This window comes from Oncorhynchus mykiss, chromosome 28 (assembly GCF_057628025.1).
Source record: "Oncorhynchus mykiss isolate SJ-2025 chromosome 28, ASM5762802v1, whole genome shotgun sequence".
Lineage (NCBI taxonomy): Eukaryota > Metazoa > Chordata > Actinopteri > Salmoniformes > Salmonidae > Oncorhynchus > Oncorhynchus mykiss.
In genome coordinates this window covers 34,088,412-34,215,000 of record NC_143049.1, presented here as the reverse complement: position 1 = coordinate 34,215,000, position 126,589 = coordinate 34,088,412, and the positions used below count along the sequence as shown (strand labels likewise).

At 42.5% G+C, this 126,589-nt stretch overlaps 3 protein-coding genes and 1 long non-coding RNA gene across 9 annotated transcripts; 3 read left to right on the top strand and 1 right to left on the bottom strand.

Annotated features, from left to right (window-relative positions):
• The first annotated feature begins 23,980 nt into the window (after positions 1–23,980).
• Positions 23,981–88,596, top strand: LOC110509030 (SH3-containing GRB2-like protein 3-interacting protein 1). Of its 2 annotated transcripts, XM_090225162.1 has the most exons (26): positions 23,981–25,134; positions 33,660–33,723; positions 34,561–34,597; positions 36,093–36,149; positions 37,756–37,813; positions 43,924–44,096; positions 45,172–45,183; positions 56,474–56,485; positions 56,848–56,872; positions 57,134–57,197; positions 57,419–57,519; positions 63,620–63,683; positions 63,898–63,998; positions 64,151–64,231; positions 77,687–77,755; positions 77,953–78,693; positions 78,988–79,109; positions 79,532–79,673; positions 80,934–81,045; positions 81,211–81,246; positions 81,509–81,664; positions 83,853–83,985; positions 84,463–84,668; positions 84,802–84,866; positions 85,559–85,723; positions 85,987–88,596. In XM_090225162.1, the coding sequence occupies exons 1-26, from the start codon at positions 25,125–25,127 to the stop codon at positions 86,007–86,009; spliced, it is 2,829 nt and encodes a 942-aa protein (XP_090081288.1). In that variant the 5' UTR covers positions 23,981–25,124; the 3' UTR covers positions 86,010–88,596. The 2 variants fall into 2 exon arrangements, with proteins under 2 accessions (XP_090081288.1, XP_090081287.1); XM_090225161.1 differs by lacking the exons at positions 23,981–25,134; positions 33,660–33,723; positions 34,561–34,597; ... (3 more) ...; positions 45,172–45,183; positions 81,211–81,246 and having other exon boundaries at positions 45,895–56,872.
• Positions 88,597–88,739: 143 nt separating this feature from the next.
• dynlt5 (dynein light chain Tctex-type family member 5) lies at positions 88,740–93,023 on the top strand. Of its 2 annotated transcripts, XM_021589972.3 has the most exons (5): positions 88,740–88,869; positions 89,979–90,110; positions 90,448–90,539; positions 90,868–90,992; positions 91,690–93,023. In XM_021589972.3, exons 2-5 carry the CDS (start codon positions 89,998–90,000, stop codon positions 91,891–91,893), a joined length of 534 nt encoding a protein of 177 aa, XP_021445647.2. In that variant the 5' UTR covers positions 88,740–88,869; positions 89,979–89,997; the 3' UTR covers positions 91,894–93,023. The 2 variants fall into 2 exon arrangements, with proteins under 2 accessions (XP_021445647.2, XP_090081286.1); XM_090225160.1 differs by lacking the exon at positions 90,868–90,992 and having other exon boundaries at positions 88,785–88,869.
• LOC149970839 (uncharacterized) lies at positions 93,021–95,122 on the bottom strand. The gene is made up of 2 exons (XR_016492783.1): positions 93,685–95,122; positions 93,021–93,359 (listed from the first exon to the last, which is right to left on the bottom strand). It is a non-coding gene; the product is annotated as an uncharacterized LOC149970839 (long non-coding RNA).
• LOC110508227 (mesoderm induction early response protein 1) lies at positions 94,723–123,968 on the top strand. 4 transcript variants are annotated; one of them, XM_090225159.1, is made up of 13 exons: positions 94,723–94,837; positions 95,716–95,740; positions 95,931–96,070; positions 99,479–99,676; positions 103,245–103,377; positions 106,485–106,549; positions 113,309–113,381; positions 113,524–113,675; positions 114,468–114,549; positions 114,802–114,893; positions 118,989–119,035; positions 119,843–119,973; positions 120,222–123,968. In XM_090225159.1, exons 1-13 carry the CDS (start codon positions 94,829–94,831, stop codon positions 121,226–121,228), a joined length of 2,154 nt encoding a protein of 717 aa, XP_090081285.1. In that variant the 5' UTR covers positions 94,723–94,828; the 3' UTR covers positions 121,229–123,968. The 4 variants fall into 4 exon arrangements, with proteins under 4 accessions (XP_090081285.1, XP_090081283.1, XP_090081284.1 ...); XM_090225157.1 differs by having other exon boundaries at positions 118,908–119,035; XM_090225158.1 differs by having other exon boundaries at positions 114,799–114,893.
• Positions 123,969–126,589: the final 2,621 nt, after the last annotated feature.

Below are 126,589 nucleotides of genomic sequence, written 5' to 3'. Positions count from 1 at the left end.
CTGCGATGTAAACTGCAGCTCTCAGCTGTGGGGAGATCAGCAGAACATCACTATGTGACAACATTTCCCACATTTACTCTGTGCACGTGTGTGTGCACGTGTGTGTGTGTGTGTGTGTGTGTGTGTGTGTGTGTGTGTGTGTGTGTGTGTGTGTGTGTGTGTGTGTGTGTGTGTGTGTGTGTGTGTGAATGAGGAAAACTTAGCCACTCAATCTCCTCTTCTTTTCACCTAGTTCTGTGTCAAACCTTGAACTGTCTGAAACAGTGTATTTATAATCTTTCATCTGTAAATAGAATAATATTTATAAAATGTACATTTGGTATCATTTATATGCACTACCATTACTTGTCAAAACAAGTCAAACATTTGTTCAACTGTATAATCCTCAAGATTTACACAGAACATTCTTAAACAGCCTTTCAGATTCACAATGGTGACATTGGTGACAATGGTGACATTGGTGACATTGGTGACAATGGTGACATTGGTGACAATGGTGACAATGGTGACATTGTGAATTGTTAAACTGATTGCCAAGAAATGTCAATTGCCAACTTGAATTTCTCAATAAATTGTTTTGGGGAAATACTCTCAAACTAAACCATTCCAGGATTTGAAATTCAAATGGTTGGTTAGGATCTGGAAATCCCTAAATCTACAGTAGTCTACAGTAGTCTACAGTAGTCTATAGTAGTCTACAGTAGTGTACAGTAGTCTATAGTAGTCTACAGTAGTCTATAGTAGTCTATAGTAGTCTACAGTAGTCTATAGTAGTCTATAGTAGTCTACAGTAGTCTATAGTAGTCTACAATAGTCTATAGTAGTCTACAGTAGTCTATAGTAATGTACAGTAGTCTACAGTAGTCTATAGTAGTCTATAGTAGTCTACAGTAGTCTATAGTAGTCTACAGTAGTCTATAGTAGTCTACAATAGTCTATAGTAGTCTACAGTAGTCTATAGTAGTGTACAGTAGTCTACAATAGTCTATAGTAATGTACAGTAGTCTATAGTAATGTACAGTAGTCTACAGTAGTCTATAGTAGTGTACAGTAGTCTACAGTAGTGTACAGTAGTCTATAGTAGTCTATAGTAGTGTACAGTAGTCTATAGTAGTGTACAGTAGTCTATAGTAGTCTACAGTAGTCTATAGTAGTCTATTGTAGTCTACAGTAGTCTATAGTAGTCTACAGTAGTCTACAGTGGTCTGTAGTAGTGTACAGTGGTCTACAGTAGTCTACAGTAGTCAAACGCACAACATCTCTTGGGCGGTGCTTGGCAGAAACGTAATTCCTTTGTTTCCCTTGTTTTCCTGTTGTTATCTGGAGCCATATGAAGGCTGCATTGTTCCTATATTATGTACGGTGACGGGTCATTGTTCCTATATGATGTATGTATTGAAATATTACATTGTTTAAGATGTACTTATATTTCCCATGTATTTCTCAAAAAGTCTCACACAATGTATGGTAAGGTATTGTATATTGTGATAAACAAATGTTTTGTATGAAATGATTAAAATGAGCATGAATTTGTCATGTTTTGTGTCTTAACTTTCTGTAATTGTAGTGTCATATAGGATGTAAGTCAACTTTAGTTTTGAAGGAACAACATACAGTACATTTAAATGAAGTAGACTGTGGTAAAAGCATCTAGTCCAGCATTTTTCAAACCTCTCCTCGTCAACTAATCTCCCAGACCTTTCAGCATGTTGTGGTTCTGAACTAGCACACCTGATTCACCTATTCAAGGGCTTGAAGTGATTAAGTGACGAGCTGAATCCCGGTGTGCTAGGTGATAAATACATAGAGCGTCTCGGGGTTCCCAAGGAGAGGTTTGAACAAGGCTTCATTAGTCTACTCAAAAGCCACTGGCTGCCCTCCAATACCGTCACAATGTATCCTTCCTTCCTCCCATCGTTGATGTCATCACAGATCTGACATGACTTGATGGGTAAAAACAACATAGACCAATAGAAACCTTCCTTTCACCTACTATGCGATCATTCGGTGGCAGCGGTGGGGTGTCCCCTGTCCGGCGGTGTCCCCTGTCCTGCGGTGTCCCCTGTCCTGCAGTGGACCCCAAGGCTCATCCTGTCTAGACCGGAAGTGATGAGTGCATCACAATGGCTGCAGGAGGCCATCGACGAGCTACACCAGTTGTTGCACGACCTTGGGCCGTATCTGAAATGGCAAAGGCAGGAGCAGAGTATTTGGTGGTTGCATTACACCTCGCCAGTAGCATGATTACCTCAAGGAAGCAAAGAAGGGAAGATTTATTTTAAAAGTGTTGGGACAAAGGCTTCTCTCCACTGGGATGTTGTTGACTTTGCTGTTACAGACTGCTGCTGGAAGCAGGAAAGAATGTAAACAGGAACAGCGATGCTATGCGTTCGGCCCTGTGGGCGCTAACCTCATTCACATTGCCACCAGACACAGTATCACAGCCCAGTGAGGTATAGATGGGATCAGGTATACATGGTTGTTAACATAAGGGCTGAGCCGTTCCCTACAGGGTAGGGTGTCTTTCCAGAGAAACCATCATTATTCATTGTCATGTTGATGCTGTCACTGTGATACATAATGTAGTAGGACAACTTCCTCTACTGTTCCTGTAACTTATTGCCTTTCTATTTATTTATCCAGGGAAGTCACATTAAGATGTATTTCTCTTTTTATAGTGAGTCTCTTCTGCTTTTTCTTCTACTTTCATAATAATACTAAGAAATAGCTATTCAGTCATCATTTAATTTGGTTAATTTGATGCCTGTCACTCTCTCTTCTACAATAACTATTCCTATGTCCTGTAGTCATGGTACCAACTCATCTATTCATATGGACTGTAGTCATGGTACCAACTCATCTATTCATATGGACTGTAGTCATGGTACCAACTCATCTATTCATATGGACTGTAGTCATGGTACCAACTCATCTATTCATATGGACTGTAGTCATGGTACCAACTCATCTATTCATATGGACTGTAGTCATGGTACCAACTCATCTATTCATATGTACTGTAGTCATGGTACCAACTCATCTATTCATATGTCCTGTAGTCATGGTACCAACTCATCTATTCATATGTACTGTAGTCATGGTACCAACTCATCTATTCATATGTACTGTAGTCATGGTACCAACTCATCTATTCATATGGACTGTAGTCATGGTACCAACTCATCTATTCATATGTACTGTAGTCATGGTACCAACTCATCTATTCATATGGACTGTAGTCATGGTACCAACTCATCTATTCATATGTCCTGTAGTCATGGTACCAACTCATCTATTCATATGGACTGTAGTCATGGTACCAACTCATCTATTCATATGGACTGTAGTTATGGTACCAACTCATCTATTCATATGTACTGTAGTCATGGTACCAACTCATCTATTCATATGTACTGTAGTCATGGTACCAACTCATCTATTCATATGTACTGTAGTCATGGTACCAACTCATCTATTCATATGTACTGTAGTCATGGTACCAACTCATCTATTCATATGTCCTGTAGTCATGGTACCAACTCATCTATTCATATGGACTGTAGTCATGGTACCAACTCATCTATTCATATGTACTGTAGTCATGGTACCAACTCATCTATTCATATGGACTGTAGTCATGGTACCAACTCATCTATTCATATGTACTGTAGTCATGGTACCAACTCATCTATTCATATGGACTGTAGTCATGGTACCAACTCATCTATTCATATGTCCTGTAGTCATGGTACCAACTCATCTATTCATATGGACTGTAGTCATGGTACCAACTCATCTATTCATATGGACTGTAGTTATGGTACCAACTCATCTATTCATATGTACTGTAGTCATGGTACCAACTCATCTATTCATATGTACTGTAGTCATGGTACCAACTCATCTATTCATATGTACTGTAGTCATGGTACCAACTCATCTATTCATATGTCCTGTAGTCATGGTACCAACTCATCTATTCATATGTACTGTAGTCATGGTACCAACTCATCTATTCATATGTACTGTAGTCATGGTACCAACTCATCTATTCATATGGACTGTAGTCATGGTACCAACTCATCTATTCATATGGACTGTAGTCATGGTACCAACTCATCTATTCATATGTCCTGTAGTCATGGTACCAACTCATCTATTCATATGTACTGTAGTCATGGTACCAACTCATCTATTCATATGTACTGTAGTCATGGTACCAACTCATCTATTCATATGGACTGTAGTCATGGTACCAACTCACCTATTCCTATGTACTGTAGTCATGGTACCAACTCATCTATTCATATGTACTGTAGTCATGGTACCAACTCATCTATTCATATGTACTGTAGTCATGGTACCAACTCATCTATTCATATGGACTGTAGTCATGGTACCAACTCATCTATTCATATGTACTGTAGTCATGGTACCAACTCATCTATTCATATGTACTGTAGTCATGGTACCAACTCATCTATTATTATGTACTGTAGTCATGGTACCAACTAATCTATTCATATGGACTGTAGTCATGGTACCAACTCACCTATTCCTATGTACTGTAGTCATGGTACCAACTCATCTATTCATATGTACTGTAGTTATGGTACCAACTCATCTATTCATATGTCCTGTAGTCATGGTACCAACTCATCTATTCATATGTACTGTAGTCATGGTACCAACTCATCTATTCATATGGACTGTAGTCATGGTACCAACTCACCTATTCCTATGTACTGTAGTCATGGTACCAACTCATCTATTCATATGTACTGTAGTCATGGTACCAACTCATCTATTCATATGTACTGTAGTCATGGTACCAACTCATCTATTCCTATGTACTGTAGTCATGGTACCAACTCATCTATTCATATGTCCTGTAGTCATGGTACCAACTCATCTATTCATATGTACTGTAGTCATGGTACCAACTCATCTATTCATATGTACTGTAGTCATGGTACCAACTCATCTATTCATATGGACTGTAGTCATGGTACCAACTCATCTATTCATATGTACTGTAGTCATGGTACCAATTCATCTATGCATATGGACTGTAGTCATGGTACCAACTCATCTATTCATATGTACTGTAGTCATGGTACCAACTCATCTATTCATATGTACTGTAGTCATGGTACCAACTCATCTATTCATATGTCCTGTAGTCATGGTACCAACTCATCTATTCCTATGTACTGTAGTCATGGTACCAACTCATCTATTCATATGTACTGTAGTCATGGTACCAACTCATCTATTCATATGTACTGTAGTCATGGTACCAACTCATCTATTCATATGGACTGTAGTCATGGTACCAACTCACCTATTCCTATGTACTGTAGTCATGGTACCAACTCATCTATTCATATGTACTGTAGTCATGGTACCAACTCATCTATTCATATGTACTGTAGTCATGGTACCAACTCATCTATTCCTATGTACTGTAGTCATGGTACCAACTCATCTATTCATATGTCCTGTAGTCATGGTACCAACTCATCTATTCATATGTACTGTAGTCATGGTACCAACTCATCTATTCATATGTACTGTAGTCATGGTACCAACTCATCTATTCATATGGACTGTAGTCATGGTACCAACTCATCTATTCATATGTACTGTAGTCATGGTACCAACTCATCTATGCATATGGACTGTAGTCATGGTACCAACTCATCTATTCATATGTACTGTAGTCATGGTACCAACTCATCTATTCATATGTACTGTAGTCATGGTACCAACTCATCTATTCATATGTCCTGTAGTCATGGTACCAACTCATCTATTCCTATGTACTGTAGTCATGGTACCAACTCATCTATTCATATGTACTGTAGTCATGGTACCAACTCATCTATTCATATGTACTGTAGTCATGGTACCAACTCATCTATTCATATGGACTGTAGTCATGGTACCAACTAATCTATTCATATGTACTGTAGTCATGGTACCAACTCATCTATTCATATGTACTGTAGTCATGGTACCAACTCATCTATTCATATGTACTGTAGTCATGGTACCAACTCATCTATTCATATGTACTGTAGTCATGGTACCAACTCATCTATTCATATGTACTATAGTCATGGTACCAACTCACCTAATCCTGCTACAATTTTGATATCTTGTTATCTTACTACCTTCTTGCCCTTTGTGCTGTTGTCTGTGCCCAACAATGATTGTACCCTGTTTTGTGCTGCTACCATGTTGTGTTGCTACCATGTTGTTGTCATGTGTTGCTGCCATGCTGTGTTGTCATGTTGTGCTGCTACCATGTTGTTGTCATGTGGTGTTGCTACCATGCTGTGTTGTCATGTGTTGCTACCATGCTGTGTTGTCATGTTGTGTTGCTACCTTGTTGTTGTCATGTGTTGTTGCTCATGTTGTGTTGCTACCATGTTGTTTTCATGTTGTGTTGCTACCATGTTGTTGTCAAGTTGTGTTGCTACCATGCTGTGTTGTCATGTTATGTTGCTACCATGCTGTGTTGTCATGTTGTGTTGCTACCATGTTGAGGGCATGTTGCTACCATGCTGTGTTGTCATGTTGTGTTGTTACCAGGTTGTTGTCATGTTGTGTTGCTACCATGTTGTTGTCATGTTGTGTTGCTACCATGTTGTTGTCATGTTGTGTTTCTACCATGCTGTGTTGTCATGTTGTGTTGCTACCATGCTGTGTTGTCATGTTATGTTGCTACCATGTTGTTGTCATGTTGCTACCATGCTGTGTTGTCATGTTGTGTTGCTACCATGCTGTTGTCATGTTGTGTTGCTACCATGTTGTTGTCATGTTGTGTTTCTACCATGCTGTGTTGTCATGTGTTGCTACCAGGTTGTTGTCATGTTGTGTTGCTACCATGTTGTTGTCATGTTGTGTTTCTACCATGCTGTGTTGTCATGTGTTGCTACCAGGTTGTTGTCATGTTGTGTTGCTACCATGTTGTTGTCATGTTGTGTTGCTACCATGTAGTTGTCATGTTGTGTTACTACCATGCTGTGTTGTCATGTGTTGCTACCATGTTGTTGTCATGTTGTGTTACTTCCATGCTGTGTTGTCATGTGTTGCTACCATGTTGTTGTCATGTTGTGTTACTACCATGCTGTGTTGTTGTCATGTTGCTACCATGTAGTTGTCATGTTGTGTTACTACCATGCTGTGTTGTCATGTTGCTGCCATGTTGTTGTCATGTTGTGTTGCTACCATGTAGTTGTCATCTTGTGTTACTACCATGCTGTGTTGTCATGTTGCTGCCATGTTGTTGTCATGTTGTGTTGCTACCATGTAGTTGTCATCTTGTGTTACTACCATGCTGTGTTGTCATGTTGCTACCATGTAGTTGTCATCTTGTGTTACTACCATGCTGTGTTGTCATGTGTTGCTACCATGTTGTTGTCATGTTGTGTTACTTCCATGCTGTGTTGTCATGTGTTGCTACCATGTTGTTGTCATGTTGTGTTACTACCATGCTGTGTTGTTGTCATGTTGCTACCATGTAGTTGTCATGTTGTGTTACTACCATGCTGTGTTGTCATGTTGCTGCCATGTTGTTGTCATGTTGTGTTGCTACCATGTAGTTGTCATCTTGTGTTACTACCATGCTGTGTTGTCATGTTGCTGCCATGCTATGTTGTCATCTTAGGTCTCTCTTTATGTAGTGTTGTGTTGTCCAACTTGTCATGATTTGTGTGTTTTGTCCTATATTTCTATTAAATTAAATAAAACATGGAATCCCGTCCCCACAGGGGCCTTTTGCCTTTTGGTAGGCCGTCATTAGAAATAAGAATTTGTTTTTAACTGACTTGCCTAGTTAAATAAAGGTTAAATAAAAAAATATATATAAATACCAATACACACTATTAAAATGACTGTAGTAGGCCTTTAAATCTGACATGTCTGTTCAGTCTAGTTTGTGTTGTCCCCATCTCAGCAGGATGTATTAGCTGTATCTTGAGACGCTGGAGGAAATTCAAACCCTTTTTCCTGCCGATTCAGAGAAACTCCACTGTTTACCGTACACACGGTCACACAGGCCAGCTTTTTCCATGTTGCCTTGGCAGCGAACTTTGTTTTGAAACTCCCGACAGAGGTCTTGTGGTGTGTGGGTGACTGACGTCAATGGGCTGGGGATCGTCTACTCAACTTCCCAAACCCAGGAGCCAGCCCATCACCAGGGGTTGAAGCATGTGGTGGTGGAGGGGCCTGTGGAGCCAGGGTCCCAGCTGCCAGTCCTCGCGACCCAGGCTTGGGGCCTCAGGGGTCGGGCCAAGGGGGTGGGGATTGGGGGAAGAGAACCACTTCCAGTAAAACAAACTGTGCATTCTCTGGTTCCACATATGAAAATAAATGTATTCATGGAGCTCTCCTTGCGAGTTGAGATGTTAATTTAGAGTTAGCTTGACAGCAGAGGCTCAAGTCCGCTGTAGTCAGGCAGTGGGACTTCATTGGAATGACTGGTTCAGGAAATGTGTCAGAATTCAAGTCAAGGTTTTGACTCAGAGGAACATCCCTTTCATATCAGGTGTGTGTACTTTACCCCTCTTTACACTCAGATCCAGGTACAAAGAATACGATTTCTACCTCCTCACATCATCAGAGCTATCATGCTGCAATTCCACCTAAGACTTACACCACACCAGTGTGTTGCCAGTGTTTTATGTTAATGTCAGCTCCAGTGTTGTGTTTCCAGTGGTTTATGTTAATGTCAGCTCCAGTGTTGTGTTTCCAGTGGTTTATGTTAATGTCCGCTCCAGTGTTGTGTTTCCAGTGGTTTATGTTAATGTCAGCTCCAGTGTTGTGTTTCCAGTGTTTTATGTTAATGTCAGCTCCAGTGTTGTGTTGCCAGTGTTTTATGTTAATGTCAGCTCCAGTGTTGTGGTTTATGTTAATGTCAGCTCCAGTGTTGTGGTTTATGTTAATGTCAGCTCCAGTGTTGTGTTTCCAGTGGTTTATATTAATGTCAGCTCCAGTGTTGTGTTTCCAGTGGTTTATGTTAATGTCCGCTCCGGTGTTGTGTTTCCAGTGGTTTATGTTAATGTCAGCTCCAGTGTTGTGTTTCCAGTGGTTTATGTTAATGTCAGCTCCAGTGTTGTGTTTCCAGTGGTTTATGTTAATGTCAGCTCCAGTGTTGTGTTGCCAGTGTTTTATGTTAATGTCAGCTCCAGTGTTGTGTTTCCAGTGGTTTATGTTAATGTCAGCTCCAGTGTTGTGTTTCCAGTGTTTTATGTTAATGTCAGCTCCAGTGTTGTGGTTTATGTTAATGTCAGCTCCAGTGTTGTGTTTCCAGTGTTTTATGTTAATGTCAGCTCCAGTGTTGTGTTTCCAGTGTTTTATGTTAATGTCAGCTCCAGCGTTGTGTTTCCAGTGGTTTATATTAATGTCAGCTCCAGTGTTGTGTTTCCAGTGGTTTATGTTAATGTCCGCTCCAGTGTTGTGTTTCCAGTGGTTTATGTTAATGTCAGCTCCAGTGTTGTGTTTCCAGTGGTTTATGTTTATGTCAGCTCCAGTGTTGTGTTTCCAGTGTTTTATGTTAATGTCAGCTCCAGTGTTGTGTTTCCAGTGGTTTATGTTAATGTCATTAAACCAAGTCGTACCTGCTGGTCTGGTCTGTCTCAGTGTCTATGCTTTTGGATAGAGAGCAATCACTGCAGCTGTTCACCCCATGTTAGTTGTCAAATGAACATCCTCAAATCAAAATCCAACCTTCATTTACCAGTTGTGACGCACAGAGCTTTCAAACTCAGTTTTGGACGAGACGGATTTTTTTTAATCCTATTTAGACTTTGTACTCAATTTTGACATTAGAATAAATGTTTCTGACCCATATCGATGCCACACAGGCTGTTTCCAAAGGGATTAGTTGCTTTTTAAAGGCAGTCCTCTTTAACCCCTAGAGTCAATTGATGCACCTGTGCATCACAAGGTGACATAATTTTGAATATTTAATAGCACCCTATGTGTTTATGGTAGAAGCTTGCCGTTTCTATGGGATACAGCAGTAAATATAAAATGCAATGTTTTATCAAATATATATATTTTTTTATACATACTGGTGTCCTAAAATTCCAAATCAAATGGCAAAATTATACTTTTTTTATGACCATCTTAAAACAATTGCATATGTTAGCTTAGTAGATATTGCAGTCTAAGGGCTTAAACCTACTTAAAGTTCACATTTAGCTATTGTTATGGAAATGCCAGCTGAAAAGTATCAGTGGCCTGGCTTTGGCCCCAAGTGAGAGCAGGGCTGTCGGAGCCATGGCCCAGGGAGACACGGGTGCCGGCCCGCGTTGACGGAACAAGAAAAGGTCTGAGCCTTTTGGGTAAAACTCTGGGGAATCTCAGAAAGCTTGTCTGTCGGTAACGAATGTCTCTATGGAATAAAGAGAAGATATCCATGAAAATGACATACAGGAGGAAAAACGACAAACAATCAAAACGCCTGTTCTGTTGCACCAGGCAAAAATACTTGATTGAATGGCTTCGAAGGATCGTCTGTTTGATTCCCATACTAAAAAAACATATAGCTGCAATATAAACTGTCTATCCATCCATCAATGGCTCAAAGCCAGGCTAGATGTAGCTAGCAGTAGCCTGCACTGGAAGTGTGCAGTGTAATAGTTGATTGTGTCATTTCAGTACACTCATTCTTTTAGGTTATTGCACCAGCTTGACAGTTGGAGTTTCTTAGGGGCTTCCTGTCCTCAATCGACAGAGTCTGGATGTAGAAGAGAACATCCCTATGAAGATAGAGCAATAGGCACACACACACACACACACACACACACAGGCACACACACACACACACACAGGCACACACACACAGGCACACACACACAGGCACACACACACAGGCACACACACACAGGCACACACACACAGACACACACACAGGCACACACACACAGGCACACACACACACACACACACACACACACTGTCCTGCTCAGTCAACGAGGACTTGACAATGAACATCACCTCTGGGTTTAAGTATATTATGTACACACACACAAACACACACACAAACACACACATACAGTACACACACACATACACACGTACAGGAAACACACAAACACCTACACATACAACTAAAAGGTCATCAAGGACATCAACCACCCGAGCCACTGCCTGTTCACCCCGCTACCATCCAGAAGGCGAGGTCAGTACAGGTGCATCAAAACTGCGACTGAGAGACTGAAAAACAGCTTCTATCTCAAGGCCATCAGACTGTTAAACACAGAGAGGCTGCTGCCAACATACAGACCTGATATCATTGGCCACTCTAACAAATGGATCACTAGTCATTTTATTAATGCCACTTTAATAATGATGTTCACATACCTTGCATTACTCATCTCATATGTATGTATATGCTGTATTTTATGCCATCTATTGCATCTCGCCTAAGCCGCTCGGTCATTGTTCATCCATGTATTTATATGTACATATTCTTATTCCATCCCTTTACTTAGATTTGTGTGTATTAGGTAGATTGTTAGATGACTTGTTAGATATTGCTGCACTGCCGGGAACTAGAAGCTCAAGCATTTTGCTACACTCGCAACAACATCTGCTAACCATGTGTCTGTGACCAATAAGATTTGATTTGATTTGACACACAAACACACACGTACACACACGGAAAATGGAGATGATTTGTGACATATGAGGCTGAAGGCCTGTTCTTTGTCCTTATAAACTATGGGCAGATTCAGAGAACACAGAGTTTGCTGACAAATGTATACTCAGTAAATTTAAATGAAAGTATTGTTTTTATAGCACAAAGTCCCTATCGTGCATTCATGGTAAAATTTTACTTGGAATTGGGATTTCTGCCTACTCAATTTATTTGAAATATGTTATGAAATATTGCCTTGGCTTTGCAGCTAGCCAGACCTGTAAATCGTATAATTTTTTATGACACTATGACGTTTTTGGCTATCACTAGCAGATGAATGCTTGGCCTTGTTTCACATTAGAAAAAAAGAGAGAGTGTGTGCAGGACATATACATTGCGTGTGTCTTCGAAAAGTATTCAGACCCCTTGACTTATTCCACATTTTGTTACGTTTACAGCCTTATTCTAAAATATATTCATTATTTTTTTTCTCTCATCAAACTACACACAATACCACCACAGGTTTTTAGACAGTTTTGCTAATTTATTAAAAGTTTAAAAAAAAAATGAAATTTCACATCTACATAAGTATTACTCGGTACTGTGTTGAAGCACCTTTGGGAGCGATTACAGCATCAAATCATCTTGGTTATGGCACTACAAGCTTGGCACACCTGTATTTGGGGAGTTTCTCCCATTCTTCTCTGCAAATCCTCTCAAGCACTGTCAGGTTGGATGGGGAGCTTTGCTGCACAGCTATTTTCAGGTCTCTCCAGAGATGTTCGATCGGGTTCAAGTCCGGGCTCTGGCTGGGCCACTCAAGGACATTCAGAGACTTGTCCCGAAGCCACTCCGCCATTCTCTTGGCTGTGTGCTTATGGTCGTTGCCATTTTGGAAGGGGATCCTTTGCCCCAGTCTGAGGTCCTGAGTTCTCTGGAGCAGTTTTCCATCAAGGAACTCTCTGTACTTTGCTCCGTTCATCTTTCCCTCGATCCTGACTAGTCTCCCGGTCCCTGCCGCTGAAAAACATCCCCACAGCATTATGCTGCCACCACCATGCCTCACTGTAGGGATGGTGCCAGGTTTCCTCCAGACTTGACTCTTGGCATTCAGGTCAAAGTATTTTCAGTCTTGGTTTCATCAGACCAGAGAATCTTGTTTCTCATGGTCTGACAAACTCCAAGCGGGCTGTCATGTGCCTTTTATTGAGGAGTGGCTTCCGTTTGGCCACTCTACCATAAAGGCTTGACTGGTGGAGGGCTGCAAAGATGGTTGTCCTTCTGGAAGGTTCTCCCATGTCCACAGAGGAACTCTAGAGCTCTGTTAAAGTTAATATCGGGTTCTTGGTCACCTCCCTGACCAAAACCCTTCTCCCCCAATTGCTCAGTTTGGCCGGGTGGCCAGCTCTAGGAAGAGTCTTGGTGGTTCCAAACGTCTTCCATTTAAGAATGATGGAGGCCACTGTGTTCTTGGGGACCTTCAATGCTGCAGACATTTTTTGGTACCCTGCCCCAGATCTGTGCCTAGACACAATCTTGTCTTGAGCTCTACTGACAATTCCTTCAACCTCATGGCTTGGTTTTTGCTCTGACATGCACTGTCAACTGCCGGACCTTATATAAACAGGTGTGTGCCTTTCTAAATAATGTCCAATCAATTGAATTTACCACAGGTGGACTCCAATGAAGTTGTAGAAACATCTCAAGGATGATCAATGGACACAGGATGCATCTGAGCTCAATTTCGAGTCTCATAGCATAGGGTCTGAATACTTATGTAAATCAGGTATTTCTGTTTCTAATTCTTAATACATTTTCAAAAATGTCTAAAAGCCTGTTTTTGTTTGTCATTATGGGGTATTGTGATGTCATTATGGGGTATTGTGATGTCATTATGTGGTATTGTGTGTAGATTGCTGAGGATTTGTATTTATTTAATCCATTTTAGAAGAAGGCTGTAACTTAACAAAATGTGGGAAAAGTCTGAACACTTTCCAAAGACATTGTGTATGAGGGCTTGTCGCCTATGGAGGCGACTTCACTAGGTAACAGTAAACTTTCTCACTGTTCAACCAGAGTTTCAGCTTTAGTATAAACTTCTGATGCCATCGACATGACATGCTCCAAAACAAATATGGTATGTAAAATATTATGATGAGATATTGTCTTCCACATGTTCACTGGTGTATTTTCACAGTAAATGATTGAATATTAAGGAGTTACTTCATTGTTTTCTGGTCATACAAAAGATTCACAACATGTTATAAGCCTTTATTATGCCTTGTAATAGAGTACCACAGTATGTGTCATAATACCCATAAAACCTAGCGGTCAAACAGGGAAACGGTTCAATTGTTTTTCCACCATTAATTTTTCCATAGGGGATTTTTAGAAACACTTCAAATAAGGGCTGTGTTTGGTGTAGGCTCACCCTGCCGTGACGTTTGGATAATCATGTTAATCTCTCTAGGACAAGGTGACTTTTTCCCCCCACGTCACGCCAGGGTGAGCCTACACGAAACACAGCCCTTATTTGAAGTGTTTCTAAAATCCCCTATGGAAAAAATGAATGGTGAAAAAAACGATTGGAACCATTTCCCTGTTTGACCGCTAGGTTTTATGGGTATTATGACACCTCCACTGTGGGGCTGTATAAGGCTTATGTTATGTCTCTATGTATTAGAATTTCATCTGATTCAAAATGGCTGTTTTTTATTTAATAAGATTAGTTGGGGTTTTCTCATTCTGGTACTTCCCCCTCCACCATCTCTACCAACGTCCATATCCAGCACAGGCTCTAAACGTGGCCCTGGCTGCCCGCTGCTTCCTGGAGTCGATGAGGGATGCAGATTAGATGGTTTGCTGTGACTGGTTCACTCTAAACCCAAACAGATGGAGTCAGATAGCTGTGTGAGTATTCATTCTGTCGTGTGTGTGTGTGTGTGTGCTTGTATATGTATGTGTGTTTAAGTGTGTGTGTGTGTGTGTGTGTGTGTGTGTGTGTGTGTGTGTGTGTGTGTGTGTGTGTGTGTGTGTGTGCGTTGTGTGTTTAAGTGTGTGTGTGTGTGTGTGTGTGTGTGCGCACACGTGCACAAATGTATATGTGTGTGTGTGTTTTTGTGCACATATTAATGTGAGTCAGTTGCTGGGTGTGCAGACTGGCATACCTGGCAAGCCTATGTGCAGTTCTGAATGCCACTGGAGATGCCATGCCATTCTCTCGCTCTCTATCTCTCAGTATTTTTAGTGGTTTTTCACAGTAATCACAAGCTTATTTTTCCTGCTCTGATGCAGTGGGACCAAGCCCATGTCTGTCAGCTTCTTTGGGAGTCTGGATCACTGGCCCCTGTTCCCTATCCTAATATGTATTACACAAAAATTATTATTTTTGGGACGTTCCAAATATTACTTCAATATGGCCTCAAGTCACCCAAAACAGATATTTGCATTGAATGAATGTAATTATAGTCCAATGAAGTAGACATGGGGAAATATTTGGAGCTTTTTTGTTTCTAGGAGGCCAAAGTGGAACGCCTTTTATAATGTCAAATGTGTAATGTTACTGCCCACCAAGTTGTTTAATAATTACAGTCAGCCTTTAATACTGCTGTAACACTTTGATACAGGTCTCACTGCAGATGACACAAACTACTTTGATCTTGAGGAAATAGTCAGATATTTAGTGCCACCTTGTGGTCAATGGAGAAAATGTCATGAAATGGACCCAACGATGAAAAATGTCATTCACGCCGCTAAACTAAAAAACGGTGCTGTGATGTTTCAGAAAAGTTCTGAACCTTTCTATTCTCATAGATTCTACATTTTGTGAAAAATATTTAAAAAATGGACAAAGATTTGCTAAGAGTATTATTAGATTATTGATCGATTGACTATGACTTTTCAAATCACCCAGCAGTGCTATTTGCAGAGGGAGACATAAGGTAAATAGCCCACCCAAGGTAAATAGCTTACCCAATTTTACCTACCTCATCCCCATACTGTTTTTATTTATTTACTTTTCTGCTCTTTTGCACACCAATATCTCTACCTGTACATGACCATCTGATCATTTATCACTCCAGTGTTAATCTGCAAAATTGTAATTATTTGCCTACCTCCTCATGCCTTTTGCACACAATGTACAGTATATAGACTCTCTTTTTTTTCAACTGTGTTATTGACTTGTTAATTGTTTACTCCATGTGTAACTCTGTGTTGTCTGTTCACACTGCTATGCTTTATCTTGGCCAGGTCGCAGTTGCAAATGAGAACTTGTTCTCAACTAGCCTACCTGGTTAAATAAAGGTGAAATAATAAATAAATAAATAAATAAATAAATAACTGGGCAGGGGGTCTGAGGGTCCTCCCATTTTTGGGGGGCATCTAAAGCACATTTCCTGCATTTCTACACAATCTAATATGACCTATGACCCATGGCCCTTATAGCCATCTCTATTTAGAACAACAGAAAGTAAGTAAAAATGCCCACAGTCATAAAGCTAGGAAAGAGATGATTAAATATGTTTAAGTGATTGATAAGACTGAACTAGATCCATGATAATTCAATAATCAATATGGTGTCTCACCTTGAACCAATAGCCTAACAAATGAACTCTTAAAAAACACAGAATTTTAAAAAAAAGAGACTTTTGATAGTTTTTATTAAGTCATCCTCGATATCAAATTTCAGCCAGGACGCCCAGCCAGCCCGAGCCGCCTGCACGCCCGAACCCCACCAGTCTAGTACATAACTTAACTCTCCCAACAAGCCCCCCCCCCCCCCCCCCTTTTTATTCCCAAGGGAAAGGCTTGGAAACAAAAGTACAAATAACATAAAAAAAATAACACATACACCTCAAATATATATTAACAGACAAGCAGCAAATCCTCCATATAATTAATCTCATAGACCTAAAGGTACTGTAGAGCTCTTCTTACTTGCACACAATATAGCTGGGTTGCCCCATCCTGTCTCTAGGGGTCCACAGCCCTGTATCGCCCCAACCCAACACACCCCACTCAGCTTTAGTATCTTAGAGAAACATTCATTATTGGTTTCAGGTGTGTTAGGTTAAGTCCAGAGTAACAAGAGTACAGCAGACCCCAGGGTGGGGCCTTAGCAAGCCCAGCGGCTAGGGTTTGCCAAATAGGTATCTCCCCTGACGTGGGCTTGTTTTCAATACAGACTCCTTTTATCGTACAGTATTCCATATAAGGCGTCCAAACCTTATGAAAGTTGCACAGTATACCCTTAATCTTAAAACAAATCTAGTGACGCTGTATATACACTACCGTTCAAAAGTTTGGGGTCACTTAGAAATGTCCTTGTTTTTGAAAGAAAAGCTAATTTTTTGTCAGTTAAAATAACATCTAATTGATCAGAAATACAGTGTAGATATTGGTCATGTTGTAAATGACTATTGTAGCTGGAAACGGCAGATTTCTAATGGAAAATCTACATCGGCGTACAGAGGCCCATTATCAGCAACCGTCACTCCTGTGTTCCAATGGCACGTTGTGTTAGCTAATCCAAGTTTATCATTTTAAAAGGCTAATTGATCATTATGAAACCCTTTTGCAATGTATGTTAGCACAGCTGAAAACTGTTGTTCTGATTTAAAGAAGTAATGAAACTGGCCTTCTTTAAACTAGTTGAGTATCTGGAGTCACAACAAGACCACAACATAATGCAAATATGTCCCCTTTTGTGTTTTACACCTCCAGCAGAATAATACAATTTCTGAGTGAATTATATTCAGTTTCACTGGCATATAGTACGTTCTATGGGTGGTCTTAAACTACAGTAATTTATGCCTGAGATTATACGAACCTGGCTGGGCATTCTAACACATCTGTATCCATTCATCATCATCAATAGCGTTTCCCAGGTCTTCCTCACATTTTTGTTTTCATGTTTTGTGTCATCGGGAAAAGCCTCTATCAACCCTTGATGCAGTTTGGAAATCAACTTTGGAGGTTTGTCAGACCGCCTTAAAATAGCATCTGTCTTGTCCAGTGTTTGCTGCACAGAGAGAATAAAGTGTTGTATCTGCAAAAATCCACCTCACCTCCATCACAGACTGGTCTTCCCTGGCTGTCTGACCCTGCTGAGGCCACTGTCACCATCTGACCCTCCTAAAATGAGGCATGACAAATAATTACCTTGGTGTACATTGATACATTATATTATTAAAGAATATAAGAAATGGTTCCATCATTGAAATGACCATTATTCCCAGATCCCAGACTGACACTTTAAGCTAAAGCTGCTGTCTTGTAGCTACTGTAGGTCGAGCCATCATTGAAATGACCATTATTCCCAGATCCCAGACTGACACTTTAAGCTAAAGCTGCTGTCTTGTAGCTACTGTAGGTCGAGCCATCATTGAAATGACCATTATTCCCAGATCCCAGACTGACACTTTAAGCTAAAGCTGCTGTCTTGTAGCTACTGTAGGTCGAGCCATCATTGAAATGACCATTATTCCCAGATCCCAGACTGACGCTTTAAGCTAAAGCTGCTGTCTTGTAGCTACTGTAGGTCGAGCCATAATTGAAATGACCATTATTCCCAGATCCCAGACTGACACTTTAAGCTAAAGCTGCTGTCTTGTAGCTACTGTAGGTCGAGCCATCATTGAAATGACCATTATTCCCAGATCCCAGACTGACACTTTAAGCTAAAGCTGCTGTCTTGTAGCTACTGTAGGTCGAGCCATCATTGAAATGACCATTATTCCCAGATCCCAGACTGACACTTTAAGCTAAAGCTGCTGTCTTGTAGCTACTGTAGGTCGAGCCATCATTGAAATGACCATTATTCCCAGATCCCAGACTGACACTTTAAGCTAAAGCTGCTGTCTTGTAGCTACTGTAGGTCGAGCCATCATTGAAATGACCATTATTCCCAGATCCCAGACTGACGCTTTAAGCTAAAGCTGCTGTCTTGTAGCTACTGTAGGTCGAGCCATAATTGAAATGACCATTATTCCCAGATCCCAGACTGACACTTTAAGCTAAAGCTGCTGTCTTGTAGCTACTGTAGGTCGAGCCATCATTGAAATGACCATTATTCCCAGATCCCAGACTGACACTTTAAGCTAAAGCTGCTGTCTTGTAGCTACTGTAGGTCTAGCCATCAACTCAAGATCATTGTGTCATTCACTGAATCTACTGCAAAATTCACCTGAGCTCCGTAGACTGGTCTTCCCTGGCTGTCTGGCCCTGCTGGAAATGTTCCCACTCCTAAAAGGTAAACAATGCCATTTTATATGTTTACATACCCTACATTACTCATCTCATATGTATATACTGTACTCTATACCATCTACTGTATCTTGCCTATGCCGTTCTGTACCATCACTCGTTCATATATCTTTATGTACATATTCTTCATCCCTTTACACGTGTGTATAAGGTAGCTGTTGTGAAATTGTTAGGTTAGATTACTCATTGGTTATTACTGCATTGTCAGAACTAGAAGCACAAGCATTTCGCTACACTCGCATTAACATCTGCTAACCATGTGTGTGACAAATACAATTTTATTTTATTTGTTGCTCTAGGACTCGTATAGCCTGCTAATCCTAGCAGATACGACCTATGACCCCAACTTGGACTCATGGATAGACGTAACATAGTAAACTTAAATCCGGGACACTCCAATTAGTATGATATGTTATGTTTTGTATGGTATTCATTTGTGGATGTCCATCATCCATTTTGTAAGATGTTACGAATTTGCTAAACGTGTGATACGTTACAAATTCCAATTTGTTGTGGCTAATGTCAGCTAGGTGGCTAGGTGGCTAACGCTAACATTAACTAGGTGGCTAACATTAGCTAGGGGTTAAGGTTAGGGGATGTGTTAGTTAACATGCTAAGTAGTTAAAAAGTACTAAGTAGTTGGTAATTAACTGAAACGTTAAAGTTGGCCTTTAGGAGATTCGAACGCACAACCTTTGGGCTACTAGACGTTAAAACCTGTTATACAGCTCCCCATCCACCCCGACCAACGACCCAACTTTCCTTTTTGCCTTAAGTAACCTTCTGTCTTATGTAACCATACCAAAAGTAACATATCATACTAATTTGAGTCTATGAGCCCAGGCTGGTGACCCAAGGATAGCCTGAGATTATAGCCTGGTCTTCCTTATGTAACCAGGTGGTTATTAACAGAGCAGAACCAGTGGCTCGTTGCCAGTCTGTGATGTCGTACGGCAAATTGAATAATCCCTTTAACATGTTACTGAGAGGCTCAGCTATATCATTGTTTATGACCTGACCTGCCGGTGGTTGAGAGGTGAGTGCTGGGTTATATTATTTATTAAGGCACACTGTTTTAAAATGTTTCTTAATGGAAAGTGAAAACAATCTGTTCATATTGGACAGGTCCAGGTAGTCTCTTCCTGCTTCAGGTCATTTTCTTCAATTTGGTGCCTAATGAATACCATCTTGGTGATAGTGAGAGAGAGAGAAATGAGAAATGTCCAGTCCCATCCCAGCAGTTTCTCCCCTAGGGTTCCTCATGGGGTCATCCCGCTGAGGGGTGGGATAGAGTCTCCTGCGCGGGAGTTGGGGTGAGGAGGAAGGTCCGCGGATGGGGTCCTCCTATGGCATACATCTAAACAAGTGGAGGCTCCACCTCAGAGGAAAGGGAGTGCATTTCCTCAGTGAAGTGAATTTCATAAAAGTTAAAATAGTGAAACATTAAAAAACGACATTTACTCACTTCACCAAATAATTGATTAAAATACAAATAAAATTGCAATGAATATCTACAGTAGTCACAACAGCACGCCTGGGGTAGAACCGTGGTGTAGCCAGAGGACAGCTAGTTTCTGTCCTCCTCTGAGTACATTGACTTCAATACAAAACCTAGGAGGCTCCTGGTTCTCATCCCCTTCCATAGATTTACACAGTAATTATGCGAATGCAGCAAGCTAGTTTAGCCTACTCAAACACCCAGCTCAAACAGAGAGGGATGCTATGTTAGCTAGCTGGCTAAGGCTATCCAAACCTGGAACTCTTCCAAGTCAAGGAATTCATTTATTGCCACCAGGGCCCATCGGTGTAACTGTTAAACTCCTTGCTGTACACTGTCCTGCATGATTGTAGTGGGGTTTGCTAACTAGTAGCTATGTTGATTATGACATTAGCTAATATGGTGAAAACGATGTAGACTGTGTGTAGTAGTTAGCAGTTATTATAATTTTTATTTTACCTTTATTTTACCAGGCAAGTCAGTTAAGAACAAATTCTTATGTACAATGACGGCCTAGGAACAGTGGGTTAACTGCCTTGTTCAGGGGCAGAACGACAGATGGTGGGGTTTGGTTTGGTGATGGCTTGGTTAGGATTTGGTTATGGTGGGGTTTGGCTTGGTTGTGATTTGGTTATGGCTTGGTTATGGCTTGGTTATGGCTTGGTTATGGCTTGGTTATGGTTTGGTTATGGTTTGGTTATGGTGGGGTTTGGCTTGGAAAGGTTTATTCGCCTGGTCATAGACAGCTGTTGTGTTCACAAGTGAAGTTCAAGGAATCATGCAATGAGGCAGAGGGAGAGAGAAAGAGGGTCAGTGAGGAAGTGACTGGCAGAGGGAGAAAGAAAGATTAAAATGCAAGGTGGACCAGTTAGAAGGAAAACTGTTCTGTTTGTCAGTCATTGAATACCCCCTGACCTATGACCTCTCTACTCCAGATACCTAACCCCCCAGATGACCTCCTCCATCTGTCTCCTTAACACCGCAGAACAATAAGGGTCCCCCCACTCCCCACTCCGCACCTGTCATATAGTAGTTGTCTGCTAGGACCCAGTCAACTGAAGATTAGTGAGGTGGGTCTTGGTTAGTAGGGCAGGTCTTGGTTAATAGGGCAGGTCTTGGTTAATAGGGAGGATCTTGGTTAATAGGGCAGGTCTTGGTTGGTAGGGAGGGTCTTGGTTAATAGGGCAGGTCTAGGTTAGTAGGGCAGTTATTGGTTAGTAGGGCAGTTCTTGGTTAGTAGGGCAGGTCTTGGTTAGTAGGGCAGGTCTTGGTTAGTAGGGCAGGTCTTGGTTAGTAGGGCAGGTCTTGGTTAATAGGGCAGGTCTTGGTTAATAGGGAGGATCTTGGTTAATAGGGCAGGTCTTGGTTGGTAGGGAGGGTCTTGGTTAATAGGGCAGGTCTAGGTTAGTAGGGCAGTTATTGGTTAGTAGGGCAGGTCTTGGTTAGTAGGGCAGGTCTTGGTTAGTAGGGTGGGTCTTGGTTAGTAGGGCAGTTCTTGGTTAGTAGGGCAGGTCTTGGTTAGTAGGGCGGGTCTTGGTTAGTAGGGCGGGTCTTGGTTAATAGGGAGGATCTTGCTTAATAGGGCAGGTCTTGGTTGGTAGGGAGGGTCTTGGTTGGTAGGGAGGGTCTTGGTTAATAGGGCGGGTCTTGGTTAATAGGGCGGGGCTCTTGGTTAGTAGGGCAGGTCTTGGTTAGTAGGGCAGGTCTTGGTTAGTAGGGCAGGTCTTGGTTAATAGGGCGGGGCTCTTGGTTAGTAGGACAGGTCTTGGTTAATAGGGCAGGTCTTGGTTAGTAGGGCAGGTCTTGGTTAGTAGGGCAGGTCTTGGTTAATAGGGCAGGTCTTGGTTAGTAGGGCAGGTCTTGGTTAGTAGGGTGGGTCTTGGTTAGTAGGGCAGGTCTTGGTTAGTAGAGTGGGTCTTGGTTAGTAGGGCAGTTCTTGGTTAGTAGGGCAGGTCTTGGTTAGTAGGGCGGGTCTTGGTTAGTAGGGCGGGTCTTGGTTAATAGGGCGGGGCTCTTGGTTAATAGGGCAGATCTTGGTTAGTAGGGCAGGTCTTGGTTAGTAGGGCGGGTCTTGGTTAATAGGGAAGATCTTGGTTAATAGGGCGGGTCTTGGTTGGTAGGGAGGGTCTTGGTTAGTAGGGCAGGTCTTGGTTAATAGGGCGGGGCTCTTGGTTAGTAGGGCAGGTCTTGGTTAGTAGGGCAGGTCTTGGTTAGTAGGGCAGGTCTTGGTTAGTAGGGCGGGGCTCTTGGTTAGTAGGGCGGGGCTCTTGGTTAGTGGGGCGGGGCTCTTGGTTAGTAGGGCGGGGCTCTTGGTTAGTAGGGCGGGGCTCTTGGCTAGTAGGGAGGGTCTTGGTTAGTAGGGCGGGGCTCTTGGTTAGTAGGGCGGGGCTCTTGGTTAGTAGGGCGGGGCTCTTGGTTAGTAGGGAGGGTCTTGTTTAGTAACATCATTCTTTGGGGCTGTTTTTCTGCAAAGGGACCAGGACGACTGATCCGTGTAAAGGAAAGAATGAATGGGGCCATGTATCGTGAGATTTTGAGTGAAAACCTCCTTCCATCAGCAAGGGCATGGAAGATGAAACGTGGCTGGGTCTTTCAGCATGACAATGATCCCAAACACACTGCCCGGGCAACGAAGGAGTGGCTTCGTAAGAAGCATTTCAAGGTCCTGGAGTGGCCTAGCCAGTCTCCAGATCTCAACCCCATAGAAAATCTTTGGAGGGAGTTGAAAGTCCGTGTTGCCCAGCAACAGCCCCAAAACATAACTGCTCTAGAGGAGATCTGCATGGAGGAATGGGCCAAAATACCAGCAACAGTGTGTGAAAACCTTGTGAAGACTTACAGAAAAAGTTTGACCTCTGTCATTGCCAACAAAGGATATATAACAAAGTATTGAGATAAACTTTTGTTATTGACCAAATACTTATTTTCCACCATAATTTGCACTTGAATTCATAAAAAATCCTACAATGTGATTTTCTGTATTTTTTTTCCTCATTTTGTCTGTCATAGTTGAAGTGTACCTATGATGAAAATTACAGGCCTCTCTCATCTTTTTAAGTGGGAGAACTTGCACAATTGGTGGCTGACTAAATGCTTTTTTGCCCCACTGTATATATATATACCTTGTCAGCTCGAATCCCCGAGCTGACAAGGTAAAAATTTGTCATTTTGCCCCTGAACAAGGCAGTTAACCTGCTGTCCCCCAGTAGGCCGTCATTGTAAATAAAAATGTGTTCTTAACTGACTTGCCTGGTTAAATAAAATAACAAATTCTTATTTACAACAGCGGCCTACACTGGCCAAATCCGGACGATGTGCCCCGCCCTTGGTAAACTGGTAAACTGGTTGGTAAACTGGTTACCAACGTAATTATGTTTTGTCATACCCGTGGTATACGGTCTGATATACCATGGCTTTCAGCCAATCAGCATTTAGGGCTCGAACCACCCAGTTTATAATTAAGCAATAAGGTCCGAGGAGGTGTCGTTTATGGCCATTATACCACAGTATATTGGCCATATATCGCAAACCCCTGAGGTGCCTAATTGCTATTATAAACGTAATTAGAGACGTAAAAATAAATGGTTTGTCATACCCCTGGTCTGATATACCACGGCTGTCAGCCAATCAGCATTCAGGGCTCGAACCACCCAGTTTATAATTGTGTGTATAGTACAGTGCGTCTGCTAACGGACCAATCTGTGTGCACAGAGTTTCTAAACCCAGATGCGCAACTTCACGAAACTTCCGGGATCCCGTGCGAAACGAACCAGGCCAGGTTTTGACAAGTCAATGGGAGAACAATTATTCCTTAGTTGTTCATTTTCTTGAAATCTAGATGCACGACCTAGATTCGAACCAATATCTTATGTTGTGGAACACGTTATTACTCCAACCTCGTGAAAGTGACAAACTGACAAGGTTTTCAATTTAATATCGAAGGAGTGCCTTTCTGCACATGCGCAGGTCGGCGCCAGACGACTGTTAGACCCGATGACGTATTTATAAGCATGAGCTTAGCAAGCCAAAGTCGCCATGACATCGCCTAGAAGTGTGATCGGGGATTTCTATTTGAGAAGCAGTTTTAGCCTACCTTCATACTGTACTTTATTTGGTAAGGCTAAGGCATCAGGGTACAGAAGCGATAGGACAAAGCAGATGATTACTGGAGTGCCGGGATTGGCTCTGCTCAGGTGTGACATCAGCAAGCTTCCGACTCCCTCCTCCCTTGCGCGCTCTCTCTCTCTCTCCCTCTCTCCCTCTATTCAACGGGCTGTATTGGCATGGAAAACATATGTTTACATTGCCAAAGCAAGTCTGCCTCTCTCTCTCGCTCTCAGTTTTTTTTCTCCTTTGCCTTTCCTCCTCAGCATCCACTTCTGATGCCGTGTGTCTGTGCTGTTGGGGCGACCGGAGCCTAACGCGCAGGGCCCTTCACCCGATTAACTGCACCTTCCCTGGGTTTCTGTCTCTTCCACTTCCCCCCTGCCTGTCAGCCTGCTTGGATACCTCCCCCACCCCCCGTAGGGAGAAACGACAGTCTGCTTCACTGGGGAGCCGTTCGGGAATTAGCAATGCCCAATCCCGGCATCCTTTAGCCACTTGGAATATCTCGGATTTCTACATCCGTCCGTCTGTCTCGCTATCCATCTGTCGCCGGTCTCCCTCCATCCGTGGCGGGGGACAGAGGAATGAACATCTGCAGCTATGATACAAGGTAATTATTTGTACCCTCACCCCATCCCCTCCTCCTATCCTCCTTTTTATCCTCTACATCCTCCCTCTCTTCTCCTACCCTCTTATGTCCTTCTGAAAGGCAGTATGTTGGGTGCTAGTGCTTGGTAATACGGTTTTGTGGGTATCAAGGCGGTATGTTGGGTGCTAGTGCTTTGTAATAAGCTATCTGGCACATCTGTGTGTTTTGTTGCTTAGGCTAGCATGTGGGGTGGTAATCATGTGTGTGTGTGGGGGGGGGGGTATTTGTAAGGGGAGGATAGATGTTCACTTCACAGCTGTCCGTCTTGGCAGGGTATCTTTTGTGTGTGTGTTGTGTGTCTGGTGATGGTTGTGTGTGTACTCAATAGTCGTGTCTCAAGGTTATGCCCATTGTTGTGTCTCAATACTAAATGTTCTGGAATTCTGTGAGCTCTAATGTATTCTGTTCTAGTCTAATGTGTTGGCTGAAATAATGCATTCTGTGAGCTCTAGTGTATTCTGTTCTATTCTACTGTGTTGGCTGAAATAATGCATTCTGTGAGCTCTAGTGTTTTCTGTTCTATTCTAATGTGTTGGCTGAAATAATGCATTCTGTGAGCTCTAGTGTATTTCAGAATGTGTGTATCAGTTACCCATTCACCGATGATCCTACCCATCATATCAAGAGGACATTATCAAACCATTTTTATTTATTCATTTATTCTCCCGAAATTCATGGTATTGAATTGGTAGTTACAGTCTTGTCTCATCGCTGCAACTCCAGTACGAACTCGGGAGAGCCGCACTGCTTCTTGACACAATGCCCTCTTAACCCAGCCACACCAATTAACCAATGGGTTAAAAAACAACGTACAACTGGCGACCGTGTCAGCATGTACTGCGCCCGGCCCACCACAGGAGTCACCAGAGCGTGATGGGACAAGGACATCCCTGCTGGCCAAACCCTCCCCTTACCCGGACGACGCTGGGTCAATTGTGCACTGCCCCATGGGTTTCTCGGTCGCGGCCGGCTGCGACAGAGCCTGGACTCGAACCAGGATCTCTAGTGGCACAGCTAGCACAGCTAGCAAGTGCCTTAGACCACTGCACCACTTGGGAAGCCCCTAAACCATTTTAATTAATGTTTTCATTGTGACATTGGTTGGTCTATTCTCCATTTGTTAAATTTCTATAACCCAAACCATCATGGTAATGATAATAAATCATAGATATTGAACAATAGAGTTGCATTCATTCACCATCAACTAATACATCCCTTTCAGATCAGACAATGTCAACACGGTAGGCATTGCTAACAAAACACATACATGGTCTAACATGGCTTACGTGCAGGTTGCTTAGGCCTGCTGAATGAATGGCCAAGGAGTGTAAAAGGCTTCATTGACAAAGATTATTTGTGAAGCATACCATCGATAACATGACATGTCAGTGACGACTGAACCATTTGTAGACTTGCATGTCAAGCTGGCAGCTCCTAGGCTCTAATACAATTTAGATTTCAGGCTTTCTCGCCATTCATCAATGAGAGCTATGGTAGCGTAAGCCTCAGTGCCCATGTGCAAGGTGCAGGTCTTAGGCACAATGGACAGAAATAGAGATGGCTGTGAGATACTACCCCTAGTAGACAGAGGGAGGGCTCATGGCTGTGAGATACTACCCCTAGTAGACAGAGGGAGGGCTCATGGCTGTGAGATACTACCCCTAGTAGACAGAGGGAGGGCTCATGGCTGTGAGATACTACCCCTAGTAGACTGGGGTAAGTCGTCCATTAAAGAGTGGATTGGAGAGGGAAAGTGAAAAACTGGGTGCATCTCAATAGTCTAAAGTAGGTTCATCCCCAATAAGCTCCCTCTGCATTTGTCACTGTCCAGCTGTTTCACATCAGTGCAAATGAAGGAAAAGAGACAAAGAGAGGAAGCCATGGGAGGCTATTGAGATAAAACTCACCCCAAGAGGTTCCCCGGTAAACATCCGGGGCTGCAGCGCACCATTATTACTACATAGCTAGTTAGTTGGCTAGCTAGCACAAAACATGACAAGTTCCTATTTCTTGATCCAACCAAAGAAACGTAACAAACAAGTTACATACACACATTGCCTTGTTGCTACCAGAGCCACAAAACAAAATCATCAGACAACGTTTATTTCCTGTTTATTATCCATTTGCTCTGGTTGTGTTGCTACATTTGGCTAGCACATCAAATAACCACAGAGCTAGCGTGATGTGAAGGTGGAGAAATATCAGCTTACCTTGTTCACCAGCTAGATAGATACATTTTTATCACAACAACCAACCATATAACTAAACGAACTGCCATACGAATCCAGTGTTTGACGGTCACATTGTTTACATGAAAAGTTAGCTAGCAGCAGTAATTACCCTGCTATTAACCTTTCTCCTCCCTCACCAATCTGTCTCTCCTAGCTCTTCTACTGTTTCCTCCAAAAGGCAATTATATTTTACCCAGGTGTATTGCCCACTTAGTTTCAATGAAGAAACATACTGTCGTTTTAAATGAACCTCCAGCTTGTGCTAGGAATGCATTATGAACCTCACAGTACAAGATCTAGCTAGTGGTTTGTTTATATCTAGTAAAGCTATAATAAACTATAATACAAATGCTAGCGTTGACATGTTGAAATGCATATTAATTACAGCAGGACATTACAACATTGACATTTTTGTCATTTAGCAGACGCTCTAATTCAGAGTGCTTTTTTACCTTTCATACTGGTCGGGAATCGAACCCACAACCCTGGCGTTGCACGTACCGCGCTCTACCAACTGAGCCACACGGGGCCACTTCAAAACTTTCAAGCAACATGTATTTTAGAAATGAAATCAAAATAACTGTTACGGTTTTCTTTCGGTGAAGGAGAGTCGGACCAAAATGCAGCGTGGTTATTTAGATAGATCTTTAATGAAGATGAAACACGATCAATACAAAAACAATAAACATAACGTGAAAACTAACACAGAGACAGGAACAATCACCCACGAAACACTCAAAGAATATGGCTGCCTAAATATGGTTCACAATCAGAGACAATGATAAACACCTGCCTCTGATTGAGAACCACTCCAGACAGCCATAGACTATGCTAGAAAACCCCACTAAGCCACAATCCCAATACCTAACAAAACCCCAAGACAAAACACACCACATAATAAACCCATGTCACACCCTGGCCTGACCAAATTAATAAAGAAAACACAAAATACTAAGACCAGGGCGTGACAATAACCATAAACTCCTTTCTGCACAGCCTCATGATAGTGATATTTGCTAATGCTATCTGTCTCCTGGGCGTGTCATCCTTAATAAGGCCTACCTTCATTACAAGGGGTAGGGCTAACGAACCAAACTCCACTCCATGGTGAAGGAAGGTTATGATGAAAGTGGAGTTTAGTCTGCTACGGTAGGGCTTGTACTAATACATTTCATGATGGCATGTAAAGTACTGTAGTGTATCTGTAGAAGGAAATCTGGTATCCTTCAACATGTTTAGTGTCATTAATTGTCTAATGAAAATATAAAAACCCTCACACTGATCCAGTATCAGCTTGTTGTTTTCTTTCAAGTTATTAGCAAATGATTTCCACACACACAAGTTATCCCAGACGTATTAGTGATTTTCCTATTTCTAATAGTGTCATTTCAAATGGAGAAAACATCTCAACCGAATGTAAACAATGTGGGAGGATTTGCTAATCCTGTTTTAGTATAGAAATGACAGGCCACATGTACAAGTGCATTGAACATGCCCACGAGGCCAATACTAATCCCATCACATGTCTGCATTGGGCATGCATGCCATAAATAGTCTCACATCCACTGTAATGGGGTAGAGCATGGACACTGGAGGCAAGAGAAAAATATCCTGGAGAGTGACCACAGTGAAAGGTCTCTTTCACAGTATTACTGGGCTGGAATAACAGACTGCACACCCACACACGCCCAATGGGTCCCCAGCCCACCCTATGGGTCCCCAGCCCACCCTATGAGTCCCCAGCCCACCCCATAGGTCCCCAGCCCAACCTATGGGTCCCCAGCCCAACCTATGGGTCCCCAGCACACCCTATAGGTCCCCAGCCCACCCTATGGGTCCCCAGCCCAACCTATGGGTCCCCAGCCCACCCTATGGGTCCCCAGTACTAGTTTTGTCTACCTCTGCTCCAAAGACACCTCAAACAGGATTGTACCCAATATGGGTGCCCTCTGAGGGACATATGCCCTGAGCTCTGGGCTGTGGCTGTGTCTACACATTAAACTGTTTCAGGGTGTTGGTTTTTCCAGTCACTTTGATTGCAACACTGTATGATGCCAACTGCCAACCCTGGAGGGGGCTTGGCCTCAGTTTTGGCACAGAACAGCTAGATTCCCCCACAGCACTGCCTCTATGGGGTGTTTCCATTGATCACTACTGGCCTTTCCATTTTGTCTTTGGTTGTACAAATGTGGTGATTGTGTTCCTGTGTCCCGCACCCTCATATACATCATCCTGACCAACCTGCCCTCTAAATACACCTCTGCTGTCTTCAACCAGGATCTCAGCGATCACTGCCTCATTGCCTGCATCCGTAATGGGTCTGTGGTCAAACGACCACCCCTCATCACTGTCAAACGCTCCCTAAAACACTTCAGCGAGCAGGCCTTTCTAATCGACCTGGAAGGACATTGACCTCATTCCGTCAGTAGAGGATGCCTGGTTATTCTTTAAAAGTGCTTTCCTCACCATCTTAAATAAGCATGCCCCATTCAAAAAATGTAGAACCAGGAACAGATGTGAGCCTTTGGTTCACTCCAGACCTGACTGCCCTTGACCAGCACAAAACATCCTGTGGTGTTCTGCATTAGCGTTGAATAGCCCCCGCGTTATGCAACTTTTCAGGGAGGTTAGTAACCAATATACACAGGCAGTTAGGAAAGCAAAGGCTAGCTTTTTCAAACAAAAATTTGCATCATGTAACACAAACTTCATAAAGTTCTGGGACACTGTAAAGTCCATGGAGAATAAGAGCACCACCTACCAGCTGCCCACTGCTCTGAGGCTAGGAAACACTGTCACCACCGATAAATCCACCATAATTGAGAATTTCAATAAGCATTTTTCTACGACTGGCCATGCTTTCCACCTGGCTATCCCTACCCCGGTCAACAGCTCTGCTCCCCCACAGCAACTTGCCCAAGTCTCCCCCATTTTTCCCTTCACCCAAATCCAGACAGCTGATAATCTGAAAGAGCTGCAAAATCTGGACTCCAACCAATCAGCAGGGCTAGACAATCGGGACCCTCTCTTTCTAAAATTGTCCGCCAAAATGGTTGCAACCCCTATTACTAGCCTGTTCAACCTCTCGTATCGTCTGAGATTCCCAAAGATTGGAAAGCTGCCATGGTCATCCCCCTCTTCAAAGGGGGAGACACTCTAGATCCAAACTGTTACAGACCTATATCTATCATACCCTGCCTTTCTAAGGTCTTCGAAAGCCAAGTTAACAAACAGATCACTGACCATTTCGAATCCCACTGTACCTTCTCCGCTATGCAATCTGGTTTCCGAGCTGGTCATGGGTACACCGCAGCCACGCTCAAGGTCCTAAACGATATCATAACCGCCATCGATAAAAGACAATACTGTGCAGCCGTATTCATCGACCTGGCCAAGGCTTTCGACTCTGTCAATCACCACATTCTTATTGGCAGACTCAACAGCCTTGGTTTCTCTCAAATGACTGCCTCTCCTGGTTCACCAACTACTTCTCAGACAGAGTTCAGTGTGTCAAATCAGAGGGCCTGTTGTTCGGACCTCTGGCAGTCTCTATGGGGGTGCCACAGGGTTCAATTCTTGGGCCGACTCTTTTCTCTATATACATCAATGATGTTGCTCTTGCTGCTGGTGATTCTCTGATCCACCTCTACGCAGACAACACCATTCTGTATACTTCTGGCCCTTCTTTGGACACTGTGTTAACTAACCTCCAGACAAGCTTCAATGCCATACAACTCTCGTTCCGTGGCCTCCAACTGCTCTTAAATGCAATTAAAACTAAATGCATGCCCTTCAACCGATCGCTGCCTGTACCTGTCCGGCTGTCTAACATCACTACTCTGGACGGTTCTGACTTTGAATATGTGGACAATTACAAATAACAAGGTGTCTGGTTAGACTGTAAACTCTCCTTCCAGACTCACATTATTAAGCATCTCCAATCCAAAATTAAAATTGGCTTCCTATTTCGGCTTCCTAGAATCAGCTTCCTATTTCGCAACAAAGCATCCTTCACTCATGCTGCCAAACATACCCTCGTAAATCTGACCATCCTACCGATCCTCGACTTCGGCGATGTCATTTACAAAATAGCCTCCAACACTCTACTCAGCAAATTGGATGCAGTCTATCACAGTGCCATCCGTTTTGTCACCAAAGCCCCATATACTACCCACCACTGCGACCTGTATGTATGCTCTCGTTGGCTGGCCCTCGCTTCATATTCGTCACCAAACCCACTGGCTCCAGGTCATCTATAAGTTTGCTAGGTAAAGCCCCGCCATATCTCAGTTCACTGGTCACCATAGCAGCACCTACCCGTAGTACGCGCTCCAGCAGGTATATGGTGGTCACCCCCAAAGCCAATTCCCCCTTTGGCCGCCTTTCCTTCCAGTTCTCTGCTGCCAATGACTGGATCGAATTGCAAAAATCACTGAAGCTGGAGACTCATATCTCCCTCACTAACTTTAAACATCAGCTGCCAGAGCAGCTCACAGATCACTGCACTTGTACATATCCCATCTGTAAATAGCCCATCCAACTATCTCATCCCCATATTATTGTTATTTTTTTGCTCCTTTGCACCCCAGTATCTCTACTTGCACATTAATTTTCTGCACATCTATCACTCCAGTGTTTAATTGCTAAATTGTAATTACTTCGCCACTACGGCCTATTTATTGCCTTACCTCTCTTATCCTACCTCATTTGAACACACTGTATATAGACTTTTCTATTGTGTTATTAACTGTACTTTTGTTTATTCCATATGCCAATCTGTGTTGTTGTTTGTGTCTCACTGCTTTGCTTTATCTTGGCCAGGTCAAGGCCTACCTGGTTAAATAAATGTGAAATAAAAAATAAAATCCTGTATTGACTGCAATTAATCTTCCTCCTTAGTAATTAATTTTATGCAACTTTGTAATGATTACGTCTGACATGGTTTGTTGTACAACACTCCCTTCCGAATGTATTTGGACAGTGATGCTAAAATTGTAAATAACGGCTCTATACTCCACCATTTTGGATTTGAAATCAAATGTTTCATATGAGGCGACAATCCAGAATGTAACCTTTCATTTGAGGGTATTTTCATACATATCTGTTTTACCGTTTACAAATGAAAACACTTTATGTATCTAGTCCCCACATTTAAATAAGTCATAAGTATTTGGACAAATTCCCTTATAGAATGAGCTCCAAAAGTATTGTATCAGTGACACATTTTATTGTTGTTTTGGTTCTGTACTCCAGCACTTTGGATTGGGAATGAAACTATGACTATGATGTTAAAGTGCAGACTGTCAGCTTTAATTTGAGGGTATTTTCATCAACTGCTTAGAAATGACAGAATTATTCTACATAGTCCCCCTCAATTTTAGGGGACCAAAAGTATTGGAACAAATTCACTTACAGTGAATTTGGTCCCATATTTATAGCACACAATGACTATATCAAGCTTGTGTCTGATTGCTAATGGTAAATAATGTATTATGTCCTTATGGAGTCACTGTTATTGTAATTAAGAATAGAATATAGAATCCCCTGTTATTGTAATTAAGAATAGAATATAGAATCCCCTGTTATTGTAATTAAGAATAGAATATAGAATCCCCTGTTATTGTAATTAAGAATAGAATATAGAATCCCCTGTTATTGTTATTAAGAATAGAATATAGAATCCCCTGTTATTGTAATTAAGAATAGAATATAGAATCCCCTGTTATTGTCATTAAGAATAGAATATAGAATCCCCTGTTATTGTAATTAAGAATAGAATATAGAATCCCCTGTTATTGTAATTAAGAATAGAATATAGAATCCCCTGTTATTTTAATGATGAGAGGTTAGAATGTCTGGGGGTATGATATTTGTGTGTCTCAATCATTATTATTCACGTTTCATTCAGGATTATCCGTAATCATGGTAGCATCCACATTAATGTAGAAGTGTTTAAAAACATATTCTATTGTTATTAACAATAAAAGTGACTCCAAAATGACATAATACATTTATGCAACTCAATATTAGGAAGGTGTTCTTAATGTTTGGTAATACTCAGTGTAAAAGTGAATTTGTCCCAGTTCTTTTGGTCCCCTAAAATGCATAATTCTGCCTCAAATTTACCCCCCACCCCCTCCACTGTAAAACATTAGTTAAATCAACTCAAATTGAACTAATGTTTTACAGCACTTAATTAGCCTACTCTCTCCAACTCACTTTCTCTCCTGCCACCCTTCATTCCTTCTCTTTTAGGACTGAAGAAACGCACCCGGAAGGCCTTTGGGTTACGAAAGAAAGAGAAGGACACAGACTCCACGTGAGTGATCTCCTGTAGACAGTTTAACGTGAGTGATCTCCAGTAGACAGTTTAACGTGAGTGATCTCCTGTAGACAGTTTAACGTGAGTGATCTCCAGTAGACAGTTTAACGTGAGTGATCTCCAGTAGACAGTTTAACGTGAGTGATCTCCAGTAGACAGTTTAACGTGAGTGATCTCCAGTAGACAGTTTAATGTAAGTGATCTCCAGCAGACAGTTTAACGCGAGTGATCTCCAGCAGACAGTTTAACGTGAGTGATCTCCAGCAGACATTTTAACGTGAGTGATCTCCAGCAGACAGTTTACCGTGAGTGATCTCCAGCAGACATTTTAACGTGAGTGATCTCCAGTAGACAGTTTAACGTGAGTGATCTCCAGCAGACAGTTTAACGTGAGTGATCTCCAGCAGACAGTTTAACGTGAGTGATCTCCAGCAGACAGTTTAACGTGAGTGATCTCCAGCAGACAGTTTAACGTGAGTGATCCCCAGCAGACAGTTTAACATTGCAGATTTCAGCAGCTACAGCAGGATTTACTTTGTTGACACTTTGGTTGTAAGTCCGTAGACCTGCAGTTGGTATGTTGCTCTATGTAATACATCAATAGAGAGGACATCTAAATTAAGTTAATTTATTTTTATTCGATAACTATTTGAGCTGTCATTCAAAACATATTTTTGAGCTTATCGCCCATATTTTCTACGTAGTCTGATGATTGTGATCTTTCCTCTCTCGTCTCTCTCTCCCCCTCTCTTCTCTCTCTCCCCTCTCATATTATCTCCCCTCTTCTCTCTCTCCCCCTCTCTTCTCTCTTTCCTTTCTCGTCTCTCTATACAGGGGCTCCCCTGACAAAGATGGAGTAAGTAGGAGAAAGGTAGACGATGGGGTAAATAATCCATGTGATGTCATTGATGCTCTTATCCCCTTCTTTGTTTGTTTACTTCACTGTAGTTGAATGTTTCCCATTCGTCAATAGTGCTGTTTTTGTTGTTGATTCAAGCTGTGGATATGCTGTTGAAGTCGGAAGTTTACACACACCTCAACCAAGTACATTTAAACTCAGTTTTTCCACAATTCCTGACATTTAATACTAGTAAAAAGTCCCTGTCTTAGGTCAGTTAAGATCACCACTTTATTTTAAGAATGTGAAATGTCAAAATAATAGTAGAGAGAAGGATTTTTTTTCAGCTTTTATTTCTTTCATCACATTCCCAGTGGGTCGGAAGTTTACATGCACTCAATTAGTTTTTGGTAGCATTGCCTTTAAATTGTTTAACTTGGTTCAAATGTTTTGGGTAGCCTTCCACAAACTTCCCACAATAAGTTAGGTGAATTTTGTCCCATTCCTCCTGACAGAGCTGGTGTAACTGAGTCAGGTTTGTAGGCCTCCTTGCTCGCACAAGCTTTTTCGGTTCTGCCCACACATTTTCTATGGGATTGATGTCAGGGCTTTATGATGGCCACTCCAATACCTTGACTTTGTGGTACTTAAGCCATTTTGCCACAACTTTGGAAGTATGCTTGGGGTCGTTGTCCATTTGGAAGACCCATTTACGACCAAGCTTTAACTTCCTGACTAATGTCTTGAGATGTTGCTTCAATATATCCACATAATTTTCCTGCCTCATGTTGCCATCTATTTTGTGAAGTGCACCAGTCCCTCCTGCAGAAAAGCACCCCCACAACATGATGCTGCCACCCCTGTTCTTCACGGTTGGGATGGTGTTCTTCGGCTTGCAAGCCTCCCCCTTTTTCCTCCAAACATAATGATGGTCATTATGGCCAAACAGTTCTGTTTTTGATTCATCAGACCAGAGGACATTTCTCCAAAAAGTACGATCTTTGTCCCCATGTGCAGTTGCAAACCGTAGTCTGGCTTTTTATGGTGGTTTCGGAGCAGTGGCTTCTTCCTTGTTGAGCGGCCTTTCAGGTTATGTCGATATAGGACTCATTTGACTGTGGATATAGATACTGTGGATATAGATACTAGATACTCAAATTATGTCAATTAGCCTATCAGAAGCTTCTAAAGCCATTACATAATTTTCTGAAATTTTCCAAGCTATTTAAAGGCGCAGGCAACTTAGTGTATGTAAACTTCTGACCCCCTGGAATTGTGATAGATTATTTCACTTATAATTCACTCTGTCTGTAAACAATTGTTGGAAAAATGACTTGTGTCATGCACAAAGTAGATGTCCTAACCGACTTGCCAAAACTGTTTGTTTGTTTGTTTACAATAAATTTGTAGAGTGGTTGAAAAACGAGTTTTAATGACTCCAACCTAAGTGTATGTAAACTTCCTACTTCAACTGTATAAAATGCTTGATGGTATGAGAGTTTCTCACTGACACGTTCCATTATCACAGAAAAAGACCAACGGGGCTCCAAATGGCTATTATGGGGAGATTGATTTGGACCGATATGTAAGTAGATATATACAGCACAGTGCAGTAAGTGATCCGTCTATAGTGTCAGTAATTAGTAGTAACACAATGGGTTAGGGAATAAACAGCTATAGGGATAAAAGAGGAAGTGCCGCCCTGGTTGTCAAAACTCAAAGTCATGACGTAACTAGTGACTAATGTTTAGTGACTAATAACTAATGAATAGTGACTAATAACTAATGAATAGTGACTAATAACTAATGAATAGTGACTAATAACGAATGAATAGTGACTAATGTTTAGTGACTAATAACTAATGAATAGTGACTAATATCTAATGAATAGTGACTAATGTTTAGTGACTAATAACTAATGAATAGTGACTCATGTCTAGTGACTAATAACTAATGAATAGTGACTGTCTATTGACCAATAATTAATGAATAGTGACTAATGACTAGTGACCAGTGACGACTAACTAATGACTAGTGACTAATAAGTAATGGCGTAACTAATGACGTGAACAAATTACGAAAATATATTACAATTTCAGATCCGCTGATGCAATACTTTGCTTATGAAGATGTTTCAACCACAATGGGGAAACAAACCACATTCTAACCACATTCTACATTCTAACCACAAACCACATTCTACATTCTAACCCCAAACCACATTCTACATTCTAACCCCAAACCACATTCTACATTCTAACCCCAAACCACATTCTACATTCTAACCACAAACCACATTCTACATTCTAACCACAAACCACCTTCTACATTCTAACCACAAACCACATTCTACATTCTAACCACAAACCACATTCTACATTCTAACCCCAAACCACATTCTACATTCTAACCACAAACCACATTCTACATTCTAACCACAAACCACCTTCTACATTCTAACCACAAACCACATTCTACATTCTAACCACAAACCACATTCTACATTCTAACCACAAACCACATTCTACATTCTAACCCCAAACCACATTCTACATTCTAACCACAAACCACATTCTACATTCTAACCACAAACCACATTCTACATTCTAACCACAAACCACATTCTACATTCTAACCACAAACCACATTCTACATTCTAACCACAAACCACAATCTACATTCTAAACACGAACCACATTCTACATTCTAACCACAAACCACATTCTACATTCTAAACACAAACCACATTCTACATTCTAACCACAAACCACATTCTACATTCTAACCCCAAACCACATTCTACATTCTAACCCCAAACCACATTCTACATTCTAACCACAAACCACATTGTACATTCTAACCACAAACCACATTCTAAACTTTACTTCCCACAACCAGACGTCACTTCCACTTCTGCTCCCTACAACTTTCTTGATTATGGCAATCAATCATCCTCGTGTAACATTGAATTTGGAATCAAAACGTGATGTCTCTCTTCAGAATCGTATATTAAGTTTGTGTGAGTCTTAACAAACAAGCATCTTCAAACCTCTCCAGCTATAAAAACACAGGACTGCAGTTTTTATGTGTGCATTTTTTTACCCACAAGCATGAGAGAAGTGAATGTATTTGTTGTTACACGATGTCACAAACAGTCATTTTACCACCTACATATTTACTTCCTGTTACAGGCCGCTCCAGATGTGGACGCTGATGGCTTCAGTCTCAGACCCGGAGAGGAGAGAGAGAATATCCTTTTAGATGATCAGATGTAGTCCATGTGGAATGGCTAGCTAATTAGCAGTGAGCTAGTAGCGGGCATAGTGCAAGTGACGTCACCTGCCCTGAGACCTAGAGAGGTACTGTTGTCCTACCCTGAGACCTAGAGAGGTACTGTTGTCCTGCCTTGAGACCTAGAGAGATACTGTTGTCCTACACTGAGACCTAGAGAGGTACTGTTGTCCTGCCCTGAGACCTAGATAGATACTGTTGTCCTGCCCTGAGACCTAGAGAGGTACTGTTGTCCTGCCCTGAGACCTAGAGAGATACTGTTGTCCTGCCCTGAGACCTAGAGAGGTACTGTTGTCCTGCCCTGAGACCTAGAGAGGTACTGTTGTCCTGCCCTGAGACCTAGAGAGGTACTGTTGTCCTGCCCTGAGACCTAGAGAGGTACTGTTGTCCTGCCCTGAGACCTAGAGAGGTACTGTTGTCCTGCCCTGAGACCTAGAGAGGTACTGTTGTCCTGCCCTGAGACCTAGAGAGGTACTGTTGTCCTGCCCTGAGACCTAGAGAGGTACTGTTGTCCTGCCCTGAGACCTAGAGAGGTACTGCTGTCCTGCCCTGAGACCTAGAGAGGTACTGTTGTCCTGCCCTGAGACCTAGAGAGGTACTGTTGTCCTGCCCTGAGACCTAGAGAGGTACTGTTGTCCTGCCCTGAGACCTAGAGAGGTACTGTTGTCCTACCCTGAGACCTAGAGAGGTACTGTTGTCCTGCCCTGAGACCTAGAGAGGTACTGTTGTCCTGCCCTGAGACCTAGAGAGGTACTGTTGTCCTGCCCTGAGACCTAGAGAGGTACTGCTGTCCTGCCCTGAGACCTAGAGAGGTACTGTTGTCCTACCCTGAGACCTAGAGAGATACTGTTGTCCTGCCCTGAGACCTAGAGAGATACTGTTGTCCTGCCCTGAGACCTAGAGAGGTACTGTTGTCCTGCCCTGAGACCTAGAGAGATATTGTTGTCCTGCCCTGAGACCTAGAGAGATACTGTTGTCCTGCCCTGAGACCTAGAGAGATATTGTTGTCCTGCCCTGAGACCTAGAGAGATATTGTTGTCCTGCCCTGAGACCTAGAGAGATACTGTTGTCCTGCCCTGAGACCTAGAGAGATATTGTTGTCCTGCCCTGAGACCTAGAGAGATACTGTTTTCCTAGCCTGAGACCTAGAGAGATATTGTTGTCCTGCCCTGAGACCTAGATAGATATTGTTGTCCTGCCCTGAGACCTAGAGAGATACTGTTGTCCTGCCCTGAGACCTAGAGAGATATTGTTGTCCTGCCCTGAGACCTAGAGAGGTACTGTCGTCCTGCCCTGAGACCTAGAGAGATATTGTTGTCCTGCCCTGAGACCTAGAGAGGTACTGTTGTCCTGCCCTGAGACCTAGAGAGATACTGTTGTCCTGCCCTGAGACCTAGAGAGATACTGTTTTCCTACCCTGAGACCTAGAGAGATATTGTTGTCCTGCCCTGAGACCTAGAGAGATATTGTTGTCCTGCCCTGAGACCTAGAGAGGTTATGTTGTCCTGCCCTGAGACCTAGAGAGATATTGTTGTCCTGCCCTGAGACCTAGAGAGGTACTGTTGTCCTGCCCTGAGACCTAGAGAGATAATGTTGTCCTGCCCTGAGACCTAGAGAGATACTGTTGTCCTGCCCTGAGACGTAGAGAGATATTGTTGTCCTGCCCTGAGACCTAGAGAGGTACTGTTGTCCTGCCCTGAGACCTAGAGAGGTACTGTTGTCCTGCCCTGAGACCTAGAGAGGTACTGTTGTCCTGCCCTGAGACCTAGAGAGATAATGTTGTCCTGCCCTGAGACCTAGAGAGATAATGTTGTCCTGCCCTGAGACCTAGAGAGATACTGTTGTCCTGCCCTGAGACCTAGAGAGGTACTGTTGTCCTGCCCTGAGACCTAGAGAGGTACTGTTGTCCTGCCCTGAGACCTAGAGAGGTACTGTTGTCCTGCCCTGAGACCTAGAGAGATACTGTTGTCCTGCCCTGAGACCTAGAGAGGTACTGTTGTCCTGCCCTGAGACCTAGAGAGATATTGTTGTCCTGCCCTGAGACCTAGAGAGATACTGTTGTCCTGCCCTGAGACCTAGAGAGATACTGTTGTCCTGCCCTGAGACCTAGAGAGATACTGTTGTCCTGCCCTGAGACCTAGAGAGGTACTGTTGTCCTGCCCTGAGACCTAGAGAGGTACTGTTGTCCTGCCCTGAGACCTAGAGAGGTACTGTTGTCCTGCCCTGAGACCTAGAGAGGTACTGTTGTCCTGCCCTGAGACCTAGAGAGATACTGTTGTCCTGCCCTGAGACCTAGAGAGGTACTGTTGTCCTGCCCTGAGACCTAGAGAGGTACTGTTGTCCTGCCCTGAGACCTAGAGAGGTACTGTTGTCCTGCCCTGAGACCTAGAGAGATATTGTTGTCCTGCCTTGAGACCTAGATAGATACTGTTGTCCTGCCCTGAGACCTAGAGAGATATTGTTGTCCTGCCTTGAGACCTAGAGAGGTACTGTTGTCCTGCCCTGAGACCTAGAGAGGTACTGTTGTCCTGCCCTGAGACCTAGAGAGGTACTGTTGTCCTGCCCTGAGACCTAGAGAGGTACTGTTGTCCTGCCCTGAGACCTAGAGAGATACTGTTGTCCTGCCCTGAGACCTAGAGAGGTACTGTTGTCCTGCCCTGAGACCTAGAGAGGTACTGTTGTCCTGCCCTGAGACCTAGAGAGATACTGTTGTCCTGCCCTGAGACCTAGAGAGATACTGTTGTCCTGCCCTGAGACCTAGAGAGGTACTGTTGTCCTGCCCTGAGACCTAGAGAGATACTGTTGTCCTGCCCTGAGACCTAGAGAGGTACTGTTGTCCTGCCCTGAGACCTAGAGAGATACTGTTGTCCTGCCCTGAGACCTAGAGAGGTACTGTTGTCCTGCCCTGAGACCTAGAGAGGTACTGTTGTCCTGCCCTGAGACCTAGAGAGGTACTGTTGTCCTGCCCTGAGACCTAGAGAGATACTGTTGTCCTGCCCTGAGACCTAGAGAGATACTGTTGTCCTGCCCTGAGACCTAGAGAGGTACTGTTGTCCTGCCCTGAGACCTAGAGAGGTACTGTTGTCCTGCCCTGAGACCTAGAGAGATACTGTTGTCCTGCCCTGAGACCTAGAGAGGTACTGTTGTCCTGCCCTGAGACCTAGAGAGATATTGTTGTCCTGCCCTGAGACCTAGAGAGATACTGTTGTCCTGCCCTGAGACCTAGAGAGATACTGTTGTCCTGCCCTGAGACCTAGAGAGATACTGTTGTCCTGCCCTGAGACCTAGAGAGGTACTGTTGTCCTGCCCTGAGACCTAGAGAGGTACTGTTGTCCTGCCCTGAGACCTAGAGAGGTACTGTTGTCCTGCCCTGAGACCTAGAGAGGTACTGTTGTCCTGCCCTGAGACCTAGAGAGATACTGTTGTCCTGCCCTGAGACCTAGAGAGGTACTGTTGTCCTGCCCTGAGACCTAGAGAGGTACTGTTGTCCTGCCCTGAGACCTAGAGAGGTACTGTTGTCCTGCCCTGAGACCTAGAGAGGTACTGTTGTCCTGCCCTGAGACCTAGAGAGGTACTGTTGTCCTGCCCTGAGACCTAGAGAGGTACTGCTGTCCTGCCCTGAGACCTAGAGAGGTACTGTTGTCCTGCCCTGAGACCTAGAGAGGTACTGTTGTCCTGCCCTGAGACCTAGAGAGGTACTGTTGTCCTGCCCTGAGACCTAGAGAGGTACTGTTGTCCTACCCTGAGACCTAGAGAGGTACTGTTGTCCTGCCCTGAGACCTAGAGAGGTACTGTTGTCCTGCCCTGAGACCTAGAGAGGTACTGTTGTCCTGCCCTGAGACCTAGAGAGGTACTGTTGTCCTGCCCTGAGACCTAGAGAGGTACTGTTGTCCTGCCCTGAGACCTAGAGAGATACTGTTGTCCTGCCCTGAGACCTAGAGAGGTACTGTTGTCCTGCCCTGAGACCTAGAGAGGTACTGTTGTCCTGCCCTGAGACCTAGAGAGGTACTGTTGTCCTGCCCTGAGACCTAGAGAGATACTGTTGTCCTGCCCTGAGACCTAGAGAGGTACTGTTGTCCTGCCCTGAGACCTAGAGAGGTACTGTTGTCCTGCCCTGAGACCTAGAGAGGTACTGCTGTCCTGCCCTGAGACCTAGAGAGGTACTGTTGTCCTACCCTGAGACCTAGAGAGGTACTGTTGTCCTGCCCTGAGACCTAGAGAGATACTGTTGTCCTGCCCTGAGACCTAGAGAGGTACTGTTGTCCTGCCCTGAGACCTAGAGAGGTACTGTTGTCCTGCCCTGAGACCTAGAGAGATACTGTTGTCCTGCCCTGAGACCTAGAGAGGTACTGTTGTCCTGCCCTGAGACCTAGAGAGGTACTGTTGTCCTGCCCTGAGACCTAGATAGATACTGTTGTCCTGCCCTGAGACCTAGAGAGGTACTGTTGTCCTGCCCTGAGACCTAGAGAGGTACTGTTGTCCTGCCCTGAGACCTAGAGAGGTACTGTTGTCCTGCCCTGAGACCTAGAGAGGTACTGTTGTCCTGCCCTGAGACCTAGAGAGGTACTGCTGTCCTGGTCGGCATTATTGTGCTTCTTTTGGTGATGAGTGTTAATGTGTGCAGAGGGTCCCTGATTCACGCCCAACTCAGGGCAGACAGACGTGGAAACTAAGCTGTTACACAGGCAACAGTCTTGGGACACTGACTGCTAAGCTATTGACCTGTTTAGCTAGCTGAGCGACATATTGGCCCAGTGGATCTCATATTGGCCCAGTGGATGTTAAAAAGGCCCAATCACTCAGACACCCTCTCTATCTTTATGCTCTACATGTGAGTGAACCTGACCTGCAGGACCGAAAGAGTGAAAACAGTCTAGAGTCACATAAGAGTGTTTCCCCTCGCTATCTCTGTTGCATCCTGCCTAGAACGTTTTTAATACCATTGGTTTCAATTGAACATGTAGGTTTGTGTAACCCCTAGTCACTGGCCTAGGATCAAATCAGCAATTAAGCCTCATGACGAGGTAAGAGGCAGGGTAATATTCAGTGAGATATTCCAGTTTTCACTAGTGAGATACACTACCGGTCAAAAGTTTTAGAATACCTTTCTTTATTTTTTCTATTTTCTACATTGTAGGATAATAGTGAAGACATCAAAACTATGAAATAACACATATGGAATCATGTAGTAACCAAAAAAGTGCAAACAAATCTAAATATATTTTATATTTGAGATTCTTCGAATAGCCACCCTTTGCCTTGATGACAGCTTTGCACCCTCTTGTCATTCTCTCAACCATCTTCACCTGGAATATTTTTCCAACAGTCTTGAAGGAGTTCCCACATATGCTGAGCACTTGTTGGCTGCTTTTACTTCACTATGCGGTTCGACTCATCCCAAATTATCTAAATTTGGTTGAAGTCGAGGGAGTGTGGAGGCCAGGTCATCTGATGCAGTGCTCCATCACTCTCCTTCTTGGTCAATTATCTCTTACACAGCCTGGAGGTGTGTTGGGTCATTGTCCTGTTGAAAAACAAATGATAGTCCCACTAAGCCCATCCAGATGGGCTGGTGTATTGCTGCAGAATGATGTGGTAGCAATGCTGGTTAAGTGTGCCTTGAATTCTAAATAAATCACAGACAGTGTCAACAACAAAGCACCCCCACACCATAACACCTCCTCCTCCATGCTTTACGGTGGGAAATACACATGCGAAGATCATCCGTTCACCCACACCACATCTCACAATGACACAGCGGTTGGAACCAAAAATCTCAAATTTGGACTCTAGACCAAAGGACAAATTTCCACCGGAAATGCAAACTTGTAATGTATTCAAGATTGAAAAAGGCTTCTAAAGTTTGTAATTTCCATTTTAAAATGTCAGACTTGATTTGTCCTAACGAGAAATGTACAAACCCCTACAACAAATGTCCATTCATTATAATCCACATAATAATTCACATTTCCTGTTGCTGCAGGATTATTTTCCTACTGTAGCAAACTGGCTCAAATTAATATCCTACATCTGTATGTAAAAGATCTTCTTACTTAACGAGTGTTCACCAGCTCCCAAAGGCAAGCAGCACTTCTCCTCCAGCGACACTGAGGATGAGGACGACAACAGAAAGTTCAAGATTAAGATCAAGCCGTTGCCCTCCGACACTGCCAAGTGTGCCATCCCCTCCATGGATGAACTGAAAGCTTCTGTTGGAGGTTTGGCTCTGTCTCCCTCTTTGGTGAGTCCTTGCTGTTCTAACTCTATGTAACCGCAGTAGGGTGAAGTTGTCCCTAGACGGTGATTTTGGGTCAGTTTAGCATTTTTCCCACTAATTGTTAAGCCTTGGATTAAGGGGAGGGAATGCTGACCCTAGAACTGTTCCCAGTGAAGTAGGATAAAGTGCAATGTCCCTGACTGAACTTGAACTTAAATTTGGGTCATTGTAACCAAGGGCCACGGCCGTAACTGCTACTCCAAGAAAGCTAGCTCTCTCGGGTGTTATATGAAGTATTATATGAATCGTTTTGTTGAAACTGGAGACAGCTACAGCTAATTCTATCCAGTGATATGATCTGGAATGTACTAAACATCTGAATATCTGTTCCTCCTCTCACTTCCTCCCCCTCTTCATCTCCCCCTCTTCCCTTTCTCTCTCCATCTTTCCTTTCTCCCTCCATCTTTCCTTTCTCTCTCCATCTTCCCTTTCTCTCTCCATCTTCCCTTTCTCTCTCAATCTTCCCTTTCTCTCTCCATCTTCCCTTTCTCTTTCCATCTTCCCTTTCTCTCTGCATCTCCCTCTCTCTCTATCGTCCCTTTCTCTCTCCATCTCCCCTTTCTCTCCCCCTCTTCCCTTTCTCTCTCCATCTTCCCTTTCTCTCTCCATCTTCCCTTTTTCTCTCCATCTTCCCTTTCTCTCTGCATCTCCCTCTCTCTCCATCTTCCCTTTCTCTCTCCATCTTTCCTTTCTCTCTCGATCTTCCCTTTCTCTCTCCATCTTCCCTTTCTCTCTCCATCTTCCTTTTCTCTCTCCATCTTCCCTTTCTCTCTCCATCTCCCCTTTCTCTCTCCATCTTCCTTTCTCTCTCCATCTCCCCTTTCTCTCTCCATCTTCCCTTTCTCTCTCCATCTTCCCTTTCTCTCTCCATCTCCCCTTTCTCTCTCCATCTCCCCTTTCTCTTTCCATCTTCCCTTTCTCTCTCCATCTCCCCTTTCTCTCTCCATCTCCCCTTTCTCTTTCCATCTTCCCTTTCTCTCTCCATCTTCCCTTTCTCTCTCCATCTTCCCTTTCTCTCCTGCATCTGTTATTCTTGTAGAGGAGAAGTCCGGTAAGCCAGTCTTTATTTATTTATTTAATGTATTAATCTGTTTCAGTATAAAGAAAAGGCATGGCATGGATTCACTTGGCTGTGGATTCTTTTCTAACTTGGATTCTCTTTCCCCTGCGGAAGCTAAAAAATCCCCAGCGGGCAAAATGTTGCATGTGATGTGACGTCACATTTTTGTTGTTGTTATAAACAGATTCTCTGTCATGTCACCAGGTTAGAACTAAACAGTCATTGTTTTCACGACGACATAAAGAAAGACATCGTATTTTGGTTGTTATTTGTTCAGGTATAACTCGATTTACAACCCGATGAAGATGTATTTTTCTGATTGCTAAAAAGATGTTTACAAAATGTCATTTTACAAACCATAACGATGTCAGTGATGTCATTACAACCAGTTTGGCTGCTGGGATAGGCTCTTCTATTTGAGTTGTTTAGATATTCCTCCCTCTGCATGTTATGTATGCTTTATGGTACTAACTCATTCACACTGCATGCCTTGAACACATTTTATTTTGGTTGATAACTTGAATCTCCCTTGCAAAAGCTTGCGTGGGATAAAATGCACAATCCTCCACATAACACCTGTTCATAGCCTATTGATTCTGTTTGACCAAAGCTAATTGGCGCTGGCGTAATGCAGCTTCTCTGGACCCCCCGCAAGGTCGGAACCCCCCCCCCCCCCCCCTCTTAAAAAAAGACAAACGGATGCGTCAGCCAGACAGCCACTCAAAAAGTATAGACTACCGATCTCTGCTCTTGGTGCTGAAATTGCAACAGGTTGATGTGAATCGTTTATAGGCTTTCTGTGGTGCCCGGGCATGTAGCCTATAGCGTTGCTTTAGCTAATGGATAAATGTTTATTAGGCCTAATTGATTGTAATTTTCTCATGTTGAGTCAAACATTTCACAAAGCTATACACGGTGTCACAAGGCTGCCATTTAGGCTGCTGTCTGGCAGCAATAATGTCATTATTTGTTCAGTAATTCAAGTTGGAAATTCAAACATTGCAGATTATAAAATAAATGTTCGATACAACAGAATACTAATAAGAAACCAATTGATTTTAAAATAATAATACCATTGTCCTGTATAGCCTACCTGAACCTGCATGACATGAGCCGTCCTCATGCTCTCTCCCAGCTTGGATAGGAAGTTGTGTGTAAAACCAGTCTATTAATGCCAAATAATAGTCAGCACACCTTCAAAACACTAGCTTACGTTGTTTCATTATGCAGTGTAGCCTACTATCTATACCTATATACAGTATTTTGCTACTATTTAGCTGCTATTTATAAACTCTTTATAAAAATTACACATCAAATAGCCTAAACATTTTGGAAAAAAGTAGTCGGCTTGAGGATAAATTTAGCCACAATTTTGTCTGGCTAATAGCCTACACAAATGGTCTGCAATCAAGCTAAATTAAATGAAATCCAATTTGATAGAATCCCCTGGTCTTCTGAAGTCCTCCTTGCTGCTTCTCTCTCTGTCTCTTTTCCTCTTACGTTCTCTTAGAAAAAAGTATATATGTCTGTGCTGGCATCTCTCTTTTTCTCTACGTAGAGGCCTCTGGTAGCTAGAGTATGAGCATGGCCTCTAGTAGCTACAGTATGAGAATGGCCAATAGAAGCTACAGCATGAGCTGGCCTCTAGTAGCTACAGTATGAGAATGGCCAATAGAAGCTACAGTATGAGTCTGGCCTCTAGTAGCTACAGTATGAGTCTGGCCTCTAGTAGCTACAGTATGAGCATGGCCTCTAGTAGCTACAGTATGAGAATGGCCAATAGAAGCTACAGCATGAGCTGGCCTCTAATAGCTACAGTATGAGCCTGGCTTCTAGTAGCTACAGTATGAGCCTGGCCTCTAGTAGCTACAGTATGAGCCTGGCCTCTAGTAGCTACAGTATGGGCCTGGCCTCTAGTAGCTACAGTATGGGCCTGGTCTCTAGTAGCTACAGTATGAGCCTGGCCTATAGTAGCTACAGTATGAGCCTGCCCTCTACTAGCTACAGTATGAGTCTGGCCTCTAGTAGCTACAGTATGAGTCTGGCCTCTAATAGCTGCAGTATGAGCTGGACTCTAGTAGCTACAGTATGAGCCTGGCCTCTAGTAGCTACAGTATGAGCCTGGCCTCTAGTAGCTACAGTATGAGCCTGGCCTGTAGTAGCTACAGTATGATGGTGGTCTCTAGTAGCCACAGTGTGAGGCTGGCCTCTAGTAGCTACAGTGTGATGCTGCGCTCTAGTAGCTACAGTATGATGCTGGCCTCTAGTAGCTACAGTGTGATGCTGGGCTCTAGTAGCTCCAGTATGATGCTGGCCTCTAGTAGCCACAGTATGAGACTGGTCGCTAGTAGCTACAGTATGAGACTGCGTCGCCTTGCATGTTTGTGTGCAAATGTTTTCACCACGGCCTGTAGATTCAGGTAGTGGATCCGACTGTTTTCTATGTATTGACAACCCAGTCTTTCCTGAGACATTGTGCATTATATGTCCATTGGGCTGAACACAATTTAAACTTAGTCTTGAATGATGCATGCCAAGTTATACCAGAGATAAGACTTGATATTGCTACCACACAACTCAAACGCCAGTTCACTGGTATGAACAAAATCGCCCAAGAACTGTTAATCTGTTAATCCGCTAAAGTTGATAATGAGTTTGAGTTTATTTATTCTTGCTCACAGATGAAACTGAAGAAATGCAGACTTTACATTACTACTAATAAAAAACTCATTTAAAATACATAACACATAATACGTGACATAAATAGAATATTGAACAATTGTAAACATTACAGGACATTTTTTCATGATGGAAAGAAATGTAAATATTGAAATGTGATTTAAAAATGTAGAATTTTTGGAAGAACCATGGGGGGCTGTATTGAGTAGCTGGATGAATAAGGTTCCCAGAGTAAACTGCCTGCTCCTCAGTCCCAGTTGCTAATATATGCATAGTATTAGTATATTGGGATAGAAAACACTATGAAGTTTCTAAAACTGTTTGAATTATGTCTGTGAGTATAACAGAACTCATATGGCAGGCAAAAACCTGAGAAAAAATCCAACCAGGAAGTGGGAAATCTGAGGTTGGTCGATTTTCAACTCAGCCCCTATTGAAGTTACAGTGGGATATTGGTCATGTTGCACTTCCTAAGGCTTCCACTAGATGTCAACCATCTTTAGACACTTGTTTGATGCTTCTACTATGAAGGGGGGCTGAATGAGAGGGGAATGAGTCAGAGGCCTGCCAGCAGTCACGCGCTGGTCACGCGCATTTCACATGAGAGGTATCTCCCGCTCCTTTGCTTTTCTGAAGACAAAGGAATTCTCCAGTTGGAATATTATTGAAGATTCACGTTAAAAACGTCCTAAAGATTGAATCCATACATCGTTTGACAAGTTTCTACAGACTGTAGTGGAACTTTTTGACATTTCGTCTGCAACTAGTGAATGTGCTTCGTGAGTTTTGATTTGTTTACCAAATGCCCTAACAAAAGTAGCTATTTAGACATAAATGATGGACATTATCGAACAAATCAAACATTTATTGTGGAACTGGGATTCCTGGGAGTGCATTCTGATGAAGATCATCAAAGGTAAGTGAATATTTACAATGTTGTTTCTGACTTCTGTTGTCTCCAACATGGCGGGTATATATATTTGTTCTCTGAGCGCCGTACCCAGATTATTGCATGGTTTGCTTTTTCCGTAAAGCTTTTTTGAAATCTGACACACCGGTTTCATTAAGGAGAAGTGCATCTAAAGTTCCATGCATAACACTTGTATTTTCATCAACATTTATAATGAGTATTTCTGTAAATTGATGTGGTTCTCTGTAAAATCACCGGATGTTTTTGGAGCTACTGAACATAGCCCGCCAATGTATACTGAGATTTTTTTATAGAAATATTAACTTTATCAAACAAAACATACATGTATTGTGTAACATGAAGTCATATGAGTGTCATCTGATGAAGATCATCAAAGGTTAGTGATTATGTCTCTATTTGTGCTTTTTGTGACTCCTCTCTTTGGCTGGAAAAATGGCTGTGTTTTTCTGTGACTTGGCTCTGACCTAACATAATCGTTTGTGGTGCTTTCGCTGTAAAGCCTATTTGAAATCAGACACTGTGGTGGGATTAACAACAAGATTACCTTTAAAATGGTATAAGATTTGTATGTTTGAGGAATTTTAATTATGAGATTTCTGTTGTTTTGAATTTGGCGCCCTGCACTTTCACTGGCTGTTGTCATATCGATCCCGTTAACCTGTTGCGACGACCAAACCCGGATCCGGGATTCTATTTATAGACCTAAGCTCATTACCATAACGCAACGTTAACTATTCATGAAAATCGCAAATGAAATGAAATAAATATGCTATCTCTCAAGCTTAGCCTTTTGTTAACAACACTGTCATCTCAGATTTTCAAAATACGCTTTTCAACCATAGGAAAACAATCATTTGTGTAACAGTAGCTAGCTAGCGTAGCATTTAGCGTTAGCATTAGCGTTAGCATTTAGCAGGCAACTATCACAAAAACAAGTAAAGCCTTCAAATAAAATAACTTACCTTTGAAGAACTTCTGATGTTTTCAATAAGGAGACTCTCAGTTAGATAGCAGATGCTCAGTTTTTCCAAAAAGATTATTTGTGTATTAGAAATAGCTCCGTTTTGTACATCACATTTGGCTACCAAAAAAAAAAAAAAAAAAAAAAAAAAACGAAAATTCAGCCCTCAAAACGCGAACTTTTTTCCAAATTAACTCCATAATATCGACTGAAACATGGCAAACGTGGTTTAGAATCAATCCTCAAGGTGTTTTTCCACATATCTCTTCGATGATATATCCTTCGTGGAAGCCTGGTTTCTCCTTGCTCTCAAATGGAAAAATAATTGTACCTGGCTTTGCGCTCCAATTTCGACGCAGGGACACCAGGCGGACACTTGGAAAATGTAGTCTCTTATGGTCAATCTTCCAATGATATGCCTACAAATACGTCACAATGCTGCAAACACCTTGGGGAAACGACAGAAAGTGTAGGCTCATTCCTTGCGCAATCACAGCCATATAAGGAGACAATGGAAAACAGAGCTTCAGAGATTCTGCTCATTTCCTGGTTGACGTATCATCTTGGTTTCGCCTGTAGAATGAGTTCTGGGGCACTTACAGACAATATCTTTGCAGATTCTGAAACTTCCGAGTGTTTTCTTTCCAAAACGGTCAATAATATGCATAGTCGAGCATCTTTTCGTGACAAAATATTGCACTTAAAACGGGAACGTTTTTTATCCAAAAATGAAATAGCGCCCCTAGAGATCCAAGAGGTTAACGGGATTTCAGCCCTAAGACATTTTTAAGAGGTAGGGTTATTATAGAGTCTGATAGCAGTGGGTAGAGTAGCGTTTCGCAGGCTGTTCGTACGGGCAGTTATACAGGACAGTTGGTGGCTGTTTGTCAGGAGCCTGGTGGTGCAGTTACCTCTTTTTGGAGGGAGCAGGTCATTCAGTGGATGGATAAGAGTGTGCATGTCCTTCACCAGATGCACTGCAGCCAGCTCTCCCCTGCTCTGCAGTGAGGGGAGCTGTGGTTGGACTGCTCCACCTCTGGAGATGATCCTCTAGGCCCTCCTCTGCACCCTGTCTAGTTGGGCCTGCAGCTTTTTACTGCATCCAACTAACAGCACTCCACCGTATTCCAGACCAGGCTTGACCAGTGTAGTATAGACTGTGACCAGATCTTCAGTGGGTAGGCCTTTTCTGGAGAGAACAGTCAAAAAGTGCAGGTGTTTTGAGGTCTTCCTCACTGACTGCTCCATATGTGTGTCACCACTGAGGTTAGAGTCTAGATGAAAACCAAGATACTTAGTTGTTGTTACCACTCCAAAAAACCAACAATGGTGAGGGTGTTTCTGGCTGATATGTCAAAAGCCTTTGTTCACGCAAAGCTCCTGAAACATCTGTCTGACATTGTGTCCAAGGTTACTAGCCTAGCTCCACAGCTACACCACCAGAAGAAGACAGAGGGTGATGTTTACTAGCCTAGCTCCACAGCTACACCACCAGAAGAAGACAGAGGGTGATGTTTACTAGCCTAGCTCCACAGCTACACCACCAGAAGAAGACATAGGGTGATGGTTACTAGCCTGGCTCCACAGCTACACCACCAGAAGAAGACAGAGGGTGATGGTTACTAGCCTGGCTCCACAGCTACACCACCAGAAGAAGACAGAGGGTGATGTTTACTAGCCTAGCTCCACAGCTACACCACCAGAAGAAGACAGAGGGTGATGGTTACTAGCCTGGCTCCACAGCTACACCACCAGAAGAAGACAAAGGGTGATGTTTACTAGCCTAGCTCCACAGCTACACCACCAGAAGAAGACATAGGGTGATGGTTACTAGCCTGGCTCCACAGCTACACCACCAGAAGAAGACATAGGGTGATGTTTACTAGCCTAGCTCCACAGCTACACCACCAGAAGAAGACAGAGGGTGATGTTTACTAGCCTGGCTCCACAGCTACACCACCAGAAGAAGACATAGGGTGATAGTTACTAGCCTGGCTCCACAGCTACACCACCAGAAGAAGACAGAGGGTGATGTTTACTAGCCTGGCTCCACAGCTACACCACCAGAAGAAGACAGAGGGTGATGTTTACTAGCCTAGCTCCACAGCTACACCACCAGAAGAAGACAGAGGGTGATGTTTACTAGCCTGGCTCCACAGCTACACCACCAGAAGAAGACATAGGGTGATGGTTACTAGCCTGGCTCCACAGCTACACCACCAGAAGAAGACAGAGGGTGATGTTTACTAGCCTAGCTCCACAGCTACACCACCAGAAGAAGACATAGGGTGATGGTTACTAGCCTGGCTCCACAGCTACACCACCAGAAGAAGACATAGGGTGATGGTTACTAGCCTGGCTCCACAGCTACACCACCAGAAGAAGACAAAGGGTGATGGTTACTAGCCTGGCTCCACAGCTACACCACCAGAAGAAGACAGAGGGTGATGGTTGCTAGCCTGGCTCCACAGCTACACCACCAGAAGAAGACAGAGGGTGATGGTTGCTAGCCTAGCTCCACAGCTACACCACCAGAAGAAGTCAGAGGGTGATGGTTGCTAGCCTAGCTCCACAGCTACACCACCAGAAGAAGACATAGGGTGAAGGTTACTAGCCTGGCTCCACAGCTACACCACCAGAAGAAGACAGAGGGTGATGGTTGCTAGCCTGGCTCCACAGCTACACCACCAGAAGAAGTCAGAGGGTGATGGTTGCTAGCCTAGCTCCACAGCTACACCACCAGAAGAAGACATAGGGTGATGGTTGCTAGCCTAGCTCCACAGCTACACCACCAGAAGAAGACAGAGGGTGAAGGTTACTAGCCTGGCTCCACAGCTACACCACAGGAAGAAGACAGAGGGTGATGTTTACTAGCCTGGCTCCACAGCTACACCACAGGAAGAAGACAGAACGGGATGGTTACTAGCCTGGCTCCACAGCTATACCACCAGAAGAAGACAGAGGGTGATGGTTACTAGCCTGGCTCCACAGCTACACCACCAGAAGAAGACAGAGGGTGATGGTTACTAGCCTGGCTCCACAGCTACACCACCAGAAGAAGACAGAACGTGATGGTTACTAGCCTGGCTCCACAGCTACACCACCAGAAAAAGACATAGGGTGATGGTTACTAGCCTGGCTCCACAGCTACACCACCAGAAGAAGTCAGAGGGTGATGTTTACTAGCCTGGCTCCACAGCTACACCACCAGAAGAAGACAGAGGGTGATGTTTACTAGCCTGGCTCCACAGCTACACCACCAGAAGAAGACAGAGGGTGATGTTTACTAGCCTGGCTCCACAGCTACACCACCAGAAGAAGACATAGGGTGATGGTTACTAGCCTGGCTCCACAGCTACACCACCAGAAAAAGACATAGGGTGATGTTTACTAGCCTGGCTCCACAGCTACACCACAGGAAGAAGACAGAACGGGATGGTTACTAGCCTGGCTCCACAGCTACACCACCAGAAGAAGACATAGGGTGATGGTTACTAGCCTGGCTCCACAGCTACACCACCAGAAGAAGACAGAACGGGATGGTTACTAGCCTGGCTCCACAGCTACACCACCAGAAGAAGACAGAACGGGATGGTTACTAGCCTGGCTCCACAGCTACACCACCAGAAGAAGACAGAACGGGATGGTTACTAGCCTGGCTCCACAGCTACACCACCAGAAGAAGACAGAACGGGATGGTTACTAGCCTGGCTCCACAGCTACACCACCAGAAGAAGACAGAACGGGATGGTTACTAGCCTGGCTCCACAGCTACACCACAGGAAGAAGACAGAACGGGATGGTTACTAGCCTGTGGCTTTCACAAGGGTGGTAGTAGTGCTGGACTTTGGTAGGTAGGCATACTGATTTGTGCACTGTTGGCATGAGTTGTTTTGTTGTTGATGAAGTTTCCTGGATTTTTCCAAGGCATGAAGTTAGAGAGATGGGCCTCCAGTCATCCGTTGTACATGGGCTTGACACTTTAGCTATGGGGACACACATTGGCAATCTTCCAGGCAGCAGGAACAGTCCCCTGCCACTAGGTGGTGTTAACTATGTGTGTGATGACAGGGGCTAGATCTTCTGCATGCTCTTTTAGTACTGTTGGATTCGGGGTAAACTTTGAAGATTGAGATATTAAAGACATGATAGAGCAGAAGCATAGTATATAAAGGAGTGAAAGATACAGATTTTTACGTCAGAAGTTAATGGTCCTCTGTATAAAGACAGATGGCTTTGGAGTGTGTTGGGTGGACGGGAGGAAGTCACAGGATTGCTATAGGGGAAGCGGATGGACATCTGTGGATTAGGCAGACGAAGGAGGGGTTGAGGTCAGGAGGTCAGGTCAGATCCCCTGAAGGGAGTAATAAGGGTTTAGTATCCTGTTACCCTCTTCCTGTGGAACCATAAGATGTAAGGATTGGAGAGAAGGAGGTGTGTCTAAAGTGGAGTGTATATATATATATATATACTGGTAGTGGTGGAAACATGTCTTTGTTTGAATTACAGCTAGAATGACCCTTTGGGAAGAATTCAACTTGGTTAAGCATCTCTAGTGTCCGTGTGTTATTTACTCTGAAAAATAAGAACCTAACAGTACCCAGGCTGGAATGACCTCAGGCCCACACAATTTACGGGGGGCTCAGTCTGATCAGAGCTTGCTTTATCTGGCCAATGCTGCACAGCTCAACCTGCCTTGTAGGTATGGGCATGGGGAAGATGGCAAGAGGTGTGTTGCTTGTCCATGCTTCAGCAAAAAATACATTCAAAACATTGTTGTCTTCAATTCCCTCCACCTGTATTCTCCCTCCTGATGTTTTCTGTCGTCCCAGTCCTTTGTTAATGAAGTCTCATCATTCCTTTGGGCTTCTCTTCTTTAGGTCCTGGTTTTCAGTTTTTATAGTAGTTTGTCTTTGCTTCTTTGATAAGCGTTTGCACCTGTGTTTCTGTATTTTCTCCATTTCATCGTTTTACCCCATCTGTTGAAAATCATCTGTCTTTTCCTGATGGCGGTCTTTATTCGTTCAGTCATCCAGGGCTTGTCCAGTGTTGCTGTTTTCTTATTTCTTATTGGCATGTATACATCAAGTGCAGTTAGAATGCAGGAGTTGAACATCTCCACCTTTGCATCAATGCTCTCGGCCTCATATTTGGCAGAACAGTCAGTGCTGGACATACATCGTGCCAATGCCTCCTTTCTGTTCTGGGTTACCAGACATCCTTTTTCCCGCTGCACCTGGCTTCTCCCTCCTGATGTTGTGTTTGTGGAGAACAGCAGACATTTGTGATCACTGGATCTGAGAGGAGCAAGTACAGTGGGTGTGTTATAGAGATTCTTCATATTTGTAATGATCAGATCTAGGATGGCGTCCCCTCTGGTCTTGTCTTTGACCACTTGTTTCATGTCTGGATGGGAGTTTGTCAGCATCTTGATAGGCAGGTGATTAAAGTCTCCACACAGGATGAGCCCCATTTGGGGATAGGAAATCCTGATCACATGGACAGTGTTGATGAGATAATCCACAGTATTCTGCTGAAGTGTTTTCTCATTTGCCCATAGTGGATGGTAGAGTACTCCCACTAACAGAGTTGAGACTGAGCTGGGGAGTCGTTTAGGACAGAGCTGAAGCCACATACACTCAAACTCCTCTTTGTCTAGGTCAGTTATTCTCTTTGCCTGCATACTGTGATTCACATGCATAGTCACGCCCCTTCTCATCCCCTCTGGACCTGTCATTTCTGAACAGCTGATAGTTATATATCAAAAGAGATTCATCTGAGATATTTTCGTTGTCCAAAGTTTCAGTGACACATCCAATGTCTACATTTACTAATTGAAGAAGCAGTTCAAATTCATCCACTTTGTTTATCAATGATCTTAAGTATAATCTGTTTGCATCTGCCAATTTATTGGCTGTCCGGTATACAGACGACCTGTCTCCAGAGCTTCCTATACAGTTAATCTCTTTCCGGAACGTCTTGAGGCCGGCAATTAAGGAGAACGAGAGGCTCAATTAAAGATGTTGCAGAACTGCTGTATTTGAATCACCACTCCCAGTTTCCCTGATGTTACTACGGCAATCAAGCTGTTTTTAACTATCTGCCGACAGTTTGTTTTCTAAACTAAAACTCCTAAAGAACTTCCTAAGAAGCATTAGGCTCTCGGTCTGATCTGAGCTTTAAAACCCCTGAGTACTAGCCATTCATTGTACTGGCACCATCATCGCCTTGCCCACTGCATTTGTTCAAAGTCCCCGATATCTCTTTACTTTACAATCAGTTCAATTCTTTGTTTTTCAGAGCCTGAGGCACTTCGATCAGTCACGTTCTTGAAGCTCAAGAAACAAATACTTAGCTTCCTAGTACATATGGAAATTAAAAAGGTTTATGAATTACTTTTTGGAGATTTACTGTCAAAATGCTTAATTAAATGTAAAAAATAAATTAAAAGGGCTGATTAAAAGGCGCATGGGCCCCCATAGCTGTCTTGACAAGCTGAGGTAATGTAACCTACCAGGTGCTATGTTGTCTTGACAAGCTGAGATAATGTAACCTGCCAGGTGCTATGTCGTATTGCTGCATTACTATATGTAGGCTTTATTGCACAGTGTTGAAGTAGAGGGGTGTTACATTATTTTCGGTTCTATTTGCCTGATTTGTCACTCACTCTCTGACCAGGTCTGTTCTCTCTTCCTTTTTGTTGGTCTCAGAGACGCAGCCCGGTAAGTCGCCACCTGGTGGCTCATTTTAAAAGTGTCTGCACCCAAAGCACTTGCATGGAAATAAATGAATTATGAATATTATTGTTTGGAGTGCTGTTCATTTCATTCTTTATAGACCCAAACACTCTATTTCATTTCAGTGCCTATGACATTTACTGATGGCCTCACAAAATATTGTATTTTTCCAGTTTCTATATATACTTACAGTTTCACTCTATTCTTTCACATTAGCAATTGTACAGTGAGACTAATCCAGGACCTATACTTTAATTATTGGTTGAAGTGTTTACATTCATGTTTTGTATGTTAGGTTACGATTCCTTTTTACTGGTATACTGAAAAGTACTTTGTTTTTGTTGCAGGGCTCAATAAAGAGACACCTGTCTTGTAAGTACATTGTTTGTGGATGTAGTGTAATGCTATTTGTAATTTGTTCTACAGTCTGTCAGTGTAAACTGCGTACATGTACAGTACAGTATCTTGTCATAGTTCTACACCATCAGTTAAGTTAGTTGTTTGAGGTTGTGATCCATACTGTAGTTTCAATAGTTTGAGTTGTTAAGATGCACATTCAGTGGCTGCCAGTATATATAATATATTATAGTACATTATGATATACAATCTAATATCACTGGTTATTCTTTCCAGGTGAGGAGATCGCCAGACCCAGACGCTCCACCCCTACACCAAGCCCCGCCCCCGAGACACAAAGGTCAAAACTCTGCTAATGCTAACATTGCTAACAGGCTAGCATATTTTCTATGTACTGTATTGCTATAATTTGTGTTGGGTCTGCTAAATGTTCTGTTTGGGGGGGGGGAAATAAAGCTTTTATATTCAATTCAATTACAAAGTATAAGTACATCGCTGAAATCTTGATTATCAGAGTTGTAAAATCATATTTACATATCTTGACTTTACCATCTCTTGCAGTGAGAGAGTATCCCAGAATCGCAGAGCATCCCCAGCTTTCTTCGGGCCTCCTCCTGAGACGACCTATGAGACACACAGATACGATAGTAACAGAAACGATGGTAACACTCAGGAGAATAGTCTTTCTGACTGCATGTGTGTGTTGCATGGGTCTTAGCTCTGGGTTAGTACAGTCAGTGGTGTGTTGGTTGGTTGCTCCTAATCACAACAATACTATCTGTAGCTGTGGTATCATCAGTGCTTGACTGGGACTGAAATATGTACCGGTGCTCATTATGAGTGCCGGTACTGTTTAAATACCCCATAATGACAAAGTGAAAACATATTTATTGAAAATTAAATACAGAAATATCTAATTTGCATAAGTATTCAGCTTTGCACACCTGGATTGTACAATATTTGCCCATTTATTATTTTCAAAATTCTTCCAGCTCTGTTAAATTTGTTGTTGATCATTGCTAGACAACCATTTTCAAGTCATGACATATATTTTCAAGCAGATTTAAGTCAAAACGGTAACTCAGCCACTCAGGAACATTGTGAAAATGTTATGCAACTTCCGGCGTGCGTTTACTGTGAACACTGAGGCTGTACCCGCTTTAAGTTAGTTTTAACACTGGTCAAGTAGGCTACTATGGCTATTTGATCATAATACAGGCCTTCCAGAGTGGCCTACCATCAAAAACAATGGAGAAAATGCATCCCTTAACATTTTAGCATGGGGGAAATAGCTGTTCTATCATTCAGCCTACAGTAGCAGCCAATGTGTGCTTTTGGAAAGAAAACATGCAGGGCTTGACATTAACCTGTTTATCCACTTGTCCTTCCGACAAGGAGGTGACTGAAAATGTTGTTGTGTTTGATGCAAGAAACCACTTTACAAAATATAATGATTTATTATTCTCATACCATTATTACAGAGAATCAGACAAATTATGCTACCTTCTGCCTATTGGTTACTTTCAAAAAAAACATGTTTTGATTGAATATCTGAAACATACAATGTACTTGCAGTGAAGCTGCTCAACAACTACACCATACCAGTCATCCAATAGACTCCCATCAGAGAGACACACAGAAGCATCCAGGGTCAAAAAGGCCAAAAATCACCAGGCCAAAAAACATGATCCTGAACCCTCCAAGATCCCCCCCACAGTTCCCCAATAGCTGTCCCTCAACCATAAATGCTCTATTGATTCTGTATCCTCACAACAAAATCTGCAGCGCTTCAATGATTTTATGCCCCAAATATTCAACATTTTGTTGGTGGCAAGAATTGTATATAATAACTTTAGCTGAAAAGGACGAAGTCTTGAATCTTGCGTTGTCTTATATATCAACTCATACACCCTGTACCATGGAATCGGTACATCAAAAATCTCTTCCCAACTATTTTGCAATCTGTATGGCACAGTTGTCAACATCCTGGTCCTCAAATAGTTTTGATCCTTTACATTGGGCAGACAGACCAGTTCCCTACCTCCTCCCGCAGCAAGCTGCTTTCTCCATTTTTTGGGGTAGTGCTGTAATCAATTGGTTGTACTTTTGGATTGAGCAGACCTTCCCGTACAATTATGATAACTCAATGAAGGACATAACTCTACCATTCTAATTTACAATATAATTTAAAAACAAAATACAATTTTCATAAATACAGGTATTTTATCAACCAGCATATTTGAGTTCAGCCATAATATTTGTTGTAATATTTGTTCTATCTTTTCAGGGGGAATTAATTGAGATTGTAGCCAGCTCTGCAATGCTTGTTTGAAAAAGAGAGATACTTTGAAAAAAGTGTCATTTTCAATTAATCGGAAATTAGACATGGCAATCTGCACAAAGTCAAAAGGCCATTTTAAACAATGAATGAGCTTTTCTGTCAGGGGTGTATACGGGAGGCGAAGTCGGGTGCAGGAGAGCAGAGTGTAATAAACAGGCGCACTTTAATTCCGGTCCAAAAATGACAGCACATAATAACAATAACGTGCCAAAAACACGGAGCATAGCAAAAGTATTGCGCCTGACAAAAATCCACATAACAATAAACAATTACACACAAAGACAGGGTGGGGAACAGAGGACTAAATACATGCAGCAATTTTGGAATGAAAACCAGGTGTGTAATGGAACAAGACCAAACAAATGGTTATATGAGAAATGGAGCAGCGATGGCTAGAAAGCCGGTGACGTCGATCGCCGAACGCCGCCAGAACAAGGAGAGGAGCCGACTTCGGTGGAAGTCGTGACACTTTCGTAGTAATCTACTTGAGAACCATTTAGGGTTCAACTTTTGAATAAGTGAAGCTTTTAGAGAGTTTAGTGCTTTTATATTTAATCATCTCAACCCACCCTATTCATTATATAGATAGGCACGCTTTATTTTGTCTGGTTTAGCATCCTAGATAAAGCAAAATATTTTTTGCTCATATGATTTGAAAAACCATAAGTAAGTGAGTAAACTGAGATATGACTAAGGAGTTAATCAGGTCAATTTTTCCATAAATAGACAGGTATTTACCTCTCCATGGTACCTCTCCAAGTTTTCTATTGAAATTCATTGTGGAGAGCTTATTTATATATTTTGTGATATGAATACCAAGTATGTCTACTTCACCATCAGCCCATTTGATTGGTAAACTGCAGGGTAATGTAAATGTTGTATTTTTTAAAGATCCAATATGTAATATTGTACACGTAGCATAATTATTGTACACCTATTCAGAGAGTCCAGAAAACGTATCTAGATCTTCAGTGAGACATTGCAGGGATCTAGCTTGCAGACTTAATATAAAACTTGAGTCATCGGCATACATGGCCACCTTTGTTTTTACGCCTTGTATTTCTATTCCTCTAATGTTGTTATTGGATCTGATTTTAATAGCTAGCATTTCAATGGCCATAACGAATAGATATGGTGACAGCGGACACCCTTGTTTAACTCCTCTTGACAATTCAAAGCTCTCTGAGAAGTAGCCGTTATTTACTATTTTACACCTGGGGTTGCTATACGTTATTTTTTAACCATTTTATAAGTGAATCACCGAAACTGAAAAAATCCAGGCATTTATAAAGAAAATCCAGTCTTACTTTATCAAATGCCTTTTCAAAATCCGCTATAAATACCAGGCCTGGCTTCTTAGATGTTTCATGATGTTCTATTATTTCTAGTAGTTGTCGTATATTATCTCCAATGTAAAAAACCTGTCTGATCAGGATGAACAATACCTGGTAAAACACTTTTAATTCTGAGTGCTATGCATTTCGCTAGTATTTTTGCATCACAACATTGAAGTGTAAAGGGCCTCCAGTTTTTTAGATGAACTGGGTCTTTATATTTTCCGTCTGGGTCTTGTTATAGTAATAGAGAAATCAGACCTTCCTGCTGAGTACCTGACAGACTACCATTTCAATAGGAGTAGTTAAAACAATCTAACAATAGAGTTTATAGTATATCAAAAAGGCTTGATATACCTCTACCGGTATGTCATCAAGCCCTGGGGTTTTTCCAGACTGAAAGGATTGAATAGCCTCAAAAAGTTATTCCTCTGTTATTCCTCTGGCCTTCGCACTGATCTTTCTGTACATTTGTTAACCTTTTTGGGATAGGGGGCAGCATTTTCACTTTTGGATGAATAGCGTGCCCAGAGTGAACTGCCTCCTACTCTGTTCCAGATGCTAATATATGCATATTATTATTAGTATTGGATAGAAAACACTCTGACGTTTCTAAAACTGTTTGAATGATGTCTGTGAGTATAACAGAACTCATATGGCAGGCGAAAACCTGAGAAAAATCCAACCAGGAAGTGGGAAATCTGAGATTTGTAGTTTTTCAAAGCTTGGCCTACGGAATACACAGTGTCTATGGAGTCAAGTTGCACTTCCTACGGCTTCCACTAGATGTCAACCGTCTTTAGAAACTTGTTTCAGGCTTCTGCTATAAAGGAGGGGGGAATGGGAGCTGAATGAGTCGGTGGTCTGGCAGAGTGTCTCAGGCTCGTGACGCGCGTTCCCGACAGCGTTAGCTCTCGTTCCAGTGCTTTTCTTCAGATATAGGAATTCTCCGGTTGGAACCTTATTGATGATTTATGTTCTTCTTAACTTCTTATGGTTAGCGGCACCCCCCCTCCAACATTCAGCTGAAAAGGCAGTGCGGGAAATTCAAAAATATTTTTTAGAAATATTTAACTTTCACACATTAACAAGTCCAATACAGCAAATGAAAGATAAACATCTTGCTAATCTACCCATCGTGTCCGATTTTTAAAATGTTTTACAGCGAAAACAATATTTGTTTTATTCCCTTGCCTGTTTGCCTGTGAGCCAATGCCACAGATGTTAGAAAATTGAGACAAGATATTATGTGTGTCGTAAATCTGAGTAGGTTGATGTGTATGATATTGGAGGATGTGATTTAGTGAGAGTGTGTACGATGTCTGTATAAGAGTAAGATGGTTGAGTGTCTATGTGTGTAACGTAGTGCTTATACCCTTAATATTCAGGATGATAATTGTAATCCATATCGTATCACTGTCATGGTTGCATCATAATTACCTTTAAAATCATTGACAAACAATTGACGTATCACATGATCATGAAATAGACCTTGCATATACTATGCCCACGTCCTCTAGTATGGCTGTGGGGCTTAAAGTGTGAATTTATTACAGCCTCATTTGCAAGACATCAACAATGTACAGCAACATTTTTAGGCGTCACTGCAGAACCCTCAACTTTCCAAGACTCGAATTTCATATACTTTTCAAGACATCAATGTAGCAGTGGAACAAACATATCACAATCATTTGATTTGATATCAGAATATACTTCCAATAAAATGTATCAATGTAGGTTACAGCAGAACACATATTATAATGTATTGGCCTCCTACCTTATGTGTTAATATGAAGCACATATTCAGATTAACTTCACAGTACAGAACAAGTTTGTAAAAGAAAAATATCTTCCTACCTTAGTTTTCCAAAACTTCCCACAACACAGCCATTTCCTCTTGCATCTTCTCCCTATTTCTTGTTTTGTTCCTGGTGTCTGCGACACATCAATCCATGACCTCACATAGGGGACTGGGTTGAATTTGGTCAGGGGTGGGCCGACAAGGTTCAGAAAGAGTAGCCGTGATATGGTGGAGGTATGCAGAGAGGCGCGGGTTGAGGTGCAAATCAGATTAATTTGAGAATGTCCCCGCTCGCATTCTGCACTGTAGATGGGGATGGTGCTGAGCGCCATCCCTGTAAGCAAGTACAGGGAGGGGGAACAAAACAACATTACGACAATAATGCTGACACGGGGAACAAAACTGAGGAACAGACAGATATAGAGGGGGCAATCAACAACGTGAAGGAGTCCAGGTGAGTCCAATGAGCACAGATGCGCGTAATGATTGTGACAGGTGTGCGTAATGAATGGCAGCCTGGCCCCCTCGAGCGCCAGAGAGGGGAAGCGGGAGCATGCGTAACATGGGGAGCTACTGCGCTTGCACGCAGCTTGGAGGAAACATTGGTACTCAGTAATGTGTTGTATTGAATTTTCCGCTAACATATTCAGGACAAAAAGTGAATAGCTTAGCCTCATCAGTTTTCTCCTATCACAGTCATTAAACTATGTAACTGTTAAAGTCTCCATTGGCCTCATGGTGAAATCCCTGAGCGGTTTCTTTCCTTCTTTTTTTTACCCGATAGGTGACCTTCTTTGCGTGGCATTGGAAAACTTCCCTGGTCTTTGTGGTTTAATCTGTTTTGAAATTCATTTAAAAAATCATGATAAGCACTATTATTGCACGCAGAGTGAGTCCATCCAACTTATTATGTTACTTGTTTAGCACATTTTTTGTCCTGAAGATGCCATAACAAAGGGGTTGAATACTTATTGGCTCAAGACATTTCAGATTTACATTTTTAATGAATTTGTAAAAATTTGTAAAAACATTATTATTCCACTTCAACATTATGGGGTATTGTGTGCAGTGACAAAACAATCTCAATTGAATCCATTATAATTTATGTATCACAACAAAATGTGGAAAAAGTCAAGGGGTGTGATTACTTTCTGAAGGCATTATACTTAGATGCAAAAACTCCACTATACTTTTGAGCTATTCTATAATACATATATTAATATATGATACAGTATAATATGATGATATACTGTATATAATCTAATATCACTGGTTGCTCTTTCCAGGTGAGGAGATCGCCAGACCCAGACGCTCCACCCCTACACCAAGACCTGCCCCCGAGACACAAAGGTCAGAGTTCAAAACTGTGCCAACGCTGACACAGCAAACAGGATACCATATTTGCCATGTACTGTATTGATATAATTTGTGTTGGGTCTGATAAATGTTTTGTTTGGGAAAACAATTAAGCTATTAAATTCAATTAAGTAACAAAATACAAGTACATCGCTGAAATCTTGAAAATCAGAGTTTTAAAATCACATTTACATACCATCTCTTCCAGTGAGAGAGTATCCCAGAATCGCAGAGCATCCCCAGCTTTCTTCGGGCCTTCTCATGAGACGACCTATGAGACACACAGATACGATAGTAACAGAAATGATGGTAACTCTCACAAGAATAGTCTTTCTGACTGTATGTGTGTCTTTGTGTTATTACATAATGGTATCTAAATGTGTGTCAATTGTTTATTACGTTTGTGCATCATATCCCACTGAGGTGTGATTAACCATGTTGATATCCTTTGTCTATCATAGTAGTCTGTATAGAGGCTGATGCATGGTGTGACTCCAGACCAGACTCTGACTCCCCTTTGACCAGAAACTTTCCCACAGGAGGTAAGCCCCCACTATATCATTTATATCAGTCATGATTGTGCTATTATATGACATTTGCTAACACAACGGAGGGGCTCATTTAAATCAGCTTGTTGTCCGCATATGGCCCACAGGCCGCCAGTTTGAGACCAATGTTATAGTCAATAGTGTGTTACTAAGTGTTAAAGGGGCAATCAGCAGTTTATACATCAACTTTTTGACTTATAAATGATTGATATGTACCCATTGATTATTGAAGAATATAACTTAGAAATGCATCATGAGCTGTAGTTCAACTGTCTAACCACATCAGAACCCCAAAATATAAGCTTGTTTTACTCCAATGTTTGTAAACAAAGTAAATGTGAACAAACACTGTATAGACTGATTGCTAACACATTGCTTAAAACTGCACTTCTGATATCATGGATGGCCAGTCCTTGCATTCATAGCTGTCTTTGAATTTGAGAGGGGTTCCATTTCTCCAGCCTTCGACTGAAACAATGGTGTGTAGTACGCGTTGTTATTGTTTCAACTGCTGACTGCTGCTATAAGTAAGTCTATAGACTGACCTAGTGTCGTTTGATCAAATCGAATTGTATTTGTCACATGCGCCGAATACAACAGGTGTAGACTTTACCGTGAAATGCTCACTTACAACCCTTAACCAACAATGAAATAGAGTTAAGAAAATATTTACTAAATAAACAAAAAAAAATCGAAAAGTAACACGGTACCGAGTCAATGTGCGGGGTTACAGGTTAGTCGAGGTTCATTTGTAAAGTGACTATGCATAGGTAATAAACCGTTAGTAGCAGCAGTGTATAAACAAAGGGGGGGGTTCAATGTAAATAGTCCAGGTGGCCATTTTATTAATTGTTCAGCAGTCTTATGGCTTGGGGGTAGAAGCTGATAATTAAGGAGCCATTTGGTCCTAGACTTGGCACCCCTGTACCGCTTGCCGTGCGGTAGCAGGGAGAACAGTCTATGACTAGGGTGGCTGGAGTCTTTGACAATTTTTTGGGCCTCCCTCTGACACTACCTAGTATATAGGTCCTGGATGGCAGGAAGCTTGGCCCCAGTGATATACTGGGCCGTACGCACTACGCTCTGTAGCGCCTAACGGTCAGATGCCGAGCAGTTGCCATACCAGGCGGTGATGCAACCGGTCAGGATGCTCTTAATGGTGCAGCTATAGATTGTTTGAGGATCTGGGGACCCATGCCAAATCTTTCAGTCTCCTGAGGGGGAAAAGGTGTTGCCCTCTTCACAACTGTCTTGGTGTGTTTGGACCATGATAGTTTGTTGGTGATGTGGACACCAAGGATCTTGAAACGCTCGACCTTCTCCTTTTAAGCCCCATCGATGTTAATGGGGGCCTGTACGGCCCTCCTTTTCCTATAGTCTACGTTCAGCACCTTTGTCTTGCTCACATTGAGGGAAAGGTTGTTGTCCTGGCACCACACGGCCAGGTCTCTGACCTCCTCCCTATAGACTGTCTCATCGTTGTCGGTGATCTGGCCTAGCACTGTTGTGTCGTCAGCAAACTTAATAATGGTGTTGGAGTCGTGGGTGAATAGGGAGTACAGGAGGTGACTAGGCACGCACCCCTGAGGGGCCCCAGTGTTAAGGATCAGCGTGATAGATGAGTTGTTGCCAGGATCCAGTTGCAGAGGGTGGTGTTTAGTCCCAGGTTCCTTAGCTTAGTGATGTGGGCACTATGATGTTGAACGCTGAGCTGTAGTCAATGAACAGCATTCTCACATAGGTGTTCCTTTTGTCCAAGTGGGAAAGGGCAGTGTGAAGTGCGATTTAGATTGCGTCATCTGTGGATCTGTTGGGGCGGTATACGAATTGGAGTGGGTCTAGGGTTTCTGGCATGATGGTGTTGATGTGAGCCATGACCAGCTTTTCAAAGCACTTCATGGCTACTGACGTGAGTGCTACGGGGCGGTAATCATTTAGGCAGGTTACCTTCGCTTTCTTGTGTACAGGGACTATGGTGGTCTGTTTGAATATGTAGGTATTACAGACTCGGTCAGGGAGATGTTGAAAATATCAGTGAAGACACTTGCCAGTTAGTCCGCACATGGTTTGAGTACGCATCTTGGTAATCCGTTAGGCCCCGCGGCTTTATGAATGTTGACCTGTTTAAAGGTCTTGCTCACATCGTCTACGGAGAGCGTGATCACACAGTCATTCAGAACAGCTGATGCTCTCATGCATGCTTCAGTGTTGCTTGCCTCGAAGTAATTATAAAAGGCATTTAGCTCGTCTGGTAGGATCGCGTCACTGGGCAGCTCGCGGATGGGTTTCCCTTTGTAGTCCGTAATATTTTTTAAGCCTTGCTACATCTGACGAGCGTCAGAGCCGATGTAGTAGGATTCAATCTTAGTCCTGTATTGATGCTTTGCCTGTTTGCTGGTTCGTCTGAGGGCATAGCGGGATTTCTTAATAGCGTCCGGATAGTGTTCCGCTCCTTGAAAGCGGCAGTTCTAGCCTTAGCTCTGTGCGGATGTTGCCTGTAATCCATGGCTTCTGGTTGGGAAATGTACATACAGTCACTTTGGGGACGTCGTCGTCGATGCACTTATTGATGAAGCCGGTGACTGAGGTGGTATACTCCTCAATGCCATTGGATAAATCCCGGAACATATTCTGTGATAGTCCAGTCTGTGATAGTCCTGTCTGTGACAGTCCAGACAGTCCTGTAGCGTAGCATCCGCGTCATCTGATCACTTCCGTATTGAGCGAGTCACTGGTACTGCCTGCTTTAGTTTTTGCTTGTAAGCAGGAATCAGGAGGATAGAATTATGTTATGGCCAAATTTGCCAAATGGAGCGCAAGGGAGAGCTTTGTATGTGTCTCTGTGTGTGGAGTAAAGGTGGTCTAGAGTTTTTTTCCTCTGGTTGCACATGTGACATGCTGGTAGAAATTAAGTAAAGTTCTCCTGCATTGAAGTCCCCGGCCACTAGGAGCGCCACTTCTGGATGAGCATTTTCTTGTTTGCTTATGGCCTTATTCAGCTCGTTGAGTGCAGTCTTTGTTCCAGCATCGGATTGTGGTGGTAAATAGATGGCTATGAATAATATATACGAGAACTCTCTAGGTAGATCGTATGATCTACAGCTTATCATGAGGTATTCTACCAAGCAATACGTCAAGACTTCTTTAATGTTAGACATCGCGCACCAGCAGTTATTGACAAATAGACACACACCCCACCCTCGTCTTACCAGACGTAGCTGCTCTGTTCTGCCGATGCACAGAGAAGCCAGCCAGCTCTATATTATCCATGTCGTTTTTCAGCCACATCTCGGTTAAACATAAGATATTTATATTTTTAATGTCCCGTTGGTTGGATAGTCTTAATCGTAGATTGTCTGGTTTGTTTTCCAAGGATTGCACGTTGGCCAATATCAAATCAAAATCAAATCAAATGTATTTATATAGCACTTCTGACATCAGCTGATATCTCAAAGTGCTGTACAGAAACCCAGCCTAAAACCCCAAACAGCAAGTAATGCAGGTGTAGAAGCACGGTGGCTAGGAAAAACTCCCTAGAAAGGCCAAAATCTAGGAAGAAATCTAAAGAGGAACCAGGCTATGAGGGGTGGCCAGTCCTCTTCTGGCTGTGCCGGGTGGAGATTATAACAGAACATGGCCAAGATGTTCAAATGTTCATAAATGACCAGCATGGTCAAATAATAATAATCACAGTAGTTGTCGAGGGTGCAGCAAGTCAGCACCTCAGGAGTAAATGTCAGTTGGCTTTTCATAGCTGATCATTAAGAGTATCTCTACCGCTCCTGCTGTCTCTAGAGAGTTGAAAACAGCAGGTCTGGGACAGGTAGCACGTCCGGTGAACAGGTCAGGGTTCCATAGCCGCAGGCAGAACTGTTGAAACTGGAGCAGCAGCATGGCCAGGTGGACTGGGGACAGCAAAGGAGTCATCATGCCAGGTAGTCCTGAGGCATGGTCCTAGGGCTGAGGTCCTCCGAGAGAGAGAAAGAAAGAAAGAGAGAAAGAGAGAATTAGAGAGAGCATACTTAAATTCACACAGCACACCGGATAAGACAGGAGAAGTACTCCAGATATAACAAACTGACCATAGCCCCCCGACACAAACTACTGCAGCAAAAATACTGGAGGCTGAGACAGGAGGGGTCAGGAGACACTGTGGTCCCATCCGATGATACACCTGGACAGAGCCAAACAGGAAGGATATAACCCCACCCACTTTTCCAAAGCTCAGCCCCCACACCACTAGAGGGATATCTTTAACCACCAACTTACCATCCTGAGACAAGGCCGAGTATAGCCCACAAAGATCTCTGCCACGGCACAACCCAAGGGGGGAGTGCCAATCCAGACAGGAAGATCACGTCACTGACTCAACCCACTCAAGTGACACACCCCTCCTAGGGACGCATGAAAGAGCACCAGTAAGCCAGTGACTCAGCCCCTGTAATAGGGTTAGAGGCAGAGAATGCCAGTGGAGAGAGGGGAACCGGCCAGGCAGAGACAGCAAGGGTGGTTCGTTACTCCAGAGCCTTTCCGTTCACCTTCACACTCCTGGGCCAGACTACACTCAATCATATGACCCACTGAAGAGATGAGTCTTCAGTAAAGACTTAAAGGTTGAGACCGAGTCTGCGTCTCTCACATGGGTAGGCAGACCATTCCATAAAAATGTAGCTCTATAGGAAAAAGCACTGCCTCCAGCTGTTTGCTTAGAAATTCTAGGGACAATTAGGAGGCCTGCGTCTTGTGACCGTAGCATACGTGTAGGTATGTGCGACAGGACCAAATCAGAGAGATAGGTAGGAGCAAGCCCATGTAATGCTTTGTAGGTTAGCAGTAAAACCTTGAAATCAGCCCTTGCCTTAACAGGAAGCCAGTGTAGGGAGGCTAGCACTGGAGTAATATGATAACATTTTGGGGTTCTAGTCAGGATTCTAGCAGCAGTATTTAGCACTAACTGAAGTTTATTTAGTGCTTTATCCAGGTAGCCGGAAAGTAGAGCATTGCAGTAGTCTAACCTAGAAGTAACAAACTCATGGATTATTTTTTCTGCATCATTTTTGGACAGAAAGTTTCTGATTTTTGCAATGTTACGTAGATGGAAAAAAGCTATCCTTGAAACAGTCTTCAAAAGAGAGATCAGGGTACAGAGTAACTCCGAGGTACTTCACAGTTTTATTTGAGACGACTGTACAACCATCAAGATTAATTGTCAGATTCAACAGAAGATCTCTTAGTGTCTTGGGATCTAGAACAAGCATCTCTGTTTTGTCCGAGTTTAAAAGTAGAAAGTTTGCAGCCATCCACTTCCTTATGTCTGAAACACAGGCTTCTAGCAAGGGCAATTTTGGGGCTTCACCATGTTTCATTGAAATGTACAGCTGTGTGTCATCCGCATAGCAGTGAAAGTTAACATTATGTTTTCGAATGACATCCCCAAGAGGTAAAATATATAGTGAAAACAATAGTGGTCCTAAAACGGAACCTTGAGGAACACCGAAATTTACAGTTGATTTGTCAGAGGACAAACCATTCACAGAGACAAACTGATATCTTTCCGACAGATAAGATCTAAACCAGGCCAGAACGTGTCCGTGTAGACCAATTTGGGTTTCCAATCTCTCCAAAAGAATGTGGTGATCGATGGTATCAAAAGCAGCACTAAGGTCTAGGAGCACGAGGACAGATGCAGAGCCTCGGTCTGACGCCATTAAAAGGTAATTTACCACCTTCACAAGTGCAGTCTCAGTGCAATGATGGGGTCTAAAACCAGACTGAAGCATTTCGTATACATTGTTTGTCTTCAGGAAGGCAGTGAGTTGCTGCGCAACAGCTTTTTCCCCAAAATTTGAGAGGAATAGAAGATTTGATATAGGCCGATACTTTTTTATATTTTCTTGGTCAAGGTTTGGCTTTTTCAAGAGAGGCTTTATTACTGCCACTTTTAGTGAGTTTGGTACACATCCGGCGGATAGAGAGCCGTTTATTATGTTCAACATAGGAGGGCCAAGCACAGGAAGCAGCTCTTTCAGTAGTTTAGTTGGAATAGGGTCCAGTATGCAGCTTGAAGGTTTAGAGGCCATGATTATTTTCATCATTGTGTCAAGAGATATAGTACTAAAACACTTGAGTGTCTCTCTTGATCCTAGGTCCTGCCAGAATTGTGCAGACTCAGGACAACTGAGCTTTGGAGGAATACGCAGATTTAAAGAGGAGTCCGTAATTTGCTTTCTAATGATCATTATCTTTTCTTCAAAGAAGTTCATGAATTTAAAGCCATCCTCACTTGGGGAATGCTGCTTTTTAGTCACCTTTGCGACAGTATCAAAAATAAATTTCGGATTGTTCTTATTTTCCTCAATTAATTTGGAAAAATAGGATGATCGAGCAGCAGTGAGGGCTCTTCGATACTGCACGGTACTGTCTTTCCAAGCTAGTCGGAAGACTTCCAGTTTGGTGTAGCAGCAGTGAGGGCTCTTCGATACTGCACGGTACTGTCTTTCCAAGCTGGTCGGAAAACTTCCAGTTTGGAGTGGCGCCACTTCTGTTCCAATTTTCTGGAAGCTTGCTTCAGAGCTTGGGTATTTTCTGTATACCAGGGAGCTAGTTTCTTATGACAAATGTTTTTAGTTTTTAGGGGTGCAACTGCATCTAGGGTATTGCGCAAGGTTAAATTGAGTTCCTCAGTTAAGTTGTTAACTTCTTGGCGCACCCATCCTGTTAGCGGGATAATTTTTGTCAACATCCGCTGAATTGCAGAGCGCCAAATTCAAATGAAATTACTAACAATATTTAATTTTCATGAAATCACAAGTGCAATATAGCAAAACACAGCTTAGCTTGTCAGATTTCAGATTTCAAAAAATCTTTACAGCAAAAGCTATCCAAGTGTTTTATGTTAGGACATCTCTCTCAGCAGACAACATTACAAACAGCTAGCAGCAAAGTAGATTGGTCACGAAAGTCAGAAAAGCAATAAAATGAATCGCTTACTTTTGATGATCTTCGGATGTTTGCACTCACGAGACTCCCAGTTACACAATAAATGTTCCTTTTGTTCCATAAAGATTATTTTTATATCCAATATACCTCCATTTGGTTGGCGCGTTTTGTTCAGAAATCCACAGGCTCGAGCGGTCACGACGGGGCAGATGAAAATTCCAAATTCTATCCGTAAAGTTAGTAGAAACATGTCAAATGTTTTTTATAATCAACCCTCAGGTTGTATTTACAATAAATAATCGATAATATTTCAATCGGACCGTAGCTTTTTCAATATGAGAGAGAGAGAAAATGTCTGCTCCAAGCTGTTGCACATGCAAAACTCTGCTGGCACCCAGCCATCCACTGACACAATGTGATCGTTCTCGCTCATTTTTCAGAATAAAAGCCTGAAACTATGTCTAAAGACTGTTCACACCATGTGGAAGCCATAGAGAAAGGAATCTGGATGATATCCCTTTAAATGGAGGGAAGGCATGCAATGGAATAGGGAGATTAGTTTCTCTTAGGCACTTCCTTGTTGGATTTTCCTTAGATTTTCGGCTGCAATATCAGTTATGTTATACTCACAGACAATATTTTGACAGTTTTGAAAACTTTAGAATGTTTTCCATCCTAATCTGACAATTATATGCATATTCTAGATTCTGAGCCTGAGAAATAGGCAGTTTCACTTGGGTACGTTTTTCATCCAAACATCAAAATACTGCCCCCTACACTCAACAGGTTAACTGATTTTTGTCCTCTGACGTACTTGGGTAGGCAGAGAGGGTCTGGAAGGGCATCAAGGAATCTTTGTGTTGTCTGAGAATTTATAGAACAACTTTTGATGCTCCTTGGTTGGGGTCTGAGCAGATTATTTGTTGCGATTGCAAACGTAATAAAATGGTGGTCAGATAGTCCGATAGTTCCTCATAGGATTATGAGGAAAAACATTAAGGTCCACAACATTTATTCCATGGTACAAAACTAGGTCCAGAGTATGACTGTGACAGTGAGTAGGTCCAGAGACATGTTGGACAAAACCCACTGAGTCGATGATGGCTCCGAAAGCTTTTTGGAGTGGGTCTGTGGACTTTTCCATGTGAATATTAAAATCACCAAAAATTTGAATATTATCTGCTATGACTGATAGCAATTCAGGGAACTCAGTGGCCCAGGAGGCCTGTACACAGTAGCTATAAAGAGTGATTGAGTAGGCTGCATAGATTTCATGACTAGAAGCTCAAAAGACAAGAACGTCTTCTTCTTTTTTTTGTAAATTGAAATTTGCTATCGTAAATGTTAGCAACATCCCGCAAATGTTTGCGGGATGCACGGGGGATATGGCCACTAGAGGCCCAGGAGGCCTGTACACAGTAGCTATAAAGAGTGATTGAGTAGGCTGCATAGATTTCATGACTAGAAGCTCAAAAGACAAGAACGTCTTCTTCTTTTTTTTGTAAATTGAAATTTGCTATCGTAAATGTTAGCAACATCCCGCAAATGTTTGCGGGATGCACGGGGGATATGGCCACTAGTGTAACCAGGAGGTGAGGCCTCATTTAACACAGTATATTCATCAGGTTTAAGCCATGTTTCAGGCAGGCCAATCACATCAAGATTATGATCAGTGATTAGTTCATTGACTATAACTGCCTTTGAAGTGAGGGATCTAACATTAAGTAGCCCTATTTTGAGATGTGAGGTATCACGATCTCTTTCAATAATGGCAGGAATGGAGGAGGTCTTTATCCTAGTGAGATTGCTAAGGCGAACACCGCCATGTTTAGTTTTGCCCAACCTAGGTCGAGGCACAGACACGTCTCAATGGGGATAGCTGAGCTGACTACACTGACTGTGATAGTGGCACTAAGCTGGCAGGCTGACAAACAGCCTGCTGCCTGGCCTGCACCCTATTTCATTGTGGAGCTAGAGGAGTTAGAGCCCTGTCTATGTTGGTAGATAAAATGAGAGCACCCCTCCAGCTAGGATGGAGTCCGTCACTCCTCAGCAGGTCAGGCTTGGTCCTGTTTGTGGGTGAGTCCCAGAAAGAGGGCCAATTATCTACAAATTCTATCTTTTGGGACCTAGGTCGAGGCACAGACACGGTCTCAATGGTGATAGCTGAGCTGACTACACTGACTGTGCTAGTGGCAGACTCCACTATGCTGGCAGGCTGGCTAACAGCCTGCTGCCTGGCCTGCACCCAATTTCATTGTGGAGCTAGAGGAGTTAGATGTTGGTCTATGTTGGTAGATAAGATGAGAGCACCCCTTCAGCTAGGATGGAGGCCGTCACTCCTCAGCAGACCAGGCTTGGTCCTGTTTGTGGGTGAGTCCCAGAAAGAGGGCCAATTATCTACAAATTCTGTATTTTGGGAGGGGCAGAAAACAGTTTTCAACCAGCGATTGAGTTGTGAGACTCTGCTGTAGAGCTCATCACTCCCCCTAACTGGGTGGGGGCCAGAGACAATTACTCGATGCCGACACATCTTTCTAGCTGATTTACATGCTGAAGCTATGTTGCGCTTGGTGACCTCTGACTGTTTCATCCTAACATTGTTGGTGCCGACGTGGATAGCAAATATCTCTATACTCTCTACACTCACCAGTTTTAGCTTTAGTCAGCACCATCTTCAGATTAGCCTTAACGTCGTTAGCCCTGCACCCTGGTAAACAGTGTATGATCGCTGGATGAATCTTTTTAAGTCTAATACTGCGGGTAATGGAGTCGCCAATGACTAGGGTTTTCAATTTGTCATAGTTAATGGTGGGAAGCTTCAGCGTCTCAGACCCCGTAACGGGAGGAGTAGAGACAAGAGAAGGCTCGACCTCAGACTCCGACTCGCTGCTTAATGGGGAAAACCGGTTGAACGTTTCTGTCGGCTGAATGAGCGACACTGGTTGTGTTACGGTGCGTGAATGAGGACCCAAAAGCGAATTAACTTAGACAGAGCTTCTTTAATTACCAAACATAGGTAGGCTCAGACGGACCGGCAGATTCCGACAGGACAAGACAAGGTTACAGCAAACATGACGACAGTCTGGTTCAGGCATGAAACACAACAAACAAGAATCCGACAAGGACAGGAACAAAAACAGAGAGAGATATAGGGGACTAATCAGAGGGAAAAAAGGGAACAGGTGGGAAAAGGGGTGACGAGGTGGTTAGGAGGAGACAAGGCACAGCTGGGGGAAAGAGGGGGAGAAAAGGTAACCTAACAACGACCAGCAGAGGGAGACAGGGTGAAGGGAAAGGACAGAGACAAGACACAACATGACAGTACATGACAGGTTGAGCATTCCTACAGCATTTCCCTCCAGAAGCCATGAGAAAGTTGTCCGGCTGCGGGGACCGTGCGAGGGGATTTATACTAACGTTACTATCTGTACTTACTGGTGGCACAGATGCTGTTTCATCCTTTCCTACACTGAAATTACCCTTGCCTAACGATTGCGTCTGAAGCTGGGCTTGAAGCACAGCTATCCTCGCCGTAAGGCGATCATTCTCCTGTATATTATGAGTACAGCGACTGCAATTAGAAGGCATCATGTTAATGTTACTACTTAGCTTCGGCTGTTGGAGGTCCTGACGAACCACGTCCAGATAAAGCATCCGGAGTGAAAAAGTTGAATGAAAAAAAGTTGAGTGGGGGAAAAATGACAAAATATAAACGGTAATTAAAAAGTAAAAAAAACGTAAAGTTGTCAGGTAGCAAAGTAAGGTTGGCAACAAAACGCACAGCAACACGGAAACAATTCTGCAAGTTGTGACCGGAAATGACGAGTCCTCCTGCTACATACATCCTCAATAATAATAATAATAGGGACCTGGTGGTTTACCTATTCGTCGGCACCCCATCTTCCTCCCCATCTTCCTCCCCCTTTTCCTCTGTCTTTTCTTCAAATCAAATCAAATCAAATGTTATTTGTCACATACAGATGGTTAGCAGATGTTAATGCGAGTGTAGCAAAATGCTTGTGCTTCTAGTTCCGACCATGCAGTAATATCTACAAGTAATCTAACCTAACAATTTCACAACAACTACCTTATACACACAAGTGTAAAGGAATCAATAAGAATATTTACATAAAAATATATGAATGAGTGATGCATGTATGAATGATATATGAATGAGATGCATGCAGATGGTATAGAGTACAGTATATACATATGAGATGAGTAATGTAGGGTATGAAAAAATTATATAAAGTGGCATTGTTTAAAGTGGCTAGTGATACATTTAATTACATCAAGATGGCAAGATGCAGTAGATGGTATAGAGTTCAGTATATACATATGAGATGAGTAATGTAGGGTATGTAAACATTATATAAAGTGGCATTGTTTAAAGTGGCTAGTGATACATTTATTACATACATTTTTCCATTATTAAAGTGGCTAGAGTTGAGTCAGTATGTTGGCAGCAACCACTCAATGTTAGTGGTGGCTGTTTAACAGTCTGATGGCCTTGAGATAGAAGCTGTTTTTCAGTTTCTCGGTCACAGCTTTGATGCACCTGTACTGACCTCGCCTTCTGGATGATAGTGGGGTGAACAGGTAGTGGCTCGGGTGGTTGTTGTCCTTGATGATCTTTATGGCCTTCCTGTGACATCGGGTTGTGTAGGTTTGCCCCCGGTGATGCGTTGTGCATACCTCACTACCCTCTGGAGAGCCTTACGGTTATGGGAGGAGCAGTTGCCGTACCAGGCGGTGATACAGCCCGACAGGATGCTCTCAATTGTGCATCTGTAAAAGTTTGTGAGTGTTTTTGGTGACGAGCCGAATTTCTTCAGCCTCCTGAGGTTCTTCACCACGCTGTCTGTGTGAGTGGACCATTTCAGTTTGTCCGTGATGTGTACGCCGAGGAACTTAAAACTTTCCACCCTCTCCACTACTGTCCCGTCAATGTGGATAGGGGGCTGCTCCCTCTGCTGTTTCCTGAAGTCCACGATCACCTCCTTTGTTTTGTTGACATTGAGTGTGAGGTTATTTTCCTGACACCACAATCCGAGGGCCCTCACCTCCTCCCTGTAGGCCATCTCGTCATTGTTGGTAATCAAGCCTACCACTGTAGTGTCGTCTGCAAACTTGATGATTGAGTTGGGTGAACAGGGAGTACAGGAGAGGGCTGAGAATGCACCCTTGTGGGGCCCCAGTGTTGAGGATCAGCGGGGTGGAGATGTTGTTACCTACCCTCACCACCTGGTGGCGACCCGTCAGGAAGTCCAGGACACGGTTGCACAGGGCGGGGTCGAGACCCAGGGTCTCGAGCTTAATTACGATTTGGAGGGTACTATGGTGTTAAATGCTGAGCTGTAATCGATGAACAGCATTCTTACATAGGTATTCCTCTTGTCCAGATGGGTTAGAGCAGTGTGCAGTGTGATTGCGATTGCGTCGTCTGTGGACCTATTCGGGCGGTAAGCAAATTGGAGTGGGTCTAGGGTGTCAGGTAGGGTGGAGGTGATATGGTCCTTGACTAGTCTCTCAAAGCACTTCATGATGACGGAAGTGAGTGCTACAGGGCAGTAGTCATTTAGCTCAGTTACCTTAGCTTTCTTGGGAACATGAACAATGGTGGGCCTCTTGAAGCATGTGGGAACAGCAGACTGGGATAGGGATTGATTGAATATGTCCGTAAACACACCAGCCAGCTCGTCTGCGCATGCTCTTGAGGATGTGGCTAGGGATGCCGTCTGGGCCTGCAGCCTTGCGATGGTTAAAACATTTAAATGTTTTACTCACATTGGCTGCAGTGAAGGAGAGCCTGCAGGTTTTGGTAGCAGGTTGTGTCAGTGGCACTGTAATGTCCTCAAAGCGAGAAAATAAGTTGTTTAGTTTGTCTGGGAGCAAGACATCGTGGTCTGCGACGGGGCTGGTTTTCCTTTTGTAGTCTGTGATTGACTGTAGACCCTGCCACATACCTCTTGTGTCTGAGCCGTTGAATTGCGACTCCACTTTGTCTCTGTACTGACACTTAGCTTGTTTGATTGCCTTGCAGAGGGAATAGCTACACTGTTTGTATTCGGTCATGTTTCCAGTCACCTTGCCCTGATTAAAAGCAGTTGTTCGCACTTTCAGTTTTGCGCGAATGCTGCCATCAATCCACGGTTTCTGGTTGGGGAATGTTTTAATAGACGCTGTGGGTACAACATCACCATCTTCATGCTGATGACGGGGATTTGGGCCTTGTCTTGACAAAGCAATATATATACATATATATATAGCAATCCTTCGCGTCGGACTCATTAAATAAAAAATATTTGTCCAGTTTGAAGGGAGTAATCGCTATTCTGATATCCAGAAGCTCTTTTCGGTCACAAGAGACGGCAGCAGCAACATTATGTACAAAATTAGTTACAAACAATGTGAAAAAACAACAAAATAGCACATTTGGTTAGGAGCCCGTAAAACAACAGCAATCCCCTCCGGCAACATTATATAACAGTGTCACTCTCTTTGTAGCTCCTCCTCCACTTCCTCCCAAGAACATCCAAGCAGCTAGTCAAGGCTATTCTTCGTCTGATTCTTCCGGTAATATTATTTTGCTAGTAACCATAATTCCCATATGGAAGCAGATTCATGCCAAAACTTCAATGGTTTTATTTGTATTTGTTTTGGCATGAATCATCTTCCATATTCCCATGCCTCGTGCACACTTGCCATTGTTCTTTGGACAGCATTGATAGAAGTGAACTCAGGAAGATCTCTGAACTTTTATTTTCCGACAGTTGATTTACACAATGGGAGAATAGTCTCAAGCCCCGCCCCCATCTACCTGAACGTCCAATCCCCAGCCTCATACAGAGGTTCCCCCGTAACTGACCTGGAAGATGTGTTCGGCCCCATGGAATCCTGCCGGATCAATGAGGGCAGGGCCTCGCCCCGATGGGTCAGCTTCAACAGTGAGAGACCACCCCCACCAGAAGAACCGGCCCCGCCTCCGCCCCCTGCCTATCCTCCTCCTGACTCGCCCAACTCCCTCTCTTCCACCCCAGACTCCCCCTGCCTCTCCCCGGGCCCTCCTCCGGATGAGCCTCCCCCCTCCCCGCCGCCCTTTTCCTCTCCCCCCGACTCGCCCATCTCCATCATCTCCATTCCCCCTCCAAATGAACCCGTTCCCCCCCTGCCTCCAGACTTCTTGCCCCCAGACTCCCCACCGTGCATCGCCATCAATCCTAGTCTGTTTTTGGATGATGATGAGATACTGGAGTACTCCCATGCTCCCTATACCCCTGCTGCCCCACTGGAATACTCCCCTGCCCCTACCAGTCCCATCCCTCCCCCCCTGCCTGCGGAGCGCTCCCTTCGGGCAGGCATCCCTTCCCCTCTGGTGTTCCTTAGGGAGGAGCAGCCTGACTTTATGTCCTGGCCCCTGGTGCTGACCCCGGGCTTCAGGGGCGTGCCGTCCCCCCTCCTCCCACCCGCCTACAGGCCCATGGTGTCTTCCCCCGGACCCTGCCCAGGCAGTGGTGAGTACATAGAAATACAATGGGTAGATTACCACTGTAGGAAAACATAGAAATATAATGGGTAGATTACCACCATAGGAAAACATATAAATACAAGGGGTAGATTACCACTCTAGGAAACCATAGAAATACAATACAAGTAGAATGGGTAATGCCATCATTGTGAAAATGGAATTTGTTGACATCGCTCTATTACTTTTGTTATTCGCTCTATTACAATTGCTATTGGATCTAGAGGTCATGGCTGGTCATAATCTCAATAGGGGTCTCAGGTCCTCCCTTTTCCTTTTACAGGCCCCTCCTCTCCACCTCGCCCTGCCACGCCCCTGTCAGGAGGTAGTCCAGTCCCTCCCCCTCTTCCTACAAGGCCCTCCTCTCGACCCAAACTGCCCCCTGGGAAACCAATGGGAGACCTGGTATGGCACTCTTTTACATGTGTTAGACTTGTGATAGACACTATTAGACTGTTAGACTTGTGATAGACACTATTAGAATATTAGACTTGTGATAGACACTATTAGAATGTTAGACTTGTGATAGACACTATTAGAATTTTAGACTTGTGATAGATACTATTAGAATTTTAGACTTGTGATAGACACTATTAGAATTTTAAACTTGTGATAGATACTATTAGAATGTTAGACTTGTGATAGATACTATTAGAATGTTAGACTTGTGACTCTTATTAGTTTTTCTTCAACTGATTTCCACAAAGTTAGAGATACTACTAAACCTAACTGCGGCTGCTCTGCTAACATTACATTGTGTTGGGAAAATGTTTGGTACAGCAACAGGCTACTGATATCCCCCCCCCCCCCCCCCCCCCCTCCCCCAGGCTCGGCCCTTCAGCCCCCCAGTCTCCGGCAGCCCCCCTCCCTTCGCCCCCCTGGCCCGAGCCGAGAGTTCCTCCTCCATCACCTTGCTGAGCGCAGCCTCCACCCCCACCCTGGGGAGAGAGCTCAACATATCCACTACAGGTACTACCCTCCTCCATAACACCTCCTTCACCTGTGTATGTCTCTGGTGTTAACATATTCAATGGTAGAATGCTCACATTTGACTTTTGTGAAACAGGTTTCTTCACCATTAAATCAAATCAAATTTTATTAGTCACATGCGCCGAATACAACAGGTGTACAGTGAAATGCTGAATACAATAAGTGTAGACCTTACACTAAAATGCTTACTTACGAGAATACAGATAAGAGTAAGAGAAATTAAGGAGCAGCAGTAATGGGACAAACTGGTTAGTATGATGATTACACACACCTCCCTCGTCATATTTTAAAGTGTTTTTATTTAACTAGGTAAGTCAGTTAAGAACAAATTCCTTATTTACAATGACGGCCAACTGGGGAACAGTGGGTTCACTGCCTTGTTCAGGGGCAGAACAACATATTTTTACCATGTCAGCTCGGGATTCGATCCAGCAACCTTTCGGTTACTGGCCCAACGCTCTAACCTGCCGCCCCGTCATCTTCACTCTGCTAAACATACAGTCATCTACACCTCCAATGTTCCAATCAGACTCCACAAGACTGCATGCTTTCTTTCTATCCATCCATCATGCTCCCTCTGGCCTTGCCCTCTGTCTTGTGATGGGGTTATACCTCCAATAACTCATCCACCTCTCCTCTCCTCTTCTTCTGTTCCTCTGCTCCTGCCTGCCTCTCATCCCCCTCTCCCTCCCTCCAAGTTCTCTACCTCTCTCCACATGAACAGAGGAAAAACAGCCAACCATGGCCGGTTTTATTTGTCTTTTGAAGGTGAGTCGTATCAGGGTCGTATTTATTAGAGCACAATGCGGGGGAAAAACGTTCTGCAACGGAAACGGAAAACTAGCATTTCTTATTGGACAAGTTCAGAGGTAGTCCCTTTCAGTCCGTTTGGTACCTAATGAACATGACCCAGTACCAGTGCATGGAGGCTATCGTAATGTACTACCCTGGCTGTCCATGTTTCTCTGGTCTCGCTATCTATGATCTCCAATGATCTATGATCTCTCCAATCTTCTATCTTGTCATTTCTATGCTCTTCCCTTCTCTCTCCCTTACGCATGTCTGCTCATCTGACCACATGTCTGTAGCCGTTACAGACACAGGAAGGGATATTACTACTGAGATAGTGCCTTTTATGTGATGATCAACTGTGTGTGTGTGTGTGTGTGTGTGTGTGTGTGTGTGTGTGTGTGTGTGTGTGTGTGTGTGTGTGTGTGTGTGTGTGTGTGTGTGTGTCAGGATGCTCCAGAGGACCCAGCCCACTGACCATGGGAGCCCAGGACACTCTGCCCGTGGCGGCTGCCTTCACTGAGACCATCAACGCCTACTTCAAAGGAGCCGACCCCAGCAAGTAAGGCTAGCATTCCTATCAATGCTAGGCTATTCCTCTCAAAGATAGGCTAATGCTAACACAAGTAGAAATATTGATACTGATATGAATAACAACATTGATGTCAAATTTATATCAAAGTTAATACTGATGTGAATGCAAATTCATGACAACATGATGTTTCAGCCGGCAAAGCGACCCTCATCAGAATAAATGCAACAAGTAAGATGGCTATGATATTGTTGATATATATCATATTGCAACTACTGTATGCCTATTTCATTTCAATTTCCAACTGTATTGTCTCCTTTTGTTGTCCCCACAGGGAAATGCAATGCGCCTAGGCAATATATTGTTCTGTGGATATTTCTGTGGGAAATGTAGATTGTTTGTGGCACCCCTATGGATTCTGGGTACTGTAGTTTTTCTCTTTTTGACTGACCCGTTTCTGAGCACTGAGCTGGCTCTGTTCTCCATGATCCAGGTGTGTGGTGAAGATCACTGGGGAGATGGTGCTGTCTTTCCCAGCAGGCATCACCAGGCACTTTGCCAGCCATCCGTCTGCCCCTGTGCTCACCTTCAGCATCAGTAACTACTGTCGGCTAGAGCAGGTCCTCCCCAATCCACACCTGCTGTGCTGGTAAGGCTTATTATACAGTACACTGACTCAATATTGTGTTTTGGGGCAAGGAATTCATATTTAAATTTTTTGGGGCATGTTCCAAACGATGTCCCATAGTGGCCAGGATTGGAGCTACACATTGACTCTTGCTGGATTCCCCTAAACATAGTAGACATTCACAGGACCAATAGCAACATGTTTTAATGATTACATTTAAGCAATAAGGCCTGTCCTTTATCATGAATGTAGTCACAGGAAAATGTGTTGTTCAGCCTGACATGCAGATTGGTTAGGGAGAGACACCCCTGTGATTTGTTAGGGAGAGACACCCCTGTGATTTGTTAGGGAGAGACACCCCTGTGATTGGTTAGGGAGAGACACCCCTGTGATTGGTTAGGGAGAGACACCCCTGTCATTGGTTAGGGAGAGACATCCCTGTGATTTGAAACCTGGTTAAACCACTTACCAGGATCACCAAACAAATTCTTGGAAAACTCACACGATAATGTGATAATATACAGTGCCTTGCGAAAGTATTCGGCCCCCTTGAACTTTGCGACCTTTTGCCACATTTCAGGCTTCAAACATAAAGATATAAAACTGTATTTTTTTGTGAAGAATCAACAACAAGTGGGACACAATCATGAAGTGGAACGACATTTATTGGATATTTCAAACTTTTTTAACAAATCAAAAACTGAAAAATTGGGCGTGCAAAATTATTCAGCCCCTTTACTTTCAGTGCAGCAAACTCTCTCCAGAAGTTCAGTGAGGATCTCTGAATGATCCAATGTTGACCTAAATGACTAATGATGATAAATACAATCCACCTGTGTGTAATCAAGTCTCCGTATAAATGCACCTGCACTGTGATAGTCTCAGAGGTCCGTTAAAAGCGCAGAGAGCATCATGAAGAACAAGGAACACACCAGGCAGGTCCGAGATACTGTTGTGAAGAAGTTTAAAGCCGGATTTGGATACAAAAAGATTTCCCAAGCTTTAAACATCCCAAGGAGCACTGTGCAAGCGATAATATTGAAATGGAAGGAGCATCAGACCACTGCAAATCTACCAAGACCTGGCCGTCCCTCTAAACTTTCAGCTCATACAAGGAGAAGACTGATCAGAGATGCAGCCAAGAGGCCCATGATCACTCTGGATGAACTGCAGAGATCTACAGCTGAGGTGGGAGACTCTGTCCATAGGACAACAATCAGTCGTATATTGCACAAATCTGGCCTTTATGGAAGAGTGGCAAGAAAGCCATTTCTTAAAGATATCCATAAAAAGTGTTGTTTAAAGTTTGCCACAAGCCACCTGGGAGACACACCAAACATGTGGAAGAAGGTGCTCTGGTCAGATGAAACCAAAATTGAACTTTTTGGCAACAATGCAAAATGTTATGTTTGGTGTAAAAGCAACACAGCTGAACACACTGTCCCCACTGTCAAACATGGTGGTGGCAGCATCATGGTTTGGGCCTGCTTTTCTTCAGCAGGGACAGGGAAGATGGTTAAAATTGATGGGAAGATGGATGGAGCCAAATACAGGACCATTCTGGAAGAAAACCTGATGGAGTCTGCAAAAGACCTGAGACTGGGATGGAGATTTGTCTTCCAACAAGACAATGATCCAAAACATAAAGCAAAATCTACAATGGAATGGTTCAAAAATAAACATATTCAGGTGTTAGAATGGCCAAGTCAAAGTCCAGACCTGAATCCAATCGAGAATCTGTGGAAAGAACTGAAAACTACCGTTCACAAATACTCTCCATCCAACCTCACTGAGCTCGAGCTGTTTTGCAAGGAGGAATGGGAAAAAGTGTCAGTCTCTCGATGTGCAAAACTGATAGACATACCCCAAGCGACTTACAGCTGTAATCGCAGCAAAAGGTGGCGCTACAAAGTATTAACTTAAGGGGGCTGAATAATTTTGCAGGCCCAATTTTTCAGTTTTTGATTTGTTAAAAAAGTTTGAAATATCCAATAAATGTCGTTCCACTTCATGATTGTGTCCCACTTGTTGTTGATTCTTCACAAAAAAATACAGTTTTATATCTTTATGTTTGAAGCCTGAAATGTGGCAAAAGGTCGCAAAGTTCAACGGGGCCGAATACTTTCGCAAGGCACTGTACCTGAATCAGTCATTGTAATATTGCACCATCAGTAAACCCAAAATGCCCATGTCATGTATTTGTTTTTAGTGACACCACCATGTCCAATGTGGACACCAAGGAGTTCTGGGTAAATATGCCAAACCTGATGAGTCATCTGAGGAGAGTGGCTGACCAGAAGCCTCAAGCAACCTACTACAATGTGGACATGATCAAATATCAGGTGAGACCGTCTGCGTAGTACACATTATTACATGTAATTCCATACATTGCATACTGTATAGTCACAATGGAATGTAATTCCATACAGTGCATACTGTATAGTCACAATGGAATGTAATTCCATACAGTGCATACTGTATAGTCACAATGGAATGTAATTCCATACAGTGTATACTGTAGAGTCACAATGGAATGTAATTCCATACAGTGTATACTGTAGAGTCACAATGGAATGTAATTCCATACAGTGTATACTGTAGAGTCACAATGGAATGTAATTCCATACAGTGTATACTGTAGAGTCACAATGGAATGTAATTCCATACAGTGTATACTGTAGAGTCACAATGGAATGTAATTGTTAAACAAATGCAATGAAGTGCGTGCTTACGTATGTGTGTGTGTATGCTTATGCGTGTTTACACATGTGTGTGTGTGTGTGTGTGCTTGTGTGTGTGTGTGTGTGTGTGTGTCTTAGGTAGCAGCTGAGGGGATCCAGTCTACTCCCCTGAACCTGGCGCTGAGTTGGCGTGGCGACACCACCAGCACAGACCTCAGAATAGACTACAAATACAACATGGAGGCCATGGCCGCAGCCCCCTCCCCCCTCCACAACATCCACTTCCTGGTCCCTGTGGACGGGGGCGTGGCCAAACTCCAAGCCATGATCCCCACTGCCACCTGGTGAGGATAATGAATTGCTGACTGTTTTTAAATGTATTTAATCTTAGAATTGTACATTTACAGTGTATTTATCCAGGTTAGTGTCACTAAAATAATCAAGGCAACTATAACTTTATTTAATTTTCTCTGGAAGGAACCCAGAACAGCAGAACATTCTATGGAAGATATCAAGCCTTTCCCAAAGGTCTGAAAATGGAGGTAGGTGATCTTTCTCTTCCGCTTTCACTTTTCCGCTTTCACTTCCTCCTCTTTCTCCTCTCCTTCCTCCTCTACCTGTCGTCCTCCTATTTCTCCTCTCCTTCCTCCTCTTTCTCTTCTCATTCTTCCTCTTTCTCCTCATCTTTCTCCTCTCATGTCTTCCTCTTTCTCCTGTCCTGTCTTCCTCCTCTTTCTCCTCTCCTTCCTCCTCTTTCTCCTATTCTACCTGTCTTCCTCCTATTTCTCCTCTCCTCCCTCTTTCTCTTCTCATTCTTCCTCTTTCTCCTCATCTTCCTCCTTCTCCTGTCCTGTCTTCCTCCTCTTTCTCCTGTCTTTCTTCCTCTTCTTCCTCTCCTGTCTTCCTCATCTTTCTCCTTCTCTTTCTCCTCTTTCTCCTCTCCTGTCTTCCTACACTTCCTCCTCTCATTCTTCCTCTTTCTCATCTTCCTACTCTCCTCTCCTTCCTCCTCTTTCTCCTCTCCTTCCTCCTATTTCTCCTCTCCTCCCTCTTTCTCTTCTCATTCTTCCTCTTTCTCCTCATCTTCCTTCTCCTGTCCTGTCTTCCTCCTCTTCCTCCTCTCCTGTCTTCCTCCGCTTCCTCCTTTTTCTCCTCATCATCTTTGTTATCATCTGCCTCAACTTTGTCGTAATCTTCATCACCGTCAACATCATCATTATTCTCTCTCCTATAGGAGTGGGGGCTCTACTGGGTAGGTTCCAGTTGACAGAGGGTCCCAGTAAGCCGTCCCAGTTGGCGGTGCAGTTCACCAGCGAGGGCAGCACTCTGTCAGGCTGTGACATCCAGCTGGTGGGGACTGGCTACAGGCTCTCGCTGGTCAAAAAGAGATTTGCAGCAGGTCAGTGTCTGTGTGTGAGGGAAGCATGAAAATACTAGCCTGGACCCAGATCGGTTTGTGCTGTCTTGCCTACTTCCATGGTCATTGTCACACGTTCTGGGATCTTGGGCCCCGTTTGAAACTGAACAGAAATTGTATTGATTCTAACCCTGAATGTGACGTTGTTGCCTGACCATGAAAACAAAGCAAGACGACAACACTTTGGCAATAGCAAACAGTTGGAATTCCCCTGACTGAATACTCTGCTTGTGTTTCCGTTACAGGGAAATATCTAGCGGACAACTAGTCACCACTGTTGTAAAATGGAACCCTTTCAACCATACGATGGCTTTTGACTGTGAGGATGATGAGAGACTTTTTATGGATTCTTCATTCGATACAAGTTACCAACTGAGAAACGTCTGAAACCTAACGCTTGAGCAGGGAGGGGTAACTGATGACATAGCAGCAACAACAGGATGTGATGTAATACGCACCGTCCACCAGGGTTCACCAGGGTATTGCTTTATGTTTTAATACACTCAAATACAGTAGTCGCACTGTTGGAGTTTATGCAAGTAGTCACCCTTTTTCTTCTCGTTTTGTGCACCTTGAGGGTTGATGAGGTCAATTGTAAAATCTTTTGTCTGTAATGTTTCCGTTATGTGTCGGACCCCAGTAAGACTAGCTGTCACCATTGGCGTCGGCTATTGGGCATCCTAATCAATAAAACGTTTAGAAATCATAATGAAAGATAATGGATTCGACACATTTACTCCAGTTTAGCAAAGTCAATTATCATTGGCAGCACATACAATAATCCAGCCTTATCTGTGAGAAGAATTCTATGTGAATGGGTGATGGATGGAAGATGCACTGGACAGATTTATGTGAATAGATAGACACTGTTGTCATTCATTGATAATTCAATTGATTATGACAAGAACAATTGATTATGACAAGAACAATTGATTATGACAAGAACAATTGATTATGACATAACAATTGATTATGACCAGAACTCCACTTGCAGGGTTAGGATGACATTTTGATGTTTTTCTTTTATTTATTGGGTTGATTCAACTGATATGGTACCAGCTTGTACTGCACCAGCACGTTGAGGCCCACAACTTGGAGTTAACGTACAGACAGCGTTATTATGTATGTGGTGGTTGTGTTTTGCTGGGAGGTCAAGTGGTTCATGTAATGTAATGTAATGGTTCATATTGTTTTCCTGATTTGTGGATGACAAAAACAAAGCAGATGACCTTACAGGTTGAATAGCAGAGTTGCCTTGGACCAGATTACATTTATTTCTGAATTCTGTTTGTCCCTTAGAGTTGTTGTGTCCAGGAGTCCTAATCAAGAATAACTGGTTGAAATGACATCATTACAACTGGTTAGGGTGGCAGGTGGCTTAGCGGTTAAGAGTGTTGGGCCAGTAACTGAAAGGTCACTGTTTTGAATCCCAAGTCAACTAGGTGGAAAATCTGCAGATGTGCCCTTGAGCAAGGCACTTAACCCTAATTGCTCCTGTAAAGTCGCTCTGGATAAGAGGGTCTGATAAATGACTAAAATGTAAATGCTAGAATTACATCAATTACTGGTTAGAAGTAGGTCTTTATGAGGTAATTTCAACCAGTTTTGCCCGCTGGGAAGTATAACTGGGGGACATCAAAGAAGATGGAAAAGTGCTTCAAGAATGATTTATCTAAAATAGAATAACAATGAATATTCAACGGAATCCCCTAATGTTATGTTTCTTGTTTTTCCACCATGTGGAGTTAATAGTTGTTTTATCATTTTCTAATTGCAGTATATTGAAAATCTATTTGTAAAAAAAAGTGTAAATATGAAAGAAGCTTCTTCATATATCCCTTTGGATATATGGGTGATTCTGTGTTTGTCAAATCAGATATATGTTATATGGTTGGTGATAGCCTTTACAATACATTACAGAACACTGTTTTGTTTTGTTTTATTTCTAACGCGGATTTCTTGTAATATACTGACTGTCCCAATCTGCGTTACTCAACTGTTTGTTTTTTTTAAACCTTTTTTTACTCTACAATGCTAGTTCATTTATTTCAAGACATTTAGGATGTCCAGCAGCACACAAAAGAGTCCCCCCTCCCCTCCTAATCCAATGCTATTCTGACCTAGACTGGGTAAAGAAAACAGTAGTGAGTGTAGCGTTCAGTCTAATGTAACCAGGTTCATTCAGACCTACGTCTGTTATAGTACGTGTACTATGTGATTGTTTTTACTGTAACTTCTAGTCATGTCATTGTGTTTGACCTTTCACCTGAAGATTTAACCTTTAAACCTTTGACCTTTGGCATGAATCCACAACAACATTATCAAACTTCCACGATACTATTGCAAGTAACGTCCTCCTAGGTTTCCTCCCGACTTGCACACCAACAACAAATACATTTGTGTAACTGTAATTGTTTTGCTCCTGCCCATCTCAAGGAGAAATAATGTTAGTGTATTATTTTCACTTTATGACAATTGGTAATAGAATTACCTCACGTTATTGTTACTTATTTCCAAATCAGTATATTCAAAATGAGTCGCGACCAATGACAAAAGAGCCTTTTTAATCCTTGATATTATCAATAACTATGGTAAATGTATTTCAACTTTTAGTTTTTTTGTCCTGGTTGCAATATTTAATTTATTTGTTTGAGCCTTACTGGCCCTTTAAAAAGTATTCACAAATAAACGTTTTTTCTGTCAGTATTTTATTCACTGCATAGGACACTGAATATGCAAACATACCATGTACATTTCCCATCCAAAGATTTTAAGAGTAAATATATAAAAAGTTAATATAATGTAATACCTGTTTTACTTGGTAATAAAGAATTGGAGAATATTGGAAATGAAAATGGATGTCTTTATTATTATTTGGTACATGTTCCAATGTTACAGGCGCAGATGAATATACACTACTCTTTTGGATAGTCTATTGAATGTGCATTGCGTTGTTGTTGTTGTCAGTTGTATTGCGCGCGCCAAACGGTACAGAGTCCTTTTAAAAACCCGATGAATGCAGTTGGTGCAGGATAGGAAACCCCTCCTCCAAAACGGACGGTTGTCAGGACAACACAATGCGCTGGATCGCTACAATGTTTCTGCTTTGACTTGTGAATTCTGAATAGGTAAGAGTGTTGTTATTTTCAGCTGAACAAAAATGTTTCAATGTTTCTGCTTGTAGAACTTTGGAATACACAGGTTGCAACATTCTGCTGCTGTCTGTGTAGCTGGGCTAAAGGGTGAACTGTTGCGCTTGGGGTGTATTCATAACGCAGATTATGTTGCAAAAAATACATTATGTTCAAAACGTTTTGTAACAAAAACCGTTTACGCCAAAACGGAACACGTTTTGCAACAAAAACGAGAGTTTATATTGGACAAATTCGGGTAGGTCCCTCCCCGTTTCGGTTCGTTTGTTCTCCTTGCTTCCATTTGGTTTATAACTGTTCGTAAAATCACTCTGGCTATCTACTCCGATTTCAGAGCACTCTCGTCTGAGTGTGCCAGAGCGCTGACGAATTTACGACCCCCTGTTGAATATGGCCGGTGTTAAACGTCGGCAAAAAAGCGCGTAACTAATCATTGTTGCAAGCAGCACAGTTACAGTCACCGGCGCTCTGGATAACATGAAAACAGCCTAACCAGCTCTGTTAGGGCAAGTAAAATGGTCAGAGTTAAGTGTTCTTTCATTCGTGTCTGGAAGTAGCTCGGATCAAGCGTCCAGTGTGCGCTCTGAACACTCCGAGAGAGAAACGCTCTTAAATTACAAACGGACAATATGAAAACACTCTGAATTTACGAACGCCCAGAGCACTCTGAGTGCTTTCTGGCACTCCAGATTGAATTTACGAACACACCCTGAATGACACTAAACGGTTTCCTTTGCAAGTCATAATGAATACACTCCTTGATCAGTTGTCTTACTGTCTTACAAGTTTGCCCATTTTGGGAGAAACCATTTTCCAAGTCGGCACAACAGTAGGTCTATATTGCCCTGTTCAGTGCATTCTGCATTACACACATTCTATCAGGAGACTGAATTCTCCTAATGGCTAATTTAAGCCTATAGCTACTATACTGTTTACTTAGTTGGAACTGATAAATGTCTTGTATGTGTTATTATTTATCTGTTTGTGTTGACATGGTTACCATCAACCACACTATATGATACACAAATAATTTTAGCCTTGAATGTGCTTAGGTGCCTAATACAAAGCTTCCCCCTTATGAGTAGCTAGACAACAGGCAGAGTAATGTCTGATTTAGCTAAAGAAAAGGCAGCTCGTCTTCTGAAGAAGAGAGGTAGTGTGTCATCCCTTGGCAGCCATGATGTCAGAGCCAAGGAAACAGGGGGCAAGATCAAGGAGTGAGTACTCTTTTGAAGTTAAGCATCTAGCACAAACTATTGAAGAATTTTCTATTTCTTTTATTTATCCAGATCAATTAGTTATTCTATTTTCTCTGATGGGAGATTTTTCCTCATGATATTAAAGTTGCATTAAAATTCATGAGGTAGAAGTTGCCCTAGCCACAGATCTAGGATCAGATCAGTAGATGCCCTACTCCCAATCCTAACCTAATACAACCGTTAGGGAGAGGGAAAACTATCTGACCCTCTATCAGTGGTTGAGGACAACTTCTCAAACACAGACCTTTTGACGTTCTTCCACTGTATCTGAATACGTATCTATCTTGACTTGCAGTTCTATAAGCACCGTATCCTATATCGATGAGCCTGGTCACCATGACGATAACCCTCGACCCGCAGTACAGATGGAGAACACCTTCCAATTGGGTGAGGCCTTTATTTTCACCACATGTTAACCAGTGCTAACCTGGTCCCAGATCTGTCTCTGTTCGGCATGACAATGACCATAGGAGTTGGCAAGATAGCACAAACAGACCTGGGATCAGGCTAATAATGACATTCCCATTTGAAGGAGTGGTTAGTTGGGTTACTATAGCCTTACGTTACCATAATTTGATGTCTCGTTCATCACTCGGTGAGGAAGCCTGGAAGCTACTTGGATTATAATTGACTAATTCCATTGTGGTTATTACTCAGTAACTACATGGAATTAGTGTAACAGTGTATGAAACATTATGCCCCCCCCTTTGAATAGCACCACATAGACGCTTCCCTGTTCTCACGGTCAATGACATCCTGAAGGATGTGCTCGACAGTTACCTGCAAGAAGAGAAGTATGAAGCTGAGCTCTGTCGGCAGATGACAAAGACCATATCCGAGGTAATATTGATTGTCATTAAATAATGCCTTTGCTTATGCAGAGGAACTCATTAAATTATTAGTGAGTTTTTTATTTTGTTATTATTTCAGACAAGAGTGGTATCGGTACAATTTGGGGTAACTGGTAGCCTAGATGCTAGACTGCTTCTACATTCACCAACCCCTATATCATTGCCCTAGCCAGATCTGCTATCTTGCCAACTCCTATGGTCATATCGTAGCAAAAGCTAAAATCGTTGCCCTACCATGGGGCGGCAGGTTGCCTAGTGGATAGAGCGTTGGGCCAGTAACCGAAAGGTTGCTAGATCGAATCCCAGACAAGGTCAAAATCTGTCGTTCTGCCCCTGAACAAGGCAGTTAACCCACTGTTCCTAGGCCGTCATTGTAAATAGGAATTTGTTGTTAACTGACTTGCCTGGTAAAATAAAACAATTATGACAAGTTGTCTTAACAAATTGTCAGGTACCAGTCTTGCATCTTTTGGCTTGAATTTCCATGGAGTTTTTTTATTGTCATGTATGGTTGATCTTAACATAGAAATAGCTTAATCAACAGCTCTCTGATACACCTTACAGTGTATATGGCCACAGTCATGCCACAAAAAACACCCGCTTGCCAAAAATAGTCCGGCTGAGATTTAAATAGCTGCTAGAGTTCCCTTTTCCCTTTCAGTCTGTGACTCTTCCTTGTCCTGTAGGTGATCAAAGCCAGGGTGAAGGATCTGATGGTTCCCCGTTATAAGATCATTGTTCTGATCAGCATCGGACAGCTCAGTGACCAGAACATGCGCATCGGGAGCCGCTGCCTGTGGGACTCCTCCAACGATACCTTCTCCTCACACTCCTTCAAGAACAGCTCTCTCTTCGCCGTGGCCAACGTCTACGCTGTTTACTTTGAGTGAGTCATCACCCATGGTCACAGATGACTGTCTTGGACTGTGGGTAATCAAGTCCTACATAGTCTCATGTAGTCTGTCATAAGGGCTACATAACAGTGTTATAAGCATGACATAATAGATTAGATTTTTTTTAAATCACGACTGTTGGTGTCTGTTTATGACAACTGTGATGACTCAAATAATGTTTCGATCGGCTAATTGGGCAAGCTTAAAGCTAGCCAACTGGCTTGTGTCGTGACAGTGTTAAGTCGATTGCCATAAAGTGACACCCACTGTAATGTCATTGTCACGACTGTCTTATGTAATCCCTATGACCGAGCTTTCAAGTAAAGTGTACCAAATGACCTATGTTCTATTTCTGTGTTCGTACCATAGACTGTGGGTATTCTAAATGGTCTATCATGTGTATGATGTTCATTTGCACATCATGGAGAATGGTTGTGTGGAAGTGCTGGGAAACCTTTAAATGAAGGTCATGCCTAGAGCATTGTGGTTTTATCAAACAGACTGTACGTAATCAAGGAAGTATCAGAGGCAATAACAATATAGTCTCAGGAAAAAGGAAATAAGTTCATACCATAGTCTGAATATCTTTCTGGAAATGATTCATTTTGGTTACATATGTTCTTGTCTGTGTAATAATGTACAAATAAATACTGTATAATACAGCATTTCTTGATCATTTAAATCTGAAATAGCTTTTGCAATCACTGTGGCACATCGTCACACACTGTCTTGTCTTCTAGCATATTTTGAATATTGTTCTCAGATTTTGTAGAGCATGTTTTATATTTTTAAGAAACTTAAGACTAAAAACAATAGTCTAAGTTTCATCCTGAGCGGCAAAGTCTGTTCAATTCTCATATAGACCTCATTCAGTGGAAGTGTTATTGAACTGATGACTCATATGGGTTTTCAGTGTCATAACTTGTTGAAATAATTTGCTGTTCTTGTCATAACTTTCTGAATAGATTATTGATTTTGTACAGTTGTCCAGTCAAATGTCTACTTGCTGAATGTAACCCATTCTCTTTGGTTAGCTAAAATGGCCCATTGTACAACGTGTATTGCCTCTTGTTGAATTAATAAAAGTCAGGTCAACCATAATAAAGAAATCTGAGGAGATATCATAATGGTTACAAGTCCAGTTTTTATTGCTGATAAGATTAATGGGGGAATTTCATTGAAAGTCATGATAAAAGTAAATGAAAGTATTTGGAAGTAATGATATATTTAGCTGACATCCATTGAAGCCAAACAACTATATTGAATAAGGACTATTTTCCAACCAACATTAACGCCAAGTCGCCAATGCCTGCGCATTGGCCCCTAGCACATGATTGTAAGGTCGCTCTTCCGACAGCCCAGTTGACAGCACACGGTGGTCAGGGCTTCGTTCAAGTCTCGTCGTCTCTGGTCCATCACAGGCTCAGCCCCCCATGGTTTCAGACCATTCTGGTCCACCCTTCCTGGACAACCAGAACACCAACTGTTATTAATGTTTCATAATATTCTAAACTGTTAATGTACACACTGCAATGGGCAACCAGTGTCTGTTCTTGCTTCATTCTCTGGCAAACTATTATAAAACTTCACAAACATTTAGCACACATCATAGCTGCAGGTTGAATGATGATTTATCATTCAAGTTTACATTATGGCATATAGCAAAAGACTTGAGTTATATTTCTAATTTTGTAACAGATGCTACTACTATGCCACTGATTTTCAAATAATGAGTACGACCATAGAGATAGAATATCATGCAGTTCTATATAATTCTGTGATACTGACCATTTATGTCCTCTACTGGAAGCCTTCTCCACCTTGACCCTCCACAGGTGTACACCACGGCCCTCAGGAACTCCCGTCCACAGAGCCGCACAGCTCTCACAGTCGCAGCGTCCTCCAATCGAACCTCCCTTACACACAGCACACACAGCAGCAGCAGAGAGAACAACTGGGACTTCATGGTGGCTCCGTGGATCAAGATGCTGTAGATTGTTGATTCAATACACACCGTTTCTGTCTCTCTGAAGACACCTGTGTGGTCTCCCTTTTTATATAGGCTCTCTAGTCATGCTTTCCTACAGTCTTTTCAGATGTGTCATACGTACTATGATGGTGATGTGCCTCCTATCTGGTAATCATCATCTGCAGATGAGATTTTGTTTTTTGATAGTGAGAGACAGTTTATTGCCATGCTCTGGTAAAGTGTTCCTTAATGAGGGTATCTTGATATAGATACAGATATAGATATCCGGCCATCGTAAAAACAGATTCAGGCAATGGCCTTCCACATAGCAACATAGTGGTATTTGTGGCAATTTTCTCATCACAATGTCAACAATTCCAAGAAAGGACTTGACATCATTTTTTGGATCTCACAATATTTGGTCTGTTTTCTGAGTTACTCATGTTTGCTCCTCAATTATTACCTCAATTAGATGCAGGTAATTGTAGGCAATTACATTTTCATAGCAATATGAAACATAGGTAGAACTATAATCCCTTGAAATTATGACAACCACACTTCTGTGAAAAACGGTCCCCTTTACCACTATTTCACAGTTTTAGTTAAATCAAGTTTCAATAAAAACAAAAGCAATAAACTTGTATTTCTCCTCCAAAAAGGTAACAGTCTATGTGAAGCCCTATCAGTATAACATCAAGTTATGGTCTGCTAATTTTGGTGATAGCTAAATTACACCAACGTTTGTAGCTACATTATTTTTCTTATACTCTCTCGGGAAGAAGATTGTAAATCTAGATAGTAACTCTAACTCCTACATTTACACTAACCTTAACCATTTTAAATTCCAACTTCAATGGGGGAGGGACGTCCCAAGGATCCCAGATAGCACAGATAGCACGGCCTGCAGCACAAGTCTATCCGGGAAATCGCTGACCCCCAGTGTGACCCTACAGGATTTCAAACATGGCGGAGGTAGGACGCAAAGTCCAATAAATATTCGGGAAAATAAGAATGTTTTTAGGTTTATAGAGTTGATTCTGTCGGGTGCACAGGCCCCAAATGAGAAGCGATAAATATGTACTAAAATACGGAGAAGCGATATACATTTTAAAATATTAAACTTGTCTCATTTCCATAAATTCTATTTTGCAAACTTCAGTTTTAGCGATGATGCCTGGCTAGTTAGCGCGATGGCTATGCTAAGTTAGCTACGTAGCTATTGTTGGGAAAGCTTGGCTGACTACGAGCGTTAACGTTACTCACTCGAAAAGGATCAAAGTTCATATTCTCGAATGCTATTGCATCTGTTGTTGTTGACCTGGTGGCATTCTGCGTACTGAAAGCGACACTATGTAGCTAAGTAATTATGTGATTAGTTAACTGAGGCAGTGGGTTAGCAAATAGCTATCTATCATTCAAAGTGTCCACATTGTGAGAGAACAATCCATTTGATTATCGCTCACTTGAAATGTCTGATTTGACTTGTTTCAATGCTGGCCTGATCATCAGAGGTCTCCTTGTTTACAACCACCAAAAAAACTACTGTCACTGATATAAATGTTTACGTCGGCGTTAGCCAACGAGGAGCCAGTAGTAAGTTTCAGGCGCGCTTTTACTTTGCCTTCCATCCACTACCCTACTAACGTTCGCAGACGGATGATCCGTTTACTGTATCGTGGTTCCTATTTATGTTTTTGTTCAAGCCTTTTGTCTGTAGACGACATTGGCCTCGTCCAGAAAACCGCATCATTTACTGAAAGTATCTCTGAACCGAAAAGTTACAGCAAAGTTACAGCTACGTGTGTTGTACTTGTGTATGTGGTTCTGACTAATCTTGAGTTTTGTTTTAGCCCTCCGTTGGGAGTACGAGCCCAGGTAAATATTATTGTGTGTTTTCTAATGAATGTGCTATTTAAAAAAAAATCCTCATTAGAACATTAACACTTATGAAGTAAAATTGGTTGGAACAAATCCCACTGTCCATAATAATATTTTCGTTATAAACCATGAAGCACTATTTCATTGACTATCTCCTCTTAAAATTTCCTGGTGTGTTTTTCCTCAGGAGGTTCAGCAGAGGACCATGAGTTTGATCTTTCAGCAGATATGCTCGTCCACGACTTTGACGACGAACGCACACTGGAAGAGGAGGAGAGGCTCGAGGGAGAGACCAACTTTAGCAATGAGATCGACGACCTTGCCCGGGTGCGTCTCAAAATCATTTCATTTAGTGGTTTGAAAGTTATCCTGGGTTGTATTCATGCACTGGAAGAAGATGAACTGAAACGGGGAGAGACTACCTGATTGTGTCCAAGATGAAACACTTGTTTTTGTTTTATGTTGCAAACCTTTTTGCTACAGTATTCATGCTCTAATGAATATGGCCCTGTGGACAGTAACCTGTTAGTTATATACAGTACCAGTCAAAAGTTTGGACACACCTACTCATTCAAGGGTGTGTCTTTATTTGTGCAATGTTTTACATTGTAGAATAATAGTGACGACACACAACTATGAAACAACACGTGGACTCGTGTAGTAACCCCAAAAAGTGTTAAACAAATCAAAAATATTTTTGATTCTTCAAAGTAGACACCCTTTGCCTTGATGACAGTTTTGCACACTCTTTGCATTCTCTCAACCAGCTTCATGAGATAGTCGCTTGGAATGCTTTTCCAACAGTCTTGAAGGAGTTCCCACATAACTATATGCTGAGCACTTGTTGGCTGCTTTTTCTTCACTCTGCGGTCCAACTCATCCCAAACCATCTCAATTGGGTTGAGGTCGGGTAATTGTGGAGGCCTGGTCATCTGATGCAGCACTTCATCACTCACCTTGGTCAAATAGCCCTTACACAGCCTGGAGGTGTGTTTTGGGTCATGGTCCTATAGAAAAACAAAGCAAATAGTCCGGGTAGCCATTTGATTACCTGTTCAGGAGTCTTATGGCTTGGGGGTAAAAACTGTTGAGAAGCCTTTTTGTCCTAGACTTGGCACTCCGGTACCGCTTGCCATGCAGTAATAGAGAGAACAGTCTATGACTGGGGTGGCTGGGGTCTGCCAGTTAGGAAGTGCAGAATCCAGTTGCAGAGGGAGGTGTTTAGTCCCAGGATCCTTAGCTTAGTGATGAGCTTTGAGGGTGCTATGCTGTTGAACGCTGAGCTGTAGTCAATGAATAGCATTCTCACAAAAGTGTTCCTTTTGTCCAGGTGGGAAAGGGCGGTGTGGAGTGCAATAGAGATTGCATCATCTGTGGATATGTTTGGGCGGTATGCAAATTGGAGTGGGTCTAGGGTTTCTGGGATAATGGTGTTGACCATTACCAACCTTTCAAAGCACCTCATGGCTACGGACGTGAGTGCTACGTAGTAATTTAGGCAGGTTGCCTTTGTGTTCTTGGGCACAGGGACTATGGTGGTCTGCTTGAAACATGTTGGTATTACAGACTCAATCAGGGACATGTTGAAAATGTCAGTGAAGACACCTGCCAGTTGTCCTGGTTATCTGTCAGTCCACACAGACTTGTGTGTGTTGACCTGTTTAAAGGTCTTGCTCACGTCGGCCAACTTAACTGATCATATCATTTAGTTTATGGTGTGAAAATTAGCTGGCTAATAAAGTCACACAGCTAACATTATAGCATCAGATGCGCTAATGTTAGTAACCCAACCAATTCGCTATAGTATTCACTGGTATACGACTCCTTGCTGTTCCTCAAGTTATAACGCGTTAGTTGCTTACTGGACCCTGGGAGTCTGTGTGAAATGTTAACTAGCCAATGAACTAACTCCTATCTGTGAACTAATGGTTTCCCTCTACACTATGTGGTTAATTTTTGTAATGAGAGAATTAGGTGAAGAGGAGGTGTTGCTTGTTAAACAAGTGGAATCAGGGATGAAGTGTAGCTGGAGCTGGGCCTGGTTTAAGATGGATGCTACCATGTACTCTCTGCCTGAAAGAGATCAATTATGCCAACAAAGGGTATCGTGCTCTACTGGCACTTTGTAGAACAGATGTCCACAGGCAGAAAGTGTACAATGTGCAGTGTAGCCCAAAGATATTGCTTTAGTTGCGTTGAACTTGACAGTAACACGTGTGAGTGAGTTGGGATTATTTAATTTTTTACACGTTGAACGTTTTTGCACACATGTAGCCTTGTGCACTTGATCGACGTCTACTTTAGTGGCCACTATAATAGAGCAAAAATAGAATGCCTGTTTTTCATTATATTTCTACTTTAAGAATTTGTTTTCCCAACGTGCAATAGTTAGATGTGTGATGTCACAAGCATTCTATTATCAACATTCTATTATAAAGGCTGTCATGGTAACTGCAATATTACTGTATTGTTTTTTTTCTCAGGACTTGTGTCATTTGCAGTAAAGTTTAGGCAACAAATAACATTGGATTACTTTTTTAAACATTTTTTAGCTGTGAGTTAGGTTCACATGAACCACTTTTTATTTTACACACAGAGACTGATCATGTATGTCATATTCTTTGTTGTTTAATTAGTTAAAACCTGCATTTCCCCCTAGCAGGGATTTTTTTTTGCATGTTTCACTGCAACCAAAAAAAAGTCTAATTTTTGGGCCCTCATCCCTGCTACTCTGCGTCTCACAAAGACAGCGGCTGGTATAACCAAAAATCTCACATTTGGACTCATCAGGCCAAAGGACATATTTCCACAGGTTTAATGTCCATTGTACGTGTTTCTTGGCCCAAGCAAGTATCTTCTTCTTATTGGTGTCCTTTAGTAGTGGTTTCTTTGCAACAATTCAACCATGAAGGCCTGATTCACGCAGTCTCATCCGAACAGTTAATGTTGAGATGTGTCTGTTAGTTAAACTCCGTGAAGTGTTTATTTGGGCTGCAATCTGAGGTGGAGTTATTTGCTCATTTCTGAGGCTGGCAACTCTGATGAACTTATCCTCTGCAGCAGAGGTAACTCTGGGTCTTCCTTTCCTGTGGCGGTCCTCATGAGAGACAGTTTCATCATAGTGCTTGATGGTTCTTGAGACTGCACTTGAAGATACTTTCAATGTTCTTGACATGTTCCTTGTTGACGGACCTTCATGTCTTAAAGTAATGATGGACTGTCATTTCTTTTTGCTTATTTGAGCTGTTCTTGCCATAATATGGACTTGGTCTTTTACCAAATAGGGCTATCTTCTGTATACCAACCTTTCCTTGTCACAACACAGCTGATTGGCTCAAACGCTTAATAAGGCACACCTGTTAATTGAAATGCATTCCAGGTGACGACCTCATGAAGCTGCAAAACTGTCGAGGCAAAGGGTTGCTACTTTGAAGAATATAAAATATATTTGGATTTTTTTTAACATTTTTTGGTTACTACATGATTCCATGTGTGTTATTTCATAGTTGTGATGTTTTCACTATTATTCTACAATGTAGAAAATAGTAAAAAATAATGAAAAACCCTTGAATGAGTATGTGTCCAAACTTTTGACTGGTACTGTATATATAGACTATTTGATCCCTATTATTGCAACGTTTTGCCAGTGATTTATGTTCGTCTGTTTTAAGGGTAATCCACTAAATTCAGTGTGTAACAAAAGGGATTTTTTTTGTTGTTCCATTTGTGCCATAGGAGGGAGAGATGCCCATTCATGAGTTGTTGAGTATGTACGGATGTGGTGGCGGCTCACCTGCAGATGGAGAGGATGAAGAAGAGGAGGAGGAAGACTTTGAGGATGAAGAGGAGTTGGAGGATGAGGAAGAGGAGGAAGAGGAGGATGTGGACAATGATGAAAGCAGTAGAAACATTGGCGAGCTGAAGAGGAATAAGGTGGGTGCCATGAATCTCCTGAAGTAACAGGATATCAACCAACACAGTCATAAAGAAGGAATGCTTGTTTGCACCTTACTGTTCTAATTTGATTGTTATAAAGCATCACTACATATTTTACAGCCAACATGGTTGACACATTCAGTCAGAAATCTATAGTTGTTACAAATTTGCTAATGATAGATACATCTAGTCAGCGTTGATGCTGATGCCTCTATTTCATACATGAGTAATGAATGTTGATTTTGTTGTTTCAAAGGGTAGGATGTCCAATCAAAAACATATTTTGACCAATGGGTAATATGTTAGTTATACACATAATCTAAAAAAAACAATGGTCCAAACCTCATGTCATAATTTGTTCAAAAGTGGAGTTTTTAGCCTTGTAGGATGGCTAAAATTGGGGTGACTAAATCAATGGAGGCAAGAATTTTTTTTTTGTCAAAAATCTGGACAATAGCATTGTCAGGTAGGCTGGATGCTGTGCTACAATTAAGGCTAACTGACAGGCTCACCGTTTGAACTCCTCTTTCTTCTCAAATCCAGAGGATATAAAACATTTGAGGTAAGATAGATATCGATTTTGAGACATGACCTAGTATTTTTATATTTTACTATACACTTCATATTAATGGTATTTTTTTGTGTGTACAATTTATCACAAAAACAAGCATACAGTGGGGCAAAAAAGTATTTAGTCAGCCACCAATTGTGCAAGTTCTCCCACTTAAAAAGATGAGAGAGGCCTGTAATTTTCATCATAGGTACACTTCAACTATGACAGACAAAATGAGGAAAAAAATCACATTGTAGGATATTTAATGAATTTATGTGCAAATTATGGTGGAAAATAAGTATTTGGTCAATAACAAAAATGTATCTCAATACTTTGTTATATGCCCTTTGTTGGCAATGACAGAGGTCAAATGTCTTCTGTAAGTCTTCACAAGGTTTTCACACACTGTTGCTGGTATTTTGGCCCATTCCTCCATGCAGATCTCCTCTAGAGCAGTGATGTTTTGGTGCTGTTGCTGGGTAACATGGACTTTCAACTCCCTCCAAAGATTTTCTATGGGGTTGAGATCTGGAGACTGGCTAGGCCACTCCAGGACCTTGAGGACCTCTTACGAAGCCACTCCTTCGTTGCCCGGGCGGTGCGTTTGGGATCATTGTCATGCTGAAAGACCCAGCCACGTTTCATCTTCAATGCCCTTGCTGATGGAAGGAGGTTTTCACTCAAAATCTCATGATAAATGGCCCCATTCATTCTTTCCTTTACCCGGAACAGCCCCAAAGCATGATGTTTCCACCCCCATGCTTCACAGTAGGTATGGTGTTTTTTGGATGCAACTCGGCATTCTTTGTCCTCCAAACACAAAGAGTTGAGTTTTTACCAAAAATTTCTATTTTGGTTTCATCTGACCATATGACATTCTCGCAATCTTCTTCTGGATCATCCAAATGCTCTCTAGCAAACTTCAGACGTGCCTGGACATGTACTGGCTTAAGCAGGGGGACACATCTGGCACTGCAGGATTTGAGTCCCTGGCGGCGTAGTGTGTTACTGATGGTAGGCTTTGTTACTTTGGTCCCAGCTCTCTGCAGGTCATTCACTAGGTCCCCCCGTGTGGTTCTGGGATCTTTGCTCACTCTTCTTGTGACCATTTTGACCCCACGGGGTGAGATCTTGCGTGGAGCCCCAGATCGAGGGAGATTATCAGTGGTCTTGTATGTCTTCCATTTCCTAATAATTGCTCCCACAGTTGATTTCTTCAAACCAAGCTGCTTACCTATTGCAGATTCAGTCTTCCCAGCCTGGTGCAGGTCTACAATTTTGTTTCTGGTGTCTTTTGACAGCTCTTTGGTCTTGGCCATAGTGGAGTTTGGAGTGTGACTGTTTGAGGTTGTGGACAGGTGTCTTTTATACTGATAACAAGTTCAAACAGGTGCCATTAATACAGGTAACGAGTGGAGGACAGAGGAGCCTCTTAGATAAGAAGTTACAGGTCTGTGAGAGCCAGAAATATTGCTTGTTTGTAGGTGACCAAATACTTATTTTCCACCATAATTTGCAAATAAATTCATTAAAAATCCTACAATGTGATTTTCTGGATTTTTTTTCTTCTCATTTTGTCTGGCATAGTTGAAGTGTACCTATGATAAAAATTACAGACCTCATCTTTTTAAGTGGGAGAACTTGCACAATTGGTGGCTGACTAAATACTTTTTTTGGCCCACTGTATCTCTGTCAACAGAGCTTGGTGCTTATTATCGGATGTAAAGTCAGCAAAAAAAGAAACGACCTCTCACTGTCAACTGTGTTTATTTTCAGCAAATATTTGTATGAACATAAGATTCAACAACTGAGACATAAATTGAAGAAGTTCCACAGACGTGATTAACAGAAATTGAATAATGTGTAACAGTCAGCATCTGGTGTGGCCACCAGCCTCATTAAGTACTGCAGTAAATCTCCTCCTCATGGACTGCACCAGATTTGCCAGTTCTTGCTGTGAGATGTTACCCCACTCTTCCTCCAAGGCACCTGCAAGTTCCCGGACATTTCTGGGGGTAATGGCCCTAGCCCTCACCTTCCGATCCAACAGGTCCCAGACATGCTCAGTGGGATTGAGATCCGGGCTCTACGCTGGCCATGGCGATTAGCTGTCCGTCCTTTCTCCCTGTAGCGCTGTCTTAGGCGTTTCACAGTACGGACATTGCAATTTATTGCCCTCGCCACATCTGCAGTCCTCAATGTTTCCTTGCAGCATGCCTAAGGCATGTTCACGCAGATGAGCAGGGACCCTGGGCATCTTCCATTTGTGTTTTTCAGAATCAGTAGAAAGGCCTCTTTTTAGTGTCCTAAGTTTTCATAACTGTGACCTTATTTGCCTACTGTCTGTAAGCTGTTAGTGTCTTAACGAGCATTCCACAGGTGCATGTTCATTAATTGTTTATGGTTCAGTGAACAAGTTTGGGAAACAGTGTTTAAACCCTTTACAATGAACATCTGTGAAGTTGTTTAGAGTTTTATGAATTATCTTTGAAAGACATGGTCTTTTTTTTGCTGAGTTTATTAGGTTATGAAATCAGACTTTTTGGATATACTGTTAGAGATTTAGATAATTTAGAATCATATTTGTCTTGGTAAAATGTATTCTATAACATAAGGATAAAAAAACAAGCTGGCGCCCACCCAGAAAATTACTTTGTGTGGAGTTGCTGACTAACGGTGAATAAACTATAAAAATTGTCGCATATATATATATATATATATATATATATATATATATATATATATATATATATATATATATATATATATATATATATATATATATATATATATATATATATAAACTCTCAGTCATTTATTGGGTAAATCACCAACGTTTCGGCATCACTGCCTTCTTTAGTGCCCTTTTTATAGTTTATAACATAAGGAAGGGAAAGTGTTTTCTCCCACTCTGGGCAGAGTGGGTGGACACCCTTGCAAAGGGGCTTCTTTGAATGTACCATTGGGGGGGGGGAAATTGTGTGTAATGCTTTGGGGTTTGTGTGTGTTCAGACCGAGAGGGTGAAGATCTCGTCAGGAATGGGGAACGAGAACCTGTTGTCCAGCGAGGGTCGCACGCGCTCCGTCAAATCCCACGGCACGGCAGAGCTGATACGCGGATCACAGACCCTCAAGTACTTCGAAAGTATGCACCTTTGCTTCCATCACCGAGACACGCTTTTTATATTGGATAGTTTGTGAGATCTTGTTCTACAGAGCCTTCAAAAAGTATTCATACCCTTTGAATTATTCCACATTTTGTTGTTACAGCCTGAATTCAAAATGGACTAAATATATTTTCACCCATCTACACACAATACCCCATAATGACAAAGTGAAAACATGTTTCTAGAAATGTTGGTAAATGTATTGAAAATGAAGTACATAAAGTACCAGTCAAAAGTTTGGACACACCTACTCATTCAAGGGGTTTTCTTTATTTTTTAACCATTTTCTACATTGCAGAATAATAGTGAAGACATCAGAACTATGAAATAACACACATGGAATCATGTAGTAACCAAAAAAGTGTTATACAAATCAAAATATATATATATATTTTTTATTTTAGATTCTTCAAAGTAGCCACCCTTTGCCTTGATGACAGCTTTACACACTTGGCATTCTCTCAACCAGCTTCATGAGGTAGTCACCTGGAATGCATTTCATTTAACGGGTGTGCCTTTTTAAGTTCATTTGTGGGACTTCTTTCCTTAATGTGTTTGAGACATTGTCAGTTGTGTTGTCACAAGGTAGGGTTGGTATACAGAAGATATCCCTAGTTGGCAAAAGACTAAGTCCATATTATGGCAAGAACAGCTAAAATAAGCAAAGATAAATGACAGTCCATCATTACTTTAAGACATGAAGGTCAGTCAACAAGGAAAATGTCAAGCACTTTGAAAGTATCTTCAAGTGCAGTCTCAAGAACCATCAAGCACTATGATGAAACTGTCTCTCATGAGGACTGCCACAGGAAAGGAAGACCCAGAGTTACCAGCCTCAGAAATCAGCAATTAACTCCACCTCAGATTGCACCTCAGAGTTCAAGTGAAGCACATCTCAACATCAATTGTTCAGAAGAGACAGCATGAATCAGGCCTTCATGGTTGAATTGCTGCAAAGAAACCACTACTAAAGGACACAAATAATAAGAAAATACTTGATGGGACGAAGACACATGAGCAATTGACATTAGACCGGTGGAAATCTGTCATTTGGTCTGAGTCCAAATTTGCGATTTTTGGTTTCTACCGCCGTGTCTTTGTGAGATGCAGAGTAGGTGAACGGATGATCACCGTGAAGCATGGAGGAGGAGGTGTGGGGGTACTTTGCTGATGACACTGTCTGTAATTTTATTTAAAATTCAAGGCAAACTTAACCAGCATATGGCTACCACAGCATTCTGCAACAATACGCCTTCCTGTCTGGTTTGGGCTTAGTGGTACTATAATTTGTTTTTCAACAGGACAATGACCCAAAACACACCTTCGGGCTGTATAAGAGCTATTTGACCAAGAAAGAGAGTGATGGAGTGCTGCATCAAATGACTTGGCCTCGACAATCACCTGACCTCAAACCAATTGAGACAGTTTGGGATGAGTTGGACCGTAGAGTGAAGGAAAAGCAGCCAACATGTGCTTAGCAGATGTTGGAACTCCTTCAAGACTGTTGAAAATGCATTCCAGGTGATTACCTCATGAAGCTGGTTGAGAGAATGTCGAGTGAGCAAGGCTGTCATCAAGGCAAAGGGTGGCTACTTTTGAAGAATCTAAAATATATTTGGATTTGTTTAACTTTTTTGGGGGGGTTACTACATTATTCCATGTGTTATTTCAAAGTTTTGATGACTTCACTATTATAATACAATGTAGAAAATAGGACAAATAAAGAAAAACCATTGAATGAGTAGGTGTGTCCAAACTTTTGACTGGTACCATAAGTATTCACTCCCCTTACTATGTACATGTTAGAATCACCTTTGGCAGCGATTGCAGCTAAGAGTTTTTTTTGTGTGTCTCTAAGAGCTTTGCACACCTGGATTGTACAAATTCAATGTCATCTTGGTAAGCAACTTTTAGGTTATTGACCTGCAGAAAGGTGTATTTTTCTACCAGAGTCTGTTGGAAAGCAGACTGAAACAGGTTCTCCTCTAGGATTTTGCCTGTGCTTAGCTCTGTTCCATTTCTTTTTATCCTAGAAAACTCCCTAGTCCTTGCTGATGACAAGCATACCTATAACATGATGCAGCCACCACTATGCTTGAAAATATGGAGAATGGTACACTGTGATGTTAGATTTTCCCCAAACATGACCCTTTGTATTCAGGACATAAACTACATTTTTGTGCCACATTTTTTGCAGTTTTACTGTAGTGCCTTATTGCAAACAGGATGTATGTTTTGGAATATTTTTATTCTGTACAATATTCCTTTTCACTGTCATGTAGGTTAGTATTGTGGAGTTACTATAATGTTGCTGATCCATCCTCAGTTTTCTCCTATCACAGCCATTAAACTATGTAACATGTTTTAAAGTCACTATTGGCCTCATGGTGAAATCCCTGAGCGATTTCCTTCCTCTTCGGCGACCGAGTTAGGATGGACGTCTATCTTTGTATTGACTGGGTGTATTGATACTCCATCCAAAGTGTAATCAATAACTTCACCGTGCTCAAAGGGATATTCAATGTCTGCTTTATTATTTTTTTTTACTCATCTCCCTGGTCTTTGTAGTTCAATTTGTGTTTGAAATTCACTGCTTGACTGGGGGACCTTGAGATTATTTAATGTGTCGGGTACAGGGATGAGGTAGTCATTAAAAAATTATGTTAGACACTATTATTGCGCACAGTGAGTCCATGCAACTTATGTGAATTGTTAAGCCGATTTTTTTTTTTTTTTTTTTTTTTTTTTTTTTCCACTCCTGAACTTATTTAAGATGGCCGTAACAAAGGGCTTGAATATTTATTGACTCCAGACATTTCAGCTTTTCATTTGTTATTAATTTGTATGAAAAAAAACATCTAAACATAATTCCACTTTGACATTATGGGGTATTGTGTGTAGGCCAGTGACACAATTTCAATTTAATCCATTTAAAATTCAGGCTGTAAGACAACAACATTTGGGAAAAGTCAAGGAGTGTGAATACTTTCTGAATGCACTTTATGCATTTTAACCCAGTGGTTCAAAATGAGAACTGATGTGTGGAAACGGTGAGACAGAGTCAAACTGCCAAATGTTATTTCAGATAAGGATGCAGAGGAAGAGTCGGAAGAAGATGAAAATTATGTCCCTTCTGAGGATTGGAAAAAGGTAAATATATTGTTTAATCATTCGTTAGATATGGTAGTTCCAGTGGCGATTTTAGCATGTAAATCTCGATGTGGCGAACTCAACTTTTTGTTTTTAGATGCCAGCAAAGCCACTACACCAATGTTCCCACCTAATTATTTGGGGGCACTGAGCAAATTTCAGATCTGCTGAGGGCAAACATGAACGTTGTGAAAATCCTGTTGAACTTCCAGTGCGCGTTTACTGTGAACACTGAGGCTGTAACTGCTTTTAACAGTGGCCGAGTAGGCTACTGTGGTTATTTGATCATAATGTAGGTCTACCAGAGTGGCCTACTATTTAAAAAAAATCATTTTAAACTATGTCTGGATGCCGCATATGGAATACAGTTCGACAAAAGTAGTCTGTATTGAAAACATTACGACGTCAAACCGTAGCCGCTGGGCTTGCTAAGGCCTGGCCCTGGGGGTCTGCTGTACTCTTGTTACTCTGGACTTAACCTAACACACCTGAAACCAATAATGAATGTTTCTCTAAGATACTAAAGCTGAGTGGGGTGTGTTGGGTTGGGGCGATACAGGGCTGTGGACCCCTAGAGACAGGATGGGGCAACCCAGCTATATTGTGTGCAAGTAAGAAGAGCTCTACAGTACCTTTAGGTCTATGAGATTAATTATATGGAGGATTTGCTGCTTGTCTGTTAATATATATTTGAGGTGTATGTGTTATTTTTTTATGTTATTTGTACTTTTGTTTCCAAGCCTTTCCCTTGGGAATAAAAAGGGGGGGGGGGGGGGGGCTTGTTGGGAGAGTTAAGTTATGTACTAGACTTGTGGGGTTTGGGCGTGCAGGCGGCTCGGGCTGGCTGGGCGTCCTGGCTGAAATTTGATATCGAGGATGACTTAATAAAAACTATCAAAAGTCTCTTTTTTTTAAAATTCTGTGTTTTTTAAGAGTTCATTTGTTAGGCTATTGGTTCAAGGTGAGACACCATATTGATTATTGAATTATCATGGATCTAGTTCAGTCTTATCAATCACTTAAACATATTTAATCATCTCTTTCCTAGCTTTATGACTGTGGGCATTTTTACTTACTTTTTGTTGTTCTAAATAGAGATGGCTATAAGGGCCATGGGTCATAGGTCATATTGGATTGTGTAGAAATGCAGAAAATTAGCTTTAGATGGCCAAAACAATTCTGGGGGGGAGGACTCCCAGACCCACCGCCAGGTTATGTCCCCCCCACTTCTAAAACCAAAGTTGCTTCTGCGTGGGAGTCTCGGGGCTGCTGCATGCCCTTGTGCAGATTAGAGGGAACATTGCATGATACAACACTAAACAATACATTATTTGCACTATAACGGTGACAAACGTTGCCCAAAAACTGTTAGGGCCTACATAAAGCCGTCCCAACAGTAGAGCTTTCTTTTCAGCACTGTGGAGTGAATCCTTACCACCGCTACACCTGGCTATCAGCGGAGCCTTGTCTGGCAGAGAAACAGTTAATTCACTGTGGAGTGAATCCTTACCACCGCTACACCTGGCTATCAGCGGAGCCTTGTCTGGCAGAGAAACAGTTAATTCACTGTGGAGTGAATCCTTACCACCGCTACACCTGGCTATCAGCGGAGCCTTGTCTGGCAGAGAAACAGTTAATTCACTGTGGAGTGAATCCTTACCACCGCTACACCTGGCTATCAGCGGAGCCTTGTCTGGCAGAGAAACAGTTCATTCAGCCTCATTTACTGCTTTTAAAAATATATATAACTGATTTGGCTGAATGGCTTATTGATATATGGTTTCTGCTGACTCCTTGTGGATTTGTGTAACACGGTAAAAAACGCATTGTCCTTCAATAATAATAATGAATGTCGACATGAGTTTTGACTTTTGAACAATACACAAACATTCCATTTAGTTTTCAGTAGATTCATAATGTTTGTTCTTGCGAAACCATTATACACAGGCAGTTAGAAAACCAAGGCTAGCTTTTTCAAGCAGAAATGTGCTTCTTGCAACACTAACTCAAAATAGTTCTGGGACACTGTAAAGTCCATGGAGAATAAGAACACCTCCTCCCAGCTGCCCACTGCACTGAAGATAGGAAACACTGTCACCACTGATAAATCCACCATAATTGAAAATTTCAATAAGCATTTTTCTACTGCTGGCCATGCTTTCCACCTGGCTACTCCTACCCCTGTCAACAGCACTGCATCCCCAACAGCAACTCGCCCAAGCCTTCCCCATTTCTCCTTCTCCCAAATCCATTCAGCTGATGTTCTGAAAGAGCTGCAAAATCTGGACCCCTACAAATCAGCTGGGCTAGACAATCTGGACCCTTTCTTTCTAAAATTATCTGCCGAAATTGTTGCCACCTCTATTACTAGCCTGTTCAACCTCTCTTTCGTGTCGTCTGAGATTCCCAAAGATTGGAAAGCAGCTGCGGTCATCCCCCTCTTCAAAGGGGGGGACATTCTTGACCCAAACTGCTACAGACCTATATCTATCCTACCATGCCTTTCTAAGGTCTTCGAAAGCCAAGTCAACAAACAGATTACCGACCATTTCGAATCTCACCATACCTTCTCTGCTATGCAATCTGGTTTCAGAGCTGGTCATGGGTGCACCTCAGCCACGCTCAAGGTCCTAAACGATATCTTAACCGCCATCGATAAGAAACATTACTGTGCAGCCGTATTCATTGATCTGGCCAAGGCTTTCGACTCTGTCAATCACCACATCCTCATCGGCAGACTCGACAGCCTTGGTTTCTCAAATGATTGCCTCGCCTGGTTCACCAACTACTTCTCTGATAGAGTTCAGTGTGTCAAATCGGAGGGTCTGTTGTCCGGACCTCTGGCAGTCTCTATGGGGGTGCCACAGGGTTCAATTCTTGGACCGACTCTCTTCTCTGTATACATCAATGAGGTCGCTCTTGCTGCTGGTGAGTCTCTGATCCACCTCTACGCAGACGACACCATTCTGTATACTTCCGGCCCTTCTTTGGACACTGTGTTAACAACCCTCCAGGCAAGCTTCAATGCCATACAACTCTCCTTCCGTGGCCTCCAATTGCTATTAAATACAAGTAAAACTAAATGCATGCTCTTCAACCGATTGCTACCTGCACCTACCCGCCTGTCCAACATCACTACTCTGGACGGCTCTGACTTAGAATACGTGGACAACTACAAATACTTAGGTGTCTGGTTAGACTGTAAACTCTCCTTCCAGACCCATATCAAACATCTCCAATCCAAAGTTAAATCTAGAATTGGCTTCCTATTTCGCAACAAAGCATCCTTCACTCATGCTGCCAAACATACCCTTGTAAAACTGACCATCCTACCAATCCTCGACTTTGGCGATGTCATTTACAAAATAGCCTCCAATACCCTACTCAACAAATTGGATGCAGTCTATCACAGTGCAATCCGTTTTGTCACCAAAGCCCCATATACTACCCACCATTGCGACCTGTACGCTCTCGTTGGCTGGCCCTCGCTTCATACTCGTCGCCAAACCCACTGGCTCCATGTCATCTACAAGACCCTGCTAGGTAAAGTCCCCCCTTATCTCAGCTCGCTGGTCACCATAGCATCTCCCACCTGTAGCACACGCTCCAGCAGGTATATCTCTCTAGTCACCCCCAAAACCAATTCTTTCTTTGGCCGCCTCTCTTTCCAGTTCTCTGCTGCCAATGACTGGAACGAACTACAAAAATCTCTGAAAGTGGAAACACTTATCTCCCTCACTAGCTTTAAGCACCAACTGTCAGAGCAGTTCACAGATTACTGCACCTGTACATAGCCCACCTATAATTTAGCCCAAACAACTACCTCTTTCCCAACTGTATTTAATTAATTTATTTATTTTGCTCCTTTGCACCCCATTATTTTTATTTCTACTTTGCACTTTCTTCCATTGCAAAACTACCATTCCAGTGTTTTACTTGCTATATTGTATTTACCTTGCCACCATGGCCTTTTTTGCCTTTACCTCCCTTCTCACCTCATTTGCTCACATTGTATATAGACTTGTTTATACTGTATTATTGACTGTATGTTTGTTTTACTCCATGTGTAACTCTGTGTCGTTGTATCTGTCAAACTGCTTTGCTTTATCTTGGCCAGGTCGCAATTGTAAATGAGAACTTGTTCTCAACTTGCCTACCTGGTTAAATAAAGGTAAAATAAAAAATAAAATAAAAAATAAATAAACAGTTACAGTACCAGTCAAAAATAAAGGGGACACCTACTCACTCCAGGTGTTTTCTTTATTTTTACAATTTTCTACATTGAAATAACACATGGAATCATGTGGTAAGCAAAAAAGTGTTAGAATAATTTGTTTAAGTAGCCACCCTTTGCCTTGATGACAGCTTTACACACGCTTAGCATTCTCTCAACCTGCTTCATGAGGTTTCACGCATTTCAATTTTTGAAGAATCTCAAATATATTTATTTTGCACTTTATTCGTTTTTGATGTCTTCACTATTATTCTACAATGTAATTTATTTTTTTTAAAACCTTGAATGAGGTAGGTGTGTCCTAACGTTTACTACTGGTGCTGTAGCTCCTAATTATAAGCAAGTGCAAGCAAACGAGCTGCGACGAGGTAGGCCATCGTTCAGCACTTTCAAAATGGACACTGACCAGAGATTCAGATGGGTGTTCAGATACATTCAGCAAGATGGTGAGACCTAAACTTTACTCTGTTAAGACACCACAGAGGAAGAGCACAAGAAAGATGCGGATAGCCTTACCATTAACTATTTTATTAGGGCTATGTTGTTTTAAAAAATAAGGAAAATACAATCACGAGGATACACTTTAATAGACAGAATACCAAACGCACAGACAGCGTATTGCGCAAACAAAACAACCCTTGTCAACTGGAATTACACGGGTCTACTAAACTTTTTGTAGACAAATAATTACAAGAAAATGAATGTGAAGAGACTGTCGCATTATTATGGTATCCCCTCGTGGAGAAAAGCACACGAGCAAATTTAGAAACAATGAAATGCATCATTCCAACATCACCTAAAAAGATAACTAAGATACTGATTAAGACATTAATGAGCGAGTGAAGCCGGACATAGTCGATATGCCTATTTATTCAGCCCTTTTGAAATGGACAGCGACGGAATTCAGAACATGGGCCGTTCTTAGTGTTCTCCCTGTACACCAAGTCAGAACAGTAGGATAAATAATGGAGGCATATAAGCAGACAATGAAAGCTCTTACACTATTCGATGATGACATTTCTCCAAAACAGGCTACATGTGCAACCACCAAGTCAGAACAGTAAGCTAAGGTCTGAGGGGGTGCGGGACCAAATTCTTAGGGTGAAACACTTGGTCTACTAACAGTTACTACACAACATACACTTAGTATTACTTTCTTAGCTACAGAATACATATCTCCCTGGCATATTACATCATTGTTGGAAGAAGTATACAAGACATATTTTTGGACTCACTGTTTATGGCCCATGGTGTGAATGTTTGTTCTTTTAAGGTTGGACAAGAGATCGTTTCAGACTTATGTTTTAAATCCTTCAACCCAGACTTGGACCACACACCCTCTCCACCAAATAGCAGGCAAGGGAAGCACAATAGCTTGCTGATTCCTTGCAAACCACTAATTGTTGAATTTGTTATTTCCGACTCGTTTTATGTTTATGGTCGATGAGCACCGGGCTGTTTTATCTATAATGAACAAAAATATAAATGCAAAGTATTGGTCCCGTGCTTCATGAGCTGAAATGAAAGATCCCCGAAATGTTCCATATGCACAAAAAGCTTATTTCTCTCAAATTTTGTGCAAAAATTTGTTTACATCCCTGTTAGTGATATTTTCTCTCTTGCCAAAATAATCCATCCACCTGAACGGTGTGGCATATCAAGAAGCTGATTAAACAGAATGATCATTACACAGGTGCACCTTGTGCTGGGGACAGTAAAATGCTGCTCTAAAATGTGCAGTTGTGTGACAGACAAAAAATGCTACAGATGTCTCAAGTTTTGGAGGAGCGTGCAATTGGCGTGCTGACTGCATGAATGTCCACCTGAGCTGTTGCCAGAGAATTGAATGTTCCTTTCTCTACCATAAGCCGCCTCCAACATCGTTTTAGAGAATTTGGCAGTACATCCAACTGGCCTCACAACCGCAGACCACGTGTAACCATAACAACCCAGTATATAATTTCACTAAGGATTTGCCAGTAGATTGTCGACGTGATTCATGAGGATGACTGCTTGTTTAACTTGCTAGCTATCAAAACTACGGTAGATATTACGTGACTTTATATCATTTTATCTGTGGCCAATGACGGTGAGCCACCTTGGACGGGCATGTAATGTAAATCTATGGCAGCACCCAAAGGGTCTTGAACTGCCTAGCTCTCCCTGTTGATTCTGCAGTAATGTAGTGTCCCCATGGGTGACAGAACATTGAGCCAACCACGGTGCAACTAGAGAAGATTGCCAACGCCAAAACTATGTGTTTTCGCTGGCTGCCCCTCCACCACAGAAAGCACTGAGCTAGGCTGAAACACCTGCATTTTGGTGCTGCTTTACTCAAGAGACCATGTTTGTATGCGGCTTTATTAACTCAAGGGATTATTTCATTTTTAGCTAAACAGGTGGGGCTCTGCCCTGAATGATGGGTCGCAACTGGGTAGTTCTAACCTTAAAGACATGCTATTCATTTGAAGCACACTTTTGATTTATTTGTGAAACTAAATAAAGTGTGTGTTTGATCTGGACAGGAAATCATGGTTGGGTCCATGTATCAGGCTGAAACACCGCCTGGCCTTTGTAAATATAAAGACTATGAGAAAGGTAAGGCATTCTGTTTGCAATTGTGATGCACTAAATTAAGTTGAAGTGAAATATCTTCCAATCACAGAGGTAAATAGGAAATAAAATGACTTTCTCTCTCTGCTTTCCCCCCCTCTCGCTCCTTTTTCCTCTCTCCTTCCAGTATATGAAAACGATGACCAGCTTTTATGGGACCCCGAGTTCCTTCCCGAGGGCAAGGTTGTGGAGTTTTTATCTCAGGCGTCAAAACGAACAGGAGAGGAGAAAGGAGTGGATGCCATCCCTGAGGGATCCCATATCAAAGACAATGAGCAGGTATGAAGACCAACACAGTCGAGCAGATCAGTGTTCAAACAGACTGGCGTCCAGAGTTGTGTTCAGTTAGCCTGGAGGCAGTTTGTTAATGCAATATTCGCTCAGAAATTGTGCGACGGGTTTGATTGGTTCTCTCAAAGGTTTATTTTTTTCCTCTGGGGTTGAGAACACATTGTTTTGGATTTGAAAACCATTGTAATGGAAGAGGGTGGCGCTGTGTGGCTGTAGGTGTTCGAGACAGACAGAGGAGAGTCAACCAGTAAAAGCACAGCACCCTTCATTGTTGACGCATTGTGCCGCATGATCAAAGAGCCATTCCAGACTCTGAAGTCAGGATGACTTTGAGAGTTAGGTATTACTTGTTTTCATATGCTCAAGTAGTACCTCCACATTTCACTGTTTCAAAATGCCACCTACAGAACACAAGCCATTACCATAAAGACTGTAGTATAGTACCTCCACATTTCACTGTTTCAAAATGCCACCTACTGAACACAAGCCATTACCATAAAGACTGTAGTATAGTACCTCCACATTTCACTGTTTCAAAATGCCACCTACTGAACACAAGCCATTACCGTAAAGACTGTAGTATAGTACCTCCACATTTCACTGTTTCAAAATGCCACCTACTGAACACAAGCCATTACCGTAAAGACTGTAGTATAGTACCTCCACATTTCACTGTTTCAAAATGCCACCTACTGAACACAAGCCATTACCGTAAAGACTGTAGTATGCACTTTTGTCTGTAACCGTCTTCTTCACAATCTCAATGTTGTCTTTCCACAGGCACTTTATGAGTTGGTCAGGTGTGAATTTGACACAGAGGAAGCTTTAAGAAGACTGAAGTTTAATGTGAAGGCAGCTAGAGGTAACACCTGCAGTGAACTAGTGTTGACTTTCGCTCTTGATTTCACTCATATCTGGCATATTTTCTCTCAATAGTTAACCAGTCATGTTTTGTGTATTTTGATGATAAAAACTGTCCTTGACTTATATGGGTCCTGGCTTGTGTCTGTGTTGTTGGTGGTGTCTGGGACCTGTAATACGGTCATAGTTGTATTATATTTGAATGGAGTAGTGGTTGTGGAACTTAATAACCCTTTGCCCTCTGTCACAGAAGAGCTGTCTGTGTGGACAGAAGACGAATGTAGATATTTTGAGCAAGGACTAAAAGGTTATGGGAAAGACTTTCATTCAATACAAGCCAACAAGGTAAGCTATGTCTATCTTATACAGTGCTTACCCTATATTAATTTAGCAGCGGCAGGCCTCCGCAGCTAAATCATTGCCGCCACTCCAAAATATATGTAAAACCAACAGTGCATTCGGAAAGTATTCAGACCCCTTGACTTTTTCTCAATTTTGTTACGTTACAGCCTTATTCTAAAACTAATTAAATCAATGTTTTCCCGCATCAATCTACACACACTACCCCATAATGATGAATAAAAAACAGAAACACCTTATTTACATAAGTATTCAGACCCTTTGCTATGAGACTCGTAATTGAGCTCAGGTGCCTCCTGTTTCCGTTGATCATCCTTGAGATGTTTCTACAACTTGATTGGAGTCTATGATTTGGAAAGGCACACACCTGTCTATATAAGGTCCCACAGTTGACAGTGCATGTCAGAGCAAAAACCAAGCCATGAGGTTGAAGAAATTGAGCTCTGAGACAGGATTGGGTCGAGGAAACGATCTGGGGAAGGGTACCAAAACATGTCTGCAGCATTGAAGGTCCCCAAGAACACAGTGGCCTCCATCATTCGTAAATGGAAGAAGTTTGGAACCACCAAGACTCTTCATAGAGCTGGCCGCCCTGCCAAACTGAGCTATCGGGGAGAAGGGCCTTGGTCAGGGAGGTGACCAAGAACCCGATGGTCACTCTGACAGAGCTCTAGAGTTCCTCTGTGGAGATGGGAGAACCTTCCAGAAGGACAACCATCTCTGCAGCACTCTACCAATCAGGTGGCCAGACGGAAGACACTCCTCAGTAAAAGGCACATGACAGCAGCCCGGTTGGAGTTTGCTAAAAGGCACCTACATGATTCTGAATATGAGAAACAAGATTCTCTGGTCTGATGAAACCTAGATTGAACTCCTAGGCTTGAAAGCCAAGTGTCAAGTTTGGAGGAAACCTTGCACCATCCCTACAGTGAAGCATAGTGGTGGCAGCATCATGCTGTGGGGATGTTTTTCAGTGGCAGGAACTGGGAGACTAGTCAGGCTCGAGGGAAAGATGAATGGAGCAAAGTACAGACAGATCCTTGATGAAAACCTGCTCCAGAGCGCTCATGACCTCAGACTGGAGCAAGGTTCACCTTCCAACAGGACAACAACCCTAAGCACACAACCAAGACAACACAGGAGTGGCTATGGGTACAAGTCTCTGAATGTCCTTGAGTGGCCCAGCCAGAGCCCGGACTTGAACCTGAACGAACATCTCTGGAGAGACCTGTGCAGCGACGCTCCCCATCCAACCTGACAGAGCTTGAGAGGATCTGCAGAGAAGAATGGGAGAAACTCCCTAAGTACAGGTGTGAAAAGTAGAGGTCGACCGATCTTTATTGTTTTTCAACGCCGATACCAATTTTTCTTTTCTTTTTTTTTTTTTTTTTTTGAGGACCAAAAAAAGCCGATACCGATTAATCGGTCAATTTAAAAAAATATATATATATATTTGTAATAATGACAATTACAATACTGCATGAACAATTAACACTTTTATTTTAACTTAATATAATACATAAATAAATTTAGTCTCAAATAATGAAACGTGTTCAATTTGGTTTAAATAATGCAAAAACATGATGACTGTACCTACCTTTGGGAATGTAATACATATGGAAAAAATTCTATGCAATACCTCCAATAGAAGTCCAATGTTTTACAAAATATGTCAGCCGATACTGGAATAAATGATCTAGTCCCACTTCTTAACTGGGTTGACGATCGGCTGCTACTCTGTGCTGTACTCCACTCAATATTGATTTTTGGCTGAACTACACTGCTTGTAATGACTATATGCTGTCTTCTTATACATGTACCACCTAATAGGATTTAGTTTTATTTTGTGTATGTGTGAGTTAAGTTTTGTTTTGTCCTCTAAATTGGCCATCCCATTCAACAGTGCAGTGAATGTCAACATTTTATTGGAAAATAATGAACATATTATAAACAAACAAACAAATAAATAGTGCAAAAACACAGTGTTGGAGAAAAAAGTAAAAGTGCAATATGTGCCATGTATAAAAGCTAACGTTTCAGTTCCTTGCTCAGAACATGAGAGCATATGAAAGCTGGTGGTTCCTTTTAACATGAGTCTTCAATATTCCCAATTAACAAGTTTTAGGTTGTAGTTATAGGAATTATGACGTGTCGACCAACTCTATGCCATTTGTATCTCATATACCTTTGACTATTGGATGTTCTTATAGGCACTTTAGTATTGCCAGCCTAATCTCGGGAGTTGATAGGCTTGAAGTCATAAACAGTGCTGTGCTTCAACCATTGCTAAGAGCTGCTGGCAAACGCAGTAAAGTGCTGTTTGAATGGATGCTTACGAGCCTGCTGCTGCCTACCACCGCTCAGTCAGACTGCTGTATGAAATATCAAATCATAGACTTAATTATAATAAACACAAAGAAATACGAGCCTTTGGTCATTTAATATGGTCAAATCCAGAAACAAAACGTTTATTCTTTCAGTGAAATACGAAACCGTTCTGTATTTGATCGAACGGGTGGCATCCCTAAGTCTAGATATTCCTGTTACATTGCACAACCTTCAATGTTATGTCATAATTATGTAAAATTCTGGCAAATTAATTAGGATCTTTGTTAGGAAGAAATGGTCTTCACACAGTTCGCAACGAGCCAGGCGGCCCAAACTGCTGCATATACCCTGACTCTGCTTGCACTGAACACAAGAGAAGTGACACAATTTCCCTAGTTAATATTACCTGCTAACATGAATTTATTTTAACTAAACGTGCAGGTTTAAAAATATATACTTTTGTGTATTGATTTTAAGAAAGGCATTGATTTTCATGGTTAGGTACATTTGTGCAACGATTGTGCTTTTTTCGCGAATGCGCCATCAGGCTGTGATTTGATGATAAATTAACAGGCACCACATTGATTATATGCAACGCAGGACAAGCTAGTTAACCTAGTAATATCATCAACCATGTGTAGTTAACTAGTGATAATGTGAAGATTGGTTGTTTTTTTATAAGAAGTTTAATGTTGTCAAGGTAAGTTGCTAGCTGTCTCCTCGTGAATTGCAATGTAATCGGCATCCAAAAAGGCCGATTACCGATTTATGAAAACTTGAAATCAGCCATAATTAATCGGCCATAATTAATCGGCCATAATTAATCGGCCATAATTAATCGGCCATAATTAATCGGCCATAATTAATCGGCCATAATTAATCGGCATTGACCTCTAGTGCCAGGCTTGTAGCGTCATACCCAAGAAGACTCGAGGCTGTAATCGCTGCCAAAGATGCTTCAACAAAGTACTGAGTAACGGGTCTGAATACTTATGTAAATGTGACATTTCAGGATTTTTTTCATCAAAATTTGCAAAGAATTCTAAACCTGTTTTTGCTTTGTCATTATGGGGTATTGTGTGTAGATTGATGAGTTAAATTAATTAATCCATTTTCGAAGGCTGTAACGTAACATAATGTGGAAGTTATAGGGTCTGGATGCTTTACGGATGCATTGTATATATTTATTTATTTTTTGAAAATGTCTCTCTGCCCATGGCAAAATGTGTAGAATTGCAGGAAATTAGCTTTAAAACGACAAGACCACGACATTGGCCATGCTCACTACCAAGTCCCTCCCACACTAACCTTTCCACCGCTGCTGAAAATAATCCTAGGGGAAACACTGTATTATATATCAGATTGTATTAAATAGTATGGTATCTGATTTAAAAAGTATGTTTTATTTTCTGAATATTTATGTTGATTTAGCATGTGTTTTGAAGCGATCAGGGTTGGGGTCAGTTCCATTTTACCCTCCAAATCTCGTGAGGATTTGAAATTCAGTTCATGAATTGAAAAGCAAAAAAAAAAAAAAAAAATTCAATTCACAAATTGCATTTCGTCTCATCCCTCGTAGACTTGACTGGGGAGTTCAAATTGAATTGAGTTCAACTCTGGAAGGCGATGGTAATAATGTCTCTCGTTGTCTGCTGATATTACATTTTTCAGGTGAGAACTAGGTCAGTAGGAGAATGTGTGGCCTTTTATTACATGTGGAAGAAGTCTGAGCGTTATGATTTCTTTGCACAGCAAACCAGGCTGGGGAAAAGGAAATACAGCCTTCACCCTGGGGTCACGTAAGTCTCTTTTCACAAGACCAAGCTAATTGTTTTGCATATTGAATTCCGTCAACAAATATGTTATGTTATACAAATGTTTTTATATATATAAAAATTATATATATATTCTAGATATTTGCTTACCTGATTTTGAAATGTATTTTAATATGGCAATCAGCAGTAGACAAAATGAAGCGTAGTCCCCGCCCCGTTTCGGTAAAAAGCTGAGGGATGGGGCTGGAGAAATGTAACCCTTCTCAAATTCATAGACCGAGCTATGCATGCAAACTGACCATCCATGATACCAGATGTATAGTTTTAACCATGTTTTGAGGCCATACAGTGTTTGGTTACATTGTTTACAAACACTGGAGTAAAACAAGCTTATATTTGGGGTTCTGGTGGGGTACGACTGTTGAACATCGGTTATATTCTTTAAAAAATTATTGTGTACATATCATTAATTTACAAGTCCCAAAAAACGATGTAGCAACTCTGATTGTCCCTTTTTTTCCCTGTGACCAATACACACTCAGTATGTGTGATCACCTTTGTTCTGGGAACCATAGCTACTGTTGACACTATGTTCCAGGGGTGTGAATCTAGTACCCTGTTATCACCATCTTGCCAAGCTGATCTGTACTATGCGGTCTTTCTTTTCACATGGTCCTGGAGGTTGTAACCAGACCAGCCCAGTATGGCTCAGTAGTGTGAACAGGGTATACATGTGCTGTGATTAGTGTACGGGCTAAACTGGCAGGCTGTAGTTAGTGCTGACTGAATTGTTTAAAATAATGTTATTTATCTTATCCCTGTGTGTCTCAGGGACTACATGGACCGGCTGCTGGACGAGACGGAGAGCGCCACGTCCAGCCGGGCGGCCTCGCCCCCTCCCACCACCTCCAACAGCAGCACCAGCCACTCTGAGAGGGAGGACGGCAGTAGCAGCCACAATGGTAAGGGAACACACACAATCCCTGAGCGATTGTGGAAGGGAGAAATACACTCAGGGAACATCAATTCGAGTAGCTACATGAAGTGCTGTTAGAATGACTAATGAACATTTCTCATGTGAATTCTAGTGGAGACCCTTGTGTGCCTCTAGTGACAGTACCTTACATGATTCATGACGTCTCAGCTCACTCGGTTTATCTTTCCTCCAACAGGTTGAGTGAGTCACAGCTCTTTATCTTTCCTCCAACAGGTTTAGTGAGTCACAACTTGGGCTCGGGAGAAGCTTCCCAGTCATCCACGGTGGCGAACGAAGTCAAAGCAGAATCCGTCCAGTTCAACGGGCTCACCTCCCCCCACCCCTCTCTGGATGTTCTCCCTCCTGCCCCCCACCCCTCTCTGGATGTTCTCCCTCCTGCCCCCCACCCCTCTCTGGATGTTCTCCCTCCTTCCCCTGCCCCCCACCCCTCTCTGGATGTTCTCCCTCCTTCCACTGCCCCCCACCCCTCTCTGGATGTTCTCCCTCCTTCCACTGCCCCCCACCCCTCTCTGGATGTTCTCCCTCCTCCCACTGCCCCCCACCCCTCTCTGGATGTTCTCCCTCCTCCCACTGCCCCCCACCCCTCTCTGGATGTTCTCCCTCCTCCCACTGCCCCCCACCCCTCTCTGGATGTTCTCCCTCATCCCACTGCCCCCCACCCGTCTCTGGATGTTCTCCCTCCTGCCCCCCACCCCTCTCTGGATGTTCTCCCTCCTCCCACTGCCCCCCACCCCTCTCTGGATGTTCTCCCTCCTCCCACTGCCCCCCACCCCTCTCTGGATGTTCTCCCTCCTGCCCCCCACCCGTCTCTGGATGTTCTCCCTCCTGCCCCCCACCCCTCTCTGGACGCTCTCCCTCCTGCCCCCCACCCCTCTCTGGAGGCTCTCCCTCCTGCCCCCCACCCCTCTCTGGAGGCTCTCCCTCCTGCCCCCCACCCCTCTCTGGAGGCTCTCCCTCCTGCCCCCCACCCCTCTCTGGAGGCTCTCCCTCCTGCCCCCCACCCGTCTCTGGACGCTCTCCCTCCTCCCACCACCTCGGACAATGAGTCCAGTGGCTGCGAGGCAGTGGCCGCCACTCCCAGCCACAACAGGAATGGCTCCCTGGAGCCCCATTGTGGCAACAGTCACTACGATGACAGGCCGGCCAAGAGGTGCCGGACAGAAGCGGAGCCACCAGAACCCTCCAGAACATTGACGACCCTCCAGCAAGAGGACAAATGATAATGATGACCCCTTCTCAGAGAGGTCAAAGCGCACAGAACCAAACCTAAAAAAAATAACATGGTTGTATTCATTAGTGCACACCGCAGCAAAACGTTTTGCAACAGAAAAATAAAACTAGATTTTCTTATTGGACAAGTTCAGGTAGTCCATCCCTGTTGGTCTGTTTTTTTTTCTCGTTTCGGGCCTAGTGAATACGACCTATACCAACCAACCAAACACGGCTGGGCCACACCAGCAAACGGAGGGAAGGCAGCGGCCTGATTGTAAAGGGGCACAACATACAGCCCTGCCTCATCCCCCATCCAGCAAAACCTCGTCCCCCATCCAACATAACCTCCAACACTCCACACATCCAAAGTACCACAGTTCCTGAACCCCCTCCCTTCCCCCTACCTGCTACCACCTCATTATAATTCATGCTGATTCTTCTACTTATTCTCCTTATTCACTTTTTTGGAGACCGATCTCGAAGATTTCTACGGAAAGAAAATGTTTTTTCCCCTATTTGTATTAGAATTTAAAAAATCTCCTGTGGTATTTTTTTACTTGAAAAATATGTATATATTTTTTCAATAAATGTACTATTATTGATGGGTATTTTGCTTTCCAAGCCATTTGAAACAAAGACATGAAAGGGGCAATGTTGAGGGTCTCGGTCTTCGACGGGACGATCGATATGCAGGCAGACTGGCGCTGTTGCAGGCACACTAAAGCCTCGTTTTTACCTGGCGCTAACATACATTCTTTATTCTGATCTTGTCCACATTCTGATTGTGGCTAGATTTTCAGATATGCATCTACACATAGTATTAAAATGGGATAATAATTTAAACGTTTTCACTGTCCATATCTGTCTGCACTTTAAGATATCCAAACACAATGGGTGCCTGACTCTCTCCGGAGGTGGTCACGAAGATCTGTTCACAATCTGTCTTTTAATCATCTACAGCTGTCCAAAAAATGTTGGCACAATCAGAATGTGGACAAGATCACAGCATACCACCCTGCATCCCACTGCTGGCTTACCTCTGAAGCTAAGCAGTGTTGGTCCTGGTTGGGAGACCAGATGCTGCTGGAAGTGGTGTTGGAGGGCACTCTTTCCTCTGGTCTAAAATATACCAACGCCCCAGGACAGTGATTGGGGACATTGCCCTGTGAAGGGTGCAGTCTTTCGGATGGGACGTTAAACGGGTGTCCTGTCTGTGGTCACTGAAGATCCCATGCCACTTATCGTAAAAGTAGGGGTGTCAACCCTGGTGTCCTGGCTAAATTCCCAATCAGACCCACATACCATCATGGCCACCTAATCACCCCCAGCTTCCAATAGGCTCATTTGTCCCCCCTCTCCCCTGTAACTATTCCCCAGATCGTTGCTGTAAATGAGAATGTGTTCAGTCAACTTACCTGGTAAAATAAGGGTTAAAATCAAAAATCCGGACAAAGGACTGATTGTGATCTGAGAACCAGGTATAAACGGGGCTTATGTTGCACTTTCACCCTTTGTTTTTCTTTCTTTGGTGATCGAGTGGAGAGAAAGCAACACTGCTGCATGACATCATTGCTTATTTGAAACCTGTGGTGTGTTCAGTTCGATTGAAGTTTGCTATGTTGCGTAACGGTTTGTACTGAACGACACGTTTCCCCAAAAACATTCCAATGTTCTTTGAATGGACTTTTGAGGTACGTTTGCTCCGTTTGGCGGGTGTGGCTTGAAGCAATGGGGGGACATATTTAACGAGCAGCGGCCATGCTGATCCCCAACCTCTCTTGGTTTTTTTTTTTGAGCTGGCCGTTCAGAACAGCACCGTTTCTGTTTAATTGAATGTTGCACTGCTTTTTTTTTTCCGTACTGAACGTAGCCCTGACCATGGAAACATTTTAATTGCAAGAAATGAACTAATGGGGAGTGTCTGTCCCTGAGGTTTGTGTAAAGTGTCTGACATCAGTGATGTCTTGTATTATATATAACTCATTGGTTAGAACGCTGTATTTTTAATAGCCAGCGTTTTCCTATTGTTTCGTTTCTCTTCTTTTTGCTAGACAGTACTTCTGTGACTTTGTGTAAAGTTTGTAAAGATTTTTCTTGTTCACTTCTTACACTTTTTTGATAAGTCTCTTTAATCTGTGTATTTTACCATCTTTCTTGTGAGCTTTTGTTAAAGGATTTATTTCCTCTAGGTGTTCCCGAGTGGAGCTGTTCTGAAAGTAGTCCTATTTCTCTGCATTTCCCTGACCCATTTGGAAATGTATTTTCAGCAAAAAATATGTTTGATTACTTCATACTGATTCCATCTAAAAGAGAGACGCGGTGTAGTGACACTTGGTCTTTTAGGTTGAAAGCTCTTTTTTCAAAATTTGGAGACAATGTGGTACCAGTAACGTTTCTTGGCACCCGCGAACTCTCATTATTAGGAATGAAAGAACTTGACTGTAAGCTTCAGTGTGAAGAACCTTCATTAGTTCCAGTGGAGGCTTTTTGACAATTGTGTTACTTTATCTTTTTTCTTTTTTTTCTCAATGTCTCAACGTTTTACTTTTTGTAAGCTACTCCTGCTTTGGTCTACATTCACAAATGGTTTGTAAAACAAAAAAAAGCAGTTTTTTTTTTTTTTTTGTTCTTTAAAAGCACAGCCTCAAATAATGTTGATTTCAAGTAGTTTATTTTTATTATTTTATTATCTGCTGTAAGTAGTCATCTGAAAATGACAACATTTAATAAAAGTGAAGCGTATACCAAGACTGGCTGTGAATGAATAATGGTGACTATATTTAATACATTTATTCACACTGATGTTCTGTGTTCTATTATGTCATGTTTTAGTGTGCCTTAACTGCAAAATATGCACTTTATCAATGATTTGAGGGCGGGTTAATGATTTTAAATGGTTTTACTGTCCAGATCTGTCTACACTTGTAAGATATCCAGACACGTGTGCCTGACTACTGTCTAAGAGAACTGATCAAGATCAGAATCCATATTTTAATTGCCACCTGTCTAAACATGGGGCACAATCAGAATGTGGACAAGATCAGGACACATTAGGCATATTAACACCAGGTATAAACAGGTATTTTGACACAATGTACTGACATTGTTTTATGCAATTTATGTGAGGACAAATCTGTCATTCTTATATTGACAAGGTAACGGTGGTGGAATTTTCATACATTTTTCATCAGTATGGCAGGAAATGGAACCTAGACCATATTTCAACTTACATTTGAGGTTAAAATATTGGACCTTACAAAATGTTGAACAAACTATTTAATTATTTATTAAAGAACTTTGCTTAGAAATTAGATTCCCAAAATAAACAAAAATAATGCATGAAACAAATATCTAATGACTCCTTTCCATTGAAGGATTCAAATATGTGAAAACATAAGGTCGGGAATCAGAGGCACATCCGACAATGCGCCTTTTAAAGGCAATTTCCACAACATTTGCAGAGATTGCATAGTAAGCGCTGCAGATGTTGGCTCAAGCGGAAATAACCTTTACAGAGCTACAACACCCCTTTGATTTAATTGCCATTCCCTTTTCAGCAGTTTAATTAACTTACTAATAAAAACGTTGCAATGGTAACAGACTGAACCTGCTGGGCGAGACACGTGCTTAGAGCCTGACACGTTGTGACCCTTGGTGTTTGTTCCATCAATCACAGTGTATTCAGTAACCTGGCCTAGACCCCAAAAGACCAAGCAAGGAAAACATACCTTGCAGCTACAAAAAGTGCTCCAAAGATCATGGCAAACCTGGTTGCCTCGACAGGCCCAGAGAACGGATTTCTGTGAGGAATGAACCGTATCCACAAAATGAGACATCTAATGTAATCCATTTTTTTTAAATTATTATATTGGTTTCTGACATTTGAAGAAAACTTACTTCGGTAGGATTCCCTCAGCCAAAATGGTTAACAAAATAGAGAATCTTCTAAAAAGTGTAAGCATGGGATAGACTGGAAGAGAATAGAGGACGCACCATACACAGGACATAATAGCCAGGACATGACATACAATCATTCCACTGTGATCTCTATGCTTCACATGCATTGATCATAGAAATAAAATGGTGAATACTCAATATCGCGGTCAATGAACAAGAAAGAGGTCATACTTGAGTCGTTTGGTTCCTAGAAGTCCTGATACCTGATTCCAAACGTACAGAAGAGGTAGTGGAAGCATCTGCAAAGACTGTAGACATATATTATCATGTTGAAACAGGAACACTGTTTTCATTGCTGGTGAAAACAACTTGGGGCTCCCCACTTCCATTTTCACTAGAGGTCTCTCTACCATTCTCTAAATCGCACGGTAACGTTTCTGAAATTCGACGTCGGAGGTGTTGTCTTCCAATGATTTGCTACGTCTCCACCTTGTGGGATGCAGAAGTACACTACATGACCAAAAGTATGTGGACACCTGTTTGTTGAACATCTAATTCCAAAATCATGGGCATTAAGACCGAGTTGGTCCCCCCTTCACTGCCATAACAGCCTCCACTCTTCTGGGAAGGCTTTCCACTAGATGCTGGAACATTGCTGCCATAACAGCCTCCACTCTTCTGGGAAGGCTTTCCACTAGATGCTGGAACATTGCTGCTATAACAGCCTCCACTCTTCTGGGAAGGCTTTCCACTAGATGCTGGAACATTGCTGCTATAACAGCCTCCACTCTTCTGGGAAGGCTTTCCACTAGATGCTGGAACATTGCTGCTATAACAGCCTCCACTCTTCTGGGAAGGCTTTCCACTCGATGCTGGAACATTGCTGCTATAACAGCCTCCACTCTTCTGGGAAGGCTTTCCACTAGATGTTGGAACATTGCTGCTATAACAGCCTCCACTCTTCTGGGAAGGCTTTCCACTAGATGCTGGAACATTGCTGCTATAACAGCCTCCACTCTTCTGGGAAGGCTTTCCACTAGATGCTGGAACATTGCTGCTATAACAGCCTCCACTCTTCTGGGAAGGCTTTCCACTAGATGCTGGAACATTGCTGCTATAACAGCCTCCACTCTTCTGGGAAGGCTTTCCACTAGATGCTGGAACATTGCTGCTATAACAGCCTCCACTCTTCTGGGAAGGCTTTCCACTAGATGCTGGAACATTGCTGCCATAACAGCCTCCACTCTTATGGGAAGGCTTTCCACTAGATGCTGGAACATTGCTGCCATAACAGCCTCCACTCTTCTGGGAAGGTTTTCCACTAGATGCTGGAACATTGCTGCTATAACAGCCTCCACTCTTCTGGGAAGGTTTTCCACTAGATGCTGGAACATTGCTGTAATAACAGCCTCCACTCTTCTGGGAAGGCTTTCCACTAGATGCTGGAACATTGCATAGTTATTTTTTGCTCC

Excerpts from the sequence above, each read along its gene's own strand:
- dynlt5 (XM_021589972.3), top strand. The coding sequence starts at position 89,998 with ATGTCTGATTTAGCTAAAGAAAAGGCAGCTCGTCTTCTGAAGAAGAGA. Across the intron at positions 90,540-90,867 it reads GGAGAACACCTTCCAATTGG|CACCACATAGACGCTTCCCT; the intron begins GTGAGGCCTTTA and ends CCCTTTGAATAG. Across the intron at positions 90,993-91,689 it reads TGACAAAGACCATATCCGAG|GTGATCAAAGCCAGGGTGAA; the intron begins GTAATATTGATT and ends CTTGTCCTGTAG.
- LOC110509030 (XM_090225162.1), top strand. Across the intron at positions 37,814-43,923 it reads ACCCGGAGAGGAGAGAGAGA|CAGCTCCCAAAGGCAAGCAG; the intron begins ATATCCTTTTAG and ends ACGAGTGTTCAC. Across the intron at positions 78,694-78,987 it reads CGGACCCTGCCCAGGCAGTG|GCCCCTCCTCTCCACCTCGC; the intron begins GTGAGTACATAG and ends TTCCTTTTACAG.
- LOC110508227 (XM_036966879.2), top strand. Across the intron at positions 95,741-95,930 it reads CGTTGGGAGTACGAGCCCAG|GAGGTTCAGCAGAGGACCAT; the intron begins GTAAATATTATT and ends GTTTTTCCTCAG. Across the intron at positions 114,894-118,907 it reads ATTCAATACAAGCCAACAAG|GTGAGAACTAGGTCAGTAGG; the intron begins GTAAGCTATGTC and ends TACATTTTTCAG.